The 144,179-nt window shown below is 47.6% G+C and overlaps 2 long non-coding RNA genes across 2 annotated transcripts; one reads left to right on the forward strand and one right to left on the reverse strand.

Annotated features, from left to right (window-relative positions):
* Window positions 1-314: 314 nt before the first annotated feature.
* Window positions 315-69,581, forward strand: LOC114011812 (uncharacterized). The gene is made up of 2 exons (XR_003553908.2): window positions 315-773; window positions 68,382-69,581. It is a non-coding gene; the product is annotated as an uncharacterized LOC114011812 (long non-coding RNA).
* LOC114011811 (uncharacterized) lies at window positions 26,300-31,935 on the reverse strand. Its single transcript, XR_003553906.2, has 3 exons — window positions 28,621-31,935; window positions 28,070-28,168; window positions 26,300-26,433 (listed from the first exon to the last, which is right to left on the reverse strand). It is a non-coding gene; the product is annotated as an uncharacterized LOC114011811 (long non-coding RNA).
* Window positions 69,582-144,179: the final 74,598 nt, after the last annotated feature.

Consider the following 144,179-nt stretch of genomic DNA (forward strand, 5'->3'; position numbering starts at 1 on the left):
TCCTCTCTCACTTGTGAATTTTCTGAGCCTGGAGGATTTTTTAAACTTTATTCCCCAAACCCCTGGTTGGAAATTCAGTGAGCTTCATGGGAAAATACAGCGCAACAATTAGCTGTGTGTTCAGCTGGCTTCTCCCCCTGTAGTATCTGTGTCATGCGAGCCTGTCTGAGGTGTCTGAAAATGACAACAATTACACAGCCCCGAAACTTTGGACACCAGGCAACATAGAAGTGACGCTGCTAACTTTTTCTCCTTAAAAATCCTGATTATTTTAAAATTTATTAATAAATATTCTCTTGTGGGGGGAGGTCCTGGGCAAGTTAGTTTCATTCCTGCCTTAGCCTTTATTTTTTTTCACCATGCTACCATACAAGCGTTACAATACCCTGCAAGTTGACAACGCAGCCTGGGAGCAAAGCTGAGTACCACACTGCTTGAGAAGTGGTGTTTCTTGTGGGGAAGAAAATCTGAAGCTTGCTTTGCTATTTTCCGTCTCCTAACGGGAAAAAGGCTAGGAAGGGGAAATTAATGGCGATCAGCCCCTCCTGGTGTCCACTGAATGCTTGCTTTTAAGCAGCAGATTTCATCCAAATCTCAGTAAAATGCATCTAATCTATGTACTTTGTGTTGTCGTACTCAGCTCATAAGCTGCCCTCCAGCACTGCTGCTGCGTTCCACGCTCTGATGCATCAATCCCATAATATTCTGATTCTCCATACGTGACCTCCCTGCACTGTACGGCTGTTTGCAGGGTTATCCAGGTGCACCACACTGTAAGTACAAGCTCCCAACACACTCTCCCTCCTGTAGTTTACGGCTTTCACTGTTCTGGCAGGGAACAAAAGGATCTGACCTTCCTGAGGGCGAGCGGGGAAGTTACTAAATAACCAAGTTCTCCCTTTCCCAAAAGGCTGTAAATTGTGCTGAAATAGTGGTTTCACGATATGCCAGATGAGAAGCTGCTGTAGGCCACCAAATGATTTTTAATTGGATGCGTACCAGAGGAAACGCTTTACCCTGGAAAACTCCCACCTTCCCTCCAGTGCTGAGCACCCACGCTGGCTGGCAGCTCTCTCCCACCATCCTCTTGCTGGAGGCACTGGTGATGTCCATGGGTCGGGGATGGTCATGGTTCACCCCAGGAAAGGACGCCTTCCCTTCCCCCGAGGCACAGGGATACCATCCAGCTTTCAAATGGCTGTTAGTGTCTCCTTTGAAAGCTCAAAGGACAGCTCAAGGTCTTTGGACTTGCTGAAGATTTGGCCAGGTGGGATGGACCCAGGTGCTGGGGTCAGGGTGGGCAGTGCAGGCAAGCCCACAGCACCCTGTGGGTTTGGGTTGGTTGGTCTGGGCTGGGGAGATGAGCTAGAGAGATGAGGGCAAGTGGAGGAAATGACTGTTGAGGAGAACTTCATAAATGGTGGCAAAACAAGGTCCCAAAGCCAGCGGGTGAGTGAGCTGGGTTTGTGCCATGTGTCCTTCAGCTGCAGCTTACACTCGTGTTCTTGCCTTTCTGCAGGAGGCAAGACAGCAAGCACCACAACAGACTTCTCTTTTTGACTGTGTAACTTTTATTAAACACCATAAAAAGCTCCCTTTCTTTAGAATACAGTCCTTCCAAAAGGGGTCCTACACACTCTTTCTCCTCCTCTTGGTTATTTTTTCCGTGCTTTGACATCATTACATGAGGGACATTACCGAGCTCCTAACTGTGGAAGAAATGGTTCTGTGCCAAAATGTTCTGCTGAAAAAAAAAACCAAAAAAACCCACCAAACCACCAAGCCCCAAGTATTTTCCATGGCTCCATCTAAATGCAGCCAACTTGATTTTCTGTAGCTCCGGTTTTATAGGAGAGATTTCTGAAGTCCTGCCCTGAGGTCACCAACTTGTGGGAAAGTAACACGTGGTTGACCAGACTTGTGATTTTTCCCTCTCCAGCCAATAAGTATCAGTGCTACTTTTCACACTACTGGGGAATGACCCTAATTAGGCTTATTAAAGTTAGTTCTATATTAATTGTGTGGCCGTGATCCTACAAACACCTCTGCATATGTACAAACGTTATTAATGTTCAGAATTCCCGCCAAAGCCAGTGGGGCTGGATCCGTGCTGAAGCTTGAATGTGTTTATTAGGGCTGGTGAGAACAAGGTCTGTACCCAGACTTTCACTGCGTTTTGGTGTAAGAAAGGACTTTCTGATCACTGATGCAGTGTTTTAGATAGATTGTCTAGAGGCGGAAGGAAGAGTTTCATACAAAATAAGACCTGAATGAATGATTTCCTCAAATTAAAGCCCAATCCCAAGATTTTGGGTTTTTTTCTTTTGAGGAAAAGATGGGTTTAACTTATTTTTATACCACGTTGTTGTGGCTGAGCACTCTATGGGTGCCTTCAGAGCTCCTTACCAAGTGTTGCCACTGCTGCGCCAGTTGCAGTTTCCTCGTGCGTTTCAGCTGCAAAACAAAGTAGCCATCTCCAGCAGCAGGCAGGAGCAGCACCGCTCACAGGGCGCTGCCAAGAGCATCCGAGCCATGTGAAGACTGGCTCATGTCTCATGCAGCTTTACCACCCAGAAATGCTGTTCCTGCCCATTCCAGGACCATGGAAGTGAGCAGTAACTGCAAGAGGTGACGAGGGGCTTGAAGCTGTGCCAAGTTTGCGTGCATCCACCTGACGTGTAAGGAACGCTGACCTTGCACCCTCCGGGGCTGGCACTGTCTTGGCTGGAGACCAGGTGTCCCCTGGGGACCAACAGTAGCCTGTCCCTCAGGCTGCTCTCCATCGTTTCATGCTTCAGTAAGACAGAGCAAGTTTCTTCATGAAACTTCTGAGTCTTCTGCTTGTCAGGTCTCTGATGCTGGGCTGTGATCTCCAGGAAAGGCCTCCTGGTGTATTTCTTTGTTCTTTGACTAATTGGAGCCTCAGGAAGGAGATGTGCACCATGGCCACGAGAGTGCTGCAGGTTCAATTCGCTGCAGCATGTCCTATTGAGAGCTTCCCAAGCTTCACTGCTGCCATGACTCAAAGTGTGTTTTCTCCTCTGGGCTATGGTTCATTAGTTCATGAATTAAACTTATTGCTTCTTTAGACAGAGGCTCTATGAGAGCATCCCATTGAGTTTCTTAACAGTTCTTGGGTTTGGTGATTCTGAGCTATTCAGAAGCCTGGTTTTGAATGTGTTGTAACAGATGGAAAGAATTCAATTGATTTGGGGGGGAAGTTTGCTTTAGGTCATTCACAAAAAAGAAGGGACATCACCTGAATGTGTTCCTTCAGAGCACTTCTTCCTTTCCACTGGTTTCACAAGAGCTGAAGAGGTGGGCAGCTTGGTTATGCAGGAGAGCCATCACAGGTCAAGGAAAGCCCTCAGCCCTTGTCTGGACCGGGTAGACAGCTGAATCTGAACAGTGGCTCTTATCACAAACGCAATGCTACCATTTGCTGTGGAGATCTCTAATGAGCCAGGAAGGTTGGAATTTTTCCAACACGTCACCCCTGTTGGCTGCCCTGCTATTTGGTCATGCTAAACGACTAGGTAAATAGGCCTTTCATGAAACCTAACACCCGCCCTACCTAATCCCCCCTGCCTTCAAACTGTGGGGCTAATCAGTTGTTTTGACATAAGTGGGATCCAAATTCTATAAGGAACATGGCCAAGAAAAGTTCAAATCCAAGACCAAGATTAATGAGAACTTCAAAGAAATTTACCACCAAATGTTACTAATTTAGTACACCCTGTGTTTGAAACCAATGACCTAATTGGAAACTATATTCTTTAAAAGCCATTATGTCCCAGCTCTTTAGTATTCAGGAGGTGGCTTCTGAGATCAGAGTCGGTTTATGTCATTTGGTAGCATGGCACAGCAGATTTTTACCCCCACCTTCCTAAAACTGGGATAAAATATCCTGCTGTTGACTGCAATAGGTGATTGTGCTCTTAATTCACAATAAATAACAGATTCATAATCAGACAAACAATTTCCCTCTGCTCTTCAATAACTGAGTATAATATTACAAATCCTTTAAAGCTGGTTAAAGAAATGCCTGATTAACTTGGCAGTCATGTTGCCAAAAAGTCAGCACATTAAAAAAAAATGTACTTAGTGTAAAAATTTACTTTGTTACACTGGGCGGTTGGTACATCTGCCTTCCTAGGATTTCACAGAGGTCTAGACAAGTACATGGGCAGAAAAGCCAAGGAGAAAATCAAATCACTGATCCCTTTAGCAAAGACCCACCAACTTGCTGTGGAGGTCGGGCGTGCTGTGGTGAGCTCAGGCACATCCCTCTGCCTTACCTTCTTCCTAGCACTGCCACAGGGTTCCACGCTTTCCTGAAAGGGCCCTGCTGTCACCTGTGATGGGGCTGTTTGTCCTGCACCAGACCATGCTGATGCTCGTGCGGAGAGCCGGGCTGGAGGCATTCATGCTGCAGAGCCTGCAGGGTTTTCCCAGCAGATGAGCTCAGTGAGGCCAAGGTGGGACTCATCTCACCTCCTGCTGTGGGTGAGAACGTTCCATAGATGTAGACTCTAAATTACAGCTTTCTGTATGGGAGGGAGGAGGAAAATGTTTCTACCATGCACATTGACTTTAGTGTGAATGGTACCATCTTCTGGCAGTGGCTGCTCCCCTGCTCTGACTGCAGGGAGATTGTGGTGACAGCTCAGACTTGGCTCTTCACCTCCTGAACATCAGTGAGGACGCTCAAGAAGATTCCCCACCCTCAGCAGTGTGCCCATATCCCACAGACAGGCTGTGAAGGAGCAGCACAGCCACCCCCACTTTGCTGAAGACAAAGTGCCCTATGCTGGGATTGCACTGGGATTGCGGACGGCTGCATGGTGAGGCTACGCCAGGCAGCAGGGATGTCAGTTTTTATAGTTAGAAGTTCTTCAGTTCAAAAGCTGTGAGACTTTTTGAAATGACAGAGTTTATTTAAAGTAATGAGAATTTATTTCTTGCCATTGAGGATACTGGTGTCTAAGAAGCAGCTGTGAAGCAGTGCCTTCTCAAAAAATCTTAATTGATTGCTCTGGGCAAAATAACAGCTCTGGAAGGATCTGTAGAGAAAGTTTTGGTCCATACACCTGAATTAAGTTAATTTTTTGGGATGTACTGCAATCCATTTCAGACACTGCAGAGGATCTGGGATACCACATTTACAAACACTACCATCTCCCATGCAGTTCTTACCCCAGCGCAAAAGTGGCAAACAGACCATGAAAGACGAAATGTGGGTTTTGAACACAAAGCCAGGCTGTGAGCTGCTTACCTGCTGCTGCAGAGGGGAACCAGGAGTTCCCCTGGGGCTGGGGGACCCAACCGTCAGGCCTGCTGTTCTCCAAGGGTATTCCAGCAATCTGGAAATAAAAGATAATTTCTAATGGAGATTACATGATGTCTCAGGTTAATAGCTGGTGTTTTCCTTTCCCAAATCAAAGTGGAATTCCCCCTTTCTGCCTAACTTACATGCAGAGAGCAGTTATCAGTCAAAAAATAAATAAAAGAACAGCAAAAGAGAAAAGAGGACTTGATCAGGCTGGAGCAATTTGGATACACGCAATCTTTAAGAAAGATTCCTGGTTTTCACATCAGTGATATTTTGCCGATAACTGCTTAGTGAACATCAAGGAAGGGTTCTCTTGGGTCATTTTCAGAAAACAGTTAAAAAAAAAAAAAAAAAAAAAGGAAAGGAAAGGAAAGAAAAAACCCCAAAGCAAAAGGGGTCCTTTGCTGGCTGAGGAGCTGATTCCTGCTTGTGTATGGGTTCCCTGGCATGGGTCAGGTACAGCCTGGTGGCACTTAGGGGGGGTTGGGCACGTTCAGCTGAGCTAGACGATTCACCCGTACTGAAGACATTTCTGTGCGTGCCTGGTGTTAGCAAACTCATCCATTAGGCATTTATTAATTTATGCTGGACACCGATCCTTTCCAGCTCTGACAGGACAGCAGCCCCGTTCAAGGCGGTGCTGAAGCACACTCTTAAGTTGAAGGACTTGGTTAGCAGCCCTGCATCTGCTGGGGAGGGCTGGATATTTAAGTGATTTCCTCTCCGGGGCGTTACAAGCCTTGTGGGGTTTGTGCCACCTTAGGAGCCTGGGCAGAGCTTGAAAGGTTTAAGTGCAGGAGAGACTATATTTCCCAGAAAAGGGAAATTTGTATTTTATAAACCTCGCAGTACCCATTTTGCTCACATCCATTTTATGATTATAATTACTTAGATTACTTTTATTTTAGATGAAGGGAAACAATAATGAAAGGGTAACTAAATAAAAAGGCTCAGAAAAAGAAGGAAAACACTGTGGTTTCTGTTCAGAATTTTTAACCCTTCAACGAGAGGGAGGGCTGGATCTTTAGAGGTGGAGGAAAAGGCTGGCTTGTAGCTACATACAGAGCACGAAGATTTCAGTCTGCTCTTTTCAATGGAGCATTCATTCCTGCCCTGAAAGAAAGGTGAATCTCCATGCCTTTTCTGTGCTTAAATGAGTTGTGACTCTCCAGATGTCTGGAACAAAACTGGGCATTATAAATACATATATATAATAAATATTATATATCTACACACAGGGATTAAATACATATGTATAATGCAGTTTAAGTGAGTTTGGAGGGCAGGTCCATACTCCAGAAGGTCCTTTCCATTGGCACCTCAGAGTGACGGGCACTACAGAAACCAGCGGCTCACCTGCGTGTGCATCTCTGCTGCTGGCCGCTTTGTCACAGGTGAGTTACTGATGCACACAGCTGCCTTGTCAGTGCTGGGAATTTCCAGGAGACTTTGTCAAATGTGGGGGGTTTGATGGGGAAAAAAAACCCACCCAGATTTTTCTGCCAATGGGAGGTCTTCAAAAAGTAGGGGAGAACCCCACTACCTCCATCCTTGCTGGGGTGTACAGAGAGGGGACCACTGCAGCTCTCAGCCCAAGCGGGGGGCTGCGACGGGCACCGGGGGCTGCAGCATGTTGCCTCCATTGATTCATGGTCCCACCCTCAAAAAATGGAGCAACTGCCTTCGTCCCTGGCTGAGCTTGTCTGAGCCTCTTGCAGCTCTCACTGCCTGATGTCCACTATCCACAGAGCAGCACCAAATGCCTGTGACCACCCTCACCCCACCCCCCCCGCCCAGGGCTCCCGGATGGGCTCTGAGTCTGAACGAGGCTTTTCAGCTGTGAACAACAGATTTTACGTGAATTAGATAATTAAGATAACAGCCAGTTAGGGTGTTGCTGGCAGATTAGGGTCTGGCTGCAGGTTCCAGCGCAGAGCCCAGCCCCGAGGTCCGGCGAAGGGAGCTCTGTTCGATGCTGGGGTTGTGCAGGCGCAGTGGAGGAGCTCAGAAAGGCAGCTGCAGTGCCTGTAACCTGCTACAGTAAACCAGAGACTATAATCCTGTAAATGCCTTGGAGTGTGATAATTGCTAAAATAAAAGAAACCTTGAAGCAGGGACTTGTGATCGCTGGAGACCTCGTGTCTTCATAGACACCCCTCATACCTCTTCCAGTTCTCATTTCAGTGGTGGAAGCTGCCCGCCCTTCTCCCTGTAACCTGTAAGACCCCACAAAGGACACGAAACTTGTTCTTTCCAGGAGCTCCCACCGCATTGGGCTATGCCTGCATGTTTGAGATGCCCAAAGATCAGAGGACCATCCACACTGCCTGGATTGGGTTTGCTGAATTTTATTGACCTTTTCTGGGTGTTCCACTGAAAAAAGGGACTCAGCATCTTTTTCTGGATCCCTCATGAGCCCCAAGAAGCAAGTGCCATGTTGTACCCGCTGCAAAGTGCATGGCAGACTCCCAGGGAAGCAAGCAGATGTATTGGTCTCTGTGCAGTGGCAATCAGGAAGGGAATTAAAATTATGATATGTTGCCATGGTAATGAAGTCCCAGGATTTGGCTAGGAGGAAAAGTGAGGTTGTAGCTAGCTGCTCATGAATTCCTCAGTAGGCTTTTCAATACTCTGTTTCCTTTAAATGAAATTGGAGAAAGACTTGCAGTTCATAGTGGGGATAAAATTTTTATGAAGCTAAATCTAGGCAGTGTTTTAGTGTCAGTCAGCATTAACCCACAGCATGAACACATAAATAATTGAAATTTCAAATACCCCAGTGCTCTGGGTTAGAGCAGCAGCAGCACTCGAGGGCTGGTGCTCCGCAGGCAGCCCTGGGCAGCCCAGAAGCTGACGAGCCTCTTCCCGAGCAACCTGGGCATCCTGGGCTGGATGAAAACACCCTCCCCTGCATCCTCCCACTGCCCCACTTTACAGGATTTCTTCTGGCCAGAATCAAACAAGATAAATCTGACAGGTTTCCTCTGGCTTGCCGCAGGTGAGTTTAGCTGCTCAGGGAAGTCTCTGCAGCGCTCTCTTGAAGACGAGGTTTCTGCTCAGTGGGCTGGGGTTTGTGTGTGTAAGATCGGCTCGGCCCTTGCCAGGAGCCCATTGAAAGAGAATCCTGAAACAGGTGGACAGAAAAATAAACACAGCTAATAAAAAAAGATCATAGAAATGTAGCAGAGTGAAAAGCTTGTGAAGCGTTGCTTGTTCGTGAGGGTCATGATTGGTTTTGAAAAATGGATATTTAATGAAGATTTAAAAAAATAAAAAATTCTTGGGCTTTTTTTTTGACCAACCCTTCCCTTAGTTCCCCCTTACATCTATAACAAGCTTAAGTAAAGCTGGCTGAAAATTAATTTGCAAAGAGAAAAAAAATAATTATAAAAAACAACTTTTAAAGTATTCAGCAAGAATAACAGTAGGAAAAGGAAGCTGGCCCCAATTTTTTCCTCAAATTTTATTTTTATAATTCTTTTTTCTACTTTTTCTTCCCATCTCCCTTTTACAGAGGCAAATTGGGAAGGTAGAGGGTGAGAACAGATCACTTATCTGCAGAGCAGGACAGAGGGCCAGCGGGAAAAGAAAGGGAACAAAAGCAAAGCAAAGCAAAGTGGCAGGTTTGAGGGCTTTCAAGGACCATTTTCAGGGAGAAAAAAGAGACATTTTCTTGTGACAGTGAGATGTTCTACATAGACAAAGGGGCTCAGATGAAAAATGCTCACGAGAGAGAAAGAAATTGCACATGAAGACTTCTTCCCTCTGCTGTGCTCCACCGAGCAGCTGGTCAGGGAAGATGGGGAAGGGGCACCTCAGCCAGCCGCATCCTGGTGGCCTCCGCTCCGCGGCTTGCCGGGCATGGGTACAGCTTCCAGCCCCATCCCCCTCTGCTCCGCCCGGGACCCTCGTACACACTGCCTGCCTCTGCAGAACCAGCGAGCTGCTTGGATCTTGCAGCAGACCCTGCCAATGTCCAACCCTCCAAACCATTTAGTTTTCCGTGTTTATTCCCTTGTTCCCATGCAAGCACTAATGCCAGGCAGGATCAGCAGCTGCTGGGAAGGGGAAAACTCAGCTTGTCGTGGCAGCAGCATGGATGTTTGTTGGGTACATACATGTGCACAAGTGAAACTTCACCCTTGCTATTGCAAGATGGGTTACTATCGGCTCGGCTGAGGGTGGCTGTATCCCTGCACTGCAGCATGCATCGGTGTTTCGTTCAGCTCTGGAGGTTGATAATGTCAGTCTCACAACAATAATCCCACTGTGGTTAGAAAACAAGCATTTGACTGTTAGAGGACACAAGTGGAGGTGAATCAGCTTGATACTGCAAAAACTGCTGGATGAGACATGCCACAGCCCCCTTCACCTTCCTTGGTGTGGAGCCGCAGCCCATCCATGCTGCAGTCAGGGTGATTGCTAGGAACAAATACCTCAGAGCCCTTCTCAGCTCTACAATAACTCTAAAAAGCTGAAAACAAAGGGTGAAATAAAGAAATCAGCACACCATCACCTTCTGCAGGGCTCCTGCCTGGTGCCTCTGCTGGGCAAGAGAAAAAGGAAGGGGGTCCCTGAGGAGCTACCCTTGCGCCGCAGGATGGCACGAGGGCACATCAGTCCAGCTGTGGCACTGGTGAAGGCTGGAGGGTTGCAAGCACTGAATTTCATAGAGGTTGGGAATTTGTGGTCCATCCCAAGAGGCACACCTAGCTCTTCTCAGCGAGTGTTTCCATTTCCACCAGTGATTGCGTTTGCTATAACCCACCTGCCAGAGAGGCTGGGCTTCATTTTTGCTGCCCTGGCACAGACCAGCTTGCTGATCCTCTGCTGGGATGCCTGGCCAGCTAGAGGGCTTTTTCCCCTTACCTGCCTCTGTCCCTGCACCTCCTCCTCTGGGGTGGATTTGCAGTGGACCTTCTCTGAAAAACAAGCAGCACTGTGTCCTGGAGCTGCCTCTGGGAGCCTCCAAACCCTTTCAGCAGCCCACCTTCCATATTAATCCTGGACAAGTGTCTTTTGGGCCCTTGTAAGAGGGAGGAGCAGCAACCTGGAGGCAGCTGTGGAGGTGAGGATGGAGCACGGAGCTCTGAGCAGCCAGAGCTTCCAGAAGTGCCTGGGGGAAGAGGAGTCCTGACCCTGCAAGAGGAGGGTCTGGGTCTAACGGCCCCAAGGAGGGATGATGCTGGAGGGGGTTAGGGTGGGGGTGTTTCTTGGGGGGAGACCCAAATTTGCAGCAAAGCTCATCTCTTTGCGAGGCTGAGGGGATGAGCATTTTGAGCAAATGTTGGACGTTAAAATAAATGTTAGTGGCTGTTGCATGTTCTTTGCCTTCTCTCCCTGCAGAGCGGTGGGTGGATGCCAGTCTGGGGGGGTGAAGGGGGCGCAGGGGACCTTCCCCACTGCTTAAGTTTCCCCAGGTACCTTCTGTGGAGCCGTTGAGGGGAGCGGTGCTGCCTGGCAGGGACTTAGCACACCAAGAGAAAATAAACATGAGGAATTACTCCTGGCTCTTTCTCTTTGGTGCTACACTTGGGCTGGCTCCACTGTAACATGTGGATAAAGTGCCAGGCTGGCTGCTGTTGGATCAGGAGGTTGATTTTGGATCTGGCTTTTTTGTTGTTGTTTTATAGCCTGTATGGAAACAAAAGTGCCAAAGGAAAGACATTTTTTTCCACCCTACTGTGCTAAGCCAAGCCAGACCCATGCGATTGCTCACTCAGCCCGGGAAGCAATGGTCTGCAGATACTCTGGGACACAGAGGTGGGCAAAGTTGGTTATTTAAAACAACTTTTCTTCTTACTGCTAAGTTTGAATGACTTCTAGAGCTGGTCAGAAATGGAAAGCCACTGTGAGGTGTCTCTGGTGGGATTCTTTTGTGTCAATTGTTTACCTTCTGTAGACCTTAAAATTGGTTATATTTTAATTTTTTTTAAGTTCAGAAATGCTCCGATGAACCTGATTTTCCTTTTTTTTTTCTTTCTTTCTAAATAATATTTCTCTATAACTGCTTAGATATAGTTTCTGCTTTCAGTACAGATTTGAACAATTGTCAGACTCAGTTTATGACATGCAATTTTACAATGTGCTGATCCTGAACAGAGATTTTTGAAAACTCTTCCGTTTAAATGGTTTATCACCCAAATGTTTCCAAGTCAAAGCTGACAATCGCAAATCTCTGGTAGCATGTTGAGGGAAGGGCTGATGTTATATCTGAGATTGGGGTTGATTTAGATATCCTGCTAAGGAGCATGGTGCAGGCTGTAAATAAAATAAGCAGGGAGAAGTTAAATCTGAGCAGGACTACAGTGTTTTTTAAGAGCAATTCTTAATTAGACAAAATTTTCTCTAAAGCTTTTAATGGCTTTTTCTGATAAAGGGTCCCATTTAGGTCAGTTTCATATTTTTTCAAAGAAGTAATATTAAACTGTTAAATCCCCAGAGGTAACAACATGCCAAAACAACAAAAACTTGCAGCTTAAAAACAAACTATATTTTACTGAAAGAATGAAAACTTCCAAAGGAAGTATGAACTGCTTCCTCAGGAAGGATGGGGACTGGGAAGACCCTCCACTTACTGAAAGCATTCTTCCAGCAAAAGCCACCTAAAATAAATTCTCATTTCCCATTGGAAATGTACAGATCTCCTATCAGCTGGAAAACATTGTCTTTTGGCATTAAAAGTAATTGCTAGAAGTTCTTAACCAGAAACAGAAGGTAGGCTGGGTAAAGGGAAACCTCCGTGGGATGTGTTGCCTCCCATTTGCAACCGTTTTGAGGGTCGGAAGGCATCTGAGTAGGGATGGCAGGTCCGCGGTGCCTGGCTTAATGAGGCAAATCATTGCAAAAAGACAGGTCTTTAATGGCAGGCACTGGAGGTGTTGAGTCTTTATTACAGCGTTCTCGGGGGTGCTCCTTTTAATCAATGCCTGGATGGTCAGATTAGGTCTGTTTGCTCTCTTTGGTGAATTACTGTGCAATTCGGCATTAACGAAGGTCTAATTTTATAGTGTTATTGTTAAAGAAGGTAATACAAGCCTGGGAATACTGGCAAGGAAATAAACTTTTGAGGTCCATGCCAGTAGTCAGCTCTCTGAACTAGCTGTGGTAAATGAGTAGATCAAATAGAACTTTGACTTTCAGCTCCAACAGAGCCACCACCCATTTTGCAGACTTGCCATTAAGTTCTCCCCAATGCTTTTTAATTATGTTTCTGTTCTTCCCGTTTCTCTGGCGAGAGAAACTGGCTGCAGGGGAAGGACCGTGGTTCCTCCTGGTACCATCTGTGCCAGTTAGACTTGGGAAGCACCGTAGACTTCAAAATGCTGGAGCTCCTGCCAGAGGGCTGGTATGACCTAGACTTTGGAGCCTTGCTTTTGACAGTGCTCATTGGAGCTTTCTTCGTTTGCCCCTTGGCAGCTAGGTTTGGCAGAGGAGTGATGGATCTTTTGGCTTCTGTTTTACCAGGGAACTTGTTTTGTGAAGGTGTAGAGATAGCATAAACCTTCACTGGTGATAGAAACAGATTCAGACCATTGTAGTCCTAATGGAGACCACAGGGCTTCCACGAGTGTTTGCAAACCAGACCTCTGCACACTGGTGCTTGCAGTCACAGCAGTTTCGTTGGCTCAGGTGTGCTGATTCTGGAGGCCAGGACCAGAGCTGAAAGGTTATTTTGTGCTGTACCTATCTCACCAACATTTTTAAGGGCAAAGTAGCTTCCTGGCTCCTGATAGATGGCCTTGGCTGAGCCGGGAGCTGTTTGTTTCTCCCTGTCCCAATGTCATCCTACTGCTGCTCTGACTGAACCCGGTGATCTGGGATGACTGTCAGCTGGCTCCAGAAAGGGACAGTGTGAGGGTGGTTACAACGGCTTTTTGGTTTGCCTCCTACGTGCTCCTTGGCTAGAATTGAGAGGGTCTGAGCCAGTAACTAAAAATATAGCCTTGTAGCCTTGGATAAAGGTAAGTTTGCCAGCAGGAGTTTCTCTGCAGGAGTCCTTGCATCCGTTGTAGCACAAAATCACATGTGATGTGGCAGAAAGTTGGTGTCCCACTGTTCCCGTCTCCTGCCAAGGTGCCTTTGTCTCTGCTCATGCTGAGCCACGGCTGGCTGCAGCTGGGGTGTGTGGGCTCTTCTCCCAGCCAGATCTCCATCTCACCAGGGGCACCACCACAGAATAAATAAGAGGAAAACCTTTTTGCAGTGGGCCCTGCAAATGTGTTCTGGTGGATAGCTGAATTTCTTAAGGCAGCAGAAGACAACACTTGTGATAGGTGGGGACCTGGCCTGGGTGGACATACAGGACAGGTGGTGGTAGGTTCGTGGGTCTCATGGTGCTGTGCATGGTGGTTGCCAGCAGTGAGCCTGAACTTGCCTTCTGTTGTCGGAAGCCAGTGCTCATTTAGAACAGGTTTGGTTAATTTGCTCTCTGCAAATTTCCTTTGTCCTGCACTCGCATCTATTCATTTTCTCTCCAAGTCTGTCCTTAGTGTAAAAGGAGATGCCAAGGTGAATCCAGGCATTACATCATGGACATCCTGTTGCTCCAGACCCCGGCGTGTGTTTGACTTGGCTAATGTTTCTTTCTCAAGATCGATGAGTGCCCATCCTGTTTGCCTTTCTCTGAAGATAAAATAACCTCCCTCCCCAGCCCTCCTGGGATTAGATTCCAGGTCTGGGCAGCCCAGCTGTGACAAAGGGCAGGTGTGGGTCTGCAGGCGGGATGGGGTGCTGGGGCATCCCTGGCTGCATTGCTCTTGTGAGACGAACTATCTCCATGACGATTCCAATTAGCAGGGGCCTCTGCTCCCCACCCTGCTCAGCAGGCTGTGTGTGTTTGGGGAGAAAAATGAGGAGGGAATCGGAAGACATTACTGTCTGTGGGAAGTGCAGAGGAGAGAGTAGTAGATGTGAGGAAGGAAAAAGGATGACAAAGTATTCCAAGAGTTGTGTTAAGAACGGACAAATTGATGGGATGCAACATATCATCAGTCCTGTTTAGGTAGGCTGTGTTTCTGATCTGGGCTATGTGCTTGTTTCTCATAACACTCTCATTTCCCGATCTTGGTTGGGTCCAGTCCTGTGCGAGCTGGGCAGGATCCTTCCCTCTGGAAAGCAGAGGATCCCCATAGCTCTGCAACACCCCTGGGACAGCTGAGCACCAACCCACCAGGGCTGCATAAACTGGCATAGTTACTGGCACGGGAGCAACCAGCACCAAAGAACTGTGAGCCAGAGCCTCCCATCCATCAGTAATTCCAGCTTTCCTTAAACATGAGTGAAGGCTCTGGATAGCTCAGGAGCTACAGCCACAGCCTGCACTTTGTAGCAGGAAGGTCTGTGTTCAAGCAAAGAGCGGGGAGAGGGGTGTTGGTTTCCACAGGGAAACTTGGGTGGCAAAGCCAAGGTGGGTCTCAGGCTGTAGGACTGGGAAAGGGAAGTGGTTTGGGTAAAATGCAAGCTCTGCTGGTGTCTGGGGGTATGGTAGCAACTGAAGACCCCGTTACAGGTCGGGGTACCTTTGTGCTGTGTCAGTGCCTACCCCATGTATTGCAGGTGGGAATTGTTTTCTGCTGAAGACATTATGCCTGCGTTCCAGGACTGGCTTAACTGATTTCATTCTTCCCTCTGTGTTGTGAAGGGGTTTGTGACAGCTGGGAATGAATCCTGGTCCAGGCTGATGCTGCACAAGCCCTCCCCTGCCCTTCAGCTGGGCATGGTGGGCTGGCAGGCACCGTGCAGTGCACACACGGCTTTGCTCTGACACTCGCCCAGGCTGGGACTAACCCCAGCACCACTAGTTTTGGGCCAGAGCCGAGCTGGGACCAGCTCTTCGGTGGCTGCCCAGACTGGGATGCTGACCTGTGCTCTAACACCACAGTGGAGCCTCTCCACCTGCGTCAGAGCCCATAGTTCTGCAACAACCCTGAGCACAAATCACACATTGGAAGCTGTTAGTGATGCAGCTACAACTCAGACTTTTCTGCACTGCTCTTTAGTTTGAGTTACAGCAGATGTGAAGACTCTGTGAAGACAAAGGCTTCCAAAAAAACCAAAAAAATGCAGATTCCTGTGACCAGTTATGCTTGGGGGAAGGCAGAGAAAGGAGAGAGAAACTGCAGATCTTAACCTGGGTTAACTAAACAGACTCTTAAACTCTGTTTCAACATAAGACTTCTAACATTACCTGCTTGACATGTCCTAGCCAGGGATGGGAGCCACCACACAGCGCAGTTAATCACAGAGCCAGCTGTCCCTGATACACTGGGACATAAAGCCTGTCAGAGAAAGCTCTTTCTCTGACATCTTTCATGACACAAGGAGAAAAATGAATAAAGGGTGGGAAATCTCAGAAGACAGGGCATATGCCAGCCCCTAAATAGGGCTGAAGTGCAAATTCTTTTGCAGAACTGCTTATGCCATAAGGTCTGCTTCCCTCACATCCATCCCCCCGACCCTGACTTTCTTTAAAAGTGAAGAGGGTAGTGGTGAGCTCGGTCCTTCAGTTCTTTGGATTCTGCCCAAGACAGGCCCTGCTGTCTTTTTAATGTATCTGTCTTTCTGGGGCATGTGGAACTAAACTAGGCATCTTGTCCACATCCTTGTGCTGTCACCGACATACCAAAGGCAGATCAATTTGGCTGTTAAATCCTCCCCTCCTGCCCCCAGTTGCTACCTGATTTTTCCTGCCCTTATCACCTGGAGAGTGAATTCTGTACCACAGCATCCCGTTTTCCTCTGCTGGCACGGATGCTGAGGAGCAGCTCTGGGCTGGGCTGGCTTGCCTGCCTGCTTTCCTCTGTTTGTGTGTACTTAGGAGATTGCGTCTGGACTTGGGATTTTTGGTCTCTGCTTTTGGACTTAGCTTTGGTCAAACTTCTGGTGTTCCTGCCTCATCCCCTTTCAGAAGTTCTTCTTGAAAACTAAACCTCTGAAGGTCTGCAATGATGCCTTACAGCTCCCTTTTCTGGGCATCTCTGCAGGGATCTGCATGAAACGCTGGGTGAAATACGGGCTTTTATTGGGCAGCTTCATGGTTAAAGACACTTGACAGAGTTGAGAGTGTTCTTTCCCCAGCTCTGTGTCACTGACCTCCAGCAAAACATTTTATCTTGCCGTTTCCTATCTGTGACAATGATAGAAATGTTCCCTTTCTTTCTCCCTTTGTCTGTCTTATCTATTTATATTTTAAGGTCTTTGGGGCAAGGACTGTCTCTTGCCTGTACCAGGCTGACAGACAAAGGCATTGACCTTATTGGGGATCGCCAAGTGTTAATGTGATAACAGCGCCAGAGCAGTGGATGAGTGCAAAATAGCAACAGTATATTTTGAATAAGTATTTTTCCTTCCTTGTAATAGCTTTTGGGATGCAATAAATAAGGCATCAAATAGAAACCACATAGGACCACTTGAAAATCTGCATGTCCTACAAAAGGCTTTGAAAGAAACTGTTTTGTCAAAATTGAGGTTACCTTCCTCAAGTTTCCAGGTTTGGGTTGGTGCTTTTTTGGGTGGTTTGTTTTGTTGTTGGTGGTTTTTGGGGTTTTTTGGCTTTTGGGGTTTTTTTGGTTTTTATTTACTTGAAACAAAATCCAGCTCCTGGGAAGGGGAAGACCTGGGATGTAATATGTTTGTAGCTTGCCAAAGCTTTTAGGTCACCTGGGGTATTGAGGACTCTGGTAACAGCAGCTCCACCACTGCAGAAAGCTTTTGGGAGTACCTGGTCCACAGCTCCTCACTCCAGCCAGTGCAGCTGTGTGTGGGGCTGAGTGTCACCTGGCACTAGTGAAATGGCTCGGACAATTTTTGACCATATCAAAATGTTTTTGTGCAGTTTTCTCTCTGAAAGGAGGTTTTTCCTTCTGTTGCAATACAGAGGAAAAACTTGCAAATCTCCCTAGAAAATGGTGTTCTTCCCCTCAAGAAGGGGAATAGCCTCTCATCTCTGCAGGTGATCTGCCTTTTCACACAGCCAGGGGAAAAGTGTTAATATGCTATTCATTAGGAATCTAAAATTTCTGCTGTCCTCTCCTGCATCATATTCTAACTGCGTTTCATCTCCTTCTGATACAGAGATTCAAACGAAAATAAAAATGTTGGCTTTAAAGGTGAACTCGGCAGGAAAGCCTGATTTCTCGCTTCAGCAGTAGATGTGGTTCTGACCTCCTAAGACGTGACTTTTTGTGTTAATTTAATACTAAATTCCCATTAGATTAAGCACAATCTGAAGACTCAATAGGAGAATGGCAGAGGAGGGGCATCCAAGCAGCACTTAATGTCGTCTTTACTTGTGTTTCATGCTGAAAGATCAGATCAGGTAGTGAATTATTAATGCTGCAGTCTGGCACAATCATAGGCGTGCAGCCTGCCAGGATGTAAGAAGTCTGTTGCAAAGGCAGGATATTGGATCCCATCGGTGCAAACAGGCATGCTTCCATGTTTGAAAGTTCACAGTGGGAGAATTCAAATCAACTTCTGAGGCTGGCTGCAGATTAAACTCCTCCATTTTTAATTAGATGCCGTGCAAAGGACCTCATGTCAGGAAAAAGTAACACTAAACCCATGGAAATATCCGTAATAATTGTCCCACAGATTCAGTCATTGTCAGTGGGGTAAAACATTAACATCCTTGTATCGTGCTCAAGCATTTGCTTGGTTTGGGGTTTTTTCTGCAGTCCAACAACTTTAAAGCCTAATGAGTTAAGAATTGCCCAGGATGATAATGGGGCTGCTAAGGCTCTTTAATGATTGGCATGGCTCACGAAGAGGAGAAACAAAACTGAAGGAGGCTCCCTGGGGAAGGGTGTAAGGCCACAAAGGGTTGAGTGGGCAACTTGGAGAAAGGGACTGTTGCTTTCACACAGTTAGGTGTTTAAAGGAAGACAAACCCTGGCCACAGCTGACTAATTTTGGCTAATTGGAACCTGCATGGGTCAAGGCCTGGAGGCCTCACTGCTGTTAGGTCAGGGCAGCATCCATCACTGGCCTCTCCTCTGAGCGGCAGCCCATCAACAGCCTGTGACAACAGATACAAGATGGAAAACCGACAGAAAACTCTTCCTTGCGGAAGATCACGTCACACCCATTTGTCTTGCTGCTGCTTTTCTGTAGCTGGGGTGGACAATCAAGAAAGTGCATGGGTAGACAAATCTCATGGGATGTCCTTGTTTTTCCTCCTGCTTCAGGGCCAATTTGTCACTGTGGAGCCTTCTCTTTCCAGTCTCTGCTGGCTGGTTAGCTGCCATTCAACCACTGCTCATCTTGCTGAAATCCTAGTTAAAAACTTTCAGCTGATGCTGGTGGGTATGTGGGCTTTGATCCTTGGCTCCTGCTGGGGCTTCCCCATGGGAGCAGGGAATGTTGCAGACTCGAATGGCCTGTTTGGACTTTTGCTTCCAAACGGTGAATAGAAGAGCCTTTCTTGTGTAGCGATGCTTCCAGAAATGCAGAATCCTCCCACAGAAGGAGAGGCGCCTTTGTGTGGGTGCCGGGATGTGTGGGGGCAGCCGTGGGGAGAGGTGTGTGCTGGTGCTGTGCCTGCTCATTCCTATAGCCCGCTGCAGTGTGGACTGGCCTGGTTTTAGGCAATGATCTGTCACTCAACTACATCAATCCTAAAACACATCTCTGTCAATTCGCCTTTTCACTCCAAAAACATGATCACACTGCACACTTGTTTGGTACAGTTATTATTCCTGGTAGACACTGTGCATTTCCTTGGGCAAAATGGCTCCTTAAAGCCTCTTACTTTTTTATTTTTTTTTTCAGTAACAGTAATAATATCATTTTGACTGAAGCGCAGGATGGGGGAGGAAGGATAGTTCAAGTGTTCCCAACACAAATCTCATGGTAACCTGAGAATTACGGTTAATGAAGAGTTTCAGTCTGTCTTTTTTTAATCTTACTGAAGTAGTAGTTTAAGGAGTTTTTGTTGGCAGGGCTTTTTTTTTTGTTTGTTTTGCTTTTTAAAAAGAAGTGCCAGATGGACCTAAGAATCTCTCCAACAAACTTTGAACCAAACTCATTTTTCTGCTGCATTTATTGTACAACTCTAGAAAAGGAGGTGGCTTTTGATGGTCTGGGCTTTCAGAAATGAGGGATGTTATATCTAGTTGTTTCCACCAGCAGCTTGCTGGTATTCAGCACAACATTGGGATTGAACAATGATAATAAATCAGAGCTTTTCTTCAAAGTAAACATGAATATGAAGTAAACCTAGAAGAATTTGGATGAAGGATGTAAAACTTTTCAGAGATTATTGATGCCTGCTGTTTTTCTTTTCTACACTTGGTTTCTGCTACGGTGATGTTGCCCTTTGACATTTGCTAAAACCAGTGGAGGAAATGACACGATGGCATTTATTAACCTGCAGTGGGGATGTTAAACAGGAGAGGTTTCCCTGAGAATGGGATATAGCTGCTCTGTGAGAAACAGCCCTGTAGAGCTTACCTGGATGTAAAATACTATAAAATAGGCTTATTATGAAAATAATACCAGGCTGCAATGCAGTTGTGATTACAGCATATTACAGGAGTTATTTAGCCATAAAAGCCTGGCATGCTTTGCAAGGCTAGGTCTGCTTTATTCAGGGTTTCAGCTCCAGTTATCAAACTGCTTTGCAGAGGCAGCTCATGTGCAGGTGAGGGCCGTGGTGTCCAGCACCGATGTAAGCACCAGGAATCGGCTGTCTTTCAAACGGTGTGGTCAAAGTGAAGACACACTGTTTTCCTTTGGGTTGGGCTTCACTCTGTGCTCTCCATTGGAAGTTGTTCTTGTAGTGTATTTCAGCCAAGATGAAAGCAGCAAAAGTGAAGGAACAAATGGTTCTGGCTTGAGTTACGCATTTTAAAGATAAAACAAAATCCTTACGTATCTTTTGGGAGCTGGGTAAATGGTCTCATTAAAAACAAAGGAGATGTGTGCTGCCTTTGGTGTACCAAGTCTTTGGATGTCCAAGACAAAAAAGCATCACGCTGGACCTGTTTCTCCTGTTACCTCCTCCAAGGAGGACAGAGATAAATATGTTCCCATGGGATGAGATACAGAAGAGGGCCAGGGTGGAGGAATACATTCATGTCTCTTTCTCCTCATCCTCTAGGCAGCAAGGTTCCGTCCCGGGGCAGTTCTCAGTGCCAAGCCACACCTGTGTCTGAGTACCTTCTGGGCATGGGACTAACCTCTGCCATGTGTGTTCTCCTGTTCCTTTTCAAGTGTGAGACTTGGAAACAACTGCTTTCTTTAATTGTACTAAGAAAAGTCAAGGAAACTCACCTTATGCTTGGAGGTACAAGGGTTCCAGGAAATTCTGCTCATCCAGGACAGACCTAGAATCCCTTTAATGCAAGGGCAGGAGGGTGCTGGATGATGTCGGAGTGGTATTACACATATGAGTGGTGCACGCGCTCCTCTTGTCTCACCTACCCGGCATGGTGAAGACCTGCAGGGAGGCTGCTGGAGTAGGAGATGGGAGGCAGTAGCAGTTTGCTTCGTGGTGTATCTGTTAAAGACTTCTTCCTGCAGAGATCTCTCCTCTGCACAGCTCCCTGGTAGCTCGCGGGGAGGGATAGCACTGCTCATGCTGCTGTCCAAACTGATGGGAATGTGAAGTCCCAGAGGGTCTTTTGAGAAATGTCAGCAGTTTCTGTGGGCTTTATAAAGGAATGATTACATTCATTTATAAACATTTATAAACAGAATTATAATAAAATTAATTAAAAAAAATGAATAAACAGACTTGTGAGTTACTCAGGTTAACAGAAGTGTAAGAACAGCCTTTTTCATAGCATGGAGGTGATTAAAACAGCACACAGCAGGAACGAAGGGTTCAGCTCTCCAGAAACACAGGCTGGGTTCCTCCCCTCACACCCAAAACACTCGCTTGGGTTTGCAGTTCAGTTTATTTATTCCCTTTGTCCTCTCAAGCTGATTTTTTTTTTTCTTTCCTTTGTTTTCAGGACTACTTTTGCCCTTGACATTTATTAAACCTTGGGATTTTTTTTTCTGTGAAACCTACCCGTTTGCTCATTAGTAGTTTTGTATATGCATAAGTGGAACACAAAAGGTATTCCATACTTCTTGAGTGTGTAGTCACTCAAGGAATACATATACAATATATTATTGCTGCCTATGACATTGATGTATGCAAGCCCTAGGAATGAGGAGTGATCGCTAAAAATGAAATTTAAGCCAACTTTCAGCTTCCCTTGAGGTTAAAAAAATTGTCAGTCAGCTTTAAAGCTGTTGTGTATGCCACTGCACCTTTCCACTCCTTGAGGGAGAACTGGATGCTCCAGCGTTTGTGGTGGTCATATCCACCTTGTGCAATGCAGGATAGGGTTGAGATTGATGAGCGCCACCAAACTGTCCCTGGGATTAGAAAGAGCATGGTAGCAGGAGGATCATCCGATGTGTGGAGGACTTTGTGGTGCTGAGGAAAGGGGCTTCTTCGCAGGCAAGAGTGTTTGGTCAAGGAAACTGCTGCATCTGGGACCTGAGCTGGTCTCCTGGAGCTCCTTGCTCTCTGTGCTGAGCGTATACCAGCATAGCTCCTGTAGTGCTTGGTCCCCTTTGCAGTAGACTTGCCCAAACTGCACTTTGACCTGTCTCATTACTATATCTAGTCCTGAAATAAAGTAAAATGAATCCTGTGAAGACCACGGTATAGCTGGAGAAGGTATTGCTCTACAATGGGGATGGAAAAACTGTTTTCTGTGGCCATGGCTCTTCAGTCTGGAGATGAGAAAGCTGAGATGTATGAGAGGTTTTGTAAAATGATGAAGGTGGCGAGGCAGCAAGTTCAAAGGGGAATTTTAAAAAGTCATACACAGTGGCTTAGTAAATGGGCACTGAAAGGACTGGGCAGGGGTATGGCTCTAGCAGCCCACATTCAGCAGCTGAAGATGCTCGATGGGTACCAAGGGAAGGGACTGCAGCAAGCGGCCAGGCTCACATGTTCTCTCTAAATAGCATCTCCTGCAGCCACTGTCAGAGGCAGGTGAGCATCCAGGGCAAGACAGTTTGAACCGGCAATGAATATTATTTATGTGTAATATAGTAGCTGTAGTAATTGTAGAAAAGCAAAACAAGTCTGTGTTTAGCACCTGTGCTAGGGGCAAAGACTTTGCTGGCAAACCTAGTTTAGCTCAGCCCACTCTCCTTTGCTACAGAGCAGCACCGAGACAGCAGGTAGATCTCTTTTCCATATGGAGAGCTGCAGGGAAAGGGCAGATGTCATGCCGATGTCAACTGTTCTATACAATTGGAAACATTCAGGGTTTATATTGAATCAGAACTTTAATTGGCTGATATTTAATCACGCTGCACACTTGGACAAATTCACCCTTTTATTAGATTGGCTTTTGTAATTTCTCAGCCCTCGCTAAGGCAGGGGGACCTGTAGCATTGCTTTCATCTTTCAAATCCACTAGCTGTTCCTACACAGCCAGACAATCTGTGTTGTGTATTTTCTGATTTACGCATTGAAGTAGCTAGAAAAGGAAAAGAGTGAAACAGCAGAGCCTTAAAGTTCATCATTTACTTGAAGGGATGCACATTTAGCTGCTTGCTAGAAGTAGCAGTATTTTAAAAGACTCTAGGCATGAAATAATTAATCAAACAGAAAGAAAAGGGTGTTCCAGAGAGTTGGCAAGGCACAGTTGAGAAACTATGTTTTCCATCCCATTGAAATGTAAATACTCCAAAACACAGTCCCTTCAAAAGCCCAGCATTATTTGTTTCTGGGGATCTTTGCTATATGCTTATTACCTTTTTCCCTATGAACACTAGCTATGCAGGGAGTGTTTCTGCCTAAGCATGGCAATAAGAGAATTAATGTCGTACAACCAAAGACTCTATGGCTCAATTTACAAATGATTTGCCTCCTTATCATTAGGGATTTTTGTTATGTCTCTTTTTTGCAGACCCAGCCTTCTGACCAAAATAGCAAAATCCATTTCAGATGTGACAGCTGTAAACAGCCTGGAGTCAAAGTGATTTCATTTGGTAGACACATTTCTTTAAAAAAAAAAAAAAAAAAGTCTCAAACTGTAGTTGCAGTGAACTTGCATTCCCTGTCCTTGAGCCCCCTTTCTGCATGATCTGCTGAGTGCAAGGAAAGGTTTGCCCAGGGTGCTGCTTCAGTGGGTTGGGCTTTTGCAGGACCCACAGTGGCTTTCAGGGAAGCCCAGCTGTTGGCACATCTGCAGGTTCTTATGAATCTTGGGTTTGGAGATGGAAAAGCAGGGGAGGGTGGTCAACATCAGGACTAATGGGCCAGAAAAGCTTTTGAAATCCCTTGTACAGTGGTTGTGTGCATTGCAGCAGGAGTGAATTGGCTCAGAGTAAAATCCTGGGGTCCCCAAAACCTTCAGGCCAAGTGTGTTTTGGACCACATAGTGCCAGAGAGAAGGAAATAGGAGCAGCTGTGTCTCTCCTATTCCTGTAGCAGTCACAGGGCACCACAGAGGAAGAAATGGGATTTTAGGGGATCTCGGCTGAGTCCCCTTGTACATGCAACAGCTCCATCAGCGAGGGGGGACTGGGGAGCTCGTTCCTGCTGGTTTCTGATGGAAACTGGCTCTTTGCAGAGCCTTGCACATGTTGCACCACTGTCTGTGCCCCCTGAGCTGGCTGGGTTTTGGTTTTAGTGGGACTTGCTGAAGCTGGATTGGATCGACGTGAAATTTTTTGGGCATGGGAAGAGGGAAATGAAGGCAATGGGTTTGATTTGGGTGTTTTGTTTTTCCATTTGACCATCTGGTCCTGAGTCAGTCAGAAAATATTCTGTTGGCTTTAAGTTTTTAATTCTTTCAAATTCTTTCTATAAATGAAGCTTGTTCTCACTTCAAAAATAAGGACACTGTTTCAAAGAAAAACTGGTATTTTGCTTTGAAAACACCAATATTTTTATTTCATGGAAAATTTTTTTAACCAAGATATATTTAAAATTTAAACAATTTGAGTTTGCAGAAAAGTGTGTTTTTTGATGGATAATGCGTTCATTTGAAATGCTTGCCCAGCTCCAGATGGCAAATAACACCTCTGGGAGGTAGCTGTGATGATATACCTTGAAATCACCCACAGAGCTGGCTGGGGGGACCTGGGGGACATTCAGGGCAAGAGCCTGGGTTCACCAAGCCGGGTTAACCAGTGCTGAGAGTTAACATATGGACAGGAGACCAGAGGGGCCAGATGCAGGGACACGTAATTTACTGCCTTGCCTGGGGAGAACAGCCTAACAGGGACTGTGGTTGTACAGCAGGGGCCAAATTAAAATCTTTTGTGATGAGAAGTCTGAATTTGATGCGAGGCAGCAGCAGTTCCCCGTTTTTGCCTCTGGCTCCGAGCTGCCTTTTTTTCCTCCCCTGGTTGAAGCTTGTAGCCTGTCTACATGTGGATAGGCTTTAGTCCCAAACAGGCTTTTATTTCTTTGGGTAAAAGGCCAAAATTAATACCATTTTGTAATAATTTACAGTGACCCAGGGAGGTCTATCATGCCAAAGGCAACAGCATTCACCCACTAACCACCTTGAGTGAAACCCTGGCCCCACCAATGGGAATGGCAGTGATCCCGTAACTTTACGGAGTCGGGCTTTCACCCTGCTGCTCCATGAATGGAGCTTGGGTGTCTGCAAAGGAGGTAATTCTGGGATTACCACTACAACTTCTGGGTGCTCCTCCCTGTGCTATTTAGGAAACTTTGATTTGGAAGCCCCTCGATGACTGTTCTTAGCACAAAGGCTCAAACTTTACCTATGCTTGCTGGTTGAAATGGTGGTTTGGTCCTTTTCTCTTTCTTTTTTTTTTCTTCCCTGTTAAAAAAAAAAATGCAACTGTATAAATGCATAGTTAGAAATTTTCCCATGAGCAAAACCCTGAAGTGGACTGTATGGTTTTGATCAGGTATAAATTGCATATAAAAAGGCTGGTAATCCAGAGATCTGGGTGGTAATCCAAATTCTCTTGTAGGATTTCTGTGTGATATTAGATAAATCACTTAATGACTCTCTACCTCTCTTTCTGTGGCTGAGAAACTGTGATGAATAATACCCAGCCCATCTGCACAAGGGTTGTGAGGCTTAATTGTATAATATTTGCAAAGCTTTTTGAAATCCTTCAATGTGAAATGGTATGTAAGTGCCCAAACAGCTTTGTCCATGTAAAGAGCTGTACATCTCTGGGTGATGCGTGCTGGCAAAGCAAGACATTAGTACCGAGCTGTGTGGCTGCAGAGAGCAGGAGGACGGGGCTCAGCAGGCAGCATGGGTCTGTGCAATTGCAGTTTGAGGGCTTGTTTCAATGGACTTGCCTTTAGCTTTTTCTGGAGGGCTCTTCTGCCTCTGGTGCTGCGTAAGATCAACATTTGTGTTGTCTTTCTCTGAAGGGTAACGCCTAGAGGCGAGGTGACATTAGCAAAATCTGCGTCTGGTCCTGCTGTGCCGGCAGGGAGCTCGTGTCCATAGTCTCACTTTCACAGCAAGGCTGAGTCCTCGCAAACAGAGCCGGGAATGCAATAACAGCAAAACATGCTCCTTTAACCTACTCGGCACCAGTGTGGAAAATAATACCCCAGATAGGTACCCTGAATGCTTCTATAATTTATTCATTCAACAATTTCTTTTGATGTAGTTAATGTTATATTTCCCTGGCCAGGGCTGGTATGTGAAGCATGAGAAATCCTTATGGACAGATTGCTTTGCCTTTCCAAAAACAAGCTCGTGTTATCTGCTGAGTGGCCTAAATGAGCTGAATCCTCCGGGATGTGCTGCTGGGCCACGGGGGATGCACCGGCTGTCTGCTGGAGTGCTCAGGCTCGCGTTTAGCCTGGGAAGGGGGAAAAGAGAGGCCAGCATCAATTTTGTTCAGGCTGGTCAGCACCTGGACTGTTCCTCCTCTCCTCCAGGATTTTGAATTTATGTAATTACCACCAAATGCAAAAAAAAAAAACCCAAACAAACAAACCTGGTTGATCTCTCCAGTGCACAAGTCTTTGCTAGGCTGTGTCTGTGAGAACCTTCCTGTTTCCTTCCAGCTGTTTGCCCCACTAAGAAACCTTCCTCCCTTGTACAGAACTTCACTTCTGTCCTTAATCATGTCGGTGCCTGCACAGTGAAATGCAGCGGTGAGTGGTTTTCTCCAGTTGAATCCGATGAACTAGACTTTCATGATCTGGGCAAAATCCTTAAAATGCCAAGTTAGAGGAAACAATAGGGATGAATGTAAACCAATGGGTTTGCTGTTGGAGGGAGATTTTTATTCTTTGATTTTTCGCGGCTTGGAGATCCCAAATTCCCAATTCACCCTTGTCCACTGAAGAAACTCATGGTGTTTTTAAACAGAGGGGTCCCTGCAGCTATATTTTGCCCTCAGAGCGAGAACTCCAAGGTTAAGTGTTAATCTCAATCTGATTTCATGTGCAAAACAGCTGCTTGGATCTCTCACCTTGCATCTGTCTCAGATGGGGCTGTTTTCTACCACTCTGTTTAGTGCAGCCAGAAAGTTAATTTAGTGCATATTGGGAAATTCCTCAAACGCCATGAGACTTAACACCATTTTTTCCATCAAGCCCTTGGAGTTTGTGTTGATATTTAGAGGTGTGAGACTGCAGTGCTGGAGAGTGGAATGTTTCACTAATTTATTGTAGGGACCTGATCTGGGGCGTTATCTCCATAGACCAAGCTGTTATTGTTTCACTTACGGGCTAAGTGCAGTATAACTCCAAGTCACAATGCGTCCCCTGTAATGCAAAACCCACAACACTCTCCTGTGGCTGACACCTGAAGTGAAGTATGTGTCTGCCAACCTCCTTGAATAATTTGCCAGTGTGTTCTAATTGGGTTTGTATTAGGCCCAAGTTTGTTTATAGATTTGCTTTTAAGTGCTTTATCCACAGGTGAGGGTGCTAGTTTGGAAATGGAGACGTGTGTGCTCATGGGCTGACTTTGCTGCTTCCTCTGCTGTGATTTTGGGGGAGCCTTTGATGGCAGAAACGCCTCTGGGTCTTGCAGCCTGGTGTTACCCAGCGCAGTCCCCGTTGCAGACAGTGGGAAATGCCAGTCGGTTTAAATGCAACTAACATAACTGGAGTTATAGAAACTTTCATGTTCCTACAAGTGCAAAGTCTGGGATGTCTGGCTATAAGAGATTTGCTTTCTTCTGCTCAGAAGAGGAAACCAGGGTCAAAAAGAACAGAGCTGTTGCTTTTGAGTTCCCAGAGCTCTGCACAGGGGAGGCTTCCAGGAGAAAAGCAGGAGAGCTCAGCAGAAGGGCAAGAGGACCCAGCTGGCTCCGTGTGAAGGGGGGGCTTGTTGGCAGAAGGTGGTAACAGTTCAGTCCATCACACGAGCAGGGAGCTGTGGGTCATTTCAGTATCGCTGACCACCTGTTTCAGGGAGACATAACTCCAGCCCAGGTAGCTCCCACCCATTCCAGGTCTCCCCATCCCACTTTGGCTTTAAGGCACAGACTGAGTCAGCGCTAGAAAGTGCTACAGAAAATGTACAGAAATGAGCAACAGTCAGCGATGGGGCGGAGGGGTTCAGTGCTCCGTGCACACCACTGCCTCCAGTATGCCTAATCCATAAAAAAATATGGCTATGGCAGAGATGGAGAAAGCTGAGTACGAGGTAGCCCAGAGGAGACAGCAGATGGGAAAGCAGCAGGAAAACGAGCAGCCTCGGAGCGTTCAGATGTGCTCGGCGAAGGCCTGCTGGGCAGGGTCCAGAGTCTGGTACTTACAGCAGTTCTGGCTCCTCTCCAGTGGGTTCGCAGGTGATTGAGAAATGTTACTGTGATAAATCGTCACATCAAGTCCCCAAACAGTGATGTACTCGGTGGCTGCAGAGGGCAGGGAAGGTCTCAGAGGTTATGTACACCCTCCCACCTTGCTGCTGGCCCAGTCAACAAACTGCAGGGTACCCCAGTATCACCCATATCATTGAATCCGTCCAACCACCGTGAACTGGAAGAAGGTCAAGTTTTGACCTCGAGGTTGTTAACGAGGATATCTCATGCCAGTAGATGAGCTGCAGCATACCTACATGTACACGTGGGTGGTATTTTCTTCTTCCCTCCCTCCCTCCTCACAGGGTGGCTCTGATTTTTTTTCCCCCAAAAAAATCCTGGCTTCTTGTCTCATTAGCCCCCCAGGGCAGCATGGAGCATATGTAATGCACCCATGGATGGGTGGGCTTGGGTGTTTCAGGGATACTATTGCTCCTGCCCTACACAGCAAGATCTCAGACCCCTTTGCCTTGGGACCCAAAAGCTGTTTTAGGGCTCAGTCCTACTGGAACTCCGCTCTGAGGATGGCTGAGAGCAAGGCAAGCAAGCTGTGGAGACACAAAAAGGAGCCTCAAGATCCTGACTTGCATATAAACCAGATCTTGTTTAAAAAGAAAAAAAGCTTGATCCCGGCTGCTGCTTTTTATGGGGACGGAGGGGGTTATTCAGTAACCCGCATGTTCACAAAGGCACTTTTGTTCCTAATAAGTCCTGAAAAGTTACGACCTAATGTGTAACTTCATAGTTTACTCATGTAGCAGCATCGGCGTTCCTGTGTAAGGACATGAAATAGCTGCTTCTTAATGACACTGCAAAGCAGTGGCCCCGGCACCTGTTCCGGGGAGGAGCGTATGTGCCCACCTGAGCGTGACACCTGCGGCTCCTCCAAGCTCGGCATCACTGCGCATCACACCGGCCAGCGGGGAGGGCTGGCTCTGGGAAAATGTGCTCCGTGCTGTGGGCTGGGACAGGGGAGTTCCACACCCAGAAAGCCGTGATGTGAAGCCACCTGAATGTGCCTGGGAGGTGCTGGCAGATGACAAGTGTGAATTGGACTCTCCCTGCAGCCGGAGGTGTTGGCTTGTTCGGAAAAATGCAAGCTCCTTACACTTTTAAGGTGTTTTGTATTTTTAAAGCAGTCGGCTTTAAGCAAAAGAGAGGCATCCCCACTAGAGAAAAGCTTCAAGGCTTCCTCTACACTGTAGGGAAAACAGTATGGGTGAACCAAACCGGTCCATGGGAAAAGATGCAAGTAAAACTAATGCTTTATCTCCTTCACAAGCCAGCCTCCAGAAGCAACGGCTGAGCCTTCCTTATTACCTGAAGTTGTGAGTGTCACGGATACTGAGATATTGTTTGCTTTTCTAATCCCAGCAGGGGATTAGTTTGAAGCACAAGGACCAGGAGCCTTCATAATACCAGACCTAGGCAGCACAACTGCAGCTGATGCTGTTATTCAACTCAGTAACTGAGTCTTTGAGGAATTATCCTGCATTATTTGCTTCTCTTGTATCGCATGGCAGGAAGCGCCACAGGATAATTACTCACATTAGAAATGCTTCCTTTGGTCTGTTTCGAATGTTTCACGTTTCATCTGCCCGGGTGCCTGGTGTCAGAGGAGCATCCTGCGGACTGCCGGGCACTCAGGGTGTTACCAGGGAGGAGCCTCCCAGCAAGAGCTGAGGTGGCTCTGAAATGCTGATGACAACAGGGCAAAAACTGCTGAAGATGGAGACGGGATGGTGCCCTCTGGTCTGTTGTTGGGTTTTGTACTTCCTTATATTTTACTGAAAATGTCTAATAATAGCTGGAGTGTTCTACACCTTTTGGTGGGAAATTTCCATTCTTAAAGAAGGTGAAGTAGGAAATAAATGAAACAGGGTGGAGTGCACAAAACTGAAAAAAATAAAACAAAAAACTTGGGCGGGGGGGGGGGGGGCGGCTTTGCTTTCTTCCTTTTCCTGGACATACTTTCAGTGCTTTTTATGGGTTTATGTTATCAAATCTAAGTTTAGAGGAAACACATATTCTCTTAGCTCATTTCCACTCCTGCCCATCCAAATGGAGTTGCGCAGACTGGCCTCATCTTTCCCAGCCTAGGCGTGCTGGGGCATTGTTGGCGGTGCTGGTCAAGTAGTACCCATCCAGGCTGTGCCCCCGAGTGTCCGGAGATTTTGCGTTAATTCAACACGAGTCTGCTCATCCCTAAGGCAGCGATGCAGACTCCAGCGAGGTGGGATGAGGTGAAACCTCCCCTTTCTGGTGGCAGCAGCCCTTCTCCAGCCACATCTTCACGGGTTTGTTTCACACAGACACCGCTGACCTTGTTTACTTTTTTCTTTATCTGCCCAGCCTTTCCGCAAATATTATTGCATTTGTCAGAATAGACCAATTAAGTGGCCCAACCCCTTAAAGAAAACCTTGACTTTTCTTTAACCTTCCTGAGGAATTGCTCATTAGTGGAGAACGGTGCCACTGGCTTGCACACACAGGCAGAAACAGCTCCAAAACGATGGCGGGGTGGGATGGTGCTGGCTCCCAGCAGTGGGAATCCTGCTTGTCCCTTTCTTATGGATCCTGATAGCCCAGAGATGGTAAAAATAGACCTTTGGTGCCCTGCGAATGATGTGCACCTGTGAGATCTTTCCAAAGAAAGAGCTGAAATAAGTAATTCGCTGAGCAATGGCATCTCTGGGTTTCAGTTTTTCAGCAATAAAGGGATCTCAGTGATGCACGGGGAGGGGGAAACCCTCTTCCACTTCTCCCCCTTCTTCCTGCTCCCTGCCTCAGTGAGAAAATGGGTCATTTCATCCTGTGTCACCAGCAAAATGATAAGAAAAGGTGTTTTTTTTCCTGCTGCCCAATTTTAGCTTCTGAGGACTTTGAAAAGTTGGCCTCCTAATGGAGAGCACGAGGTTCCTTTACTCACCGCATCTCCAGCTGCTTTAATTCCTCACGCAGGCAGGGGGCTCATAGTCTCTCTCCCCCCTCCCAGCTGTGTTATCACCAAAATTACCAGCTTTCCATCCTTTTCATTCCCACCTCAACAAAAGGCATGAGGAGCAACAGCAAAACTCAGCCCCCATGTAGAAGGTCTTGCAGCATGATATTGTATGGGTGGCAGGCAACTGTGGCACGGGGGGCAGTGAGGCATCCCTACCACTCCGGGATGAAGCACTGGGCTGGCCAGCTGCTCGTCAAGAGAAACTGATGTTGAGGTGCACACACACCCACCAGAGCATTTCTGTGCTCTTAGCCTTGGTATCCTTTGCACGTTCCCTCTGCTGCTATATACAACCTTGCATAACACCTGTAATACACTGAATTTTTGAGGTCTGCTTTGAGGAGGCTTGGATCCTGCAGGTGCTTAGGGTGCACCCATGTCCAGTGCTGAGCGTGCACCCGGCTGCTGCCAGCATCTCCAGCTCTCAGATCCTAACTCCTCCTTTTTGCTGCCCTGGGTTTGTGTAACACTGGCCACTCACAGCCCCTGAGTCTGACTGTCATTAGCTATAAGCTTTATATTATTTACAAAAAAAAGAAATAAAAATTTAAGCCTACATATATGCATTTCACCAAAGAGTCTAAGCATCTGTATGAAGATCCTAGAAGTGTTTCTGAGTACTGTTTGCATTGGTGAGTTTTAAAATGAAGCTTTTTTTTAAAAAAAAACAACCATTAATACTTGAGAAAATAATTCTCATCTTCCAAGTGGTTTTGATATCATTTGGAAGCAAAGAGTTTTGCAAACATATTAGAGGCAAATCTTGGCATAATTAGAATAAATGGAACTGAAGCACAGGGCTTCGTAAGGCTTTCCACCCCCCTCCGCTTCTTTTCTCTTCTTATGCTCCACACAGCAATTGTTCCAGTGGGAAACAGGTGGAAGAAAAGTTGAGTTTTCACTGCATTCATTTCTAATTATTGCTTTTTATCTCTAATGGATGTGGAATGCTTAATCTTTGAACTCCTGTGTCAAAATATATTTGCAAGATACATCAAATGAAAAGAATTCCTCCCCTTTTTTCTTCCAGCATAGTAATTGCGCTTTTTTATTTATATGTTGTGGACAAATTAACATTTAGTCTCCTGTGTTGTATTCACATCCCAAATGACCATGCGCTGGATGGGAGAGGATGAAAGAGCGGAAGGTGTGTTGCATTTCTGCGTTTGGTGATGCCCTCCTGTACCTGCAAGAGAGGATGAGTGAGTGATGCAGGGCCAGGTTAACAGTACCAACGGTTACATAGTGCTGTGTTACATGGTGTCAAACAAAAATCTGATGGTATGGAGGGTGGACTTTCATAACAGACAGACTGAAAACATGAAACACCACCAGAGCTGGCCCAAACTCTGTTCCTGAAGAGCAGGATGCTGCTAATAACTGCAGACGGAACCGAAATATGTACATGTTAGCCTTTACAGTCTGTTTTGATTCGCATGTGTATCTGGGATCTTAGTTCAAATCTTACATGGTAATAAACCAAAGTCAATTCTAGATGCAGTCTTGAGTTGGAGCTTGTTGAGATCGAATTTAGAGACAGGTGCCTGGAGCAAGGGGCAGTGTTTAAGCACAGTTACTAGCAAAAGGTGCAGGTTTAAGAGGTTTGCCTGTAAGATAGAGACAGTCCTGGTCTGACCGTGTGTCCTTTCCAAGAGCCCAGTGGCCCAGGCAGGACACGGCTGTGGAAATTAAAATGTTTTTTTCAAGCAAGATGAGGGCTGCGTTGAGGGATGGTAGGCCTCCTTTGAGCTTTGTTTTCTGGCTGCAGATGCAAAGAGCCACCTTCTCCATTTCTATTCCCTAGGACCTTTTTAGGTTTTCCTGATTCCATTCCTGGGGTTCTGACCTGCTGCTCTGGGGCTGTGTTTGGGAAGTCCCCTAGGTGTTTCTCTGAAATGATTTGCTTTTTATTTCCTGTTCCAGCTCAAGAGGGAGCATTTGGTCAGCAGCCCCAAGAAGTGTCCACCCTTTGTTACTGCTGCCCTCCAAGGCCCCTCAGTAACCACTGCCAGAGAAAGCTGGCCCCCAAGGCTTGAATTACAGTGAAGCCATGGATAGAAAATACACCATGAAATTTTATGGCTCCTGCGAAGGGGCTGCCATCTGCTTTTTCTTTTTTCCCCCTCTCTTTTTTTTTTTTTTTTATAGCCATTCCACAGTCTATTAAACCATTACTGTCTGCTCCCCCACTTCCCGCCAAGGTCTGTGTCCATTTCAAAATATAACACTTTAGATTTCAAAGCACCCCTTGGGAATTCCACAGATCATTCATGCTGTACAGACCTTTACTGATCCTTTTTTTTTTTTTTGTAATTGAAATCTATTTGTTCACATCCATAGCTACATGTTGCTTTCAGCCCCTTGGCCCCTTTCCTCCACTTGCTCTTTCCTCATGAAAAATCAAAAAATCTTGCTGAGATGAGCCTGAGCTAGAGTTGTTATCTCTGATTGTGCCTTGCTGGTCCTGCATAGAGGGATACTCCAAATCTGTAGCCAGAATGATGCTTGTCAGGCTCCTCCTGCCATGGGAGGGAAAGGCTGCAGGTACTGGGCTGCTTTGCAAGCAAGAGCTGTAGGGTGATGAGTACTTTCCACCCACAGATTCGCTGGCTCCAAACATCCAGCATGAATCCCAAGTGCCCTGTCTCCTCCTGCTTTCCTGTACTGCTGCTATCGTATCTCCTCGCTGATGTTGTGTAAAGAGGGAACTGGATTCCACTTGTTTCTGGAAATCACTTTTGCACATGTTGCGAGGCTTGCTATTTCTTGTGACGGGAGGGTTTTTCTTTCTTTTAAACATTTGGGTAGGTTTCATATCTCCCTCCCCCCAGTTTTTCTTTCTGGAAGGTGGAACAAAACCCCTTCAGCTGTAACAGGTGGGCCTGGGAGCAAAACACGCAGAGACCGCTGGGTGCCTAGCCTTGCTCCACGGGCTGCAGGGAATGTGCGAGGCTGGATCCTGGTACAAGGCACTGCTGCCAGTTCCCTTCTTAAACTGATCCATCTCTAAAAGAAAACAGCTTTCTATAGTAAATGTGTCTCTGTAACTTGTTAATTTATTGAAAGGGGATTGCAGGTGCCAGGATGTGTGATTTTGCCTTTGATTACAGAATAACTCTCCTGTGCTCCCTGACCAGCTGGTAAAAAGGACACATTTTTCTGAAGAGAATCTTTCACACCATCCCTGCTGCTCTTTCTCACTCATCCTGCATTGCACAGATAGCCACAGGTACCTGTCCAGCCTGGAACAGCCCAGGGCAGTGCTGATGCTGTGGGTACAGCACAAGTGATGCTGCCCACATCTTTGTAACACAGCGCAGATGGCTCAGACATACTCTGCTTTCAGTGAATTACGCTCTGTAGTTATTTCGAGATGCTGCATGATGGTTTAGGGCCACCTGCAGCATCTCAGGGAGGAGGAGAGTTTCGGTGCTTAGCCAGCCAAATTGAAACTCTGTGAGGACTTAACCTCCAAGCTGCGCAAACGGGGCTCTGTACGAGCATCTTGGTGCAAACCCTGCTCCCTCTGCAGCTCCTCCTTTCCCTCGCTGCTCTTCTCCAAAAGCACCGCTGCCTTTTCGCAGCGTAGATCCCATGCCTAGGGCCCGGGGAGCTCGGTAACCACTAGAGGGAGATGATAATGACTTTTAATATTTGTAATTCTCATGTTATCTGTAACAAATAACAATTGGCCTTTGCAGCTGCACAACTCTAATGGGGCTAAAGTCGCTCCCCAGGACCTTTCCATCCCTGGAGAGCGGAGCTGAGCCAGCGCTGCTGGGTCCTTATTGTAGGGAGCACCTTTGGGTTTGTATTAATACAAATCACACAGCCTCACTGTAGCACTCTGGGCTTGAACCCCAAGTGCAAAACTTGGTTGACATCTCCATTTAGACTAAATGGGAGTTCCTGTTGTCCTTTGAAAAGTTGTATGATATATGGGACTAATTTGCTGTTCTTCAACTTTTCCACCTGGGACAAAAACAGTTCTGGGAGCATCTGTAGTTAGAGGCAGAGTACAAGGGTGCCTGCATCTCCTCATCCCTAATTTAAGCCAGAATTCAGGGTTTATTTTTAAAGATAAAGGTGAGTTTGCGATGCCAGTGATTAACTGGTAATTTGAAAACTGAAACTATAATGGTAAATACTTTGCACCCCAAAACGTGGATCTTGCCTGGCAGCACATTGGAAGCACACACAACATTAGTTCGAAATAAGTTCATATGATTAAGATGAAGAAAATAATTGTTTGCGGTGTGTTCCTCTCAGACATGGTATTCCCTTTCTCCCCTTTTTTCCATCTTTTACCTGTGGTTAAAAAAGAAAAGAAGAAAAGGGAATTGAAGCTAACAGCAACTGAGTGTGTGCATGTGTGTGAGGGAAGGATCGTTGAAAACAGAGACACAGTTTCTTGGTTTGAAACAATGTGAGAATTTTCATTACTTGAATTAAAAAACAAAAACAAAAACACAAACACCAAACCCTGAGCAAACTGAAACCTCATGTGCAAACTGTCAGATTCTTTCAGAAGCTATTTTTCACTTGAAAGCACTTGCTCGTATAAAGCATTTTGCCCAGCCTTATTATGAACACAAAAGCTGCACCTAATTGGTTTATATGTTGACAGGCATCTTATTACTGGGAATAACAGTGCGTGTGTACCCCTCCATCGGCTGCACGGGGATTGCCCTCGCCACCATGCAGGAGGGAGCCGCTGGCCCCGGCACTGCCACAATGGAGCTTTGCTGCTGGGAGAGGGGGCAGCAGTTTTGGGGGGCTTCATTTCTCACTTCTGCATTGCAAAGCAGCTGTTTGTCTATGTGACCTGGCTGCTGAGAATCCCATCATTTGGCTGATGTGGTGGTGCTTAGTCCCTGCGCCTTCAGGGTTCATTGCGGTCTGTCGGGACGTCGGGTGTCCTGCTGCACTGGACCAGTTAAACGGGATGGCTTTGGGGTTGAATGGAGCCAAACCAGGGTCTGTTTTGTGAATCCATCCTGGAGCTGTGGTTCTGGATGCAAGCAGAGCCCAGAGGCACCGCGCTGCCCTGGTGCTTCTGGTTTCCTCTTTCTTTACGTGGTCAGAGTCGACGCCTTGAATATGACAGTCCCACGGGTGGATGGCACGTAATCCTGCTGACGGAGGGCACTGACTTCTTGTGCCAGCTGAGGTTTTACTTGGGGATCTTGCGAGACACCAGGGGAAGGTTGCCCTCTTGCTGGGCACTGGCATGTAGCTCACACGCTAATTAAACCCGATGGGTGATTTCCAGAAGTGCCTGCACAAGGAAGGCAGCTGAGACTTCAACAGCTTCGGCGCTTTCAAAAGCCTCTTTGCCAGCCTCTTGGCACCTCTCCGAATCCCTGCTCTCTGCTGGGGTCTGGCAACCCCCGCTTGGTGGCAACTTGGTGGCCCAGTGCACCCTCCAGCTCAGAGTAAATTAGAGCTGGTGTAAACCCACGACAGAAGTCACGCGAGGGCTGGCTCAGGAGCACAAGGGCATTACTCCAAGTCCTTCAATGGACTTGCTCCCCAGAGGGTTTTGCTGCCCAGGTGGCTGTGAGAGCCACCTCTGCCAGCTCCGTTCACTTCCAGCTGGTGCAGAATTGCTGCCTCCTGGTTCACCTCACACCCCCAGCTCCAAATGATGAACATCTTGGGGGGGAGTGAAGGGCTACATGGTAGTTAATGGCATCAAAAGGCCACGGAATGGCTGGGAGGTGGTTGAAAAATGTGTTTGAGCCAAATGTTATTGCCTTTGCACAGTTCTTCTTGGGTGGTATTTACAGGATCCCAAGAGCTGCTGCATATTTAATGCATACAGAAAATCAGAAAATCTAGAGACTGACATAGAATCAGTTGCAGGAGCTACTGATAAACTTGGGGCTTTCTTTGCACTGGGGATTTGCTCCAAACTTAATTCCTGGCATGTGAAAACCTCATGGGTAGGAAGGGAAAAGTAATGGTTACACCAATCAAGCTTGCTCTTGCTAGAAGCTGTGGTGTAAACTATGCATTCAGATTAATCTCAAGCTCAAAGTGATGCAAAATGGAATTCGGAGACTGTTCATTAGCTACAGGGATTGGGCATTTTTAATTAAAACCTACTATCTGATGTAAGACAAAGCTTTTGACTTTGCTGGCTTTGCCTGGGTGGAGAGATCAGTGCCTGGCATCGCTGGTGAGCCATGGCAGCAGTGAGTCTGGGTGAGATAACGAGCCGGCCGTGCCTGTGCTGCCCGTGGGAACAGCCCCCAAAACCCCTGGCTAGGACAGAGCCAAGTGACTTTTTTGGCTGAGCCCCCACCCCCCACCCCCCCCAACACACACCCCGTGTTTGCAGGGCCAGAGCTTAGGGGTGGGCTAAACTGGTCCCCCGCACAGGTGGGTTTCCCCACCTGGGGAGTCAGGGACTGGCTCCCTTCGGTCAGGGATCACAGGGCTGAGCTCCCATCAGTGCACGGACACAGCCCTGAAGCAGAACCCTGCTCCGGCCCCTCCAGCTTATCAGCTCTCTGAACCCACAGATGCAGGGCTCTCCCTTTGCACCTCTGCATCTGCCCGCGTTGCTGTTTCCGCGGCTGGGCTGCATGTTACTAACATCTGTCAGCTCCGGTTAGTCTTTAATTGCTCTTGGGGCTCTGCGTCAGGAGGAAAAGCACGGCTAAATTGCATGTGAAGTGACTGCAGGACTGAGCAGAGGAGTCAGTGCACTCAAAGATAAAGGAGTTGGCTTTGCAGCTGGGAGGAATGCTCCAGCTTGTTATCTTTCACAGAAATTTCAGCACACAGTAGTTTCCTAGCTTATATTCCTTCTTGGTCTGTTTTGATCCTTCGGCTTAGAAGCCGAGGTGGTCCCCCCTGCATGGGCTGGGAACGTTACAGGGCAAAGCCATATCACTTGTTTAGGCACCTATTTTTCTTTTTGCTTTTCTTTTAAACCAAAGCATCTGTCTCTTTTCATGATGTCCTGCCCAGTTAAAACCATCCAGAGCAGACATGAAAATCTGAGCATCACCAGGCACTAATGAACAAGCCACCCAAGGACTGTCATCCCCTGCCTCCAAGAGCTCAGGCAAAATGCAGGGCTTTCTTACAAAGCTGGGATGTGCTGGAAAGGGCTCCCTCTCTGCAAAAGAAAAATTGCCCCATCTCCTAATGTGGGAGAGGGAAACATCTCCTAGGGCAGCAAGGAATGACTTGGTGGGGGGAAGACGGGATTTATTTAGAAAGGGCTGGAAAATGTCACAAGACTTAACAGTATTTAGAGCCGAGCAGTTCTCAGCTTCCCAAGACCAGGGGCTAGAGGCAGACAAGCTGCGATGCTCTGCGCGTGGCCATCTTCGCTGTGTTTGTAAATGAGAGGAATCAGCAGAGATCTTACCTGGAAGTGCACACCGGCACAGCCTGCAGCCACCGTACGAAATTCAGATGAGCAGCAGAAGGGGCTGTCAAAACACGTAGGTGTTCCTGCACCTCGGTGAAGGCTGACACTGCCCAGCTCCAAAGCCAAAACTGATCCAGGGGAGCTGTGAACCTATGACCACCTCCACTGTGTGCAACACAGTTTCTTTTTGTGCAAAAAAGGTGCCTTTTAATTGCAATATATATATATATATACATATTTGCTGGCATATGCTCGACTGCGCAATGAAGATGTGTTGTGCTACTTATGTCTACTATCCTTTAAGCCCCCGAGCATGTCCACTGCCAGTCATACATCTCTCTGAGCAGGAGCGAACATGGTCTGGCAGAGCACTTACATTTAATAAAGCGATGGATTTTCGCACCAGGCTCACACGCGCTTGTCAGCCTTTCCACAGTGCTGGAGCACGTGTGATGCTGTGAATGCCATGTGGCATTCCCAAGGCTGGGGCATCTTTTAAAATCAGTCAAACGTGGCCTTGATGTAATAGCCAGCAGCGGAGCTTGCCAAGGATTTTGCTGCTGAAAGGGGTTTCAGTAGAAAAACCAGGCTTCCCACAAAATCAGAACTTTGATTGAAAAACAAATTCCTACCAGGAAAAACATACCAGTGTCTTTCATTTGGCGTTTAGTGAAACATTTAATTTCTCAAATGGAATGGAAAAATGTCAGTTCAGGAGTAATTCACGTTTGCTGCCTGAGAGCAGCCCCCTGACCTGTGACACATCCCTGGGGATGTGCGTGGGCTTTGCTGCTGTGAGAGCAGCGGGGACATGGCCTGGGCAGGACACTTGGCCCGAAGGGGACATGGAGCAGGACGTGGCGTTACCTGCTTGGCTGCAGCTCTAGGCTGGACAGAATGAAACATGCCGAGAAATGGAAATTCTGATTTTTGAGCAGACTTAGGTATTATACAGCCCCAAACACATTTGCAGAATAGTAATAATTTCAAACTCTCAGGCAGAGAAACTGGTGTTTAATTAGAATTATTTACTTAGAGGTGTGTGAGTCTGTGTGTGTGTGTGCATGCGTGAGTTATTGTGGTAAAGAGAGCCCTTAACGCTGTAGGAGATCCATGCTAGAAGGACCTTGCATCCCTGGCAGGATTTCTCACCTAATGCTAACCTCTAGGAGTGAAACAAGAGGATGTTTTCCTTCAGGCTGCTAAGGGGAATGCTACCCCGGAAAAAATTTAATTTTAGGTGTTGAAATTCAGCTATTTCCTGGGCTATACATTTGTGTGACACATACATGACATAACTGAAACTTCTGGAAACTCTTATAAAATTAGCCCCCCTTCCCGACGTCATCCAAATTGGAAAGCTGTTTGGAAAGTTGTTTTAAATAGCGTGTGGGGTGTGAAATTAATGTATGAATGTGTAAAATCCTTGCTGGTGAAGCTGAGGGGTTAGGTGTTCCTCCGCCGGGCTATTTCTCGTTGTGGTCAAACGTTGCTTTACGTCAAGCCTGTGTTTGTGTGGCTGAGACCTTGCCTATAAATCAGCAATAAAACGAAGCCCTTGGTGCAAACCAGCGCTGCTGCCTTTGCAAACAATTCGTTGCAATTCTTGCCTGAGTACATGCCTAACTGTACTCTCCAATTAGCCTGCTAATTAGACCCCCAGTATCTGTTCAGATTATTAATGGAGCTGAAAGACTTTTTAAAGGAATATGGGATGTAGCTGAAAAGATAGCTTCAGGGAAGGAAAATACTGTGAGCTTGGCTCATGTTTTGTTCTTTGCTGTGCTGGGTTGTGAAGATGTTTGCTCAGAAATCTGCGGTGCCAGGGGTCTGGTGAGGTGGGACGTCTCCCCAAGTGTATGGTACTGGGGCTGGTGGGAGGGGGGGGGTGATGGGAGAAGTAGATTTTTAGGGGATCAGTCCTAGGTGGAAAAGAGAAAGAGGAGCATGTGGGAGAGGGACCTTTCCATTAGGCAATATGCTAACAGGGAAAGGGAGCTGGATTTTTTTAGAGACCTATGTTAAAACAGAACATTTCAGGTAATTCCAACAAAATGAAACATTCTTTTTTGGCTCAAACTAGTCCAAAAGGAAATGTTTAATTTTGATTTTCTGGATGAAAAATTCTGTTTGGTTGGGGGGTGGGGGAGTGGGAAAGAAGAGCATTTCCCACAACGTAGTTTAGCTTTGTAGAAATGTTATTTTCTATCAGAAAAAAACAACTGCAGTGGAAAGTTCCCTGCTGATCCCTGGTGCAACCTGTTCTGGCTGCTGGGGAGGAACAGCGGGACTGGCTTTTGCATCATTCAAGGCTTACCCTTTCCCTTTGATCAACACTGATTCACTTCCTAGCAGTGGGTGCTCTGCCGCCTGGAACACTCAATTCTATGCACTTTCACTCATTGCTGCTTTTTGTTTTGGGGAAAATTGCTGTAAGCTTTTAGCATCCCAGTGGGCATGGAGAAAGGCTCTTTTTACAAGTTCCCACTTGGCCTGAAATGGGTCTGGCTCTTCTTTTACAGGGGCTCTCCCTGAAGGAAAAACCCCAGCTTTTTCTGACCTGATGCCCCTAGTGTTATCTTTGTTTGGGCTGCACAGCCTGTGCCACCTCTGCTGGCACACGTGACACGGGGCAGCAGGAGGCACGTTCTGTGCTGAGCAAGGACAAACTGTCTGTTCATCACCAACAGAAAAGGACCTTTCTTCCCCAGTGATCCTCAAAGAAAAACGTGGTGGTACCCCGGTACAGCTGCCTCATGGGTGGCATTTGCTCTCAGCACCCTGAGACTGCGGTGGGTTCCTGGGTGGGTTTTGCTGGTGGACACCATGCTCACAGGCAGTAGAAGAAAGGGGCTGGACATCAGCAGAAAATCTTGGGCATGTCTGTTGCCTGCCGTTCCCTTGCCTTGTTCTGCTCTTCATGTGCTTGGGTTTGCGATAGACATGAGCACCCGCACCTTAAACCGCGTGGTGGGTGCAGACCAAGGTCAGCCATAGCCCCCAGCACCAGCTCGGTGCTGCAGCTGGGGGGGTGTCTTCACTGGTCCTCTGGGAAGCAAACGGTCAAATGGGCTGTGCCCAGACCCCTGCCAAGGACTTGGCCAGTTGGCAGGGAGAGTGGTTGCCTGCATCCATCACTGGGGTTGCAGGAGGGAGAAGGGAGCTGCAGCTGGAGCGGGATGCGGGTGATAAGCGCATGAGCTGGCCCAGCACAAGGCCTCTCCCAGGGCAGCATCAGCAGCCCAGCAGGACTATTTAAGGTCCATAGGGTACTGCTGGCTCTCCACAGCCCCATAAACGTGGGACAGGGATAATGTGTGATGAGGGGCTTGGGCGCAGCTCAAAGCTACATTTAGCAAGCTGCCTGTGGCTTTTCAGTCTGAGGGGTCCAGGCTGTGTGGATGCTGTGTTGAGCTGAGCAGCAAAGGAAAACATAGAGAAAGCTGGAAAGTTTCAATCCAGCCTTGTTGGTTTGTTTTAATAAAAAAACCCAAATCTTCTTATCAGCAGGCCACACATTTTCTTCCCAAATTTATATTTTTCATCTTTTGTGGGGTTTTATTAAAAGAGAAAAATCTAGTTTTGTTTTGGGGCAATGAAGAACTGGGGTTTTGTTTGCGTTTGTTCTTTCTTTGCTTAAAATTGCAATATTCTGGGGACCTGCTGCAGAATGAAGCCCAAATAGTACTAGATCTAGACAAGGTTTGGGGTCTGTCAAGGTCCCTGAAGAAGCGTGAGATATTTCACTGTTCACATCTGAACAGCAGTCCTGCCTTTGCTTCTCAGCCTTTACTTTCATTAGGTCAGGCTTTTCTGTGCTTACGATGAAGAAAAATTGAGCAGGTTTGTTTGGGGGGAGGAGGGGATAAAGTTTTTAATAGAAATGTTGTCTTGGTCTGGCACAATGCACTGCAGTCTGCTGGCATATTGCGAACTGTCTTAAGACCTGATAGGAAATAAATTGCTTGCTGGGGTGCAGCTGAGGACTAACAGGAGGTCTGGTTGTTTAGGAGACCGATGGGACCATCCCAAGGGCAGCCCTTATCAGGAAGGGGAGGCTGTTACAGCAAACAAACACTGGGTTTCTTGTAAGTCCAGAGTGCACATCCCTTGCAGCAAAATTAACAGTACAAATTGTCCTGGTCATGGATTGAAGGACACTGACCTGGGAGGTGGCATTTACAGTACACAGCATCTCTCCAAGGCCTCGCTGATAGAGATGTTTGGGCTTGTTTTGTCTGTGACTAACTAGCTTTCTCCTCTTTGACCCCTTCCTGAGGGTCCAGCAGCTTCACCCTGACTTCTTCCCTTTGACTTCATTTTTCCAGTTCAGAAATTCATGCCTCTGACCTCTTTTTATCAAAGATAATTCTCCCCGGTTTGCTCTGCATTGGGCAAGAACTGCACAGCTCATCTCTGAACCAGCACAATGGCCAAAACTCTGATTTAAACCTACATGTTTCCAAAACATCCTTTTTGTTTATCTTGCTTCTGTGTTGCCTGTGTTACCCCCCTGTTCACAAGTGGAAGGCTTCGTGCCAAAATACCTCGAGCAACTTGCTTTGCGAAATGTTGCCTTTCAGCAGCCAGGCACGATCTTATGTGAACAAAAGCCAGATCTCGGGAAACATTCAGGATGACATCTTCTACTGTAAATAACATGATTTTAAATTGAAATTGGTTTTTGGAAAAGGTTATTAGTAGCAAGCTGAAAGAGATAAAGTCGAGTATAAAAAAATCCCAGCAGTTTTGTTTGGCAATGTCTAATCAAACCTGCACTTTGCCCCAGCTCTCCCAGGGCAGCCTGTGAATGGACTTCAGCCTGCAAAGAAACCCCTGGGGGCACCACTCGTAGTTCTTAATTTTTAAACTTGAAAAATAGATTTGATTTGCAGGAAATGTGCTGACATTTCTGCAATTATTTCACTTGAAGGTGGGAACCTTCATCAGCATTTGGGAAAATACAAGCAGTAAACTAGAGTTTCAGATAATTTCCAAAGATTCTTGTTGTTTCCCCCTACTCAGATAATTTCCAAAGTTTCTTCTTGTTTCCCCTACTCCATGTTAAAAGTAGTTTAGCTGAGAGCTAGAATTGCTTCTCTGAGCCAGACTGAAGATGTTTGATATCCCTGACCAGTGCCATATAATGAAAGGAGTGCTTGTGTCCTTCTGCCTTAGATTCCCCTGCCCAGGCTCTAAGAAGGTGGCCTTTGGCATCAGCTTAGATCTCAGATTCATGCCCCCACAACTGCAGACACAGGCTTTACCTGCTCTGCTTCCTCTTTTCAGTGCCTGGGAAGGAAAACAATGAAATATCCCCAAGCGTGAACCCTACTGCACCAAAGAGCCAAACCCATCCACCCCTGGGTTTGCAGAGCCTGGCAGCCCTTTGCCCCCAGCAAGCAGTCGTGCAATGGCAGGAGCTTTGTGTGGCCAGTCTTGCCCTCCCTTCCACCTGTGTGTTGCTGTGAGTTTCATGGAAAACTTCCTTTGCCTCACGGTGAGGAACACCCATGGTGAAAGCTGGGCACACAGGAGGGAGCCGGGCACGGGTCTGTCCTGGCATCTGTGACCTGAACACAGGCTGCGGTGTGGCATGGTGCTGCCACAAGGCTCATGTCTCTGGGGCCACCCGTGGGGCAGGGAGGAGGTAGGGCTGCTGGGGCTGCTGTTCCCCATGGCAGAGGCGCTGCTGTTTGTCCTCTGTATCGTCTGTGCACAAGAACTGCACAAGGAGCCGCTGGGCTGGGAGATCAGATCTGCCCTCCGTCAGCCACGGGCACCTAAATCAGCCCTGGCGGTGGTGTCTCTGGGCTCTCCCGGCATCAGATGGGCACGAGCGCCTGCTCCGGGCTCCCATTTCCATGCTGGATGGGTGATGTGCAGCTCTTGATGACTGTGATCAGATGGAGACCTGGTGGAAATACGCAGAGCACACGTGGTGAGAGCTGTGTGTGTTTGCTCCAAGGCTGAATTCAGCCCTCAGCTGCTTGTTCCTCCTGTTGAACAGGATGGCAATGCTCTCCCCAAACACTGTAACTAGGTCAGCCCGAGGAGAGCACCTTCTTCAGCACTCCAGATGTCTGTCTGTTTTTTCCCTTGCTTTTTTTTTTTTTTTTTTTTTTTTTCCCCAAAGCTGAATCCTTGATTTAAGCTCTTCCCAGAAGCCTGGAAAAAACAAAGACCTGGATGTGTTTCACAAACCCTAGTTCCTTGCCTAAACACCTTTCAACCATGTGTTATAAGTAGAACACCTCTGTGGTTAAGAAGAGATGTCTCTTCTTCAGCACTGCCTTGAGCACAGATACTCCCGAGGTGGTGCAGGTCCAGGCCGTGAATAGGAAGTAGGCTGCGGTTCCATAGGGGGGGTTGGATGTGAAAGTAATGTCTTGCAAATCAATGAAGGTGCAATTCCTCCCCTTTGGATGGATTCTGGGCTCTGAGTCTGGGGATGGTCCTCCCGTCCCCAGCTCTTTTGCCTTCCCTGGAGCTGTGCCTGGTTTCTGCAGTGGTGTGTGAGCATGAAATGGTTTGGAGCGTAGGCACAGGGCCTCCATTCACATCCTGACCTCTGATGCATCTCTAAATGTAATCTCTCAGCCCAAACCTAAGTGCCTCTGGTTGTATCTTCTGTTGATGAGAAACTAAATCCCACCGTGGGGGGCTGACAAAGGTGGAGGTCGGGGATGGGAGCTGGGTGGTGGTGGCGGATGAGCAAAGATGTTATGAAGTGCATTTTCATAATGTAATCTGGCCAATGAGAGGGAGAATGAATCAATGTCACCTTGAGTAAGCACGGAGATCAGCCTGGCCACATTCCTGAGATAGCTGTGTGAAGACCTGACACTGTTATTCATGGGAGACTTAAGACAGAGTCCAGAACCAAGGGTGTAACCCAGCCTCAGGAGCAGTGGGAACATGAATAAGATCAAGGTCATCTCAGGAGGTTGCAAAAGAGAAGGTCAGACCTGGTTCAGCAAGTGCAGAGCAGCTCAGGTTAATTCCTCTGTCATGTCCATGTCTGTGAAAGCAACTGCTGTTGCCCAGCCTTGTTGTCTGCCCTGCAGAGCAGCGTCCCCTTTTCTCCAGAGATCATCTGGAGATTGGAAGACGGGCATGAGACAAGCAACGTCTGCAGTAACTCTGGGAAAAGAGTGGTGTCTGTGCTCTTTGCACGGTGCCAAGCACTTGGTTTGCAGCTAAACCTTCTTGGTGATGTTTTAGTGGAGAATACCTTCTGTGGTAGCAAAGGGGATGAGGAGCGGAGGCTGGTGCCTTCAGATGGCTTTGGGGGAATTGTATATTAGACAGCTTTGAACTGGAGCTCTCCTGTGGCTTTCAAAGGGCTCACCTCATCTCTGATAGGTGTCTAGGAAAGCCCTGGCCAAATGGCCATGAGGACTGACTACTCCATAATTTCTCAGATTTGGGATTTTTCTGTGTAACATTTTCTGCCAGGATGAGGCTGGAGTGGAGATACCAAGGGTGGAGGAAATCCCTGAACAGGGTCCTCAGAGCTGGTCTGGAGTTCCCAGGGCCACTGGTCCTGCTCAGGATAGGAAAACTTGGGCAACAGCCTCCATGAGGGCCATCACGTAAAGCTCATGGAGCAGTCCCATTGAAAGGGCTGATAAATACCCTTTGCTCTGCTGATACAGCGAAGGCCTCTCAGCCCCCCTAAATGCTTCCAGAGTGCTTTGCTGCTTTTCGGGTAGGGGGAAAACCCAGCCCAATTCTAATTGTCACGTTCAAGTCTCGTGCAGGCAGAGATGCGTTCCATATGGTGACAGGATCTGAGCTGCCCAGCTTGGCACAGCCAGGCAGCTGATGGGAAAAAGATACATTTAATTGTATAGATGTCATAGTGCTGGAGTCATTTGCTTAATCCTGGAGTTGGAAATAAATGCAGTAAATAACGGCTATACAGTTGGCTGGGGATGATTCAGAGAGCTCGTGCTTTCCTTTGTTGTGATGAGTGGAGGGCAAACATATGAAGGAGGTTTGCATCTTCAGGACAGGACATATCTGATCTGGTTGTAAATTTGCTGGGTGCTCTTATTTCAGCCAGGTGAAAATCTGGCCCCATGTTATGAAATGGGATTCCAGAGTCTCTTCTTACTTTCAAGGTAGCATGTTCTGATGTGTGGAATCAGACTATAAAGCCCAAGTGAGGGAGCACTGCCCTGGGCCCAGAGCTGATTCCTTCCTCTGCTCATGGTCAATGCAATGTCTTTACTTTTCCCTGAAAATCCCACGTTTTGATCAGCTCCTGCTGCCGGCTGGAAGCAGCTGCAGTGCATCCCACGTAAGAGCCGCATCCTTCCGTTTTGCAGCCTTCTCACGCCCTGCAGGTCTGCGTCTGCTCCTGTCCCTCCGCACAGAACCCCTGCCCACTGGGGCCGTTCGCTGGCGGTGCCTGTTCTTGGTGGCAGAGGCCAGCAGGACAGTCCCACCATGGAGGTAGCTACGTGTAGGTGGAAACCAAAGCCCATGTGGTGGGGCAGGCACACTGCTGCACTTACGTACCGTGAAGTGGTGCTTTGTGAGGGTGCAGAGAAGAGTTTAGGTGTGGGAACAGAGCTGTCAAACCCAGCATATTTACATCTGACTGCCAGTACCCAGCGCGGCTGCATATTTGTTGAGGGTTTCCCTGACAGATGTGAGCTCTGGGGCCTGTGTCCAGCCTTTCTGGAGGCTGACGTGCAGCTGGCACTGCTGTGATATACTTGTGGTAAGGCCAGCACTTACCAGAAGTGTTGGATCTACCACAAACATACTGTTTGTTGGGTTTGCACATGCCTTGCTGGTCATCAGCCTGGCTGGAAATGCTACATGTCGGCTCCAACCAGGAATCCTGGGAAACCAGGTAACCCCTTGCCACCACCACCACATCTCTGAGGAGGAACATCCAGGAAAACCTGAAAAAATTAGCCTTCCCAAAACTGGTGCTTCTGCCAAAGATGTAAAATTCCTAGCAAAAGCAGAAACGTGGTTATCTGCAACCCGCAGTAATTTCAGCTTGGTTTCTAACAGCGATGTGTTTGAGTTCTGGAGTGTGAGGTTTAACTTTACTTCCAAGTTGTTTATTACACTATATACTCCTGGTATCTATATCAACATCCTACCCAGGTTTTCTTCGTCTTGAGACGATTAATAACCTTGGCTCTTGCCAGCAGCGATAACAGAAATGGTTCGCTCTAAGGCTGATTACTCTCGAGTTGTTCCAAAGTGTCCTCTCTATCTGAAGTGGATCAGGAGCTAACGAAAGGATGGGGAGGGAGGTTACACATGCACCTCAGCCTGTGCTGCTGTCTCCATAAGCTGTGCTCTTCATTATTCATATTCAGCTGCAGATCTCACCAGCTGGTGGCCCAGAAGGTGCTCTGCGTGTGCCTGTCAAAATTCAGGCTGGATTGGGCACGGGGAGCAAGGCAGCCACTGCTGGGAGTGATTTGTCTCCACTTTGCAAGGGGCCAGGGCATCTGACAATCATATCGGTGACTCACCTTCCCTCCTGCTACCAAGCTCTTCTTATTCATCCACCTGGATTCATTCTGCTCTAGATCCTTGGGGCTGTTCCCTGGGAATAATGAATGACACGGCTTTCTTCGTTCCCTTTTGGAAGTCCTCCCATTTGGTACCGACTCTATTTAATATTTTATTTTGCATTTTCATAGCTAGGCACTTATAGACATTAATTATTAAATGGCCACGTTTCTTGAAGTAAATGTATAGATAAAGGCAACTACCAGTGTTTTCTAAAGGGGGTGTTCATTCATTGGGATACGCCATTCTTACAACTTTCAAATAAAAATCTCAAAGGCCTCTTTTTTTGTTCAGTATTTTCAAAGCTTTGCTTTCTTGTTCCGTGCAGGATGGCACCTTCAAAACCACGCCGTGTTGCTCTAACTTTGCTCTCACTGCAGTCCCTAAGAAAATAGGGCTGAGCCATTCTGGAAACCCTGCCCTTGCTCCTGCCAAACCCAGTCCTGTAGCAATATTCCCAAGCTTTTACCCGCAGCTACCTCACGCCAGCGGGAAAAGCTTGCTTTTTTAGCCTCATTTCTATTAATTTGGAGCAATTCTGTGACCTCAGCAGAGTTGCTCTGGGAGCACAAGGCATATGAAGGCAAAGCACGACTTTCTCCAGACACCTAAAGATTTTGCCTTTGCCCCTCTCCCATCAGTGGGCTCGGGCCAGGTTCAGGCAGCAGCGGGCGGTGGGACAAGCACTGCTCGGTGCGGGGTGGGGGGTGTCCCACATAGATGCAGGGCAAGAGGGAGCCTGGGGTGGAGGGGGCTCAGTGAGGTGGGCAATCTCAGCATGCCAGCATCAAAAGGCAGTGATCTGAATATTGCTCTCAAATACAAACGTGATGTCTGTGACTGCTGCGGTGCCTGTTCTGGGGGTTGGGTGCCCATCCTCTCTGTCTGCAGCGGCTGGACCGTGGCTCCCTCTGTCATCAGCGGAGGGAGAGCTGGTGGGTCGGCACAGCAGGCAGCCTGACACGACCCCGCAGGCCAGCTGCAGTGTGTATGCCACATGCCACCAGGAAAATATTTTTCCTTTGAAGACAGCTTCACTTCCTCTCAACAGCTGATATTGCTCAGATCTTTGAGAGTGAGAGAACGCAAGCCAGCCAGCTTTGTGAACCTGTCTCCTCTCCAGGAGTGGTCTCCTCTCCTCCTGGTGGTGCTTCTCCTTGGCTCTCCAGCCAGCTTCACTGGATATTGCCTTTGTAACCGCTGAGCTCTTGTACCTTGCAGTTGGAAAGAATGTACATCTTTCTGGGGGGAATTGGGGTGGGTTCTGGTGGCTGGAGGAGACATCTCAAAAGCTTTCCTGGAATACCAAGTTCACCGTGAGCAGTCAACCTCCCTTTATTAATCCCAACAAGATCAAGCAGGACAGATTTGCTCATGGGTGGAGCTGGAAGAAAGTAATAAGCTCCTCTTAATGAAGAGAGCGCTTTGGTTTGCTGTGTCTGGCAGATTGTTTTCAGCTTTTGTACTTCTGGTAGCTGGCATCCCGGGCAAGACTGAGGGACTTCAGTTTGGGAGTGGTAGGCATGCACTCAATTTGCTGCCTACCACTGGCAGAGGATCAAGGCTGGAATTTTCATTACACTTGCTTCGCCTGCCAGAAAGAAGCACTTTGATTTAACTCTGGTGGCTTCTTGTTCAATGCCAAGCTTGGAACGTGATGCTCTGATGTCTTCCAGCTCCCTAAAGTAACCACAATGTCCCGCCGAGGAAATATATATTTATACAACAGAGGAATTGCATTTAAGTATGGAGTCATTTTATTAACAGCAATTGCACGCCATGCTATAGGTGGATCCTATGGTTTGGAATGTAAGACTGGCTCCTTTCGTAATCCTATGTACCAAGCCCTGATATGATCAGAAATTCATAATTCCTCAGTAATTATTCTTGGAAGCCTCATCTTGTTAAAAAGCAGTCACCATGTCGCTATCCCTGGAAGAGGATAAGGGATGCTGATTGAGTACTTTCTGGCATAAACGTCCTTTAAGAAGGAAGATTGTGCTTCTGACAAGATGTCATTTTCCTACAGAAAGCATCTGCTCGCCTCAAAATGTTGCTTTCTTGCCAAAAGAATACCTCAAAACCCAATTGTATTATTTTTTGGACAAAAATCCAAAAGCTTTGGGGTTTTGGCAACAGATTTTAAGGATCCAACTGTAAAAAAAAAGTTTTTGTTTTCCAAAAACCAAGAGGCCTAAACATCATCTTTTCTTTTTAGTTCTGTTTAAAAATTAAGGAAAAATGTGACCATATTTTTCATGTGATGGAGGGGACCCTCCTTCAAACCAGCTCTACATGCTCACAAAAAATGAGCGTCAGTGGGTATTTAACCGCAGCAAAGTTCGGTCATAAATCGTGTGCAAAGGCAGTAGCTTTTGCCGGAAGGAGTTAAGGCAAAAATCAAATCTTTTTGCAGATTCCTTGAATTTTGTTTCAAGTTAAAACTCTTCTGTTTCTCATACCAGTATGTGAGCAGTTGCACTGTCTCCTCTCCCTCTCGGTGCCATCAGCAGAGGCATGAATGCGGCCCTTTATGCTGAAAGTGCTGGGCAGGGTGTGATGGGCTGGGGGAGCAGGGAGGGAGGCACCCCATGTGCCTGGAGCCGAAAATGAAAGAAGGATGTGAAAAAGGGCCACACGTTTAAAATGAGACTGAGGGGACAGATCTTCTGTCCCAAGGTCTTCTGCCCTGGGATATGGGAGGACACTGGGAACCCGTGCAGCCTATGCAATTGCTAGGAGCCAACCTACAAGATTTTTCTTCCTTGCAGCTCCCTCAGAGATGGTTTGAGCTGATCCAGTATGGGAGGAACAGATTAAATAGGAGGCAGAAAGAAATTCTGAAAATGTCGAGGGCCACGAGAGGTTTCACTGTTGATAGGGCTCACACATCTGGTATGTGCACTGTCATTTCCATTCCATTTGTATTGACTTATATTACACTACAGTATTAATATATTAATAGAATGTCAACATTTATATATTATACAATTAGTATTTTAATATAAAAGTCAAAATGAAATGAATCAATATGACATTAGAAACAAAATCTTCTGACGCTGTTGAAATGAAATAGCCTTATGGAAGGGGTTTTACTCATCCTGCTCCCTCTTCCACTCGCACCTGGCTGCCAGCTGTTTCATTCCAGATGTGGTGGTCAGATTTCACTTGGTCCAATGGCCACATTTGATAAGATAAGAAGGTTGCTTGGCATTGAGTACATTTAAGTGACTTTCCTTAGAGAAGCATGTATAGCACTCGCTTGAACTTGATCTCTACATTACTGAGCAAACAGGTCAGAGCTGTGGTTTTCTGGGCGCCCTCTCCGCTGACGTATGGCTACCCCTCACCTCAGGCGGGACACCAGGTAGCACCTGGACTTCTTCCTATCAGATGCTGATCCAGAAAGATCAAACACAACTTCATGCATTATTTCCTTTCTTTCCTGACCCCACACCCCTAATTTCTTCCCCAAAACCCCATCTATGTTTTCTTGGTTAAAAAACATCCTGTCTGTTGGTCCAACCACATCTTCCATCCACTGTGGAATCCCATCTAGAAATCCCCTCTGAGTCTACAAGCCCACCCTAAAATCCATCTGTCCTCATGGTACTTTTGACATTTCAGCATACTTTTGACATTTCAGCAGCTGTGAAATCTCACGCCCTAGGCAACCCTTTAGCTCTGCTCTGACCTTCCTTGCTTTTAATTTCTTTGCTATTTGAGCCATAACCTGAAGTTTGTGTGAATTTGTTCTGGTTAATAGAAAATCACAGGCAATCCAAACATGTTTTTGTTTTTCAGATGGTTCTTCCTGGGAAAGCTAAACAGGAATAGATAGACTTTTTTATTTTTTTCCTCCAACAAGCCATTATGGGACAAGTTACAATCTGCTCTCGTTGGATGGGAGGCTAGAGAACACAAAGTATTACAGACCACAGTTTCATAGCAAAGTAATAATATACAGATATAGATATATTTATATACATATGTTTATATATATGTGTGTATTTATTAGGAGCCCAACTCTCTTCATTTGCACTAGCTTTGTTCTACCACAACAGCCCATTTTGTTGCCCATTAAAAAGGGAAGGCATCCAGAGGTACCATGACATACAGGAGGAACTCCAGACTTGGCATTTATTTCTGCTGGCCATCCTGTAATTTCAACCATTCTTCAGGCTCTCCCTCACTTATTTAGGGATCTGGGAGCTGCAGCCCTTTTTGGGATGTACCACAAAAGATTTGAGGTTATCACATTTCTGCATAACAGCAAATAGCCCCCATTGACCCTGCACAAGTAGCAGCTAAGAGTGCACTTGAAAGCAAGGGCATTGCTCTTAACACTGTCTGCTCTGCTTAGTCCCTCTTGACATCATTTTTGCCAAATCCTAATTCAGCTGGACCCCCCCTTAAAGCATCCATCGCATCTTGTCCAGCACTTGGTGAAAGAAGTACAGGCTCCTACCTATGGAGCGTGAGGCTGAGGCACTTGGCTCAGGGGGCTGTCCACCTGCAGCACTAGACTGTCCCCGTCCCCGTGTCCCCCCCCCAGGAGCTCCACAGCCAGCCTGGGTGCTGCTGGCCTTGCACCAGCCTGGGGGAACCCTAGGGTTTGGGAACTGCACCCAGCGGTGCCTGACACATGGGAGGAGGTATCAGTGCACCTAGGTATTCCAGCGCATGCAGGAAGCATTTAATTTAATTATTATTAAATTATTTCTGGCTGGAGAGGTCACTGCCTCTAGCCAGATTTTCCTGGACATGCCCTCTTCTCTCCGGCTGGGAACACCAGACCTTCTGTGCGCCGTCTTTAAGGCTGATGGCTCCTGTGCAAAGCAGCCCTATAACGAACGCTCACAGGTTGCACCCCATCCACTCAGGGGTGGAGCAAGGGTGGTGGTGATGCGTCTTGGAGGAGTCAGGCTCATTGCCTGCGAGCTATGCAGTGCAAGCACAGACATCACCAGCTGGGAAACTCCAGACAAAAATGTAATAAAAGTGCTTGTGAGCACTCCTACTTTGCACCAGGAGCAAAATCCCTCCGGCATGGGCACGGTTTCCACTGAACTGTCCTATTTATTTCTATTAGAAACACATTTTTTTCTAAGTCAAATCTATTTGAATGAGTCCCTAGGTTTATATGGTGTACCCCCCAACTGTTTATAATTACATTTGCATATATGATATACAGACATAGAGGGATTTAAACAAAATGTAGCTTCCAAGTGGAGATCCAATGAGTGTTTGTTCATCAGAAAACCATTATTAAAGACCTTCCAGGTTGGCAAACTTCACTTCAGAATTAAAAGTGAGATTTTTCATTATCCCATTGTATATTTTCAGTTATTTCAGATGCAAGAGCCAAAAAAATAAATCAGTGCCAGCTTGCAGAAATATGAGTTGGTAGAATGCTTATTATTATTATTTATTGGATCGCAGGGAAGGATCTTGGGGGCTTTGCCTTGATGGGTGAGTTACAGGAACGTGAGCTCTGTAATGGGAGGGTGGAGGGAAAGGCATTCACATTCAAGACACTGCTCTGCTTTCTTCACATTTGATTTCTGTAAAAGGAGAAATGAAGGAAAACTTCACTCGATCTCTACTGTTGCAGCTGCAAACAGAGGGCTGTAGTTCAGATTCACTGCCGGGGGGGGACTGGAGGAGGAGGAGAGAGTCCCTCAGCTCTGTGCTCGACCCCAGTCCCAGAGAGTGGCACGTAGGTGTTGACCCACAGACAATACGTGGGGCCACCACTGTAAGTGGCCACGGGCACCTCGGCATGGTATGTGGCAGCACAGCAGGGACCTGCAGAGGGGCAGGCGCATGGCGTGTTTATTGCACCTCACTTTTGGTCCAGGTGGGTTGTTTCTGCAGTACCTGGAAGAGTATTTCATGTCCTCACCCTAGCGGGGGGATGTCTAGGGCAGAGGAGGGGTAGTGGTGAGCGAGCCCCTTGGTGAGGTGAAATCAAGACAAATGGAATTTATGGTTTTACTTAAACATTTTGCCAAATCTCACCAGGGCTGCATTCAAAGAGAGATGAGAAAGAAATCCAGCTCAATAAGTAGAGCTCCCCATAGGACAGGGAAGCAAACGAGTGAACTTTCTATGGACTTCGGTGTAGGCACATCTATTAATTAGAGCTAATTGTGCAGAACTGGGGTGACAATGACAACATGGCAGAGAAGCATGTGGATGTATGTGCCTATCTGAACATGCTAACAAAGGATACTTCACCCACAGACTGGTATGTGAATTTGGCTGCGGCGGTTTTCGAGCAGTCACAAGTATTATTTCACAGGCAAGATAGGGATGGAAAAGCCTGGTAGGGAGGTTGTTGATCCCCCATGAAAGATAATGAAGGTCACAAGCGCAGAAACTAAGATAAACAATGAATTTGTAGAGCTGGCTCCAAGCTAGGTTGAGACTAGAGTTCTTTCAATACAACAGACCTCACACAACAGCCCAAAATGTCTGAGAAGCAAAGATTTCTCCGCAGCAATGGTAAATCTCACAGCACCAGATATTACAAGTACAAGAGGTCCATTACAAGTAGCACAGAAAATCCCTCCTTGTAGCAAGCATTTCAGCGGCACCTTTTATGAAGTGAGATCCAGTGGGAGGTAGGCAGGAATAATAGATACTTGCCCTCGATTAAACTAAGAAGTCAGATGAGCCAAAAGGCATGAAAGTCCTAATTCTGCAGTGCTGGAGGCTCCAGAGGGGTTGCTTCACTTTGCTTCTCCCACTGTTTTTCATCCCTTCACACTCCTTCCAGGGCCCTGCCTGGCCAACCTCAGACAATCTTGCTTTACTGATCTATACAGTTAATCTTTAATTAAGCCATGAACTGTTTTGGTCTTTAATGTAATGTAACAGGCAGGGAATAAAACCTCATAAAAACTTCTTCCTAGGTCTGCTAGATCATGCTGAACCTCAGGGGAGCAGCTGGGGAAATGGGTGCTCCATGGATGTGCCCATGGGAACAAGATTTCTCCGGAGCCTCACCTGCCACCAGGCTGTGGGTTTCCCACATTCCTCCTCAGGGAAGGTTTTCCTAGAGCGGGAGAGCAGCTAGTTGGGTCAATTTGTGATTATTCAAGTAGGAGGTTTGTTGGGTACTAGCCAAAAGCTTATTGAATAAGAACCGCCTCAGAGGATTGTGGGGCAGACCCAAAGCTGAATGTAATTACCGGCTTATTTCTAAATTAATATTTTGTTAGGGGTTTGGGATAGAATTTACTTTCACCCACCCTCCCTCACTGCACACACCACTGGTCTCGGTTTGTTCAGCCTTGGAGTGTGCTTCAGGTTTTACTGCATGTGTCTGAGATTGTTAAAACCTGTGAAAGTTGGGACCATTTAAAATCAGAGCAAAAAAGGGGAGGAAAAATAGCTGGGAATGGGTGAACGTCATATAAATAGCAGTAAAACTGTTAAATCTATTTGCATTTCACACCCAATAATTTTAGACTCCACCTCGAGAGCACTGCTTGAAAGTCAGCACTTTTAATTGTCCAGTAAATTTCCTTTCAGACAGCTGCTTCATAAAATGCCATTGCCTGCACAGTGAGAAAAAACAGATAACTGATTTATCTTAGGATGGAGACCAAAGTGGCCATTCGTGTGTCACTGGTTCCCCCCTCTGTTTCACTTAAATCAGCGCGTGAGGGTATTTGGTTACGGCTCTGCAATTTGTCCTCGGCACCAACCTGCACAGCTGAGATGTCTTTCGCCCACCATCACCTGGAACGGTCCCTGGAAGGTCCGTCACCCACCCTGCCCACCACCCTGCCCACCAGCCTGCCCCGGGCTCACTGTGCCCTGCTACATCGGTCAATCACTTTCTACCGGGCAGGGAACATTCAGCTTTGGAACACGCGGCCATCAACTAATGGCTTATAATTCAATTAGAGCTCAGGAAAATCTGCTGAGTTATGTCACATCTATTTAGCCTGACATTGGCTTCTTGGAGGTCTGAGAACATGGGTAAAGGGGAATTGAGCTGTTGTGGGTTTGGGTCGGTTGGTGCTGTGTTTTTTTGTTGTTGGGTGGTTTTTGGTGTGTTTTTTTTCTGGGGCAGGTATTCAAAGGGGGCTGGGGGTGAGGCGGGGGAGGGGAGAGGAAAAAATAAGTTCCATCCATATGTTTTTACAAGATTGTTGCAGCAGTTGTGGGACTGTTCAATGTCCTCAAAAATGGGCACAAAAAAGACCAGTCTGGGTTGATTTGTACAATTTCAAAAGAAAGTCAGCTCTGCCCACTGCAGCCTTTTAGGTCCCATTTCAGATTATTTACGGACTTGTATCTCTTGATTTTGGAAAGGTCCATTTCTTCCTCTCTCTTCCTCTTCCTCTTCCTTTCTCACTGTCTTGTCTGTCTCTGCCGTCGCAGCCTCTCCCCCGTCCCCGCTGAAGCAGAGCTCTGCACTGCTGAGCACCCCGGGGGGGACAGGCTGTCCCGGGGTCTCCGCTGTTGTCCAGGGATGAGCACGAACACCTGCGCTGTCCAGCAAGGCAAACCCGAGATCTGGTCAGTGAAAGGAAATGTGATTAAATGCAGAAAATAATAAATTTTTAGCTATTGTGGTGGTAGAGTTTTCATCTGAAATCCCCGTGACTTTCATGAGGATGCCAGGAAGCTCTTTATCTCCAGAGTTTGGGGTTGTGTTCAAGCTTTTGTCTAATTTCCTCAAACTTTAAAGAAGATTCAAAAGAACAAATGGGAGTAGTAGCTTTATATCAGAGGTGGGATGTTTCCTTGGTGCCAAACCTTAACTCGCCAAAACTGACGGGACCGTAGACAATCTTTAGGACTGGGGCTGAGGGCACCACTTGGTGCTCTCACCCAGCTGCTCCAGTCTCATCTCTCCCCACCCAGCACACAACCACAGCTACTATTTTTTTTCCAAGTTGTTGTATCTTTGGACGAGTGTGGATGAAGGGCAAAACCTGCTATCAGGAGACTCCTGGCAAGGCAGAAACGATTGTACACCAGGGTCCAGGACAGGGGGCATCATGGTGAGTCAGGGCCAGTGTAAGTGGCCTCACGCACCTTCCCAAGTGAGAAGGTGAAGCCATAAGAAGCAGCAGGACTGGGAGGCCAAAGACAGGGAGGGAGATGCTGCAAGACAGCTCTGTGAAGAGACAGTGGCTGCAGAGGGTAAGGAGAGAGGCCAGAGGGTCATTGACCGTATGAGAAGACCATGATACAGGGATCCTTCCCTTACCATCGATGTGCTCAGGTTTTCTTGTTGTTGCTTTTCCTTCATCCATTGCAGGTGTGGAGGGATATATATTCAAAAAAAAGAAAGACACATTTATAGAGCACAGTCACCCTGCTGCTTCCCAGAGGCTGCTTGGGTGGAAAATCAGTTAAAGGAAAAAAAAAAAACCCAACCCAAAACAGCATAGCTACTTGATAAAAACACCTTGCATGGTCTCCTCTGGGTGTCTTTCCCTACCGCTGGAGATAAGAGCTTGCTGCCACATAAACACGCAAGCACACACATACCTGCACACATCTGAAAGAGGCCACTGGGACTCTGAGCAGGTCTGTAGGCAGTTTGTTTGCAATCTGTGCGTCTGACCTGCCTTTGTCCTGCAGTCACAGCTGCAACAGCAAAATACATGTGCGTGTGTGTGTGTGTGTGTGCACATGGTGGTAATAATGGCAAGCAATTTTTTTTAATCTGCTGCTTAATAATTACTGCTTCCTTATTCTTTTTAAAAGCTCTTCTGTGATCACAAATAGATTTATTTACCAGCTATTGTTTAGATAGGTAAAGTCAAGTAACCACCAGCCTCATCTATTGATGCATGTGCTTTATCATGCATTTAATAGTCTTATTTCTCCATAATGAATGAGTCCTCCAGTGGGAAATAAATTGAAATGCTAGTTTGGGGATCAATCAGTGCCCGTATGCATCCTCTACAATGGGAAGTTCATGTTCTGTAGTGAAGGTATTTCTGTGGAATGGCCTGGCTGCACTTTGTTACCACAGGTTTTGGCTTTGTTAAGGTACAAGCCTAGAAGAAATGGATTAATAGAATAAAAATCAGAGTTTAAAGAAAATATAATAAAAATACACATGGCCCTGGATGATAAAGATGCAGTTTCCCACTGCCCTGCATTTGTGAGATATTTCCTTCAGGGAAAAATAACTGAAATGGAATTCCAAAGTGGAGCCTTGTCTGCCTTCAGGTAAGAGGAGTCCTGGTCGAGGTTCAGTACTGGGGTCTGTGGAGGCCACTGAAACGCTCATGTGCTTTCAACCAAGCAGCTGACCAAATTTCTGCACTTTTAGAATAGCAATTAACCCAGAATTAGAGGATGGGACTTCAAGACCCGTTGGATGGGCAGCAGGTGAGAACTTAGTGCAGGCTGGAGGCCAGGATGAATCCCTCACCCTCCCTGGGCTGGCTGAGAGGCTGCACTGGGTAGGGCTGGGGGAATGTGGTTTATTTCCAGTCTGCTCTGTAGCCTGATCCAAAGCTCGTTTGAGTTGATGAGGTTTACAATTTGTCTTCGTTGACTTGCATCAGGGGTCCAGTAGAGCAAAGCTAAAGCAGTTCAGTATCAATGGACCAGAGAGAGCTTCAGTTTGAGTTCGGGTGCCTTTGCCTTCCTTGGGGCAGAGACTCGTCTTTGGGGTAGGAGTCATCCTATATAACTACTCTCACCTAGCCTGGGCTTCCTCCGGAGTCAACAAAGAGAGATGAGCAAAAGGAGAGGGCAATTCCTCTCTCCAGATTATCCTATATCCCTTCCAACATCCCAGGGGTGCTGCCAGCCCTCGCCCAGCATCACCCTTGCAGCTGGTGAGGAGCGCAGATGTTCTTGCAAGTGTCTGCCGTGAATGTGATCTCCATATAAGGAGGGAAAGAATATGTTAAAAGTTAATTTACCATAAAATATGTCCAAGTCCCTTTTTTGCTTTTACAAGGGGTTTTTAACTGGGTAGGTTGAAGTGGTTTGCAGCAATAACAGGTCTGTCGTCAGGTTGATAGATATCACTTTACTGATGGTAAAACGATATGAATCAGACTTGTCTGCCAGCGTGATTACCTAATTGTAGGGGGAGAGTTCAGCAAGGCCACGGCGGTCGCTGTGATTAGACAGAGTCTGTGGGTTATTCCACTCCTGAGCTTTATCACTCAGGTTTCAAGGCTCGGGAGAAATATGTCAGGGCAGCTGCCGGGGACTGAACGCACTGACCCCGGCAGTGGGCGATTGTCCTGCCAGGGCTGGGCAAATACCCTTGAAAAGAGCTGGAGTCTTAAAGAGCGTGGTGCTTGGGAAAGGGAGGGGTGGGAGGAGGATGAATGGTAAGAGCTCTTATTGCGGCTTCAGTAATATTGATCTTGTCATTAATAATGTGATGAACCTTAAGTGAAATTCAAGTGTCATTGCCAAGGCAGGTTATTTCTGTCATAAACGGCACATCAGGCAACTTGAGAACAGTGATATTAAGAGGGATGGAGAGGAGAAGGGGAGAAGGAGATGGCACTTCTCGGGAGCCTGTGCTTTGCGGGTGCGAGGGAGACGGTTTCACCTTGGGGTGGGGGTTCAGGGGAAGTTCAGTGCTTCTCCAAACTGCAGAACCCTCAGTGAAACATCCCACAAACTCAGTGAGCCCCCTCATTTTCCAGCAAGTAACTGCAGTGCCTCTTGCAAGGCTGCCCACTGACCTCTCCCTTCCTTGCACCCAGGCCCTGATAGTCTCCTGCAGCCTTCCCCAGTTCTTTCCATTGTCAACATTTCTCATTTTCATTGTCATTTTCCTTGTCTCCCAGAACTTTTTTTCAAATATTACGAAATGAAGACATATTTTTTTTCCATCCCTGAAAAATTTTCAGGTTTCCTTCTCTCCTGAAAAAGAACCTAACTTCTCTTTTGGAAGCAATATTTTTCTATCAATGTATTTCTCTGTATATGTTGAACCTGTTCCCACAGTGCCAGATGATATTTCTCTAAGGACCTGAAGGCTCTCTAAAAGGAAAATCATGACTCCCACATGGATATGAGACCTGCCCAGTTGGAGTGCTATAAAGCCTTCCCGGTCCTCATGCCTCTTTGCATGTAAAGGTAAAGCAGCCTGCCCTGCAGCAGCCTGGAGTATGGTCAAGCCTAGGATTTTCTAGTGAAGGACTTAAAGACATTCCCTCCCTGTGCCCACAAAAACCAGTCTTTCGTTATATTTCTAATCACTAGTTTTCAGCAGTTTAATTTTAGCTTTTATTTGCTGGAAGGGTAGAAGGTCCTTTTTAGCACGGGTTTGGGGAGTGGACATTGCTATGAGTTATTTGCTCTAATGGCTGTGCTGCTTAACACTTCTGCTCATCTTGGGTGCCTTAGAACATTTGCATCGTTTATAGCCGTGCTGTCAGCACCCAGGCAGGGACCTGACCTTGGGCTGTGGGCATCTCTTCTGCATCTCCCAGGAAATTCTCACCAGCTTTGGCAGTACCCTGTTAGAATATTTCACCTCCTTCCTCTGAAAATCAAGCCTTGTTGGTCAAAAGATTAGTAACCAGGGACAAGTAGTTGGGTAGTTAAGAAGATCCAGAGTGGATTTGGGATCTTGGGATACCTTGGGCATTGCTAGTGGCTGATCAGGTGAAGGGGACTGAATTCTTTCAATGGTACCTTGCTGTTCACTGAAAAATGTGTACGGGTCACTAGTGTCCCAAATCTTAAGTTTAGTATTTTTTCCCATTGCAAACCTTCCTAAAGGCTTTTGTTCTGCAGCATTTTAACTTTCTTCTTAAGATTTTTGGAGGACATGGGAGATCTCTAGCATTTCAGATGCTTTAAACCTGAACTATTGACCATGCAGATTGTAACCTTAAAATTTCCTTCATGTAGCAAATTTATTTTTTAGCATTCTATGAAGCTACTCAGCTGGCTCTTTTTTGGTCTGAATGGGACACAGACAAATGTAGATATGTGCTGCAGATTAGAAGCTGGTACAATGCAAACACACAACAGAGGAGATCCTGGCAGGGTCAGGTTCCCTCCTTAGATTGTATCTTTGCAGTAGGTTGCTCAGCATAGTAACTCAATCTTATTTAAGAGTTCCCTTCAAACCAAGGTGATGCTGTTTTCCAAAGCATCAAAAAGCTGAAACTAAATACATCTTTATTTCATTAAATATCCAGAACCTCGCTCATATATTTCAGGAAATGACATGGCCTGATTTACAAACATATCACCACATGTGCAGTGTCCGTGAAAGCAATTTCATAAACATTTCTTTGCTGCTTCCAGCTCACTGCCTGGATTTTCAGCAGGGCTTGGTGAAAAGATGCTACCACAAAACTATCCTTTGTGTTGTTTTCCTCCAAGAAAGCCGAGCAGTCCTAGACATCTGTCTGCTGGATAATGGGTCTCTTAGAGAGCTTTGAGACCAGCAGCCCAGGAGATGTTTGCAGTGGAGCCTGGCTGGAGAATATCTGCCAGTGAGGAGGGAAGAGAAAAACAGCCTGGGCATGGGACTGGAGGGAGACTGTTTGCCAGCTAGATGTTGTCCTTTGGGACATGGAGAAATACAGCAAGCCACATGTTCTGCTGGGCAGGAGTGATGTGGAGGGGAGGAACAGAGGAGGTCAGTGAGCTGTACAAAATGAACCTGCTGTCTTTAGCACCAGGGCTGTAGAATGGCTTTCTCTCTGCTGGATAAAGAGACTGCTATCCCCAAAATGATGCACGAAGCATCTTTAGAAGCTTAAACTCCTGTTAGGACTTGTCATAGCTCCCTGATTGGGACAGCAGCTATGATTCAGACAGTTTCTTGCCGAGAAGACCCTGTCTCTGTCTCCCTACATAAACAGGGAGCATTTAAAACAGATCTCAACAGAAAGTAGTCTGAACTCTTCTTTCCATTCACTGTGCTGGAAGCTGGCAGCTCTGGATAACAGTTGGTGTGACTTGGCCATCACCATCCTGAACCTAGGTGTTAACCTGGGTGGTGTGAACATGTCCTAGAATTGCTAAATCTGGACAATCTGCCTCATGACCCAAAGTCTTATAGTTGTGTGATGGAGTAAATGCTCCGGGAAGGATGGTGGTGTCTCACGCAGGTGGCCTTCTCAGGGGAAGCCCCCTGTCACGCACGGCTTCCTGAGGGGGAGCACAAGGAAGGTGGTGTGGGGGTGAGTTTACAGCTTCATGTAACAGCAGATCAGAAAACCAGTCTGTTATCTCATAACTGGGCAGTTCTGGTCATCAAAAAAAGATTCCTCTTGAATCTTATTAGGTTCATGAAGAGGCTGTGACCTGTTCAGGTCTTGATGCATTTCCAAACTTGACACCCCAGTGCTTAAGTTTTCCATCATTCTTCAGCAGCCAAAACTGTGGCCAAACATCCCTGTGGGTGCAAAAAGGGGAGAGCAGCACGAGAGGGGACCCCTTTTACAGTCTGGTTTGCAAGGTTTGCCATTTGGCACCGTCTCTGGATTTGCCCTTCCAGCTTTCTGGTTGCCCATGGGCATCATCAGAAGTCATGAGTCTCCCACACCTCAAGCTCAGTGCTGGGCACACTGAAGGTCTACAGCCCCAGATGCTGTGTTGTCAACTGGTGAACAAGTTTTGCCTTCCCCATGGCCTCACTGCAACTTGTCCTCCTGCGGCTTCTGCTGCACGATGGCCAGGATGCTTGCAGGTTTGCTGACCTGGAGATGGGCTGCCTTTTCATGTGGTGCTTCCAGCTGGAAGCTCAGAAAGCCTCTGCAACACACCTGACTGCCGTGATTTATGCTTTGCTAGAGATATGACCACCAGCAGCATGCTTGCTGGAGGGGAGGAGTGAGCAAGCTCTCCTGCCAGGGCTTTGTTATCACTCCTGGACACAGTTTGGAGGTCTGCATCATCACACCCTGGTGTGCAGAGCTTCTCCGCAGCCCAGGCTGATAACAAAGGGACTCTGAGACACTACAATATGTTTGATCATACACACTGGCTTTGTGCTTTGTGAATAACCCCATAGCTTCAGTATGCCTTGTCCTGCCTCAGCTGAGGCTGCTCCGATTTGGGAATTCTCCCCAGAGAACAAGCAGAGCACAGGTAGCGCTCACCTGATCACATGCAACCCAACGCCTGGGGCTGCTGCCTCTCCCTCTGCCCTCTCTTACCCTTCATGCCCCCCCCCCCCTCCTGGTTCTTCCATCTCCTCTTAGAGCTGCTCTGCTTTGCATGCACAGCTGAACACCCACGAGCTAAAAGACAGGCGAAAAAGTGCTTAGCAGTCTGCGCCAGGCAGCTACCCGCTGCGGCGTGAGCACAGCTGCACCATTTCCCCGTTTCCAGCAGAACAAGGCCAGGCCAGGCTGATGGCAGTTGGAGCACTCCTTCAGGAATTGCGTTCCTAACCACATCTCTTTAAAGGCTTTCTGGCCAGCTCCAAGGTGTTGGGAAGGCAGGAGGACGCATGCAGCACCCCACCTCAAAAAGCAGAAGAACAGAATGTTTGGGCAAACTGCAGCTTAGAGCGATGGGATTGGGCCGTGAGCAGAAATTGTGTATTTGGCATGAAGGACATTGCTGTTCCCACATGGGTATGGACAAACCCAGTCCAGCAGACAGAGCTCAAAAGGAGCAAGTGATTAAATACAGACCTGGAAGGTTTGCTGCCTTGAATGTATCTCACACTGAATTATAGTTATTTGTTGCTTGGTTTGTAAGACTCTGCATTCGTCTCATGGTCTAGATCTTCTCCTTCCAGTCTCCAGGGGTGGCAGGTGGAGAGCTGTGTTCTCAGGCCATCCCCTGATGGCGAGAGGGGGTCAGTGCTGTGATTCTGGGGCTGGGCATTTTTGAAAAAAACACCAAGTGTTACAGAAGTGAGGATAAAAGACTAAGATGAGCTCTCACAAGTCTCAGTTTTGCTGTTTGCTTCCAGTCTTCAGTTCCTGGAGCCATGCCATTAGGTGAAAGCACTAACTTTCATGTTTTTATTGAATGTATTTCTATGGCAGTGGTGAGACAAACAGCACGTGCAGGGTAGGGCCAGCTGATGCCACCAACCGCCCCGAAGCCTGGAGTAAGTTAAATGAACCAGTAACAGACATATCTGCTCATGGTCCCTGTTCCGGAGCTTGCGCAGCCCCTCTTACGGGCAAGGTCCGATCGCTTTGTGCTCCCCATATTGGTCCTCCTGACCCCGCGTGTCTCATCTTTGGTGCTTGTGCTCTGGGGGGGTCTGGGCAGCCACCCATCACACCCCTCACCTTGCTGTGGGACAGGGTGATGCTGAGGTGCATGTCCACCTCCTCCTGGTAGTCAGGCTCCAGGTGTTCAGAGCTGGGATTGCTCCGCAGCTACCCTCAGTGCTGCAGTCATTAATGGGGAAATTTACCCCCCACTAGAAACATAACCAAATGTAATCAAATAAATAATCTTCCCATTCTCCTTCCCAAGCATTCTCTCACCAAAAAAAGTCACCACTTTTTTTAAAAAAAAAAAAAAAGTCAAATCAGCTGCTCTCTCCAAGCAAAGCTGGTGTTTATTGCCTGGCCAAGGATGACAAAACCCTTCCCTTTTTTTTTAATCAACATAAAAACACCCTTACCCTACCCACCAGCTCAACCTCCCATCCGTGACAGCCCCCTTCCCTCTCCCAAACAGGCAACAGATTTCAATTTAGCTTTGAGCGAGGGAAGCTCAATTGGGTTATTAAATTTCACACACTAATTGACACGCCTGCCATAAAATATAACTTGCACAAACACAATTTATACTAATGACACAGCGGGTGAAGCTTTCTGCTCCCAGTGCCCCTCTCCCCCAGCTCCCACGAGAACCCAGCTTAATTGCACCTCCAGTGCAGGGGCGGTTAGCAGGGTGGGAGGTTAAAGAGAAATAAATACTGGAACGTTGATGGGATGTTTCCTGTTCCGGCAGCGAGGGGTGTGCAGGCGATGGGGAGTGCAGACCATGGGGGGTGCAGGTTTCGGAGCGTGCTCCTCTTCCCAGCACTGCTGGGTGCACGCAGGCACAGCTCCCTGGGCACGCCGTGCTTTGCCTTAATAAATCCTTAATGGCAAGAGATTAACCTCAGCAGGGTTCCCTGGCACGAGTGAAACCACGATTATTTTACAGTTAGGTTTCTGCAGGCCTGTTTGGAAATCTTCATTTCCCTGTGACAGGCTGGCAGCTGCCCATCACCACATGGATGCTCAGCCTCCACCTTCCCTTTCTGCTGGGGCAAACCCTGCCACAACCACCCAGGAGCTTCCCTCCTTCCCATTCCATTGCAGAGCTTTGGACGCAAAGCTCACAGCATGGTTTTTCCTCCAGTTTCCCCTGTCACAGCTAAGTGGACACCAGTAGCTGGCGGAGCGAGGTGCAGTGCCCGGTGCCGGTGGGCAGTTGAACCATGAGGGCAGGGGTGGACGCTCCAGGAGCAGCAGCACTGGCTCCACTGCTTCCTCAAAACTGCTTTCCCCACAAAACTTAAACCATAACCATTTTTATTTTTTTATTTCTTCTGGAGAATGTTTTGAAATGATTGATGACAGAATCCTAGTGATGCTTGGCAGTTTAGCTGATTCTATTCCGTAGTTTCCCTACCAATTTAAAATAGATGCTCTTTAAAAAAAATAAATAAATAAAATTAAATGCGACTTTTTTTGCTTGTTCTCACTTTTTAAATTCCATTCTCCAAGTCCAGAGTCCTGCTGGACAACAAGGAATGGAGCTGGCATCCTTAGTAAGGGGATACTATTATAGTAAGGCTATATTCGCAGTAAGAGATGGGGCTGCACAGCTGATTTTTATATAGCTGTTGGAGCTGCATATCTGGGCTATAGTAGGCTATAGCATGACTTCTTTGCATAAGTCATACCATCCTTCTGAAGCAAAAATCAAGTGACTCACAGAGCCACAGTCTAATTTTAGCTGTGTCTGAATCACAATGTCAGAATTCAAAATTTGTTGCATGTCACAGTGACTAGGAAAAATCTGAGTCACTTCAGCATCTTTGTCTTGCATGTGTTTTCATGCAAAGAGCTTTCTGGATATATATGGAAATACCCATTTGGAGGGCCAGGGAAGGTATAGGTGTACATCCACACTCTTCATGCCTTCTTATTCCTGATCTTTGATGAAAAGAAGCCAGGAATTTATGGGGGAGAAGTAATCCAAAATATCCAGGCAGTGATGTAAACCTGAAACTTGTACTCCAGAGGAAAAATACTTGGGGTTCTTCATGCCATGGGGCAATACATGGCATCTGAGGGACACAAACCTGTTGGAGGACAAACATCTCACCATTCCTGTACTGCTGCATGCCCGTTCACAGCTGCCATGCTGGGGCTGGTCCTGCTGCAATGCAGCTGGGTCCTGGTCCTGCCGGGCACGGGCATGGCCCCGTTTTCTGGAGGCAGTGACTGAATCCAGCCAGAGACCTTCCTTTTGCCCACCCTGGGGGAAGGCAAGGCTCGGACCCTGCTGCCTTGGCCAGTCATTAATGCCGAGCATGGATTTCATTACACTGATTGCTCGGTTCTGTTATTAACAAGGCATAAATCTCCACGTTAGTCGCTCTCCACCTGCAGGTCACAACCCCTGGGAGAGGTCGGCAGTGGATGCCCAGCCTGGGTCATGGCCCTCAGCCCATTACCTGTCCTGTTAGCTGGGGCTGCCGAGGTGGGCTGGGGGCAGATACTGGCCACCCCTTTTACATCCATTTCCAGCCTGTCCTTACACATTACGCTGCTGGGGCTCTTTAGACTTCCCCAGTCATGACTGTGATCCTGGGGTCCCGACATCACGGTCCCAAGCAGGGTCTCAGGGATGGATACACAGAAATCAGGCCAGCCACCTTCACCAGACCCATGCCTTTCACCCGCAGGGCCCCCCGAAACCTCACTGCTCCTCCAGTGTTCCTGAAAAAATGGGAATTAATGCAAACACGGAGAGGCAACAGATACCTGCTACCAGCCTGTTTCTTCCTCTTGCCTTTCCTGCCACCTTCCTTCCTCCTTGTTGCTTTTCCCCCTTCTTTTGCTCTGAGTCCAGCGCTGGATCAAGTTATTTGATGTTACCCACAGATTTAATTATCAGAGGAGGCAGCAACCAGCTACTGAACTTCATGCATTGCTCGTGTTCCCCCTCCGGCCGTGTCCCTGCCAGGCTGAGGAGCCTCCAGCTGCCTGCACAGCCTATCCCACACTGTGCGGTCCCACCAGCTCACACCTCTGCCTGTTTCATATGATGGTGTATATATACATATATATATATATATATATACATCTTGCTGACAGTATAGACCAGCCCAAGGAGGACCTTGTGCTGTAGCTCTTAAGAGGGGAAAAATCTTCAGGGCTAGAAAAGACCTTTTTCCTGCTGCATTGGCTCTGGATTTCTTTCAGCAGGTAGATCAGGTGTGCTGTGCCACTGCCATGCCAGTGGCTATTCCAGAGAGCAACCAGGAACACGTGCAAGAGCCATGTTGAGTTGTGGCAAGTTACCGGGTCACAGCTCTGAACGGCTCCGCTGCAGCGTGGGATCGGAGTCCCCCCGTTAGCACGGCTGCTCCAGGGCACTGCTGCTCGCACCGAGCACAAAAGCTCTACACCACGCCAGCTCCGCTTTGTCTTTGCAGGATTTTTTGTCACCCAGTGGGGGAGGAAGGGTAGTGGGACCAGGTGGCATCCATCCAAAAGCAGCAAGCATTTCATTTTTGTCTTTATGGGCATTTTGTCAAGCATAACTGCAGACGGTAACTCTACAAACAGTAATTAACCACAAGCTGTGGGCAATGTTAAAGTGCTTGCCCCCTAACCTGCTGGTACACAGGAAATCTGAGATGCTGCTAATAGGTTTTCAGCAGCTGAGTCCATTTCTGGCCCAAATCTATTTGATATGGCTCTCAGATAACGCTGTTGATTATTTTCCTGAGCACTCACCAAATGTTTCCTGTTGTGTGAGTTTGACTGCAAGCACAAACAAACAGAAAGGCGGCTGGGAAGCTGCTGAAATCAATACCCCGTCCCGTCGGCAGGCACTGGTGTCAACTAGAAATGCATCTATGAAGCAGCATAATTAATTACCTAAAATGCAAGGCAAGCTGACAGTCCTAATTAAGATGGGGAGTGACAGGCTGGTGGTCCCTGGACTGCCCACTCCATTTTCTCAGGGCTTGTGAAATACGGGGGGATCGTCCCTCCTGCCTTCCAGGTGGCCAGATGGGAGGGCACGGGACTCCCACAGATCAATAGCTCATCCCAACTGCTGCAGAGGAAGGAGAGGCAGGACTGGGTGATAACAGCAACAACATCCTCTCTCCCCTGCTTCATCCACAGGGAATTTTCCTCCTTCCTCCCCAGGAGTGAAATTTTGAGTCATGGCTCAAAGCAAGAGGATCCAGCACCTTTTCCAAAGAGGACACCTTGTGAGTCACTCTTCTTCTGTAACTCCAGGTGCTCACACCACTCCTACAGAGGGGACATCTGATGTTGTCGCACGGTGCTTTTGGTCATACCTTGTAGCAGTGAGTACCACACGGAAACTGTTTCCTGGGAAAGTGTCTGACCAACAGTTCACTCTCCAAATTCAGACTCTTGATCTGGGTGTCTCCGTGCTGGGATGAGCTCTGGAGCCCAAGCAGGGTGTTATGCTGGTGGGGATCATTGGGATATGGAGCGTCTTGGCTGGATCCCTCTTGGCCCACAGGTCATTTTCTGGTGCCTAAATGGGTCTGAATTGATGCTCTGCCCTTGCCCAAGTCTCTTGGTGACTCTCACCCTTCCCACTCCACCAAGACCGCCACATACAGGGGCTCCCAGCTGGGTCCTTTGGGCACAGGATCAGTCCCAGGAGGGAGATGCTTGGTGTTTCTTGTTGACAGTCAAGTATGTTGTCTGCGCTGGTCCTGTTTCACGCCTTCCTTTTAGATTTCCTTTTTTTAAGGTTGCATTTCAAGGGATTACCCTCCAGAGCCGACAGACAGACAGGTCTGTCAGTCTGTCTGCTTAGTGCTCCATCTTTTCTGCAAAAAAAACCTTGCTCTATAGCTTGTGAGCCAAGGATTAAATGCACAGAAAGAAACAATTCACTGTGACTTGGCCTGTAAAGTCTTTTGAAAGTTAAGTTATGGCTGTTAAATGTTAACACCATATAATGCCTGTCTTTATCGTATCTTTGCAATAAAGTGATGACATGGCTCTATTATGAGCTAGTCACATAGAAGCTCCCAAACCTACAGTATTGTAACGGCATTTAATCTCCTTTCCAAGTGCCTGAGAGTTTCGCACAGGCTTTGTCTGCAGCATTTCTCCGGGATCGCCCAGCGCTCACACTAAGGCGAAGACATTTTAAAGAGAAAAGATGAAACCGCCAAGCCCACCCCCAGCTGTGCGAGGCCTGGGAAATCTCACCCTTTCCCTCGGCCGCCACAATGCCTCGCCTGCCTCGCCTGCCTCGCGCTGCCACGCTACCTGTCCTTCTCCCATCCTCAAGGACAACTGCAAACTTGCTTATCAGCCTGTAAATCAGCTGTGGCAATAAAAGGCTGGCATCCAGAGCAATAGCTTTTGTACTAATGTACTACTTTGCAATTGCTGTGCATATCCAACATATTAATGACACAAATTCATTACAATAAATGAAGACACTGACTGGCCGGGGGCCAGAGTCGACTAAGGACAAAAAAAAAAGTTGCTTTTGCTCCTGCCAGTTGGCAAGTTTGCGGTGCAAAGTTGAATGTGTCGGATCCAGGCGCTTTTGGTGAGTGACGGGAAGACGTGACTGCTAAATATAGTAGAAATGGTGCCAGGGATCTGGGAGTGAAAGCAGAGGCTGCTTCCCATGTGATCGGTGACTGGACATGTTTTCCAGGTGAAATTAAGGCGGCAAATGACTTCATCAGCAGAGTGATGGATTGTGTAAACCGATTCAGTTTGCGGGTAAGGAAAACTGTTCACTAATGTGAAGGACTCGGTGCAACCTGGAGGGGGGGGTCTGTGATTTTGTTGATCTATTGATTTATCTATTGCTCCCTTTCTTTGTCTCTACTTTTGGATCCATCTCCCTCCATTTACTGATCTAGCTGACCCTCTGTCTCCACGTGCTGCTCTTTTTATTAGTGGTCCCTCGGTCTATGCATTGACAGTGGACACAAAAATTATTGAATACCTTAGACACTTTACTGTGAGAGATTTAAAAATCTTTAGTTTAGCAAAGGACGTGCAGCAGAATATGTATCAGATCAGAGACAAGACATTTAATACCAGAATACTGTTTCATTTAGTAACAAAAGCCAATGCCTTCTATTTAAAATTATACCTATTCAAATGAGAAATAAGGCATAAATTTTTAAGGATGAGGAAAATTAGCCATTGGAACAAAAGACCAAGTGAACTGATGGATTCTGTTGCTTGCAAACAAAATCTTCATAACTGGAAGTGAAATTATAATCAGCTACATATTATTAGGTTAAAAGTTGAAGTAACTCAGTATTTTATGACCCTTGTTCTACGAGGGTCATATCAGGTGATATAACCTTCTGGATGCTTGCTCTACAGTCAGCTGAATGTGGAGTGGTGAATCCAGCCTGTGAGTCCATCCATCCACACAGCATCAGCCCCAGTCAGGTCTTGGAAGTCAGGAAACTGTGTAGGAAATCCTCTGGCTTGGAAATGCACGGTTTGGGCTGGGGGCTGGGCAAACCAGACCCAGCTTCTGCTGCTCCCTCTATTCTCTCTGGAAGTGTGGGGCATGCAGGGTGCAGGATGGTGATGGGAGGTGCTCACCTGCCCGTGTTGCTCCAGCTAGAAAACTAATTCATGTTGATGAGAGAGGGGGAGAAGAAATTAAGACTTAATGAGGGACATAAGCTAGCATTTTCAGAAGGAACAATTCATGTGAGCAAAACTCCTGCCTCATCAGAAAATGTCACTATGTGCTCAGTGAGACAGCAGAAACGTTTTGTTCTGCAACTCCTGTTTTGGCATAACATTGTACAGATGGATGGCAGAGGCAGGGAGACCACCGAGCCCATCCTGAGCCCGTCTCCCACTCCTGGACCAGCAGCAGCCTGAGGTGCAGCCAGGCCAGCTGCAGGGCTCTGGCTTTCACTGTGGATGCACCCAGGGTCCTCATGGCAAAGCTTCCTCTCCTCAGGCAACAACTGCCCTCCAGCAGGCTGTGACAGCAGTCAGGGGTGTTACACATTTCTGAGCAGCTTGAGCAGAGCAGGTTGATGCAAGCAAAAAGCAGAAGTCCCCTATCAGGGCACTAGGCAGGCTTGCCGTGCCACAAAGGGAGCTTATCCTATGCAGGCTTGCAAAATCTGGAACATTTCAAAGTTCTTCTGCATCTTTAACCATGTAATTTTTACTGTGACTGCAGATAGGAATCAAACTCCTTGGCTGTTTTTGTTAGGGAACACCTTTTTTTTCCCACCTCCTGCTCACAGATCCTTTTCTTTTGCCAAGGGAAACATAAATAAAACGTCCCACGCTAAGGGCAGATGTTGAGCTGTTTCCTGACAAAGCTCTGCCGGGACTCGGGTGCGCCGCGCTCCCAAGCACCCATTCATTTAAATACTGCAAGGCGAGAGCAGTTGCAGAAGACAGAAAGTTTCTGTTCAGACCAACAAGGCAATTGAAGGCCCTCCCTGCACAAAATGCCAGCACGTATTCGTGCTTCAGAGGGTCTTCAGACTTTGCTACAAATTTAGTGGCAAACTCAGTTAGAATGAAGGTTGATTAAAGCTCCCAGATAATTACTCGTTTAGCTGCAGAGCGTGTGCTTGAGGAGAAGTGTTGCAAAGCTTTCTAAAGGCTGGAAAGCCCAATGCCTCAGTCAAGCTGCCAAGTGAACGGATGTGCCAAGTGGAGCACTGTAATGATATCAGTAACAGTAATTATACAGAGAGGGAAGCAAACACTTACCCCATACAACTGCAAATCTGCTACAGCCTTGAGCAACTGTATCTCTGTGCCTGTGCCTCTAATGGGAGCTTGGCTGTGGCTGATTTACAAGTGGACTCTTTCTTAGGCTCCTGTGTGTAAGTTTACCCTTCCCTCCTCCCTCGCCTCTTAGCTCTTCAGCGAACGGTTTGCTGGCAGCGCCGTGAATCGGGCTAGCTGTGCTGAAGGCTGAAGGCTGAAGGCTGAAGGCAGTGGCGACCTGTCACTGCATGAGCTGAGCATCCATCCCCAGGTGTTTAGAGAATAAACGGGGCAGGTTGAGGGCCGGGATGCTGAGACAAACCTGTGTGCAATGGGGATGCTGTGCCTGCCTCCCTGGCTGCCCTTTGCTGAGGCTGGTGGCTGAGTCTGACCTGGGACCGAGCTCTCTGCAGGGCAATGCCAAAGGCAGGGTTAATTTAGCAAGGAAACAGCCTTCTCTGGAGCCGTAACTTTGGGATCCCTGAGCTAACTTGACAGAGATCTGGCAGGGATGCTGAAGTGTCAGAGAGCATTCGGACCTACCGGCTGGGCTCAGCCCAAGGGCCTCCTGGAGGAGCGTGGTCCACGCTGGTGTTTCAGCTACATCTGGAGGATCTCAGCAAGCTGCGGGCAGAGCGGGCAGAGCGGCACAGCTCCCACCAGCTCCAGAAGCTATTTTGGCTCCCTTTACAGTCAGTTATTTTAAGAATAGCTTCTAATGGGTGCAAAGCACCACTTGAGCTATTAAGGTGATGCACTCCTAAACAAGTGCTCCTCAATGTGTCCAGCAAAACAGAGCCCAATCTGCCTGCTGGCAGCCCCTCCTCCAAAAAAAGACCCCATGGAGCACCAGGCAGCCATCCCAAAGGAAGAACTGCCCTGGCAGCCTGGGATTAGATGGGTGGAGTAATTGTCCTAGGCACCATGTCATTATCTACAATTTCCAGGCCATCACAAACAGCATTTAGGGTAATTTCTCTCCTATTGGAGTGGAGCTGGGGGATGCAGGGGGCTAAGCCAAGCACGGGGCCACGCTGCAGACCTGAGAGGGGCTGACTCTATTAGCACACAAATTGCAGGCTTTCAGAAGCTGTCTTCTGAAAGGCCCCTAAATACACACAACTCTAAGTAGGAAGTTAAAAAAAATCATCTAATTGCCACCCAGACATGCCTGTATTACGTGAGTTCGTTCGTATGTAAGTTTGTAAACTTCTTAAGTCCTTCTCCTGAAAGGCAAACATGAGCCAGGTTTGACATCGTATGTTGAGCCAGGACCTGCTACTTCATTTTTCTCTTCCTTCTCCCCTACCTCTCCCTCCTTTTGAAAAGCTTAACTGATGAGGTCTTTAATGCCATGCCCAACGCACCAGGATATAAATGCCACTAAAATAAAAAGCAGACAAAGTTTCTGGTTATAGGAAAACTACCTAAATGTTATTATCCGCTAAGATAATTGGCTCCATTAGATAATTTGGCTCCATTCACGGCCCATTATTTTAAGAATAGCTCCTGATGTAGGGGGCAAAGTATCCTTTACCTGTGCTACTAAGGTGATGGATGCATTGTTAAAAATACCAGGGATGAAACAATGGAGGGAATATGCAGTGATTTAGGAGTGCAGGGACCAAGTCCCTGTGCTGAAATTTCGGATTTCCCCACCACCACCACCCCCAGAAAAACTGTGGGTAGCTTCAGAGCTGAAAAAGATATCTATTGCAGAGTGCATTAATTCTTTTCTGGAGAGTTTCAGCTCCCTTCCTTGACTCTAGAAAGCTGGGAGAGTTAGATAAATAAAATTAAACAAGGTATTTGCTGGTGAGCTACTCTGTGCAATGAGGGGGGGCTGCAGCCCAGGCTGCGGGGTGCTCACAGGGGAGAGGGAAGGTGAGTCCCCAGGTGAGCGGAGCTTCGGCTTTGGCTGATCGTTCAATTCAGCTACTTTTTGGGCGCAAACCTGATCGTTCAATTCAGCTGCTTTTGGGGCACAAACCTACAACATGAGTGGAAGCCGATTTACTGGGGAAGAGGTAAAACCCAGCCTTTCTGGGCAGGGTAGCTGTTGCTATCAAGAGAGCCTTGGTGACTGAACTTTGCTAATAACTGGGTTTTCCTTCCCAGGGCTTACTGGAAGCCTCTCAATGAGGCTTCTGTTCTTCCATCGGACCCGGGTTTTGGCTTCCCGCAGAATAAAGGAAGCCTTCCCTGGTGTAATGAGTGTTTACCCGGGGGGTGCTGATACTGTCGGAGTCTGTCACTGCAGGATCAAAACCAGAACTGCACAGCCTCTGATAAAAAGGCCAGATGTGCCACTTTAATTAATGCAATTTGCTAAACACTGGAACAATTAAGTGCAATGCGATAGTGCAGTAATCTTTGGGGCCAGGAAGCGCCGTCCCCAAGGCATCCCCAGCTGTTCCAGCTTTCTTTTTTACTCTGCCATTTTCATAAATTCAGAAACGCAAAGGATTTGCAGGGGAGCCACAACATCAAATAAAGAAGGAAACTGAAGGCGTGCAGGTGAACGCAAAAAGAGGGTGAGGGGCCATGCACCCGCCGGTGGTCTGGATGGGGATCTGATGTGAATGGTGACAGCGCAGATACACCCAGGGCCACACACACACGTCCAGCCCAACACAAACACAGCCCCCCGTGAACACCGAGGGGCACGAACAAACGTGTACAGGAGCTGAGACTATCAAATACCCCAGGCGAAGCAAACATGCACCCAGCGTGTTGCACAAACACCCCGTAACATGTTCCCACCACCTGGACCACCGTGCAGGCACCAACACTGGGTTGGGCATGCACCCTCGCCTCATCCCTCGCTGCTGATGCCCCCAGCACGGTAGCCCAGGCATCTTCTCTGATACTCATGCAAGAAACAGAAGAGCTCCAAAGTTTCTCTTTTAGACACATCTAAATCCTCTGGGACTTTCCTACTTAAGAACAGAAGGAATTTAAAAGGAAACAATAATGAGGGGAGAAAATGAAGAAGTTTCTCTAAAAGCCTACAGGTTTCAGGGAAAGTGATGGGAAATTAGAGATCTGTGATAGATGAGCTAATTTCCCTAACTGACAACCCAGACAGCTCGATCCAAAAAAAAATGTTTGGATTTGATTAGTGCTCCCCGCCTCCCTACTGTACGTAAGCCCAGAGTTGTGCGTGTGTACGCACACTTTCAATAGGGAAGTTATTGCTTTTATATTGTAACACACACAACTCCCTTTACCATCCACTAAGAAAACTGTCTAGGAAAACTCAATTAGAAAAAAATATTTTGAACAAACTTCTGACTTTTCCAAGTTTGTACTAGCCCAGTTTTCCACCTCTCCCTGAATGCACCATCCAGTTATCAAACAGGTTTACTCCTTGGGGGTAGGGGGGGAATTCTTCTATGTCAGAAACACAAATTACAGTGGGGAAAATGGGGAAAAAACAGTGAAAAAAGTTTCTCCCTATATGTCACATTAACTGCAAGGCCAGCACCTCTGGTGCAAGGCAGTTGCAGAGATGCCTTGTGTCTGGTACCACCCAGGACCTGGTTTATTCCTGGTTTATTTAAAGGAACAGTGTGAAAATGTGGTCAGTCCCCACAACATTGTGCCACAGCACCAGGACCTGAGGCTGAGCAGCACCCGTTTGTGTCCTGCCTCCGCTGCCCTGGGGGCAGGACGGTGGACAGCAGACTTAGATGATATTCCTAAGGCAATGGATTTTTTTTACACCCATACACTTCCCATAAAAAAGAAAAATCTGCTCAACTAAATTGTTTTGCAAATTCACGTTGAAGGAACTTCATGAGACTGTATGTGTCAAAGAGCCCTTTCCTTATTCCTGCACACATTTTCTGTGCTCTCAAGCAACATAGTGCTTTTCAGGTACGTTTTTTCAGTGTGACATGATGCGGGTTTTCAATGCAAAAAATAACCTGATTTCTAAACTTATTTCAGTCTAGTTAAACAAGACCCCATTCCATGCATGCAGATGTCTTTAATAAAATGTTACATTTTACATGCCCTGAACTAATTGTTTTTCCCAGGGGGAAAAGAAAAATCTATTTTTTATATTTTCCTATATTTTATATAGGACAAGTACACCGTTTCACTGACTCCAGCATAATACAAATACTGTCTCAGCCCATATCAGACATGTAGAAGAGAGGAGTCTCATCCATCCTTGCAAAAATGCAATCAGCCCAGAAGCAAGAAAGCTCTGAATTTGTGGCACTTACTTAGAAAAACACCCACACTTTTGTTTGTTTGTTTTCTTCATCTTTTTTTGCAGCATTTTTTAGCCGAGGACAATTAAAAAAGCATCACAGTGAAGATGAGAGGGAGCATTGCCCTCTTCCAGCCTGATCAGAAAGTTCTTGTTAACTTGACAATCTTTAAATATAAACAGCTGATCGGAATTGCTGAGAAATCTTAAAAAGAAGATGAAAAGGACAAAGAAAAAGTTCCTGAGAAACTCAGCAGAGGAATGTGAGCCCTGTCACCGCTGCTAGCACAGTACAAATGAGACGGATGAAGGGGCATAATTAGGTCTTGGGAAGCAGCATGGGCTGGCTGGGGAGCAAGAGACAGAACAGCACCGAGGGGGAACGTTTCATGCAAAAATCAAAATGTCTGTGGCTGACACTCACCTGCAGAGAAGGATCACTGCCATCCTGGGAAAGCAATGTGCTGGGAGGAGGGTGGTGATGAGGTTGATAACCTGCCCCGCCATCGTGCCTTGCCGGTGAAGAAGACCATTCAACCACAGCAGAGGGAGATGGCAGCGCTCGGGGATGATCGGCTTGGGGCACACCTGCGGTCACCCCTTGGAGGAGACAGGGTGCTGTGAAGATTGTGCATCACTCAGGTCCTGCTGGACGTCAAAGGCCTTGGGGTGCCCCCAGATCAGTGCTACGGAAAAACACATGAGTTCAGAGGGGCAGCGATGGCTGGTTGGTGGCACCTAGACCCCAGGTGTGGCAATGGCTCCCAGCCTGTCTGCAGTTTGTGTTGTGGGCTTCTCCCAGCCTATTTCCAGAAGTACCTATGATCACACTGATGTGATCCTTTGGAATAATTATATCTGGGTGCATGTCCCTGTCCCATGCACGAAGGTGTGAGACTGGTATAAAAGGCTCTGCGTTAGATGCAGATTCAGGGAGAGGTAAGGCTGTACCAGAGCCCTGTAACTGCTCAGAAATGGGCTCTTTTGGCATCAGACCAGTTCTGAGGACACCCTTAAATTCCAAATGGCATGCTGGAGGCTGGGATTTGTGATGAATGAACCAGTAGATCAAGCTGGATGGTAGCTGTGACTTTACTATAGATGTGATACAGGTTTCCCCAGTCCAGAGGGGACCATCCAGCTTGACCATCACTTTCAGGGTTCAAAGGCTGTGTTGTCCTTCCCCACCTCCCAGGAAAGCCCACAGGACCCAGCTCTAGAAGCCATCTAGCGTGGTAGTTTGGAGTCCCTCCAGGAGAATGAGCTTTGGAAGGAAAAACAAAGGTGCAGGTAGGCATGTCCAGCCATGGGTGGATGTGCCATCAGATAGCCTATTGGAATGAATTTTTGGGAGGACCTGGATGGAGGACAGCTTTGCTTCCAGCTTCACATCAGGGCTGGTCTTCAAAGAGGACCAAAGTACCTGTGTACGCACCAAAACAAGGGAGCCTTGATTCTACCAACTGGAAAAAGGAGCCTGTGGAGCCAGCAGCAGGGGTTAAGCAGAGGGGCCGGGATGCCATGCTGGATTTAGGTATCAAAATTCCTCTGCAGCACCTGAGTCCTGTTTTGCATAAGGCTTTGGGCATCTTTGACAATAGGAGATAAGCTCCTAGGCGACTGACTTACCTTAAAAGGCCCTTCTGGACCAGAATTATTGTTTTGTTGACAGAAACGGGGTGTGTCTGTCTTGTGAAGGCAAGGGTCTGTGTGTGTGTGTGTGTGTCTGTGTGTGCATGCACGTGCACACTCGTGTGTCTGCCTTGCCACATAACTCAGAGCCAAATCCCCAAGCTGGCTTTGAAAGCCTAAATTTGCAAACCCTTTCCTATACCGCCGCACTAGTTTCAGGGAAATGCTACCTTTCAAGTAGGGATAGGAAATTAAAAGAAATTAATATGTTACTCAGCAAGATTAATTAATTAGCTAATGTGCATAGATCACTTAGGAATGGTAAAGCCCTAGATAACTTTTTATGTCTGAGGAAATATGGTCTAAAGTGGTTCAATTCCAGCCCAGTAAGACTAACATTCATTAGGGAAGGTGATGCGGAGAGTCAAGTGCGGAGGGGGAAGCGGCGCCAGCGCTACCTGGTAATCACAAGACGGAACAAAAAAGCTGCTGTCTCCAGGATGAAGGACTTGAGGTTACAAGATCATAAAACATGGGAGTCCATAAAGTTTCCAAGTTCTGAAGGCATGCCTTAAAAGTTAATATCGCGCAGTATCAGAGCCATAACAACAAGTCACCTAGAGCCATTTATTATTCATTGAGAGTCACCCTCACTACACAGACCTAAAGTCCTTTAATGTCTCAGGTACATTCCTCTTATCTAAAGGAGATTTACGGGAATATTATTGCATCTTAAGGAAATGCCAATCAATTATTTTAACACTAGCTTCTGCCATTTTAATAACTCTCCCAAGGCACAAACTGACCATATTTAATGGTGTAGCTGTTAAGCTGCAAGAAATGTCATTTCCCCCTTTGTAATTGGACATTGCGTCAGTTGCGCTGTCGATAACGGCTGTATAATACAATCGTAGTTGTATGTTAAATTGCCATGTATTTCATATTATAGCCCTGTGTTATGCCTCTAAACATCCTCTGGAAACCTTTTTACATGCTGTTCTGTACAGAGGACTGGCTTGACATGAAATTCATTGTGTTTCAATTTTAACTAAAGGGAATTAGGTGCTGACATTCCCCTGAAGTACGATAGAGGCTGGGTGCTTCATCGCTTTGAGCTCTGACAAATCACTCTCCTCTTCAAAATGGATATGGAGCTCTCAATGCTTTTCAATTACAGCTGACTGTTTGTCTTCTCATGGTTGTTTAAAATTGATTGGGTTCTTTTTTCCTAGCGAACCAATACATTGTATTAAAAACCCTACAGAAATTACCCTTAGGTGACTTTGAAAACCCAACCCCAAATATATCACGGTGATTCTTTAGGAGGCACCTTGTGTCTCTGAGATATACTTTAGCATTTGACTCCGAACAGTATCCATCTATCTCTACACTTATCTCATGCATCAATGAAACAGCTCTTTCCTTAACGACCACTTCTGCACGCTGCCTCCTCCAGCACCCCTTTGCAGCAGGCCTTTTTCTTGTCATTCATTAACAAATTAATCCTGTTCTCCTGGACCGCTGGATTTCATTCCTGGCACCGCTGACCAGATATAAAGTGACAAGTGGAGTGAATGGTGGCACCTCACTTTCTCCTAATGTATTAGGTGCCCTTCATTGAAAACGCTCTTAGAGCAAAGAAAAACTCTTCATCAGCCCTGTGACAGTGATCTGTTTGGACTAGGAGACCTGGGGGGAGCACTCACCACGGCAGAACAGGCTGTGCAAGAGCCAGCCAGGCTGAGGTGTGGCAGCTGTGGGCTTCCAACATGAGGTGGTGGCTTACACTGAAGAGTGACCATCAGAGATGGACACCTGCTGCCTCCCTCACACATCTAGCCCAAGCTCTGCTGCCCTTCTTGCTTATCCTGGCATTCTAACCTTGATCTTCGCTAAACTTTAATGCCAGGGGGTTCTCCTCTGTGGGCAGAGGGTATGGATGAGGGGCTACACCTTTTCAGGTGGCCTTTCCTCATGTTAGGACTCTGTTCTTTCTAGTCCACAATGACACCATTCTTGCAGGTGAGGATTTCTAGGCCTCTAATCGCATTTACTTGTTGCTCTGAACTACCACTCTTGCCCCATACCTTCTTTTTGAGATGAAGTGCCCCAAACTGGAGACACCCTGACTAGCACTGGGCAGACTGGAGGCAGGCACTGCATCGCTGGGTAAGGGATACAGCATCTAGGATGAACAAGAGCTCAGCCTGGGCTGGCCAGCTTGCTTGTGCCTGGTGAATGTCCCAAGCAGAGAAGACTTAGCAAACAGCACACAAACCTTTAGTGGTTCATCCCCATGGGATGGATGGTATTCATTTCCAGGTCAAGCCTTGCAGAACCAGGGAAAATGCAATCAAAGCTAAGTGTAATGCTTCATTCAACCTGCGCAGCCGACTGCATTTTACTGATACATAAACCGGCTGCAGGAAACAAACTTAACAGCTGTTTGCACAATTGTAGATAAGGTGTCACTGCCTCCCTTCAAAACCAAAAGATGTTTTTTTTCCTGTGAGGTATATCTAGTGAATAAAATTATAAGAACAAGCACAAAGAGAAGGAGAGAAATGTCTACCTTTGGAAATAGCAGTGCTCCTTGGGTTGGATGCTTTGGGCCGTATAAAGTTGTGTAGCTCCGTTAACTTCAAAAAAGGAGCAGGCTGGTTTACGAGAGCTGAGCATCTGAGCTTTCTGATTGAAAATAATCAGGGAGCAGGAGCTGCAGGCAGAGTTAGACGAGTTTGCTTTTCTAGCTGAGATTTTGCAGAAGTCTTTTCAGCCTGTGAGGAATTAAAGCTGAACACTGAGGTCTTTCAAGTAAAAGCTTACTGAGTGCCGAACCGGCAGCATTTACCCTCTGCAAGCAGCACTCAGCTCCCCAGCATTTCCCTATCTGCACAGCCTTGCCGAACAGCAAAGCGAGGAAGATGCTTCTGCTCTTCAAAGAGCCTTTTCTTCTGCCTGATTCAGTACTTTTAAGGTGGTGGTTATAGTGTATCTCTATAGGCACCTTCTGCAATCTGAGAGTTTGATATTCAAAGGAGAAAGGGTGCTGCCTTTCTCAGGCTTAATGGCATAGAAGGCATTGGCCAGAGCCCTGGAAAACAGTGAGGGTGGAGGAAAGATATACAGTTTTTGGAAATTCCTCCCTAATTGTTTTCCTACTCAATCATTCAATATTCTGAAGCTAAAAATACTAAAAGCAGAAAAAAAAAAGAAAAAAAGGATCAGTCTTATAGTGGAGGATAGGTGCAATATTTATTACCAAAATTTGGAAATTCAAAACTTTGATGAAATGGAACATATGTGAGATACCTTCAACCAGCTCTTACAATAGAAAGAACAGTAAAATCCAATCTAGAACAGATGCAGATGGTATCTCATAGCTATGCGACTGTTCTTTCCAAGCCAAAGATGACTTGGATATGGAGATTTTCTGCATTTTTCTGGATATAGCTCTTATCTTTAGAATCTCACTTTAAATCTTGAGCTGGAAGGGCTCCAAAGGTGACCAAACTGAATGTCCTGCTCAGAGAAATAAGAACTGAATTTTGTTTCTGCCAATCCCCAAGTCTCCATTAAAATGAGAGTATCAACTAAAATATCAAACCACCCAGACGATGCCAAACCAGTGGAAATTTTGCCATTTCCCTCATCTTCAGTGAATTTAGTTGTCCACAGATATCAGGAAAACAGGGGACACTTCCAAAGCCTTTCAGCTTTGTTGTGAAATTTGTTCTACTCCTGAAACAAAGCCTGCTGTGCTGTGCAAATGGCACATTTGCTACTAGCCCGAGACCTTTCATGTCTCTCTCTGTTTAGTCCTGGGAAGCTGGCGAAGCTCATGGTGCTCTTGAAAAGACATTGCAATTGCTGGAACATGCCAGGTGGGAAAGGTCTTTTCAGTGTGGGGTGATTCTGCAACATCTACAGACAAACAAATGAACAGAGGATGGACTCTCTGTAAATGTTTGGTTTCCTTTCACTGCTCCTGGATTTGGAGCCTCTTTTTTTTTTGGACGAGTTACTGTATTGTACCAAAGCCATGTCTTGCACTAATAACCTCTCCCTGTGGGGAATGCCAGTCCTTGGAGCCTTCCCTCCTCGCTCCTCCTTCGGGAGGGTGCTCAGCTGGCAAGACCAAAACACTCTCTTCATTGATATAATCAAGATGCCGCAGTCACACTGACATTGCAACACCTGAGAGGATTATTCACATTTATGTGATGTTATTAACTTATCCCACTGGCTGGAAATGCTCTGGAGAGCTGTGCACAGATCTGGGCTCTGGTGAAAAACCATGGCTGGATTGTATGCTCAGCAGCCTACCTGCCAACCCAACACCCTTGCCAGAGTCCAGCTCATTAATTATCCTGTGAACACTGGAAAGCGTCTTTCCCACTTGAAATGCAGATGCTGCCTGTAAACAGTCACAACACAGCCGTATTTGCCCCACATTTGCCCCTATTTGCTCACAGTAGGTCTTGACTCCCATCAGCTGATCTAACCCATCCTTCCAGATTCCTGGATGAGAGGGGCATCCGTGGAGGGGAGATACCCTGGTGCAGAGCATGGCAATGAAAAACCAAGACCCTGCTAAGCCAAACTCTTTCTTGGCAGCTATGCCCTGGTTCACCCCTTGCATTGACCTGAGCTGAGTCATCCTGCACTTGTGCTGGTGTAACTGAGAGCAGAATACGACCCAGCAAGAGCAGCGCATGCTCTGCCAAGGGCATCGCTCAGCCACCGACCTTGACGTGGGATTTCTCTGTGCTTAGGGAGGGAGCCACATCTAAGAATCAGTAATGAATCTCCTTATTCTTTAACCATATTAGTGTCAAAGAAATTGGGTTTTGGGGGCCCCCTCCCAAGGTTTGCTAACCCCCCTCACCTCTGCCTTTGTTTGATACATCAAGGGCAGGAATAGGAGACCTGAAGAAACAGAAAATTTTAACTACTCGCTTTTTCACTCAGATTTCCTTTCTTCCCCCCCAAGGACAGTGCCTGGGACACTCTCCTCTTCATTTCTCTTTTACCTTCCCCTTTAGCCGTGGGAGGACAGATGCCCTTGGAAAGAATAAACAGGAAGGGCCAGCCCTGTCTGTGGTGTCAACCACCGCTCTTCCCTGGATCAGCATGGTGAATCCTGCCCCGTGCCTGCATAGCAAGCTTCGGACAGAAGAAACAGCCTCAAGCACAGTGAGCTGAACCACCCTCTGACACCCTCCGGCCACCCTGGCTGCAGACCAGCAGGAAAAGCCAAGGGATTTTGCCACGAGAATTTTCCTTCAGCTTTTCTGGGACCGTGGAAAAGGGCTGTCTCCTTGGGGCCAAGCATGGGTGTCTTCCAGGTCTGCATTCCAAGCAAGAGGCTGGGAGACTTCATTGTCCAGCCTCAGCCTTCACTTTTTTCATGACCCAAAACCCAGCAAGACAACAAATGGTGGCCCCTCTGCTTGCCCAGATGCGACACACAGTCCGTACAGAGCACACTGAGCAAAGCGCTGGTGCTGAGTGGTGGGGCCACCCACCACAGCCAGGAGCAGGGTTTGAGTTTACAGCCTGGCAGCACTCGGGTTGGGGCCCAAGGGTACCAGGTGTGGTATTTCCTCTGGAGCAACTACCAGTTTTATGTCTGAAAAATGGTTCTGGTTCACAAAGTTAGGAATGGTTTCCAGCCAATCTAAGGCAGATGGATGGTTTTGGTGTAAATTTATGTCTCTGAGCCATTTCAAGCAGCAGCTATTTTGGATTTTTCTCCTTCCAGCTGCAGCTGGAAGCATTGGTTGAGCCCTGTTGCAGCAGGTGCCATCAAACAAACATGAAGAGCTGCCTCCTGCTTCGACGTGTGTGCAATCTGAGCTGGGAAGATCCTTTCTGGAGAGGACTCAGAGACTCACCAGAAGCCCTGGGGGGATAAGACATGTCTTACACCACTCTATGTCTAACCCCTTACATGGTGCTCCCCCTCCCAAGCTTCTGACAACCCATCAAACCCTCTGGCCCTTGAAAACACAGGCAAGCAGCAGCAGAGACAACAAACCTAGTGGGTCCCCACATAGATTTTGGCTCTAACGGCAACAGGAATGTCCCCCACAACCTAAATGCCAAGGAAACACACAGCAACTCCTTGATGCCTGTAGATGTGACCCAGCTCAGAGAATCACATGAAAGCAAACATCTCTGGGCTTGGCTGCCACACAACTTTGTCATGTGTGAATGGTGGAAGACCCTGTTGTGCTTACATGCGCTGACAAAGTGTGTGAGCATCAGCTGCATGCCTGCTGTGTACAGGGATGCTCCTAGTACTAGTAGAGTGATCACACTGTACATCTGCGAATCTCATAGCATCCACTCAGCCCTGCAAAGCAGTGACCTAATACAGATCTTGAGTAGGAAAGTTACCACGGCTGTGTCTGCTATTAACATTTAGAAGGTAATCTCCTTAACACCATAAATGCTAACTACTCTGGCATGCCCTTGACAGGTATAATTGTCTGTAGTCCTGTAAAAAATAATAGCCATCTGGCAGAAAGTACTGACGTTGTGAGAAGAAAAAGAAGATGGGCACCAGCAAGAGACCAAAGCAAATCCCCCAGCACAGATTACCTTGGGGCTATTTGATTGCCTGGCAATCTGCTCATGTCCCTCTTTTCAGCTCCTTTCAATGTCATGGTAGGACACCTTCCAGCTTTAGCCTTACAGCCAGCACAAGTCCTATCTGAATTTATTACAGACAAGGAAGCAGAAATACTTCTGGTTCACTGGAACTGACAAACATGAAAAAAGAGCTAGGCTGGTGGAGATCAAACCCATGGGTTACATAAGAAACCTTGCTTGGTTTCTGAAAGAAGTGTATCGCCTTGCTAATAGTATGTTGTATATCATCTGGCGCTTGTAAGGAATGACCTGCCTGCTCCTCAGCATCTCTGGCTCTCCTCATCATTACAGCCCTTGTAAAAAATGGCATATTAAGTGCAAAGACCAACAGTCCTGGAAACAAAACGATCCCCATTATTCACAGAACCAGAGCACTACAGGCAGCTGAACGCAAGCTTCTCCCAGGACATCTCTTGGCTTCAACCTTGAACCACAGAGCTCTTTCTCGGGGTAAAGAAGGAACACGGTTCAGCCAGTTTGTGTATTCACTGGCCTTTCTGCTAACTGCTGAATCCCCCTGTGGGATCTGTGGGTACCGGTAAAGCAGGAGCCCTTTCCAGCAGGTGCCAGGCTGACTCGCTGTTACGCACTCAGTACAACCCGCAGCAACGCTGGCCCTCGCTGCAGCCACCCTACCTGTGCAGGGAGGGCAGGAGGACATGCAAGCAGGGAAGTCCCCCGGCCGATGCTGTTCCCAGGCTCTGGCAGAAAGCAGGAACCCTGATAGCTCAGAAACAAACACTTCTCATCCAAATTCCATGACCCAAGATGCCCAAAAAAATTCAAGCCATCTTCCAAAAGTCATTGACACTTAACAACCTCTTCTCTGAACTGCCCTAAGGTTATGGCCAGATATTCACTGGAGCAGTGAGGCAAAATCTGTCTACAAACTGTGAGAAAAGAAATCTGAACTTTTGCACAAATTAAGAGATGAATCCACAGATTGGTCTGATCTTCGCTGGTGGTTTTACCTTTGCAGCTTTAAAGAAGTGCTGAGTTTACCCTTCCCAGTGATGGTGCACTGACATTATTTCAACTTCTGGTCCACTTTTGAGGAACAGGTGTGTTCTCAGGTTTAGCTGAGATCTCCCTGTGGCTTTTTAATACCACCCAAGGAAACAAAAGAGGATGGTTTCTGTTACAGCAAAGTCTCCTGACAATAGCTTGACTGCAGTTAATGATAACCACAACCACCAGAGCAATGCAGAAGAATTTAGGGAGGGAAAGGGCATGTTTCACTCCTTGCTCTCAGAAAAGTTGATCTTGTCTTTAACCTCTGGATGAGCATACGTGAGCTACAGATCGAAGACATCTGCTATGAGACAGCTGCATTCACACAGCCGAGCGGTCGCCCACAACCTTCAAACAAAGCCACACCAAAGAGAAGGTGCTGCACCCCATCGGCTCACCAGTTCCTGGGGAAGGTGAAGTCTGAAATCTCTCTAAGTGAATGCACTCTGGAAACACACCGCAGCCAACGCCACGATGCCACCCCAGCACAGAGATAGGCCAGGCTTTAGGGCCACCTCACTCACAGGACCTCTCTTACACCACTGTCTTTATTTTATGGATGCCAACTCACTGCCAGGATCTGAGCATCATTTCATAAGTGACATCTGACTTAATTTTACTTTTTTTTATATTAATCTGTAGACTAGTTCTTCAGGACTAAGACTATTACATGAAGCAGTTAAATGGCTCAGCCCTTTTCCAGCCTGCCAGCTGATAGGTGGTGGCACAGCTGATCCAGTGTCTCATTTTCTCCAAAGGATTCATATTTAGCCCTTTGCTTCCCCCTAAATTGCTTTCCCTGACCCCATTTAAGAGTGTTTTGAAGGACACTGACACTTGCATTTCAGATTTTCATCTAATCCTTCTCCCACTTTGCATAAATCAGGAGGAACTGCACTAAAGTCTATTTCTTCCACAAGCATTAGCAAAACTGCTAAAACCACCAAGATTTATTTCAAACACTGGCTTCGGTCCTAGCAATAAGTAACTCTGAACGTGGCAATTGCTCCTCACTTAAAGGGCCACGACGTGGCGTTTGCTCATCTGGGTCTTCCTGTGTGTCTGCTAAGGGCTGGGCTGAGCCTGCAGCCTCCCCGGGGGTCTGCCCGCCTGCCTGCCCCCTGCTCAGCCTCCTCTTTCTGTGTGCCATCAGCTCTGAGACCGCTGCTCCTTGGTTACATGCAGTTGAACCCAGCTGGTGGGATCCAGGGGAATGAGCAGGCAGAGCCACAGCAGCCTCCACGCAGCTCAGGGGCAGAGACAAGAAGCAGAATCCATGGTTTGGGTTTGGGCAACGCTGGCTCCCAGAGATTCACCCAACTATAGTTCCACTACATGGTGCTTCATTATGTGCATGAGCTACACCTGCCTCACCGTCCTGAGCTACCGTTTTGAGCATTGCCAAAGTCCATTGCTGAAAGGATTTGTTTTAAACGTGCTGCTATTGTCAGACTGGTTTTGCTGAGCTTCTTCCCTCTCATCTGCTCCTGTCTAAGGCTACACATCCCTAACCTTACCTGTCCCCCCTACCTGCTGTCCCCACTACCGGATGCTACTGGAGTGACACCAGATAGGGGACTTCATCGTGCTGTATTAGATGGAAAGTAAAAGAAGCAACTGCAGAACAGAATGCATCTCTTAACTCTTTAAATCAACGCTGTTACCAGAGTTTGATTCAGCCTATCAGCTTCACAGCCCAAAAGGACTGGGTGATATCGAATGGCCATTATCTGCTGGCAGTACTGGGGGCAGCTTCAGCTGCATGCCATCCTCCCACACAGCAGGATCCTGATGCTTCCCCCATCGCCTCTCTTCCTCCATTGGCATCATCCAGCCATTAAAGCCCACAACATAAACCTCCTCTTACTGAGGAGCCCTCCTTGTCTGATTGACGATCTGCCTGGGGGCTCCCACTAGTTCCATTCAACACAGCCACCATCTACACTTGTAAACCGGTCCCCTTAGGAGAATTGCCTTTCCAGGGAGGTTTGTGGCCCTTAAAGTTTGCACTAACATTTTGTTCAGCAAGAGCATTACGCAGACAGCACTGGCTGAATTGCAGCTCAAACAGGTAATTAAACAGCAATCTATCCACAGCCCAATTTACACTGTTCCAGCTGAATGCATCATACCCAGGCTTACACGTAGTACAGCCCTTATTATTTCTTAATGTGTGTAAACCCGGTTCTACTGTCTCCTTCATAGTATCACCTATATCAAAACAGTGATTTAAAAAAAAAATCCCCCTATGCATTTAAATAAAAAAAGGAATAGAAACTAAATCTTTCCAGTTTACCAGAACATAACATCCCTGCTCCATGGCTCAGAGGGAACGGGGAGAACAGGAGCCTCGCAAGCCATTCTCCAGGGCTGTTGGACACACAGAGATGAAGACATAAACACCGCAGCAGCAATGCCTCTGATCTCTATCAGTTTAGAAATGCTGCCTGCACCAGGGAGGATTTTTCGTCTGTGTTCCTTTGTGTGACTATTAACTCCAGAGTGACTCTAAAACATCATGCAGAGCGGGGGACAGGCCCGGTAGTGCCCCTGATACGTGCAACCGAATTCTGAAATATCCTGCACAGGCAGGCAAGTAACTTCTACCCTGCCAGCCAGGAGTTGTTCATGTAGTTAAGTCCAGTAACGTCCTGGCGTTCAGAGGTTAGAAGCCCTCAGAACCAGCTCGCTGCTGGCCAGGAGTGCCCCCACAGCAAAGGCAATGCAGGACAGACAGAACACACCGCAACATCAGGAGGGCAAGGCTTCAGACCACCTTTCACACTTACTTTGGAGTGGGGCAAAGGCTAATGGGTGGTGCAAGGGCAAAGAGAAACAGCAAAGTGAACCAGGCAATATGGTCTCCCATAGATATTCAGTATATCTACGTAGCTATAAATACACACACCTTTTCCCAGCCTATCCTATGCTGTCCTATGCTATTTTATCCTATCCTATGCTACCCTGTGCTATCCTGTCCTATCTTATACTATCCTATTCTATTTTATGCTATCCTATGCTATCCTATCCTATCTTATGCTGTCCTATGCTATGCTATGTCATGCTATCCTATCCTATCAAGTCAGGGATTGAGCATCTTATGAAAATGGGTTTGGGAAGCTTCCCCATCTCCTCCTGGCATTCATCCCCCTTAGCAAACCCCTGCAGGATTTTTCCTGGCAGCAAAAGGCTGCTCCAGGGAGGCGGGTGGGGGTGCAGGGGGGGCTGTGGGTGGGGGCGTGCAGCGCCAGCACATGTCTGCAGGGGCCAGAACGGTGCTGTGGGTCAGAAGTGGGGTGCATTGGCTGAGCCCCATAGGGATCGAGGTTGGGGTCTGCCCAGCAGGGCTGAGGTGTACCTGGCTCCCTGCCTGCCCTCCCCCCAGTCTCTGCCAGTTTAACAAACAGATTCACACAAAGTGTGAATAGCAAATGGGGGGGGGGACGGGACACGACCCATACTCAGGATAGAGAAACATGTGACAAAAGCTGCACATATTTTCATCAACCAGAGGCCAGGACATAATAATAATCACTTTCCCAGCCCAGAGGAGAAGAACAAGAGCAAGGGTTTCTATTCAGAGCAGCCAAGACAATAGTGACAAAGGGCCACACAAGGTCAGTGACACTTTTGCAACTCATGTCATCTGAGGAGCTGGTCCTGATCTGTCATCTCCCTGCTGATCAGTGACAACTGAGACCACGAGGCACAATCCACCTCTGTGTTACCGAGTGCAGAAACCTCCCCGCGCTCAATGGGGCTACACAAGGCAGCGGCAAAGGAGACAGAGCTCTGCTGCATTCAAACACGGGGCTGCTTCGCTCCCTGAGCTTTGGTGACTCGCTGTGATTGTCACATCACTCTTCCCCCCTCCCCTGCACCTTCATCAACCCCTTCAGCTCATTTGCATGGCTGGGAAGGGAGAGAAACTCCGAGGTTGCTGACTGTCAACAAAGTCCTAAAAAGTGCCATTAGTTGGCACGGAAATTTCCCATTGTTCAGCAAGGGCTTTGGAGGCATGGTGCTCAACAGGCACTTTTGCACCCCTTTTTCAAAAAAAAAAAAAAAAAGAAAAAAAAAAGAAAGAAAAAAAGAAAACAAACCAAAAAATCAAGAAGTGGCAATGCTTAAAAGAAGCAGCAGCTCTTTTCTCTTTGGGGTCCCTGCCAGGTATGCAGGAAAAATCATGTATCCTTCTTCAGTCGCTGCTAAGCAGCTGGGCTTTGGTCCTGGAGCTTGATGCTCCCTTTGCTCCTTTCAGCGCTGAGGTTTGTGTCAAGATGGGACATCCCTGCTGCCACCTGCGCACAGCAGAGGATGGAAAACTGCAGGAGTATTTCACAGCACCTCTCACGCTCACTGGGTGAGAGCAGGCAGACTATCAGACCTGAGGTTTGCCATTTCCCCCTTCTTTTTATAAGGCCCGTCAGGGAGAGGAGGTGGTAATTACAGTCCTATGCCCAGGATGGCATTAGTAGTAGTGTGGAACCAGAGGTAAAAACAGCTGGCAGTTACCTCCTCGATTGCCTTCAACACGTGCTGAGCTCCTAAGCAAGAAAATGAAAGTATTAGCGATAGTTTGCTTTCAGCCATCAGCACTGGTTCTTTCCTAGGACAGAATAACACATTTTAAGAAAACGACAGGGGCTGATGGAGTTTTCCACACCCAGGGTGAGATCCTCACCCTTTAAATCCCTAGAACAGCACAGAGTCAGGGGAAGGTTGTGGATTTGCTCCAGCTGCATGTTTTGCTGTTGGTTTGAGAGCTGGGGCAGAGCCATGGCCAGTCAGGAACTGGGGCTCACATGCTTGGTTCACGCTTTCTTCCAAGTGGCAAAATACATGAAGGAGGGACTGGGAGTGGACTCTTCCCAATCCCAGTGTCAGGGGCTCAGGAGAGGCAAAACCTTCCTCCACGTCAGGTTCAACCTCCACGTCAGGCTGCAATAGGCTAAAAAGGCACCAGCCCAGAGGATGTTCTCTCCATGTATATGGGACAATCTCCATTCTTAGAGGTCTTCAGCTACCTCTCATCAGAAATTCATGGTTAAGGGTCCCCACAGGACAGAGTGGGCATGAGCTGTTTACATCCTGCCCAGGAGTATGGGTTGGGCAGGAGAAGAAGATGTTCCACCAGCAGTGGCAGTGGAGCAGCAGATGGGCAAAGGTCATCTGCACCTCCCTGCCCACCTTTGAGGCCCCATCCTTACAAAGGTCTGTTGCCATGAACAATAAAGTCTTGTGCTTGCCCAGGAGATGAGGGTGAGCTGGGACACACGGCCAACCCTCCCAGTTACCACGACCATGCAGCTTATTGCACCCTCTCCTTTGAACAGCCAGACACCAATCCCAGCAACACCAGCTGACATCACATAATACCACTTATTACAGAGCCCTTACTTATGGAAGTGTCTCAGGTGCATTGACCTGCTTTTGCAAGTAAAGTCACGGTATCGTTTTGCAAAGCAGTGTAAGTGGAGGTTGCATCCCTTCTTGTCCTTCCACATCCCCCTGCCTGCAGCCCTCGATTCCTCTCAGAAAGTGGTGGCTCGTACTGTAATTCCTGGGATGAAAGCACCCAGCCTTTGTGCTCCCCATCGCAGCAACTTTCCAAAGTATGTGTCTGCGAGCAAAAGAAACACTTTAATGTTTGCAACGTGAGAGGAACTGTTTATACCCCATTCTGATGCTGTGTTTCACCAGGGTGAGAGACAGCTCTGGGCAACAAGGGATTAAGAGGGTCCATTGTATCCTTTTCTGATGTTGCCTACCATTCGCTGCCATTTGCATACATCCCATATTCAGGATATGGGGGCATGGAAACAGCCACCCCACCTGCTCCCGCAGCTGGGCATCACCGGACCAGGGGCTGCCTTGAACAGATCTGGGGGGGGACGATGGCTCACGAGGAGAAGGGTTGAGTGCATGTCTACGTGGGGAAGGTAGGACAGAGGGGGAGGGGGGAGAGAAACAAGAGTAAACATGAATTGGGAGGATTTTCAAAGCCGGCAGAGGGCCTGGAAAAGGACAGGCTTTGAATTCTGCATGTTCTTTTAACTTGGCCTCTGATTTGAAGAGGCCCCGAAAGCCTGGTAAGCCTCATTGAACTTGAAAAGCTACAAGCTTCCTTTCTTCCCCATTTGCTTTGTCTTCTCTTATCTCATTCATGTGAGACATTGCTCCCACCCCGGCCCTTGCTGGAGAGAGGAGCCGGCCAGAGCCCCCAGCATCGCAGAGAAGCAACAATATCACATCGCTCCCAGAAAGCCCCAGACAATAGGCAGGAATTATTGCCGAGGTGCTGCCGCGACCCTGGCTCAGCCGCAGATACAGGCTAATCAGGAGGGACCGCGGCTCGCCCGGCCAGGCCTGGGCAGGCAGAGCTTGTGCCGCAGGGGGCTGCTAAAAGCCGGTCTGCAAAAGCCTTCCCGAGCCCTTCGGCAGGGAGCAGGGCTTGGGGTGCTGCTTTTAAGGGGACACTAGTCAAGACTGGCAGAGCCATTGCCCTCACGACGGCAGCCCTGCATGCTAAAAGCTCTTTGCGAGCAGGCAGCCTCTTACTGGGGGTCCCAGCTGCTCCCAGTGCTGCAGCTTACTCCGGAGGGTACATTGCCATGTATTCCCAAGGCTAACGGGACCAAAGCAAATGGGGAATTGCATAATTACATCCTTTCTGCAGCTCTCCTGTCAGGTTTTGCACAACTCAGCCTACTGCTATGATAGCAAACCCCTGTCCCCACCTTGCCGAAGCTTGAAGGCTGAGGACAGTATTTACTACACACTGGGGAGCCCTTTGCAGCCTGTGCCGGGTGCTGAACCGGTCAAGTCCAGGACCCAGGATGGACTGAGCACCAATGCTCCACTGCATGTGCCTAACCTGTCACAGGATTTATCAAAACCACTTCATGTGACCAACTGGTACCTTCAACAAGGCCGAAGGTGTACCTGCTGGGTTCAAACACCGTTTAGCCTTACTGGGAAAGAGAGGTAAAATCCCCAGGTGTCCCAGCACACCTTAGGGAGAACGTTATGCTGCCAGTTATAAACAATCACCTCTGCCCATGCTGTTCCCCAGTGCCGATTCTTCATTTTCAGCCAGACCTCCCCCTGCAAGCTGCAAATAAACCCGAAGAGTTACAGCCAGGTGGGCCTTTTCGGATGGATCTTGCGCTCAAAGGCAGCTTCCTGCAGCACTTCTCCCACTCGGCGAGTGGGGAGAGGGCGAGGGTTTGTAGACTCTTGATAAACAAGTAAAAGCTCAGATATAATGAGAAAACCTTTTGTGACATAAGGACCTCTGCATGTCAAGTAAATTCATTATATACCAGCTTGAATGGCAATCCGACGGCCTCCAAGTGTCTAATGCAATTACGCTGAGATGGGAGAAATCGTACAGCTGTGCTTCCCTGCTAATAAAAGGGAGCAAAAGTAACAAAAAAGGGATGACAAGAAAGTGAGGGCTTTCCACCAGGCACGGCAAAGCCTGCTGGAGTTCGAGGGTTCATGAAACCCTCTGAACTGGTTTTGGAGTTCACAGGGTTCACAATGCAGGCCGAGTTCACAGGCTTGTCCTCGGAGACCTCAAACCGGGGGGAGGGGTGGGGTGGGCAGTTCTCCCATCCCTCAGCTCTCACCTTCCAAAGGGAGATTTCCCACTAAATACACAGAAGGGGACAGCAAACCCTACTCCATTCATACCGATTTGAGACAGCTCTGGTAAATTTGGTACATTTACCCCAACATATGCAAGCCCAGCGTGTGTTTTTTCACCTGTGTGACAGCGCAGGGTGCTTTTGGGGTCCCCTCCCGCGGCACCACCACCCCAGCATGTGGGACAGCATGCACGGGACAGGGTACCCTGCCGACACAGCAGAGGGCACGGATACCCAGGGAAACCCTATAATATATACATATACATACACATATACATAGCATCCCATTACTATTCTACAAATACAAGCCTGATGTAAAGCAAAAACCTTCCTCCACCGATGGCTGGGAAATGACCAACAAAATCTCAGGCCTTTCCTCAGCCTGGCTCACTTAACAAGGGCCTTAATTGCCTTTCCAGCTCAGGTTTATGCATCCTACAAGTAGATTTACACCTACACAAGTGAGCCAACAAAACAGCACGGTGGCCTGGGGATATGTGTTGTGTACTTTAGCTTAAACCTCTCGTTTAAAGTTTTAGCTTAAACCTTTTCCAAAATGACATGAGATATGACATGAAAATGATTTTCTGAACTGGAAATAACAGCTTCTGCACAGAATATTAAACTGCCTCTCCTAGACAAGCCCTGAGACCTGCACGTTCGTCCCTCTGCAGCTCTGCTACAGCACTTTGTGCATCCAGCCCTGCGGGCATCCAGCAAGCCCTTGGAAGGAAAAGTGCACGGGAAAGGGTATTTCTCTCATAGGCGACAGATTCTCTGTAATAATACTAAGTAGCAGGATGAAAAAATTGAATCCAAATTATCTTTTGAGAGTTCCCTGTTAGGATATTTAACATGAGCGATGAATGCCTGAAGAGAGTCAATTAAAGGTAGGCACCGGTATTACATTTTGGAACATTCTGACTTTCTGTTAATTGACTTGGAAAAAATAGCACCGTGTATTTGTGCCATACATCGGATTCGGTGATAGCTGCCGCCTTCTGAAGTTATGGCAAAATCTAGGCCTCATCCAACCCAACACAGGAATTCCAAAATGAAAAAACCCACAAAATATTCATTTCAGCTGTGGATGAATTAATTGTGTTTGGCTCTGAAGGGTTGTCTGTCTTCATTATTTTAGTTTAGGATCGATTAGATTAAATTACATTAGATTGATGGATGGGGGGAGGAATGGAAGGACAATATATTCCATTTTTAAGAGTAATATACAAAATAATTATTCAGATGAATTTCACAAGAATATAAATCTGAATAAAGTTAGATGACCACAATAGACTCTTTAACCTTGAAATAGTTAGAGACTCGTTTTAAGACACATGTAATTACTTCTCCACACCATGTACTCCTTTACAACAGCTCTGTAGCACAAAATCATTCATATTGAAAGATATCCTAGTGGGTGTCTCTCTCAAAACTTCAAAGATTTTCAAAATAGCAGGCATTTGGCAGCAAAAAGGTCCTTGGTTCAGGAGATATCACTGCTTTACAGACATTTTTTTGTGACTGTGCCCAAGTTTCAAATTAACCCAGAAATACATCTGTCTGCTCCTACACAGAAGGAAAAAGGATTCTCTGCAGCGAGACGATACCTAGAAGGCAATTCTTAGCTCGATCAAGTAGTTTTCCAGCTCTTCAGAATGAAGCGGTTGACTTGGCTTGGAAACTCAGCCAAGTGAAATCGCAGAATTCCATTCAGTTGAGTACAATTGGGAGTTTATGAAAGAAAATCCATTCCTCTACCAAAACTGGGTAGTTTAGAAGCAGGAAACACCAGCTGGGACTTCAAAGCTTTGATTCTTATTTTTTTCCACTGTGCATAGTAGAAAGATCTCCCTCTGTCCGGGATCTTCTGAAAAGCTATCTGAAATTCAAAAGGTGCTGAAAATTTAGTCCCAAACTGGAATTATCAACACAGACTCAGCTTCATGATCCTTTTATCTGATATTTAACCACCTCTGAGTATCAGCAATCCATGCTGCTGAATGAGGAATGGTGTAACAAGCCCAAAGGCAGTCTAACCTCGGGGGGTTTGCCAAGCAGGCATCGTGTAGCCCACCCTTTGCAAATGTTAAGCTATTTTCTGACCCAGTTCAGCTGTTCCCTTTGTTAATCTCTTAACTTAGGTAGATATGGCTGTGGCCCTTCTCCACTGTGAGCCAGCAATTCCATAAATAGTAAAGCTGAGGTTTTCCTGCCCTTTGTCATCCACACACTGATAAACTTTTTCCCTTCATTGAACCCTACCCTGAAGCCAGAAAATGAGAAGGCGTAAAACTCAATTAATTGGCTCTGTATACTGAAAGGGTTTGTTGTTTGGGGGTTTTTAATTATTATTAACCAGACATTTTCTCTACAAGCTAATAACCCCACTGCTCCTTAACCTGCGGTGATGGCACCTGGTTTGAAAGCCACGGATGCCTTGTACCATCGTACCAAAGCAAACACTCCTGCACAGGCAGTGCTGGTGCTGCCCAGAGGGTGCCTGGGAATACGCAAGACAGGGATGGACTGCACGAAGGGCTGAAGTACCACACAGAGTCAACCGAAACCCACCAACAACAACCACTCCAGCTATTTAGTGAACATCACAGACTGAGAGCCTGCATCCTTCTTATCAGCCCGCACGCAAGAGAACGTGTTACCTCCCAGCAAAGCATGAGTTTTCCTCTTGAAGGAAATGCCATGTGAGCACCGGGGCAATCCAACACTTACAGACACCCTGTAGCTCTGCAGTCCATCCCTCCTGCTGACACCGCTTGGCTTCTCTCACTTCTCCCACTCATAGCTGTGGCTTAAAAACCCGGGGTCTTGTCTAGACAACACTTCCTTAAGTCTGAGTCACACTAAGCAAGGACTTCTCAAAAGCTTGTGTTGGGCAGGACCCTCTGCTTGACAGAGAACAAAATCCTGCAGGCTTCACAGTGATTTCTGCCTAGCAGATGGAGGGAAAATGCATTGAGAATGGACCTTAATTAAGATGTTATGTCTACCATAAGTCAAGCTATCTGCAAAAGTAACCATGTAGCATATGTGTTTGATCTTACCACTCTTGTTTTTGCCACAGCCTTCTTTAAGGCTAATGAATAAGAAGACAGATCAATTTCTTGGTTTCTACAGGAGAAGGATGGATAATTTGAGGGGGAATACTGAGTCACACAACTTGTTACATTACAGTAATAGCAACCATACTTTTTGTTTTAATGGGCTTTCTGAGAGTTTCACATCATTCGGTAATCAAGAAGAAAGCATGAGTTTTAGGGGATAAAGAACCAATTAAGGGGTTTTTTCCAACACCCAAAACTATGGTTTCACTGTGATGTAATTGCATAAAAAATTATCCTTGCCCCTGGGAGATGCATTTTCCTGGAAAACCACCAGCTAGAACAATCTACTTGAGTTCTTTTCCGAACCTAGAAGTTGCAGCTGAAGGAGCATCAATATTACACCAACACACAGAGACCTGCATGGAGGAAACCTCCACTGCTCCTGGCACCATCCTACAGATACATTGAAAGACCTCAGCTTAACGTGAAGATCTCCCTGGCTGCCACCACTGTCACAGAATCACAGAATGGTCAGGGTTGGAAGGGAGTTCTGGAAAATCATCTGGCCCACTGATGGACCAAGGCAATACCTTGGAGTCGTAACTCAGTAATGGGGGTTCACTGCCTACTCCTGATCTCAGCTTGCCTTAACTACCAGCCACAAACCCAACCACATCTCCCTGCAGAGGCTCAGCCCCACCACGTTATTTCATACAGCAGTGTGCTCCGCAGCGGTGTGCTTCACTTGCAGGCGTGACCTAACTGCAGCGGGTGTACAGGCTCATGGCCTGATCAAATGGACCTAAAGGGGGGTCCCTGTTCTGCCTTCAACACCCTGCAGAGCCGTTGACTTCCAGGCACCTAATCTGCCTTAGGAAAACCTCTCTTGCTCACTCGTGTGCCAGATTTCCCATACCAGCCCTAGAGGGAAACTCAATGTACCCCAATGTACATATCTGACCAAAGTTATGGATGCTGAAACACTTTTGGAGCAGAAAGATCTCTGGTTTTTTTAATTAATGTTCAACTGTCCTGTCCTGTGTACATCAACTGCACTTCCTCTGCTTCCCACTAACCACAAAACATGAGCAGTGGTGTCTACTCCGATTTGAGGGCAAGGCTATGATGAACCTGGTCTTCTCGCTTACATCTATACCAAGAAAATATATAGGGCCAGTGACCCACGACAGACCTCCCTATCCCACTGGATGCACATGCCCTAGCAGAGCATTGGCCTGTAAAGATAAAACATCTCCAGGGCAATGGCCAGGCATGAGGTGGGGATCAGCAGATGCCAGGGACCGTTCACAAGCAGCAGCGTGGCTGAGTTGCATGAAGTGAGCTCAGCTGTGCCGGCAAACTCCAGGATGTAGGATGAGCCTTGTTCCAGTTTATTTATCGATATAATTTAGTGTAGGTGCAACTACTGAGTCCTAAGCTCGTCCTTTAGCATGCAGTGGTGATGATGAAGGGGGAATGGGTTTTCCATTTAAATTCTCCCCTTCACAGCTGGAGGAGAAAGGAAGAAACCACCTCCTGCTTCCCTCTGTCTTTAGCAGCCACTTATCATCCCTGATCCTTCTCTTCCCCAGACTGAAATGACCTCAGCTGAATCACACTCTGTTTCACTCTGTGTCTCTCCTGCTCTGCTCCTTTCTCTGGTAGTTTTGCATCCTGGCTCAAAAGCCCCTTTGAGCATGCAGGGAACACATGTCTGAAAAACAAAATGCCTCCTTCTTTTCAAAGAAAAAATTTTGCTGGCCCTGCTATGCTGCTCTCACATTGCTATGAGCTTCAAACACTCCCATTTATTAACACGGCTGAAAAGCTGAATAAAAATTGGCAGCCAGGATAAAGGCTCTCAGAGCCCTGTCATGTAGCAGAGCAGGAGGCGAGCATCACGGAGCCGAGCACCTCATAAACATGGGGGATGCTGGGGAGAAAGGGAGGGAGCCAGGAGCAGCCAGTTCTGGAACATCTCTCTGGTATGCCAGAAGCCTGAGCACCTATGGCAGCATTTGCTTTGCTTTTTCAGCCCTGTCAATGTTGTTCTTTCAGAACACGAGACTGTTTCAAATAGGAAGATTTGTTTTTTAATCAAATTATTAATCTGTGGTGTTTCATCCTTTGGGGTCCAAAGCAGGGAAACCTAAAAGGGGTTTCTGAACACCAAACACTAAAACATCTCAATTCTGGCAGCCAGGCTCTCTGGTGACTTTGAAAATCCTTTGCTGATGTGTCTATCTTACCACTAGTTATTTCTGGAAGTCCAGCACGTACATAAAACGTTGCTTTGTGCATCAATTAAACCTGGCCGTGCATACCATACCTAATATGAAACCACACAGGAAATGAAAAGTTAAGCTACCTAACAGCGCCCGCCCGCCCTCCTTCGCCCCGAGCCCCGAGCATCACCGCCAACGCAGCCGCTGCAGACCACAGGGAAGCTATGGCAACTTTAACCCTGCTCAGAGCAGGACTTCAACCCTCCTCCCCCTCCCTGGAGTGTGGTTCTGCCGGGGCTGTGTGGTCTGCAGTCGCGGCACGAGCAGAGGAGAACCAGGTTGGTGTGGCCGAGGGGCTGAACGTCGCCGTGCCTTGCTCTTGCGGGGCTGGGTTTGAAGGCATGGTGGCAGATGGCAAGTGGCATCAGGGGGGAAGGGGGGGGGGGGGATGATTTGCTTTACTACTTTTATTGACCTATTCTGCTTTATATTGAAAAAGGTCAACTCAAATTGAATAGCTTTGTATGCCCAGGTAGATGCACAAACACACATATGCACATGCACGTATAGATGGAAAAGATGAAGGGCAACATCTTCATACTGGAGGCAATCAAAGCAGGAGCTAATGCTGCCAAAGCAGGAAAGTGGCTCATACCATGGATTTGGTCCATACATACAGCCCTGTTCACAACAGAGTGGAGTCAGTTATGATTACTGAGAATCTGGCATCATCTCTCTGTCATACAAGGACCCATTTCAGCGTTTTTCTCTGGAGACCCCTGCTGAGCTGGCAAACCCCTCTGATTCTCAGGGATGTGGAGCCAGGCCATGTCTGTCCACGAGCATGGTCTGGTCCCACCCGCATCTTTTTATCCAAGGAAAAAACTTCGCTTCTGCAAAGGACAGCAAGTGTTGCTCCTCACTGTCACCTCCTTGACACCCACACCATGCCCAGCATGCAGGGGAAGCCTGGCTTCCTTCTTTGGGCTGGGGGCCTGGGTTCAGCCCCTTACTCAGCCCCAGGTGCCCTCCTCAATAAAGACCGAGGTGCAGAGCATGGCTAAAATCACCCACGGGTGCCCAGCTGATACATGGCAGTTCAAACCTTGGGGAGATAAATCCTGAACCAGACTCCTGCCTCACCTAAACTGGTTTCTGCTCCGGCGTTTGTGCCCAGGATAATATAACATCCCCTGCTCCCCCCTCTGCCCGCTCTCCCTGTGAGCTCCTGGTGGCAGGGACCAGCTCCTCACGGTTTTTTGCCCACCACAAAGCCCTCGTCTCAGCTGGAGTCTCAACTGGGAAGACCTGAGGCTTTCATAAGGAAAAGTGGAGTCCTGTGCATGGGATGCCGAACAGCTAACTTAGCCTCCATGGAGCTTGCCTGTTCCTTCCAGAAATCAGGCAGAGATTTATCAAAATCTCACCAGGAAAAAAACAAAACTGAATTCAGGTGCTGAAGCCAGCCATTTCCTGTAAGGGAAACAACTGTTTTTACAGGTATAAGTGAGGCCAGATTTTCTACAGATGCAGGGAAATTCTTCATTTTGTGAGCTGGAATTGTTTTTTTCTTTTTAAGCTGAGGTGGGGGGTGGGGTGGGGTGGGTGGAGTGGAGGAGGCAGGAAATGTAAAAGATTTTGGAAACATGAAATGAATAGGTCAAGACACGTCATTTTACTGAACCAAAGCAGGAGGCAACAGCTTGAAATTGAAATTAAATAGACCACCTGCAAGAAAAGGAGAGGAAGGGGAGATGGGGAAGAGAGGAGGGAGGGTCAGTGCTGGCATGAATATAAACCACACATTTTTTAAAAGCATCCGTCAGTGAATTATTAAAGATGCTGTGCTGCTCGTTTCAGGTTTGGACATCTTGGCAGTTGTGATGGGAAATGTGCCAAGGCACATGAGCACGGATTGAATACTTATTTTTGAATTCCTGGCAGGCACCTTTCCTTTAAAACACCAACTCTGGTGAGTGTTTGGAGGAAAAGACCTCGCTCTAGGACCGGAAAAGATATCTCCTCCCACCCCCAAAGCATGCAGTGAAGTGCTGGACGTGACGGGGGTGTTTATGCAGAGGGACAAGCATGTATTTGAAGGATTATAGACTCTTCTCCCCACTCTCCCCTTTAGCCCATCCAAATTGTCACTGCAAAATCCATCTTCCTCCCACCCACACACACGCAGGCACTCCTGCCCTGTTGGCTGGGTCCTCCATCGGCCTCCCGAGTGCTGGCAGCTCATCTCCTGGTTTCTCCTCCCCGGGTTGCGCCGTCTACCTCTACTGACCTACATCTCATCAATCCTTTCTCCTCTGGGCGTTCTCAGCAGCCGTCTCAGGGCCTTGGGAGCATCTCCCCATCGGCTCCTTCGGCACATCTTGTTAGCCTACACAGCGCCACGCTAATTCCTGTCCTCCCTCTGACCAGATACAATAAATCCTGTATCTCTGAGATAGGCTCAGGGCTGCTACTAGAAAACGGAGGCACATCCCCGGTGGCCTTGGCACTACTGCGTGTCTGTCTAGACCATTTCAACCCCAGTGCCTAGGACTCCACATGCTGTTGTAAATGTCATTTAAGCAAATACCCCTCCCTCCTTCCCCCTCTCCAGTTGGGTTTACATTTTGAAGTGGGGATTGAATCAGAGCAAAGCTTAGCGGAGGGTAAATTTGATCCCTCCCCATATGACAAAGCAAGGGAAACCACAGACCCTGGCTTGAGAACGGTGCAGAGCAGCGAGGAGAAAGTTACGGGTGCATGGGACAGAATAAACTCAAGCAATTGCCAGAATATTTGTAAATAATATAATAACCAGTGAAGTGAAATAAGCTGACACGCAAAATGTGGATGTTGATTAAAACAGCCCTGGAGACCATTAAATGACAAAGTCACTGTGTATGCCAACAAAACCCCAACCGCAGCCCTGATGCATATTCATAGCATCTGAACAACGTCCCATCATGACACTAACGAGGCACTGTGCTTGGGAACATGCTCACATGGAGCCAGGGGGAGACTGCTTGGTGCCTGACAAATTTGGGAAGGCTACAGGCGTTGAAATCTCTCTTTGTTACTTAACAAACATGGAAGTAAGGGAATGCCATACCTCTTGTTATGGAAATAGCACACAGTGCTGAGGATATATGATAAGTCTAGGAGAGAATTATAAACATTCAGGACTGATCCCTTTGAAATCTCTGGGAGTTTTGCCATTTATTTCAATGGGGGCTTTACCAAGCCCTTACAATGGATGTAGTCATTTATCTGCAGGCATCGATGCGGTTCCCTTTGCCTCAGCAGCCCCGTTCCTCACAGGCACCTGGGAAAGGGGTTCAGGCTCCTGCGGGGCACGCATGTGAGCGTCTTTGTCCCCATGCATAAAGAGGCAGGTGCAGAGGTGGGTGACAGTGACACACGGAAGGAGGGACATCGCAGCACTCTCCACCCGCCCTACTCGGCCATCCTGCCCCATCTCGGGCAGCCCCACGCCTTCCCAGTCGGAGCCCCCAAGGGACATCGCAGCCATGTGCGCTGGTGTTTCCTAAACTAGGGCAAAGAGTGGGCGATGGGCTCTGGGGTTTGAGGTTCAGCAAGCTGCTTAAGGGCATACAGCGTTGAAGCGCCCAAAATAACACAAGCCCCTGAAAGGCTCCTCCATAAGGGCACTTGGGCAGGTCCCCTCTGTGGGCAGAGGGTTGTGGTCCCCCATCACACGACCAGAGGGAGCAAAGTTTTGCGGCAGCCATCTGAAGACAAATGAAATTCCTTCCTGCACAGCCTGTGCCCAGGTCCTGGTGCCACCCATCTGACAACACAGAGGGACGACTGGGTTCTCCCTAGCACACCAAGAGATGAAAAACCAAAAGGTGTTGACCAGTGCAGCCGGGTGCTGTGGTGCAGAGCCTTGGCTGAGGAACTGGCCCAAGGAGCCGCAGCACCGATCCGTTTGCAGTGTAGGTACCTGCAGGAGTGCATGTAACACCAGCAAAAAGCAGGTCCTCCACAACAGCTTAACACCCCACCCTGCCACACGGCTGTCTGTACCCTAGCGAAGCACTGATATTGCTACTTCAATCCCAGTAACTGACATCTTTCAAAAACCCTCATGGCAAGATTCAAACCAAATCAACCTGTCGGGTTGCTTAGCATGCTTAAGGTGCCCAGCTATTTACTAACATTATAAGGAAACCAGTGAATTGCTGGATTACACAGGATGGATTAAAGGAACCAGTACTAAAAGACTTGCTCTTTGGGTCAAGTTAGGGTTGGTACCCCCAACCACAGCTCCACTGCAGAGGAAGTCACTAGAGCAAAGAAAGTTACTTGGGAGTTACCTTAATTGCAATTACCACCCTGACTGATCTGACTGTTACCAAGTGATTTGTTCTGCCAGACCCTTCTATTTATCTTTATGACTGATTGAAAGACACCCAGGAAGAGAAAAGAATAAATCATTGGGGATGGGGAGGGGGGGGCAAAACAAAATTGCTATAAATCTGCCCTGCCACTTTAAGAAGGAGTAAGTGCTCTGAAAGAGTTTAGAGAGCAGATTTATTCCGCCTGTATTTTCCACCTTGGGAAGGCAGAGCTCCCAGTGGAGCAGGTGAGAGGATGGGGGGAAACGAGCTGAGGACTTACAGCAGAAGCCACTGATGTGAATGACAGTTTGCTGGTGGGAATAAAATGTTTTTTGTTTGTTCCAAGATGGAGATAACAGAGTCAAGAGGTCAAGTGGTGTGGGAATGCAAAAGCCCTGTGGGTAATGTAGCATGATAAAAAATGAGGGATCCAGGGCACTGGGAGTCATTGCCACAATAGGCCAACTTGCAATTCAGAAAGAGCTTAGATCTTGTCTGTATTTAAATATTGACTGATAATTTCACTCCATTACCTCCCTGTCGAAGAGGTATGCAGATAGCCTCTCCTCCCACCAAGCCCATTTCAGTATCCTGAGGGGTAAGTCCTGTGTTTGATGAAGTACTAATTGGGGCGGGAGGAGAGTTGTCCTTTCTCATTCATCAATCTTTTAGTCATATGCACAATTAATGGAGCTATTTAGTTACCCAGGAGTGACCGGCACACAGGACCTGACCTGAAACGCACTGAAGCCTGTAGGGTCTTGCACAGCAGCGAGGAGGAAGACCCGGGGCTGGGGGGAGCAGTGGGGCTGGCAGTGATGCTCAGGGCTCTCCTGGCATGGCTTGAGGCTGTGGGCATGGGTAACCCATGGAGCGTCCATGTCCAATAATATCCCTCACGCTCCTGGATTTGGGAAGAGGTTTGCAATTCAGGTGCACTGACAGGAAGGTGGAGCAGAGCTGGGTTTCACCCCGCAGCAGAGCTGGGCAGCAGGGAGGAGGGGGCAGGAGGGTGAAACAAGCCAGCAGCTGAGGAAACCCATGGCAGGGTAAAAGTTATATAAAAAATAAAACCCACGGGAGCTCTTTAATTACATTTCTCCCTTTCCACCTTGATACAGTTTGCTGAGCAGGAGGATGGGCTCCACTGAGACTGCTTCCTCCTCCCCACACCCCTCTGAACGCTTTTGTGGGGAAATTTCCAGTTCTGAATTTCTGGTCTGGCACGACATCAAGCCCTGGGTCTCCCACGGGGAGCACAGAGCACCCAGGCCCCCCCCTGCCTCTGCTTGCCTGTCTTGCAAAGTGCTGCAGGTGCTGATCAGTATTAATCATTTCTGGTGCTTGGGACTATCCGAGTTGCAGCCACAGGCTGGGACCTGCCACAGCATCGGACAAACCAGGCAGAAAGAGGGTAGCCATGAGCTGCATCTTACAGACAAGGAACACCCTGTCCCTTTCCATGGGATATTAGGATCGTTGCTCAGGGTAAGGAGGAGAAAATCTCTTTGTATGGCCTGCAGTGAGGAGCAGCGTAAGCAGCATGAGCTTCTCCTTTTGTCGTGCTGGAGGTGTTGGAGAGGACTGCTGCATTTCACAGCAGGGAAACTGGGGCACAAAAGTGTTAAGTCACCTAAAGTCACAGGGCAAATCAGAAGGGAATATTTAAGATCTGAGCCTGGGTTCCCTCCTCCTCCTCTTCCATTTCCACACCTCCCCAGGGCTGGGCCTCGAAAACGGGCACGTTTGCTTAATGGTGAAACCACTTCCCTTTCATGCAGGCACTAAGTCATGTGGAGATGCTCTCAAAAAAGCCACCAAATCCAAAACAGTATCATTCCAGCTGGCTGGCAACCCATGCCACCAGATGCCAAAGCATGATGTGTCAGCAATAAAATGATCAGCTGCTCCATTTAACTTTCAGGGATTGCTGTATTCACCAGAATGAAAAACATGAGGATGATGCCAAGAATGGTGTTTAAATAAGGTGTCTTGTGCAGTCAGACATCTGTCCAGCTGTGGTCTCTGCAAACTACAGCAGCTTCCCCAACTTATTGTTACCAGATTAACAGCATGGGAATGTTTATCTCTTTAATTCTTAGCAGTATGAAACCGTGAGGGAGTGTGGATTAGGCTAACAAAGCAAACTTGCTCCACGAACCCTGCTCTAACAGCAGCTTTTTATTAAAGGAAGTGGGAGGTACGCTCAGCTGCTTTCCCTGGCCTCTCCTCATTAGGGACCGGGCAGTGCCGACCATGTAGGAGAGGAAAACAATAATAATAATAAAGGAAAAAAGTCAAGGTGTCAGTCAGGTTGCCGTTGCATTGCAAGCAAAAAATGTGAGCCAATTTCCTTTCCAGTTTTAAAAGAGAAGGAAGCCTAACCTCGGGGTACAACCAAATTCAGTGCGTGTGTTGTGCTTCTTCCACCTCCCAGAGAGAAAAGGAGCGGGACCAGCCCATGGCTGCCCTCAAAGCCCTGTGCTGGGCTTGCCTTGAGGTACCAAGTCTTGATCTTACAAAGCAATAGCAACACCTTCTTAATCTGCAGCCACGCTGTAACATGCACTCTTCATCCCCAGAAATGTCCCTGGAGACCAAAGGCAGGGGAGAAGCAAGAGAGATGAGGTTTACCTACAACCAGGCTGGAGCCTCCATCACATGGCCTCCTGATCTCATGGACCTGATCTCATGGACTCCTCTGTGGGGTCTTTGTGGCTGTTACCACCTCAGTGCGCTCTGTTCTTGCAAATCAGCATGCCCAGTGCATCCCCCTGCTACTGCAAATCCATCCCAGCATCTTTTGTGATGCCTGCTATTCTGATGGAAGAAAAGGCCATAAAAACACTCATCACATAAAAATACTTGCTTCCCAGAGAAGCCCGAGGGAAGACCTCGTCCTGCCTTCCCACCACCCACCCAGGCCAGTAGCTTTCACTTCAGACAGCAGCAGCGCAGTTACCTGGAAGTTGATGGGAAACCCCAACAGCCAGAGCAGCTTGAGGAGACCAGACAACATGCCAATAAGATGGAAAAAGCAAAGAATCTTCCAGCTTTGACTACAAGGGTGCTCATATGGACCCAAACATGTCAGCACACACTTCAGGTAACGAACACCGGCTGAAGCCTTGGGAACAGCAGGCAGCTGTGGTTTTAACAGGCAGCCTCAGGTTACAGTAAACCCTAGGCTCACTCAGGGTTTTTACTTCAACCTGCTGATCCATGAAAAAAATCCACAAGGAAAACCCCACATCTGCCTTGGCTGCAGTAGGACTCTGACCTTGGTGTTGCTGTGTGCTGCCCACAGCCAGGGAGGAATGTCGGGGTTTGCCAAGGCAGCGGTTTCTGGATGCTTCAGCTCTGGCAGCAAACCTGGCACGGGACACGCACCTCCCTGGATTGCTGAGCCCACGGTTATGCCAAAGCAGCTGTTTGGGGGGTCTGTGTTGGAAACAGATCTGGGTTAAAAATAACTCTCTCCTCCTCCTTTTCTGTTCTGCAGATTGTTTTAGACCTGAATCCACCTCGTCATGTGCTTTAAACCATGCAGCTGTGTGATATGGATGCAGGAAATCCTTAAAACAGACTAAAACCAGTCTGGCAGGAACCCATGCTGAAGCACCAGTGGGCTCCAGTTCACCCACCTGCATGGTCCCGTTTGCATTTTTCCCCACTTTGTGTTGTAACTGTGGAGGTAAAGGATAGACGCAACAGTGACACGCTTGTCAGCTTTTGAAGTTAGAGGGATGCTGGCTGAGCCTTCAGGGTGTTGCCTGAATAGTAGATCATGGTGCAATCTCAAGATGGGGTAAAAATTAAAAGAATCTCCCTCTATAGGAGGATGAAATCCAGAGGTTGTTAACGGGATAAATAACCTCTGCCTTCAGATTGCCAGTCAGAATAGGGCTCCAGCTGGGGATGATGGAAAGTCAATGTCTCCTAGCCAGAGACTGCTCAGTCTCCATCCTCTGAGATTTTAAAGACTAGACTGGATAAAGCGCTCAGTAATCTGGCCTGACCTCAGAGCTGTCCCTGCTTTGAGCAGATGTTGGACCAGAGACCTCCTCAGATTCAGTCTGAATTATCCTGTGATCCTAACGTCAACACTTCCCCAAGTCACACAGGTACCAGCAGCTCTGAGAACGATATTGGCCTCTGCAAAATGAAGGTAACCATTCGAGACAGATGGACATTTTCCATCCTGATACTTTTCAAACTAAAACCCAAGCCAATTCTTTTGAAAGAGTGGAAATACTCAAGAGGAAAATGCCCACTGGTAACTATTAGTGCCCTATAAAAGATCAGGAGGCAGGTCCATCTGGCTGGCTGGTCCCGGGAGTGCTTACTGGCTCACAGTTAGCAGCGCTGAGCATCATGCTTAGCTCTCTCTGTCAACACTGATTTTAACATTCTCATTGTCTGTGGGCACGAGCAGTGCTAGCAGGATGCCCAGGCACCATTCTGCTGGCACAGCTGCAGCTGGGGACAAGCTGGTTCAAACCCCAGCCGTCCAGCTCTAGCCTTTCTCAGAAACGCAGGAAGGTAGCTGCTTGCTGGAGGTGTCCTGATTCCCCAGGAGACACGACTCTCCCGAGTACTGGTTTGCAGGGGGACTTTTCTGTACTGTGGCTGACATTACTCCAAGGCACGTGGAAACCTGCCCGGCCCATGGAGGCTGAGCTCAGTGCTAGCGGCGATGCACTCAGGTCACTGATGAAAAGCGTTACAAAGAGTTGCATGTCCTGTAGCAGCCAGGGTAAATACCTTCCACCGCAACAATGTTCCCATGAAAAATTTAACCAACAGAAATAAACAAACCAAAAAAACCCATTATTAACTGAGAATGCTAGTCCTGGGCTTCAATAATTGATGCACCAAAAGCATATAAAAGAGCCTCCAATGATACATTATTAAAACCAGCTATTTGTAAGGTGTTGTGAAAACAAATGTAAAGAGAAGCGGTGAGAGGGAGCCTGAGAAAAGCAATGGTGAAGCAGAAAAGAAAAAGAAAGGCAGCAAAGAGAGTACAGTCTGCCCCACACCCCTGCCCCAGCCTGGGATCTCCCCTGAAGGACATCCAAAGTGATGGCAAGTGACCGTGGTGACTGCCCCTCACCATGGGAAAAGCTCTGCCCTGATTCAGCCAAGTAAATCTAACCTTCCTATGCACTCTGGAGAGGGGGGACTATGATTTGTCCCCTCCCGCTGGCCGTTGGGGGAACCTGGGTGCTATTTTGCTGACAACTTATCTCTTTTAATTTAGCTTCTAAGTTTAGGTGGGCTGAATCCAGACTTCTGGTCCACCTTTTTTGATAGGTTTACTTGCTGCGCCCCCAAATTAGCACACCCCCTACACAAAGTCTAGCAAGCCTGTGTGAGGCTGGGGACAGCTGGAGGACACACACGACACCGCGATGTGGTGAGTCAGGAACGTTCTGGGTGCTTCTGGGATTTTTCAGTTGAAGCATATCTCTGTCAAAATGCAGATTCATTTATGTCAAAACAGTTTGTGGGAAAGAGTTGGGTTTGACAAATTTCTTCTATGCAAGCTTTTTTGAAAGAAAGTTTTGAAGTCACCATTCTGACTTTCTCAGCTTCAAACACTTTGCTTTTTAAAGCCAAACCAAGTTTTCAGCTCTAACAGAGTCTCCTTCGGACAAGTGACGTTATGCAAAACCAGTTACAAAGACCTCGTTCAGAGCACTTTCTGGCCACAGACCGACTAACAAGGATAAAGGCACAGAGGGATATTTTGTGTTGACAAAATAAGCACTTTCTTCCTTGAAAGTTGGCTGCATCATTTATTTAAGCATAGTCAATATTTAATGGAGTGCTAACATGCACGTTAAATGTATTTGTGAGTCCTCTTGGCCTGATGTCCTGAGTTGCACAGCAACAAGAACAGCTCCGGAGCAATCCATGGCAGGAGGTACATCAGCTCTGCTCCACTACACTTGGGCTGTTTCTTGAGACCATCCTGAAACACTTGTTATCTCAAAGCAGACACTTCAGGCTCAGACACACGGGCGGGCTGTGGGATCTCGGCAAGTGGCAAAGGTGCTGGCTGAGCTGCCGTGACCCGTGGTGCCAGTGCCTCCAGCTCACGGCCAGAGGAGGCAACTTGGGCTTGTGATCACCACGATGTTTCAGCAGTGGCACCTGCCCGAGGAAACCCTGCTCCTGGGTGCTCACCTCCCCATCACCTGGCTTTCAGAGAAGAAGCTGGTCTGGCCTGAAAATGCTTTGTATTAGGTAGAGAGGGGTGGGAGGAGAGAGATTTTTTTTTTTTTAAGCCCTTACATTGACTACCTGTAACCTTACTGAACCAGCAGTCGAAGAGGATTAGGCAGAACCACACTCCCTCCTGTTTGCCAGAGCTGAGGATAAGCTGCTGCAGCTCAGCATCCCACAACACCCTCCTGCCTGCTCAGCTTGGTCCTCCACGCTGGTTCCTGGCTCTGCTCCTTTCCACTGGGCTTAGACTCTGCCCCAAGGAGCTGTTTTCTTCTCTCGCTGTTTCCTGCTATGCCACAGCTTATGGACACCCCTGCTCTGCCTGTGTTGGGAAGTTTTTCCTCTTGTTCCTCTTGCCCCCGTGGAAATGCCTGTTTTGCTGACTCAGCAGGGAAGCAGCGTTTAGCCTTACAGTCACCTGCAGGGATGCTCAGACATCGCTGGGGGAGGTGGGCAGAGAACTGCTGAGAGAAGCCCGTTAGCAGGGCACAGGCAAGAGGGGATTTCAGGGATATTGCACCACCTATTTTACTGCAAATATGCAGACATGTGCCGTCTGCAGCCACTCCTCTGCTCTTTATATAAACACAGGGATAGGACACGATGTTAACACTCAGCAGGTTTGGAAAACGTTTGGCCCTTAAGCTGTGCTTTGGAGACCTGAACAGGGGCGGGGGGGGCACATCTCCTTTGAAGGGCCCCAGCATCACACCCTTTATCAACCTCTTATCCAAGATGCCAGCACCTTGCTGCCTGGGAAGCTCTTTAGGTGTCACATGTATGCCAGCAGCTGGGGGACTCCAAGGGACAAGTGTCCTCATCGAGGCCTCGAGGGGCTGAGTGCCAGCATGCCAAAGCTCTTGGGAAGGCAGGGGGGCAGCAGCAGGGATCAGTGCACTCCAAAGATGCACCCTGGCCCCAGCCAGGGGGAATATCACAGCTGCTGGCAGTGGAAACTCTTCTCTCTTCTCATGGCTCAGCTCAATGAGTGGGTCGAGGTCTGTCGACTTCCACCGTGGCTATCCAGCCAGTGACACCTAAATATTTTCCTCCTTCAGGAGACAAAGGGAACGAGGGCAGCCTGGCTCTTGTCAAGTGTGGAGCTGACAGCTTTACAGCCTCACTAGGGAGAGGAGCTGAAAGAAAGAGCGTTAGATTTAATCTGTGCTGACAGGGGTGGGTGATGGGTATTTTTATAGTGGAGGAAATGTATCGAACAGGGGAAATTAGACTAGAAGATGATAAGGATCTGGGCCTGACACAGCCAATTAATAGATGTTTACAAATGATAAAAGCTGATAGATCAAAGCAAATGCACTCCTTTTTACTCCATGCCCCTAGATTGTTTGGAAGTGCCCTGTGTGGTGGTGGCCGTCCTGTCCCTGAGCTCAGGGCCCTCTCCAGCCCGTGGCCAGCCCGCAGCAGCCATGCAGTGCAGGTCTCAGCAGCAGCTGAGCACTCCCAGTGCTGTGGTGCCTGAGCATGACATTTGGGAGCCATCAGGGAACATCCCAAGCAGGTCCAGACTCACAGTGTTTGAGTTCAGTGGGGCATCATTCCTCTTTGTTCAGCATGCAGGGAACATTTCTCCACATTTCCCTGAACCCAAATGTCAATTGGAAAAATGTACAAGGTATCTGGCACAGAGGGAGAGATCCTGGTACCCCAACAGCATCTAGCAGCTATTCCATGGAGAACCCCTGGCTGCTCCAGAAGGGATCTGGAACTCCCCTGTGTCCCATGTCACATCTGGTGGAGGATGCTTGTAGGAGAGAAGTGGGCTGTAATATTGAGGCGAATGCCACACTGCTGCTCGGGGAACCTGCATCCGTTGTGCAGCAGCAGAGAGCATGGCCGTGCTCTGGGTTCTGTGCACTCGCTGATGGCAGTTTCCACAACAAAAAAAACTGAATGGCCAAGCGCATTGCCGTGGGGGGTGTGTGCATTGCTAGTTAACTTGTGGTTCCTCATCCTTCTTGGCCCATATCCTCCACGTGCTGGCTTGCTCCTTGTATTTTTTGAACTGAATGTGCTAAATCTGGAGACAGAGTCTAGGTGCAGTCAGCTCTCGGGGTCCAGGCCAAGGCTGCTCCCCGCAGACCACACTGACAGGGCAACTCCCAGTCGCACCCCTCCAGCCTGTGCACCACCACCCGCTGCCCAGCTGGCCCTGTGTTCCCACACAACGCATCGAGCCACGCTCCAGGAGAGGCAAACCACATCCCTGGGGAATGAGCAGTTTCTTTTCGGAGCCTCCAGTTCCCACCACAGCACACCTGGCAGCTTTGCAGGGGGGCAGCAGGGTAACCGCCCGCAATCACTGCCAGCTCTGGGCAGGTTTGTCCTCGAAACAGCACTTTCAGCAGCAAAGCTCTTTCCTGAGCTCACACCGAAGGGGAACACCACAAGGATGAACCCAGGAATAGTTTGGCACATCCATGGAAGTGAGATGGAAAACCAGGGTGAGAGCCACAGCTTGCAGAGTGTTTTTAATACAAGTATTGCAAGTGACAGCAGCTCCTGGGACAGAGCAGCCGTACAAACCCACAGGCTCTCAGGACACAACACACACAGCAGGAACCCTCCAGCATCAGCTGGGATGGAGTCTGCCTTGGCTTTATAGCCAGGGCAGCTGGCAGAGCACCGGCCAGCTGTGGCCGTGCTCCCTGGTGGGTGTATGGTCCCTGACTTCAAAGGCAGCTTGGCAGGAGCCTCACCAAGCCACTGTGGTCCTTGGAAGGAGGGAGCACAGGCTCAGGCATTCACTCACGCACAGAATGGGCACAAGAAGAAAACAAACCCTAAACCCATAAAGAATGGAAAAGCTTCTCCAACATTAACTTCTATGATCCCACACTCCTCTCACCACTGCTGTGTCAGCCTTTCCCCCTGCCAGATGGGTCTGCAGATGGTGGCCTGCTCAGCAACTGATGCACATTAAAGCAGCTTCGCTCAGCCCCGGTCTCTCCGCCCTACACATGTTCGCAGCAGGGGCAGCAGAGCCACACGTTGGCCTGGCTCCATTTCAGTTAGGGATGTGGGGCTGGGGACCGGCCCTGGCTGCACAGCTGATGGGAATACTGGGCCTTCAGAAAAGTAATGCGGCACGGAGGGACATGGCATTTGACACCAAATTTCCTAATCCTGCTGCAAAGTGGGCTGTTAGCTTTATCCTCCCTATAACATCGTAACACCTAACTCAGAGTCCTGTATTTTCAGATTTGCTGATGTAACCAAAAGCATCTAAACTCATATTTAGGAACAAAAGCAATGGGCTGTGCTTAGAAATGGCTGAGCATACGCAGCTCCCACGGACTTCAGAAAAAAGCTAGATCAGATCCTGAAACTATTTACAGAGAAGACCCAGTCTTATTATCTCCAGCACGACGCAGAAACCATATCCCACCATCTAGCACCAATCTCATAGCTAATCAGATGAGGTCAGGAAAGATGGGCATTGCTTATTTAACCCTAAAACATATTTCTCCTGGTGGTGTCCTTAGATGTGACTATAAGTCATTCAAAACTACAGCTCCGGGGCTGTCTTAGGTAGTGATATCTCAGCCATTCCTGCATTGCTGCTCACGGCATTTACATGAGAGGCCTTAATACAGTATCGTCCTACATTGCTTTAATTTGCTATTAAAACAATTACAGGCTTTTGAGTTTGGGCTTCTTTCCAGATACAGTAAATCTGCTCTGCAAGGCAAGCAACATGGCAGCACCACTGCGCACAGCACCCATTAATTATGCTGACTCCGGTATAAACAATGGGAAGGTCTTATCATGGAAAAATTCTCCATAGCCAAGGGCAGCTGCCTTAGTCCCGTTGGCTCAGTGAGCAGACAAACCAACCTGGAATGAGCATCGCAGATGCACCATGCCTTGGCCCTGCTCTTGTCTTGGCTCTTCTACAGATGGTTCTTTCTCTGCCGCTTACCAGTGGCAGGTCCAGCAGAGCCTCAAAATGCTGGTTTTACTGTAAGCAGCTGGAGGCATGTTTGGGATAACATCCTACATACAAATTGGCGTGGATGTCAAGGCAGAAGACATGATGATGCACCAGAGCTCAGCTGCCTTCTGGACACTAAAAGTAATAGGAGACAGAAGGTCCCATTAAGATAATTGCAGGGCAGCATCCTGCCAGGGTCATGCACTTGAGCTCTGACGCTGCAAAACCCTTCAGCACACACCTGCGCGAGCAGGTGAGGTGTTACCCATCTCACCACCCTGCACAGAGACAGGGCCATTCTGCTTGCCCAGCTTTGCCACCCTCCCTCAGGAGGTGCAAGGCCACCGTGGCCACCTGCTGAGGCAGCCCAGTCAGCCGGATTGCATTAAGCTAGACATGCAGCTTGGAAAAGGTACGGTGCAAATTGATAGCCTGGGCTTACCAATATAACTGAGCTAGTCTGATTTACCTTGCTTACAAGCACTAAATTGCTTGGAAACTGTATTTCCCATAAGCCCAGGTAATATTTTCAAAGGTGCTTAGTGACTTAACTTGTATCTCATCCAACGTCAATAATTCTATGGTTCTATAGACTTACACTGAAATTTGGGCTGCAGTGCCCAGATCCAACAAAGTACACGTGTGTAATATCAGTATGAGCTCCTGCCTCCCAGCTAGGACCTAAAGCTTATGGTTGGATCTGGGCCTAAGCATCTAAGTCACTTAGGAAAATTAGACTTTGGCATCTAAGTCACCTAGGTGTTATATTGATATTTAACCTTGACCAAATCTGTGGCCTGACCACAGGTTCTCCTCCACGTGAGAATCCTCAGAAGCATCAACATTTATTTTTTAAATCCAATTCTTGGACAAGGCACAAACCCAGAATCCTGAACATTATAAATATTAACGTTCCTATAGTGCTTTCCGTGGAGGAGAGGTGTTAGCCCCAGGACTCTGGTCCGGTTCCAACTCAAGCAACTGAATTCAGCCTCTAACACTTCAAATTCCCTCTCCAGTTTCTGGCTCATTGTGTTGTGTCCCTCTTCACTTTGACTAAGCCCTGCAATTTTATTAGGTTTTTCTCTATTCATTTACAAACCCATCCCAGCTCCACCAGTGGCAGAAATGGCAGGATTTGCATTGTCCTCCTCCAAGAAAATAAATACAAAAATACAGTATTTTCCTCTTAACGTGATCATTTGATCTGCCCAGGTTTTACTTTTTTCATTCCCAGTAGAGTTGAGAATAAAATATTAGGGGTGGGGTGGGGTGGGGTGGGGGACAGGACACCAACAACAAGGTCAGAGGAAGAGGTCTGCAGAAAAAAAGAACTGTGGTGCTTGTGGACTGGTCACCCCAAAGGATGCTGATGCTTGCAGATTCTGCTAAGAGCTGTCTACCAAGGCATCAGATATCTCACTTCAGCCTTCCCTGATAAAATAATAACTGAGAATTGTAAGTAGACTTGAAATATTCCTGTAGACAACACTGGATGTTTAGAGAGAGACATTTCACATCAGAACGATCAGCTGCATTTGCAACACTTGACAAAATCAAATATTGAATTTCAGCTTTGTTCTCTGAGCGAAACTGCCACAAAGTCACACATGTGCTGCCAGCAGGACTGGCAGGTGGCAGAGCCCTGCCCATGGCAGGGGCATCACCCACGGCCGGTGAGCGGTGTCAGCCAGGGGTACCCGGGCAGCTCAGCTGGGGACAGGGTGCAGCCACGGTCAGGCTGCGAGCAGGGCTGGTTCCATCACACCCACTGAACCCTGCTGTCAGCAGCAGGGATTTAGCTAAAAGTTGGATGTTGATCTCATTGCGATGCCTGGGAAGTCGGTGAGCATTACTTTCTTCCCAATTAAGTAAATCTAAAGTGAATCGCAAGCTGCAGGACTCTGGTGTAAACACGGCATGGGATCAAACTCCGGACTTGGCCAACAGAGTCCAGACTGAAACAGGGTAGCGGGTACCCAGCCTCCAGGGAGGGAGCAGGGGCTGAATGTCCTGCAAAGGGCTTTGTTAAGTCTTCTCCTTACAAAGGAGATGAATGCAGGACACACAGGGATCAGTCCCTGCCTCCTTTGAAGAGCAATGACATTCCTGGGATGCTTGAGAGTTGATGGTGTTGAAGGCTTTGAAGTGAAGTACTTGAGCAGTCTATTTTGACTTCCCTGGGTGACTCATGCTCAGCTCCGTATCTAAGATGGCTTTTCAGCTTCCTTTGACTGCTTTCCAAAAGTTACATGTTTGCTCAGCCTGACCATGGACTGTAACTTTTCTGTTCACCATTCATCTTTCCTCATGAGGATGGATGAACAGCTTTCTAACTCCAAAGGGGTTCAATGGTTCAGACAGTGTTTTTCAAGAATAGCGATGTCTAAAGGCATTTCTGTATCAATAGGACAAACCTTAACCCTTTGACAAGCCCATGCAGCTCCCAGGGAGCTGGCTTGGAAAGTGTCAATGCAAGGCACTTAGCTGTGAAGCCACAGCTGATCACATGGCAAACGGCATTTGCACAGAAAATCAGAAGCACAAGGGAGGTCTCCGACACTTTTGTTGTGACACGTATCATAAGGATATAATAAGGTATTAGAAATAACTTCACAAAGTACAGCCGAGAAGGGGATTTGTGGGAGTGATTCTAGACCTGTATACGGGGCCTTTCACCCAAGCACCTGCAACACCCTTGCAAACACGCTGGGTTTAGACTCTTTTGTTTGTATGTATTGCCCTGTGGCTCTGCAGCCCAACAGTGCGCACCCACAGCACCCCATCCCAAACGGAGCAGGGTCCTGACTCTACCAGAGCAGTGGGCTGAGGTCCCAAAACCCAAATCAAGAAGAAACGCACACACATTCTCACTGGGACCTTGATTTTGATGTTTCCTCCTGCCAACCACACACAACCCTTTCTCTAAGAGAAGATCCTTTAAAAAATACCCATGCACACCTCTATTGCCAAATCTGTGACACGAGCCGCTGCAAAATGTAACTACCACCTTAGGTAACAGCTTTTAAGTTTTGTAATCAATTGAGAACTTCATTTGATTTTTATTTAAATTTTACTGCTAGATGGCAGTTCCTAAGACTACAACAACTTGCCTACCGGACATTTGACCTAGGAATTAGCAGTTCCTCAAATGTTTCTTTTTCACCTTCAGGGTTACAAGCACTTGCTTTGGGGAATCAAGTCATCCTCATCACGCATGTCCTGCAGAGGCACGCGAGATGCAGCGCCTGTTGTGCCACACAGCCTCCCTGTCGGCACTGGCTCAGCATGCCCAGGGAGGGATGTTACAAGGATCAGAGGCAACGTGAGGAATTTCAAGGTACAGAAACACCACATGCCTGACTCCAGGTTTCGGGAAATCTTTCCCCAGAAGGACTACCTGGCCATCATTTGAGGCACAGCAATTTCCTACTGTCTGGAGCAGGAAGATGTAAATAGTTTCAGGAGATAATGCAACTTGCACCCACCATTCAAGTGAAGCAAAAGTATTTATTCAATTTAGAGTGAAGAATCAAGTGCTGGGTCTGGCAGCAGGCTTCCACTTACTGCAGGTGGAGCTTGCAAGTGAAGGGAACAGTCTTTTAAGCACACACATACATCTGACACAGGTTAATCAGATCACAGCATGTGGTCTGTCATTGCATGACAGCCTCAGACCTACATCTGGGTCCTTCAAGACAGGATCAGACCCACGAGTCACTCTCAGGGGCACAGGCTGCTGTGCTATGCAGACAGTCTGATACAAACATCACTGCTACAGATCTGTTCTTGTCCCACCTGCATGTCACCCTGGACATGGAGGACAGGTTTGGAGTGTTTCTGGCCCTGCAAGGGGGCAAGATTCACTTCCCAGCTCTCACGCTGGCACTGTGAGGACCAGCACCAGAAAGGTATTTTACTTGAGGCCACCAAAAGGCACATTTTGAGGTTCTAGCTCCTGATTCTCCTTTACTTTTCCGCTAGAAAAAGAATCCCATCTGGACTGGTGGGATGAAAGCCAGAGATGAAGTGCCATGGCCCTGGGGCAACTGCAAGGCAACAGGAGCGTGGGGTGGCTCAGCAAGGAAGGAACGCTGGCTGCTTCAGCCAGTGAAGGAGAAGACTTTGATGCCTTCATCTGCAGAAGCTGCTGAGCATCCCTTCATGTCAGGAAGCTAATACAGTAAAGAAAGACGGATGCTGGTGTGATTTTTATCAGCCCACAAAGCCAGACATCTCCATGTTGCACGGAGAACACTCCATCTGATTACTGATTTCAGGCAACCCCTCTCCCTTCTCCTTCCCTTTCTCCCTCACTGTGTTCCTCTCACCACAGAAAGTTTTATTTCACATCTCTCCCTCCCTCATGTCTCTCCATGTCTTCTGTCTGCCCTGGGACACCCTCGTGCCAGCGAAGCGTGTGGAGCCAGCCTTTCAGGGATGGTCCCTGCCCAGGTCACCGCCACGGGTGTAAGCACAGAAAGACCCCGTGCAATTACTCTGTAGCTCTGCCACACAGTACAGCTATCCCAGCCGCTGTCTGGGGGAACCAGCCCCCTTTGTACCCTGCAACAACCTTTCCATGTGGGCTAATTACGGCACCAAATAGAGGGAATGCCTGGGAGTGGGCTGTGTGTGCGTGTGAGCGCACATATGCTGTTTCTATAGGTTTCTCTCCAGTCTGTCCTCTACATAGTCCTATAAACTGAACAAAAAGAAGATTTCTCAGGGTATCCTGTTTGCCCCCTTGTCAGTAAGAGGACTGTTCCCTCTCCTGTTTTGTGTCAAAAATGCTTTGCTCTTTCCTCTGAGAGAGGGTGACCTCTTCCAAACTGACTGCAGCACTAAGAGGCACTTGCACTGGGAGCCTGATCTTGGTTATAGCACTTACTGCCGCAGGGGTGGCACCATGCCTCGTTTCTGAAGACCAGATCAGGTTTTGTCCTTTATCTTCTTCCTCCTTTCACATCCTCTCTGTTCTATTCCATTCATCCCCCCAAAAAAACAACCAACCACACCAGGGATAACTGTCTGGAGGAGGGCACACTTCCCATGGCTGATAGTTCGGATGCTACCTTGTCTAGAAGATGAAAACCATTAAACTGTGATGCCCAGAAGCAATTGGACATCTAGGTTGGGTGGCTCACCTCTGTCTGGCTTAGGCACTGTAGGAAAGGAGAACATGGGTATTGGACAAGGACTGAAAATTGGGCTACCCGTTTACTTATACATATCACATGTACATATAACTGGATACGCATGTCAGATATCTAGTTGCCCACCATCAGGAATCAGGGTGTTGCATCCCTCTGTGTAACCTCCAGACACATTTTGCCAGCTCTGAACAGCCTCCCTGTCCGGAGGATCCTGCTGCCGGCTCTCACACCTTATGCTTTGCTTAACTACCCACAGTGGTCTGAGATTTGTACATCTTTTACATTGGGATAAACATACATAGTTCACCATCCAGGATCATCTCCTCTCTGCAGATGTTAGGAGCAAGGAGAAATACTGAGGGGGTCCTGGTCAGTCTTATGCTCAAAGACAGTCCCTTCTCTCCTGGGGACACCAACGGGCTGACCTCCAGGTTGGGGCTGGTTAATGAACCCCTGTTCCTGCTCTATTATCCCAAAGGCTCCACTGGAGCCCTGGTGATCCCCCATCAGGTGGTTCCTGTAACTGTACCCCCAAACCCTCCTACCCTCAGTCAGCTTGGAGGTGATGTTTCACATCACTGCGTGTTACGGAAACATTCACAAGCGCTCTTTCCAGGGCTGGCTAATGGCAGAAATTAAATAATCAAATCTACTACTACGGTGAAACTGGGACACAGGGAGGCACAGAGCCAGGTATGATTAAAAATCCTTTTCCTAGAGGCCTTTAGGAGAACCTCAACCCTGCAAAACTCATGGTCAAGCTGCAGCCTGGAGAGGTCCAAGACGGGTCATTCTCTAAAGCTCTGTGGGCCACATCAAAGCCTTACTTAGAAGCTTAGGTTTGGAGACACATGACAGCTACTTGAAAGGAAAAGGGTATCATCTCTGTGTGGACAACTCACTAACCCCAAAACAGATCCCCTCAGCTCCACAACCTCATGTGATGCCCACACCCTGGCACCTCCTCCTCCCTCTCTCTACCCTCCTGATATCTCACTCACCTGCTGGAGCAAGCAAGGCTTAGCAAAGAGAACATGCTCCCCACAAACAAAAGTCAAGGGAAGGCAGGAATGATCTTGAATGGCATTCCCACATTTCCATATTTCCAGATTTTGGGCTCTATGTAGAGAGCGTGAACCCTCCTCCACGTCCTGCTCCTGTCTGTGTCCCTTTCACGCTGATGAGATTTGTTGCGGGATAATTCTCAACAACCATCTCCCCACAACAAAGCCGCCCCCTTTAGATGTGCGCAGATGATATAGAAAATGGGTGGTTCAGGCCGATTTCATGAGGCCTAATAAATCTTCAGTAAATTAAAACTCATCCCCCTTTCCTCCCCTCCCTGGGCCTTTGTCTTGCTAATACACATTAAGCCCTGCCTGGCTACACACTTTGAGGCATTTCGGAGGTGAGGTCTGTACAAAGCTGCAGATGTGGGAGCTTTAAAGGACCTTTGGCCCCAGTGTTACCCATTAACATCAGCCATGCCAACACAAGAATCTCACCATGGTTCTCTCCCCTCAAAAGGGCTCCCAAGTAACAACCTCGCCTTTTGAAGGGAGGAGAGAAATAAAAGAACAGAAGGAATGAGCAAGAGAGAATGAGGGAGAGACCTTCCAAAAGAGGTGTTCCCTGTAAAGCTAATTTTGTCCCTAAATCATTGTCTAAAGCTGGTTGCTAGTTAGAAATTGCTTAAGAAATCAGTGCACCTCTTTCAAGCCAGGCGATGCTGGCACTCACAACGGCATTCGCTGATATATGATTCATTTCTCTCATCTCCACTGACCGTTTCCACCCTGACCTTCCTAGTTTCAGACCTTGGAATAAAGAGCCCTAATGCAGTCCCATATTCAAAGAGCCACTTTTGTCCCATATTCAGGTTTTTATTCCTGTTCAGATGTTCTCTATGCTTTCCACCCCTCTTTAGAAATCAAAATCAAGCTACCACCCGGGCTGGAAACAAAGTGACAGGCCAAAAATGTGTCTGTGAATGTAATAGCCCTTCTGGGGTATCCCCTTTTGCCCTAGTGTCTTCCGTTATCCTTTCACTGGAGGCACGCTGGTGCCCTATGTACTTCCATCCCCTATCCAACGCAGAGGAAAATGCAGCCAGGAAAGCCACATAATTAATGAACCTGCCCATTTCCAGTGGGCAAAGATTTGAATAAAAGCTTCAAGGATGTGAACAATTCGCTTCTCTGTTCATCGAGGTGCTTTCGGGTGTGATTCAAACAAGAAGTAACAGCTCCTCTCCCCAGGTTTCTCAGCAGAGGCTGCGCCTTCCATCCCTTCAAGCACTTTGGCTAAATCAGCAAAGAGAAACTCTGTGGCCCTGTGTGGGTGCTTTAGATGTTGTAAGGTGTGATGAATGAGCTCTAAAAAACACAGATCAAGAGGAAGATAGCAGGGATGAAAGGACAGACAGTTAGATCAGACCAGACATCCTGGGATGAAAGGAAAGGTGAATGGGTAGCTAGATTAGACAGTTATGGTAAGTGGAAGGCAGGAAATCCAAACTTGTAGGTGTTTATCCTAAACTCCAGATCTGCACCTGTAAAGGCTGCTGCCTTACTTCATTTTTATTCAGTCCTTTCATAAGGAAATTTCCCAGCTTGATCAGAAGGTGCCCCTGGCACAGGGGCTGTGAGCAGGAAAGAGAAGCTAAACAAACTGACCAGCCAACCTCACTTATAATTATTTTTTTTTTTTAAATCTCAAAGGAAAGCTTAGATCTCCATTACTTTCAAATTCTGGGGCAAAGGTACGGGTCAGTTCTCATTTTATCAGGATCATTTTGTCCATCTCAGGGAGAAGGACCGTGCCCTTGGAACAAGCTGCGGTATCGCAGGCTCCAGAGGGTTACAGACAGGGTTGATCTCTGGAGCCCGGAGTTGTTCACTCTGGACTGTGGCTGGAGGCTGAGGCTGGGAGTTCTCCCTGTCCAATCCGATAAATGGGAATGCCTTTCACCCTGCTAGCGAGCTCGCACGGAACCCTACAGTGTCAGACCAAATAATGGCAGTGAGAAAGAGTGTGTTCCACCTTCATTTGCCAAATCAAATCCCAACAACAGCCAAAACGGTTCAGATATTTATCTGGGGCTGCTCGTCTATCCCAAAAGCACAATGAGACTTGTCATGTTTCTTTGCTTTCCTGGTAAGATTATTTCACAACAAAGCAATTATCCCTTGGGGATCATATAACTATTTACATATTCGGTTCCTGGTGTCATACCCATCATTTCCTATCACATCACGGGAAGCAGCTGCTGTCCCCTCACACTGCGCAGCCCTCAGCAATTCAGGCTGATAAGCTTAGAAATCAGCTGGAGGGGCACACCGGGGTGTTGTGCTGCCTTCCTTTACAGGGAAAAGCTTTAGATAAGTGGAGAAGTGCATCACCAGTGATGTAAAATCTATCCCTCTCACTTCGGTGGAACTTCACGCTGACAACTTCAACCTTCTTGTGTAACTTTATACACTGGCTTTCTACACTAAACCTTGACCAAAAGCTACAGTTTTGTTGCCTCCTACGTGAGGGACACAAAGTCTAGCAGAACAGCACTTTTTTCACGTCAAGACCTTGTAAAAGTATTTTTCAATAGGTAGTTGAACCATAACAAAATATGTAATATGCTTTTGCCAGCAACTGGGTTACATGTTACCCACTATGGCTCCATCTACACATCAAAGATTCCTGCATTTATTTCTATGACATTGATTAGTTTTATTCCAAAATCACTACGAAGCCTGAAGTTGCTCAATGCCTTTGTTAAGGCATAATAAAAAGCCATGATGTGGACCAATGCTGCCTTCCTCTGAAGCTTATTCCTAATTTTAGCCTTGATCAATCAAGGCTCAACAGCTCTGGGCTGCTGCACAGTCAAAGCAAAGATCCTTCTAAGGTGCAAAAACCTCCTGGAGGTGCCTCTGCTTGTCACTAATAATAAGGGTGGTGAAAAACAATTAGATTCTTATCTGCAGTATGTCAGTTAGGTGCCAAATTTTGGTGAAGAGAATCACCTTTTGGATGTCTGAAACGAGTGTCAGGGTTACCACTCTGGCAGTGGGCAAATGTATCAGCATTTGGCTCCCCACACTTCCCCCTGAATAAGAAAAAGTCTTGTTGCCAGTTGATTGCGGTTTTCACTCCATTAAATCAAACCAGGAAAGGATGATCCAAATGATATTTTAAAGACATACATAAAAACTCTGGCAGTAAATAAACCCAGAGAGGGCAAATATGTGCTTCATTGCAAACCCTGTAAGCCTCAAAGCAGTTACAGAGCAATAAGTCTTGTCTTTTACGAAGGACCCTCCACCTAAGATCCTGAATGTACTTCGAAAAAAATACGCACTCCATCTTCTAACATCTACCTGGGCTGACAGACAAACATTTCTAAGACTTATGGCCTCATCCTGCTGAAACCTACCCCTCCGTTTGGAGCGGGACGCAGCTCCCTTGGCACACAAATGCACAGAGCTCTTTGAAATGCTGGGCAAAGCCTTTAGCTGGGAGGGGCATGCTCAAACCTGCTCTGCTTGAAGGCAAGCACAAAACCATTATTGACTTCAAAGGCAGTGGGACTCAGCCTCAGGGTGGAAATTAGCTTCAACATCAATTGAATTAAAAGAGGGGATTCCCTTCGAAGAACTGCCACTTCCTGGGCCGTGAGATGAGATTTGTATTGAACACAATTATAACGAGGCCAAAACACTGGAAAACAGGTGCTGAATTCAGTGGCCAGGCACCCCAAGATCCAGTGGAGGAGAACAAGCAGGTGTAGGAACTCACGGCAGAGTCTGATCCGCCCGAACACAACCCTGCCGAGGGACAGGACAAGGGCAGGGGCACCACAGCTCCAGGAGCTGGGAGCAGAGGCAGGACCACAGCTCCCATCAAGCAGAGTACATGTGTGGGTATTTCTAAACCTCTATCGTCTAAAGAAAAGGTGAAAAGGAAAAATAAATATGAATTAACTATGATCAACGAAGGCAGCTGGGAAACTGCAGCCCAGCAAGGTGCCAACTGCTGTATTCAGCCCCAGGGCTGGAAATGCCTCTCCTGAGGTGTCCACCGGCCCCAAAAGTCTTAGCTCAGCCTTGGTTTTATGTGTTTGCCACCTCCAGGAATGTGTTGTGGCAGGCAGATTTTGCTTAGGATACATTTTCTATTGAACCGTACTCCTCCAGGATAACGAAGTCCTTGATATCTCTGAGACCTCTCTGTGTTTTTTTATGTGGCCTCCAGATCTTTGTCCCTTTTCTCCCCCATTTACACAGCACTTGTAGGTCGGAGCATCTTTTCCCAGTGCTGGTAAAGCAGCAAATCAAATTTACTTCCACTTCTGAAGCTCATTCAAAGAACTACTTAGAAAAAATTATTACAATCAATAAACTGGATTCTTCTGCACACCAAATGACACCCCACCCCACCCTCCCCGATCCTCAGCACCCTCTGGCCTTGGGAAGGGTGCAATTCCTGCAAGAACAACCCTATCCAAACACACCAGTAGCCTCCCTTTTCCAATCACAGACAAAACTGGACAGATTTACAATTAATAATCACCCTGCATCAGCAAGATTTTGCCATTTGCTTCCTCCTGCAGCACATCAGGCTCTTACAGAGACAAAGCCCAGTCCGCTGAAAGCATCGCTCCTCTTTTACTCACTGAAACCTACTCTGTTTTCTCCCCTCCCAGAGGAGAAGGGTCTGAATCAGTGATGTGTGGCTCAGGGCAGTGCTCAGAGCTGCCTTTCCCAGGAATTGCAGTAGTCCACAAGGTGAAGGTGTCAGCATCAGATAAAGAGGAATTCACCCACCGGACAGCTAGCATATCTGATCTCAGCTTAGGTTACTTGCTGAGCAAAGACCAGCAAGATGCCTCAGAGCAGCCAACCCTCTTGAACAGGGTAAAGTTTAATGAGATCAAATGTGTTCACTGTTAGGGGGTCAGAAAGGGAAGCAGGTAATGGCATCAGAGCACCAGGCAAAGCCTCTACAGCCCACAGGACAGCTTGCTCTGGTAAGGAAGAGCCAGTCACGGGAACAGCAAATTGGGCCACAGATATTCAGACACCAGCTTTTGATGCTGGTCTGCTTTCATTTGTCTAGAGGATGGAGCCAAGACTTGACTCCCCAAGGAGGGGAATGGAGTTCGGATCAGGTCCCCAGGAGGATCTATCACTAGGATGATGACTGCTCCTGGCCTGCCTTCTCCCTGGGGATTTCTCCTCCAGGCTGAGGGCTGGCAGTGCTTCAAGCCTGCCCCTATCCCCATGTTCCTGTGGTTGTATCTGGGTCTGTTCTCCTCCCGCCTCGCACCTTGCTATAGCCCCCATCACTGAGAAAACGTTCCTTCAACTGTTGTATAGCTCCTGTAGAAAGCTCTTTTCATCAGCAGGTGTCACACAGCCCTGCCACAAAGAACAAGGTCCCTATTGCTATTTTCTATGCGAGGAATGTAAAACAGAAAGAGACTTGACTGAGGGCATTCACCAAAGCAGGGGCCAGGGAGAGAACTGCTCCCCCAACTTTCTGTCTTGTGCTTTTATAGCGGACTTCTGCCCGCCTTCCTCTCATAGTAAAATGAAACAAGTGCTATTCTGTGATAGAAAGAGCATTGCACATGAATAGCCATCAGTCAAAAAAGGATGTGCTGTGAGGATGGCCCAAATGCCCAGTTTGGAAAAGAAAAGAACAGTGCTGTGACCCCAGCAAAGGGCAGGACCTCCGCGCTCCACCACTGCCCTCTGCCGCCAAAGCCTTCCCCTCTGACACCCCCGCCATGCCCTCTCACCGGGGGCTTTCTGCAGCCAAGGCCACCAAATTCACATCGGCTCTCCGGGAAAGGCCACGGGTTCTTCTGAATCATCCTTGCCCGCAAGTGACGCCAAAAACTCGGAAAGGGTTGCTAAAGCAGAGAGCCCCTGCACAGCTCTGGGCCCTGGTGGTTCTGGCTGGAATGTCACCGAGGTGAGTTTCATCGTACGCAACAGCTCGGGCACCCCCAACCAGCGTGGCTGACCCTGCAAGATGTACCCCCGGGTGCTGGTGTGGTGACGCCTGAGCATCCCTCACAGATGAACAAAGTCCCCTGCCAGGAGCTACCTCGTCCTCCTTGCCTTTGTCCTCATGGGCACACGAACCATATTTCCTCCACCTGCCCTGTGCCCCTGACCAGTTCTCTGCACGACGCTCGGGATGAAGGCCATGGCGGTGTCCTGGCTGTCTCCTTTGGGGTTTCCTATGTTCTTTGTGCCTGCCCAGCGCCTGTGGGTAACGCTGCCCCAGCACGCCTCTGCCCCAATGGTGCGTCGCTGAGGCATCCAGATGGGTGTTAGCTAACCTCAAAGGCTTGCTCTAGCAGACAAGATTTCTGTGCTTTTCCAAGAGTGCAGAGCCAGGCAGAGGCAAGACTTCAGAAACACCCCATGAATTAAAATAAATAAGTGAAACACAAGCTGTGTGCTGTTTCTATCATTTATCCTGCAGCTTTTAACTAACCAGCAGTACCAGAGCACCTCCGGGGAGCAACCTCTCTCCCTCCTTCCTCCTCCCTCCCTCCCAGCAGCATAAATAAGGAGAAAGCTGCGCCCAAGTGAGTGAACCCACACAGAAGTTCCCTGAGCAAACATGAGAGGAGAAATCAGGCCTTAAAATTGACATAGGCAAGGACTACTTCTATTCATTTGCACCTGTGCTCCTGCTTCTCACTTATATACATCTAAATGCACAGTGCTCCAACTCCCCTGCAGCAGCAACCCAGCATTCTCTGTGGTTCAATAAGCTCAGGCTCACCTGAGCTGTTTGGTCACTTCCAGAATTATGACAAAAGTTTACCTTTTACCAGACATGGGATAATTTTGGAGCACACTCACGTACATCCCACTCCCCATCCCCTGCATCCTTCCTGGGATGCTGTGGGGTGAACAGAGAGGTACGCGTGGAGCCACCAGCACTAATCTCCTCTCAGGATGGCCTTTTAAGCAAGAGGGGTTATAAATAAATAAAGCAAAAAGGATCTCCGATCATCATCCATGAGCTGGCCTCATTCCCTCTCCTCTTTCTTCCTGCAGCACCCTCCCTCCCCTTTCACAGACATCCTCTGCATCAATGAGCGGGACCGGAAGGCAGCAAACTTCCACCTCCCTGCTCATGCGGAAAGAAATCGCACTCAGTTTCAAGAGTCCACATTGCCTGGCTTTATTTCAGCTCTGCACATTGTTCTGGCTGGGGAAGGCAGGGGGAGGAGGTAGAGATGGGGCATTGTTTGCAATTCAAATGGCTGGACCTCAGGAAAAACCAATAAATTTAAGTCACTAGAGAATTTCAACAAGCAGGGCCACTTTCACAAATAGGAAGCCTCCTCCCTGTTGGTGGGGGCTGTTGAGGAGCCACTAGACAAGAGAATAACTAAGCACTCGTGGGGCTGAGAGCTTTTCACTCAATGAAGTCCAAACCAAACAAATTCCCCCTTTAGGAGATGCCTTTATCCAAACACTCTGAGCACGCACAGAAAGGGGCTCGGTGCCTCCGGCTCTCTGCCTTTGCTAAATCAGGCCTGTTCCCTTCTCCCCCTTCCCTGCTCATCACTGCCCTTGGCTGCGGGCGGGTGGAGGTTTGGAAGCGCACCCTTGGCACGGGGCAGTTTGTAAAACTCCGCAGATGTTTCTGGCGGAACGGGGATGCGAAAATTCGCCCGTCGTAAATCCCCATTCATGTAGTAAGTGTGGTGCAGGAATAAATTGCACCAGGACTGGATTTATAGGTGAGGTGGCTTGTACCAGCTTAGTGTTTAATTTTCAGTTCAGCTTTAACTGCCCTTTCTTAGGAGGATTTAAGGATTTCCATAACTCATTCCAGCTAGCGCACCACGGTGCAAATCCCGTTGCTCTGCCCCCTCCTCCCCTCCCTTACACGGGTTCCCTGGAGCCAAGACAAATCTCTGCCAGGCGAGGGAGAGGAAGGCTGAACCTGAGAGATTCAGAGGCCACAAATCTGCAGTGTCCTCTCGGGCATGATCTAGAGCTGTTCAAGAAGTCACTCGTGTTCAGCCAGGAGTGCTCTTTGTCCACATCTGGCTCTGCCTGCCCCACACAGCTGTTGGCAGACGTCAGGCCCAATAACAGCAAGGGAAGGATGCTGCCCAAAAGACCCTGTGACACTACCTATGTGTTCTGCTGGGGCATCTGATAAAGCGGAGAAGCGTGGGGGTGGCTATCGATGGCGCAGCCTGTGGGATAGCATTGCTGAGACATACACGGAGAAGGAAATGATGAGGTGATGGTCCTCCCTGCCCCATCATCCCATTTTGGAGGTCCCGAATTTGATGCTGACCCAGTAACAGAGGTTGACTAAAAGAGCTGACATGACTGGCCTGAACCAGGGAAAGGGCCCCAAAAGCCCCTTCATTTCCTCCAGTTCAGGCCCCATCCTGAACTAGGTGGAACATAAAATTCAGAATCCTGCTTTCCATCCCTTCCTCATGACTCTTTTTCCTCCTCCTTACTTATTGCACAATTTCCTTTTCCCTCTTCCGCCATCTCATGAGAAATTGTTTGATTTTCCTAGCCAGGACTGCAGGTTTTGCAACATTGCTGTGAGCAGTTGTCCAAACATGCAACTGCTCCATCCTGCTGCAAGTTTCCTGGGGCCCTCCGAGGCTGCCTTTCCATCAAGCTTGCTTACAGATGCCATATTTTCTCTCTTTTGATTTCTTTTTCTGCCCTCTCTTGCACTAGCTTATTCCACGTTATCTTCAAGGAAACAGGACCAAGTGTGATCTAACAACAAGGATGGCAAAAATTTCTTGCTCGCTCTTAACTATCTTACCCTAACAGCACTGGCAATTCTCAGCAGCAAAGCAGGGAGTGCTCAGGCATGGAGGGAGATCTCTGTGAGTCACATGCAGAAAACAAAGTGGATAAAGACACAACATCCAGATTGAGGAAATCTCCAGGATCACCCTTTGCATTGCCTGGCAGGCTGGCCAGGAAGTCAAGAGGAACAAATGCAAAAAATAATCTACTGGCCAGTCTCTGCTTGCTTATAAAATGCAACATTTTCCCATTTTTTCTGTAGTTAATCACTTGAGGGAATGTGGCGGCAGGGTTACCCCTTCTTTTGCAAAAAGAGATGTGGAATTGTAGGTGTGGCACCACCACCCCTGAGGCAGACGGGTCAGGGATTGAACATACTGTGCACTGAGATGCCGCCAGGCCACTTCTGAGTCCTTTCACAGAAAGAAATTTGCTGTAAAATAACAACACAGGTGTTAAGCAAACCTATACTGCAGATGCGACGCAGCCCAATAAGGTTCTTACTGGTGCAACTAAACGCAGCAGCACCCCAACGCCTTGGACCAGTGTATCCACACCAATGCTGCTGTGCTCTTCTCAACCTCTCCTGCCCTGGCAGGACTTCAGGTCCAATTCAGATGCTCCTGTTTGTGCTAGCTGTACCTCTGCTATCTCCAGTCAAGACAGAAGATGACAAAGTTACTACTGACTTTGCACAATGTACCTCAAAATAGATTTATAGGAGGAATTCAACCTGTAATCACGGAGATGTTTGGTACACAGCCACCCCTTAGCATTAAGATGCTTAATTCCCTAAGGGTTTATGTCAAAAGACAAAAGTTCTTCTGTGTTAACTACAGAAGAACGTTTAAGGTGGATACATTAAACTGCAATCAACTCCTACTCAGATGCTCTTGTCTGGAAGTAGCTATAAGTTAATATAGCTTAATTCACTTGGAAAAGAAAGCTAAATCAAACAAATCAGCTCTGAATAAAAAGTACTTTAGTGGTTCTGAATTCATCCATGAAATAGATATGTATGTGTGTGCATGTATATATATATATATAAAAAAAAATATGTATATGTGTGTATATGTAAATTATTATTTTTTTTTCAGATTAACTTTTCTACGTGACTGTGACCCTCTGTCTCTCTCTAAGCAACACTTTCTTTAACACCAGGCAAACTGTGCTTATCACTAACCAGCCGTCTCCATGACTATTCTGCTCCTGTTTCGTTCATTTGGCTGGTTCCTGGATCTTATTAATGTAGGTGTGAGGGGGTGGGGGACGACAACTCGGACCCCATTGTTTATGTCTTGCTGGTAGGAAGGGGAACTGAGAAAAATAAAAGCTAACAATAAAGCAAAGCGTTAGCCAAAAGAATGCTTTTATTGCCACCAGGAGTAATTCAAACCTTTTGTGGTGGTTTTGAGACAAACTTTATGGTGGTCAAGTCATACGTTGTTGGTTGGATTTAAAAACCAGGCAGGATATTTTATGACCATTAATAAATGTTTGTAGCCTGCATACGAACATGGGAGAGGTAATCACACCTCTCAAGTCGATCACCTGCAGTGGTCAGAGAACTGACTTCTACCCCCACCCACCCTCTCCACATGAATTACTGCTAGATGCATTAAGAAAAGAGTTGCTTTTACTCTTTTTACCCTTTCTCTGAAGTGTTGGTGTTTGCTGGTTCGATACACAGGATGCCAGACTCAAACGGGCTAGTTTAGGCCAGTTGCAAATCTTAGAGAGCTTTGCAAAATTACTCTGGGTCAAATCTCCCTTCACCCTGAGACTCCAGATAGGATGTACTTAAACTGTATGGAAATTACCTTGTCACCCGTTTAAGGCCCCTCACCAGATTGCTATAAAACAGGGGCACTGAGTCCTAAAGAATTGCACTTATTCATAGATTTTAGGGCCTTTGTGATTCTTTAGCTTGACCTGCTGCAGAGCCCAGGTCAGGGGACCACCCCACGTTGATTCCTGCTTCAAGACCAATAGCTGTGGCAGATAAAACCTCCTGCCTTCAGCTAACAATTTACAGCAATGGGGAAAAAAGTATATATATATATATACACACACACACATCCAAAGTCGAGGCAGCAGCTCTTCAGGAGAAGTGCCACCTCTATTAAGAAACATGATTCTTACTCCCCACTCTTCCCAAGGACTGTCAAGACTTTTGCTGTGCTGGCAGCGGTGAGGTTTGCACCATTAGCATCCCAGAACAGGAATACACCATCTGATTTTTCCCAAATACAGGACACACATACTGACTGAAAGCCTCTGGTCTCTGTGTATTAGCATCCCAAAGAGGAAAATGTCAAACCCACTGATAAATTTATCTTTTTTGTTTTAAATACTGGTAGAAATCACTCCTGTTTAACACCACTGGCCTTGGATTCCTTCCGCTATTCTTTTGCTTCCTTCATCAATTTTACTGTGATCTTAAACTTCTAATTTATACAGATTGATAAATGCTTCCCACTCCTATTTCACTCCTATTTCACTCTCAGGGAATTGCCTGCACTCTTCCTTCCTCCATCTCCAACTTTAACCATAGCAAGCACATTGATTTTAATGGAGTTTAATGCTTTCACAAAGCACTCCTGACTGCTCCGCACTCCTGGTCCTCATTGCTATTTGCCTTCTCTCTCCAGAACAATGTATGAACAATTATGTCCATTTCCAGATCACTGAAGGAAATACTGCACAGCGTCAGACCTACCAGCCCAGATCCCTTGGGAAACTTGCAGAAACACTTGGAGCTAATGACAAACCTCCAATGTGGTATTGCTTGATGCCCAACCAGTCAAATGCCACATGGGAAATCCATGTCACCTTCTCTGACTTCAGCTACATGAAGGTGAGATGCTTGGTCCAAGCTAGTTGCATGCACTTCTTCTGTAGTCACCAGCAACAAGGTCAGCAGAAGAAGGTGATCTGGCCCATACCAGAATAGGTTGTTACGTCTGCTGGAGTTGCCATCTGTTCACTAGCCTGAAGGGGAACGAGGTGATTAGTACTAGACAAGAGAGATGGCTGCATCGAGGTGAAGCTCCTGTGCCCATCATACGCATGCACAGAGCAGTCTCCATCAACCAGCTTGCAAATCAGGTTTCCATTTTAAAAAATGTTGGCAAATGCAAGAAGCAACCACCAGTCGGACTGTGCTCTAACGCCTAACACTGCTTCTCTGCTGGATGTCACCGCTGCACCCTGCTTCCCACAGACATGCTGCTGGATGCGCTCCCTAACCCATGTCAGCCTACACCATCCTGGCTGCTTCACCAGTAACTAAGGAGCAGTGTCAGCTGAACACCTTGCTGGGCAGAACAGTGATTTCCAAGAGAGACAGGATGTGCTTCCCTTATCACTTGTCACTTCTTCACTTTCTGAAGGCTGCTGTCAATGTTCTGTACGGATCTCATGTCAACAGCATCTCCCAGGGCCCTATTAGCCTACAAAGCCACTTGCTTTAAAACTGTCAGTGTCTCAGAAACAGATACTGCTATTCCCAACCCACCCTTTTCACCCACTTTCTACTTCTAAAACAAATCATTATGAGTGATTTTAACATTTTGGGCTTGTAATTCTCCCCACAACGCGTTGGTAATTACAACAAAATTCCGTTTCCTCCATCCCCTTTTCCAGGCACCTAACAGAGTTTTAAGAACAATTCAACAGCATCTTCTCTTCAATAGTTTTAGTGTTTTGATTAATGCCAGCGGTGTTGATGTAGCTGTGATGGTTTAAGGATGTATTAATTAATTAACCTTGTCTCCTGATTAATTTTGTTCTTGACATCTTGATTTTGTGCTAAACTAGTTCTCATTTATCCCTACTTCCACCCTCCCCTTTCACAGATCACTCTTCTCACTTCTAATCAAGTTTCCTCCTGGATTATGCCCCGCCCCCCCCCCCCCCCCCCCCCCCCCGAAGGGAGATCTCCCAGCCTGTGCAGTCACTCCAACCCCTCAGGGATTGATTTGTCCCCCACAACATCCACCCCTTGCTCCCCTGGGAGGCTGCCCACTTCCACACCCATCTTCTTTATCTGATAGGATTGAGAGGACCCCCAGAAAATATCATGCCAGTGTTTCCCAGGTCCAGCAATCTTCCATCTGCTGCAGACCAGGAACCTTTTGTCTCTCTTCTCCTACATCATCGCACACGCTGCATGCCTGAGAAAGGGGCCACCACTCCAGCATAAGGTCCCTAGATGCCACCACAGAACTATCACCAAACCCATCAGTTTTAATACAGCAACAAAGACCAGACCAACATCCTTCTGATTTTAAAGCACAGGTCCCTATCACCTGGCATCAAGAGACATGAGCCAAACTTGCCAGGGCTAAGCACACCAGCTACCAGCGACCTCACGCCCAGCCAGCGTGGGAGATGTCTGCAGGCAGCGGCACTTCCCAGCCAAGCACACAGGGAGAGCCCTGAGGAGAGCGCCTGACCAAGATGCAGGGATTTGGGATGCATTTGGACAGGACGCGGTCAGCTAAACTAAAGCTGCCAAACCCTTTCCAGAGACTCACTGGATTTTATTAACAGCTCTCCTCCTTCCTACGTTGTCCCCAAACAAAATAAGTTAATCAAATGGAGTTTGCTGCCTGGAGACTGAAGGAGTGGAAACACACCCCTCAGTCCTGCCAATGACTGGAAATAGCCCGGGGTAAACGTAATTACTATGCACAGCGAATACCAACACACCCTGGTTATTACAATCACTGTCCATCAGTTCACGATCCACGCAAACGCCATGGTTGGTGAATTCCATTTTATGATGCAAATGTAGCCAATCAATACAGGGATTTTGTTTGATCAGAGGCTTTTTTTTTTCCTTTTTTTCAGAGGAAAAAAACTTATTTTGCATGTCCAGCCCCTCAGCTGGAATAGACCCACATAACTCCGCCTGTGCAAGTGAGGTCTCACTCATTTACTCTAGGTGAAAGTCTAGCTAAAATAAAAAGGGGAGATATAAACTCGCTGTGCAGTCAGAGCAGGACACTTTTCACAAGCAGAATGGTTAAAGGAGAGCTAAGCATAAAACCTACGGGAAGACAGCAAAGAATTTTGAGTTTGTGTATGTACATGCTTAGGAACTGGAAAGAAAAGTCTATACATTTTTAACCACAAAAGATTTCACTGGACAACGTGGTCTAGCAGGAGCTTTAAAGGGGAAAAGCAGTTCACAGACTCTTCTGAATGCATCTCCAGTAGCCGGGTTGTTAAGACATTCAGGGCTGTTAATGTGTACTGTCAGGCCATTGTAACCAAACCTTTAATCCTGGGGCTGTCAGACTTGAAGGAAAACTAAGGGGCTGACAGTACTGCGGCAAATGGATTTTCCTTCTCTGCTCTCATCGCCTCCCCCCCTTCCTTCCATTTAAAGTTAGAATAACATTGAGCCTATTCCTTTCAGGGCTTGCAAAACAACTAGGAAAAAAAAAAGGGGGTGGGGGGGTGGGGGGGGTGGGAGTGGGAACCTAGACTAGATGGACAGTCTTCCCTATCCAAATCCCAGTCCCCAAACTGGGAGCACTTGGCATAGCCTGGTGAGACCCAGGCTGTCTGAGAGCTCTTCCTCTCTGGCTCAGGTTGTGAAGTTCTCATAAGCTTATTTTTTTATTTCAGACATCTTTATACTAAGAGAAAGAACAAAGAGCTACATAGGAAGCACCAGGTAGAATTGCAAAGTCTTGCATCTTGGTTTTGGTCTTTGGTTTCAGATCCAACCGACATAGGACGCGAGAGCTGACAGTATGACAAGTACACAGACATTTTTCCTGTGCTTCTACCAGGCTCTTCATCACCCACACATCCCTTACAGCTCTGTTTCATGGAGAACCTGGTCAGGGATTTCAACTTTTAAAGCATGTTAGGTGTACTCTGTGGTAAGGCCTGGGTCTGGTGCCCAGTATTCCCCAGACCTCCACCCAGCCCTTCCCACCCCAGTCCACCTGCCCTTGTTTGGTCTGTTCTGGATGATTAAGAAAGGCAAAGATAACAGGTAAGATGTCATCATTTCAACCTGCTCCTGGCACGTGATGCACGGCTCAGAAGAGGTGATGGCAGCCTGGATTTGCCATAGGCTCTCCAGAAATTTTGAGACTGCCTCTTTGCCCTGACAGGTGGGGACACTCCACAACGTGAGATGACTGGATGGTACATTAGAAGATGAAAGACGAACACCAGGAAATGGGGCCAAGTGCTATTTGGAGTGAGCACGGTACCAACAGCCTGTTCTTTGCAGGATGGTGCTGCAGCCAGAGGCCAACCACCAGCTGATGCAGCTTCCCTTGCTGTGACCTCAGCCACGTGCTGTGCCATGTTGACCCCTCAGACCCCAACGAAAAGATCAATCTCTCAGCTGCTGCCCAGAAGCTCCACCGTTTTGAAGGCAAAGCTGAACACAGAGACTTTCCTACAAAATGGCCAGTCAAGGTATTAACCTCCAGTCACCAGGGTCCTGCACCTCTAGCCACCGTCTCGGTGGGTTTATGTGGCTGCAGACTGGGTTTATGCTGCTGGATCAGCACCATCATCTACTGACTATGACATGAGAAATAATAAATTAGGCTGCAGGTTTACAAAAATGCATGACTCTGTATACTAAGGCACTAAGTGGAGTAGGATCAATGGTAAACAACCAAGACACAGCTGGACCTCAAGGTAGGTAAAAATTGATGTGCATCACCTGTAGCTATTTACTAACCTTTGTTTGAAATCACCTCTATTTTCTGTATAAATAAAGCAGGATATTACCTACTGTGCCGCTGAATGAGTGCATTTTCCCTGTATCTTTATCCTAGATGCCTCGTAATTGCTGGGAGTCTCTCCCAGTCTTTCCCTTCAATTCTTTAAAATGTACCTAAATAAAATCACAGCTAAAATCCAGTCCACCTGTTGTAAATACTTACAGAAATTCTGTTATGCAGGATGTCATGCAATCTAGACCTCTAACTCCATATCAAACACAAAAATAAAAGCAAACGGACAGAATGTCCCATGAAAAGGAACTTTAAAGTTTTTACACTGGTCTGGTGAGTGTTCTCTAAACTTGGAATTAAATAGAGACCTTATTGATTTCAGGCCAGTACTTAACAGAAGATGAAAATAAACAGGTAAGTTTCTTTAGATACGCATCACGGAGCTCTCCTGTGTTAGCACCGTGCCACTCCCCAGAGAGGAGGTCTGGTAGAGGGGTAACTCCATCTTCTGTCCTGGTACCCTGCGCCACAGATCAATCAGCCAAACACAAAGGGTCTAACTGGCAGAAGGGAGCATCGCTGCATGTCTTTAGGACTGACAGCATTTCTTGAGAAGGCATTAAACAATAATGTTATTACATCAGTAAAGGATTGCATCTTCCCTCCCTCGCCTGTGTAGGTGTTGTGCAAAGCAGGAGAAGGCAGGTCCACACCCGTACAACAGCCTGGGTGGTTAGTGCCTCCTGCCGCGGTACCTGTCCTGCCGATTAGCAGAGGAGCTTTGTTAGGGGCTGTCAATCCAGGACCTCTCACTGGCTGTGAATTGATCTAAGAAGGCGAGACGTAGCACTGAGAATATTATTAAATGGAAATGAGCAAAAGCAAAAGCAGAAAAATCAATTTGAGAACTTGGTTCACGTTTCGAGGGGAAGAAATACTTCCAGAATCAGGTTAAGCAAAGCCCTACTGAGCCACTTATTGATTTCTTAATGAGCCTGGAAGAAAAAGAAGAAAAAAAAAAAGAGAAGAAAATAAAAAAGCACAGAGAAAAAGAGATAAAAGAACAGATTCCAGACAGAAATGGTCATGCAGTTTCCGTGTACATGTAAAGAAAAAGTCAGCAAGCCTCCAGAGAGCCGCGCAGCAGACAGAAGCATGTTTGTTTGCACAGTGATGTGGCAGCAAAAAGGGGCTCACAATTTGGGGGACAGCAGGGGGGTGGAAAAGGCCAAGAAGAAAGAGAAAGTTTCACAGAGCAGCTCCTCAGGATGTGTCCAGCCTGCTGCTGCAAGAGTTACGGATGCAAATCTTACCCGCCTGGGTTACATCACGTTTGCATGCACCACCACAGTGCCATTACAATTAGACTTCAAAACCTATCAGGTAGGGTCTGTGCATGAGCAAATAACTTGCAGAGGCGTCTTACAGGCAACCCCCTTATCTTCTTACCTTAGCTAAACTACTTCTGCTGATACTACTATGTGTAACTGCCACAGCTATGTGCTGGGCCAGGTTTCAGCTCTAGAAAAGCCCTCTGGTCAACGCAGTGATATTGTTACACTGACAAAAGCTTCCAGCACAGACCTGACCTCAACCACAGCCCTTTGGCAGTCCGCAGGGATGACAACACCTTCACCCTCCAGCAGTGCACCATGTCACAGGTCAGGGCCGCGTTACAGCAATACCCAAAGGAAAGATGTGCCCATGCCACAGCCTCCGCAATACAGAGCTCCTCATCTCAGCCCTGAGCTCTGCAACCTCCCAGAGTCACGGTCACATCCCCGCTGGGAGGCAGGTACAGCCATGCCCTCTTTACAGATGGGGTGGCCAAGGGCCAGACTGGTTAAAGATCGCGTGATGCTCAGGTGATGCCACTTCGGAAATGCCAGAAGGCTGAAAGGGACTGCCCCAACCCTGCCTCCCAGGGCAGGTTCAGTCATGTGAAATAAGTGTTTTATGCATGCATAGGGAAAGCAAGATATAAGGCAGCCCCCATCACATGTTTAACTAAATGCACATGAAGCATTGCAACTTTGCAGCTTTTCCAGGGGAAAAAAAATAAAAAAATAAAGTAGAGAGGAACCCATGTTCCACTGTTACAGGCTGAGCTGGGTAAAACATCTCTGGGCTAAGTGAGAGCTCCGAGGCACTGCACAGAATGAGCTTGGACTTCACTAAAGCTATGAGAGGGGCTGAGACCCTGGTGCAACGAGTCAGGAGTCCTGTCCCATAGTGCCCATTACCCACCACTGGTTTCAATGGTATAGCCAAAGACAGCAAGAGGGGAAACACCAGGGACCTGACTGGCAAACCAACACCTCAATACCATGGTGCAACCCTGTAAGTACAACTCTGCTATAGCTGCACTGTGCTGCTTCTGAGACAGCCCAAGTTTGGGATGAGAAACGAGAGGAGTTGGGAGCACGGCTCCAACTCCAGGCAAGTTTCCAACTAAATGAACACTTTAGGAATGAAGTCAAATAGACATACAAATACACCTTGCATCACGTCTAATGAGAGCTTGCCCCAAAGCAAGTCTTTCCCTGAAGGACAGCTGAAACTGGAATGAAGCAACACCACCCTTGCTGTTTCCCACATGGTATCACAGTAAATCAACACCAATTTCAGTGTTTGCCTGAAAACTGCTGACTGTAAACCACAGCAGTGGAGGGTATTTGTCACAAACAGCTGTCTGTCCCAACACAGTGAGCAGTGACCTCCGAGAGAGGAGCTGGGGCCATGGGAAACAGTCACAAACCCAGACCAGCTCCCCAGCGCATGCCTGCCTCCAGAAATCGGTGGGGACTGGCATGGGGGAAGGGGGAGAGAACATCTATTTCCTTATTAAGTAGCGCTCTTTCTCTCTTGTTCTAATCTATGGAAAAATAGGAATGCAAAGGAGAGCAGAGAGGAGCCTTTCTTCACAGCAGGGGATGCTGCCCGGTCCGGGGCAGCAGCTCCACTGGGATGCTGCAATCCCGGAGCTTCTCAGGGTGTTTGCAAAAGGGGAGCCAAAGTGCCTGCCGGAGGAGAGGCAGGGAGACCCGGACGGGCATCTTAAGGTTTAAAATGCAAATTCCTCCACTTTATTTTAGGTGGAGGGGTCAAGGTTTGCCTATTTCTTCCTCTCCCCGCCCCCGACACTCCTTCCCCCTTCCTCCCCGAGTTTTGTTTAGGAAGGGACTGTAGATGCGACAAGGTCTTTGTGCTGGCCATTCAGCTGAATGAAAAGGCCGAGGAGTCCTAGCGGAGGGAACAAACTTTTGGGGGTCAGAGCGGTCAGCTTAGAATAAATGTGTCGTATTGTTTGCATTAAGGACATGATCTCAGCAGGGTGCCCGGAGCCACCGCATACAACATGAAGGACTATTTATTCAACACTGAAATACGCAGGGCACAGGACTCCTCTCCCAGGGAAAATACAAACTGCTGCTGCAAACGTGCCTGCCTATTCCTAGCAGCAAGATTTGTTGGAAGGAGCAAATAAAACTCTTTCTTTTTTTTTTTTTTAATATGCATCATAAATAAGGATGGATGCTGAGCTCTCTTGGCAAAAAATAATCATAGTCAGAAAGCAGGGGCAGCGGCAGCACAGCAAAGTGCCTTTTTATTGTCGCTTTTCTCCAAAAGATGGACAGTTCAGGTCATTAAAGGCCTAAGATAGAAACAGTTTCTCTTAGCACTGTTTGAAAACAAGCCTTTGTTTCCACGGAAGTGGCACAGTCCTTTCTTGGGTTGCCTCCACCGCAGAAGTGGCCCGCAGCCGCGGGGTGGGAGCAGGGCTGCTGGGGCAAGGGGAGCCCTGTGGCCCCCGACAAACCCATGTGAAATCCAACTGGAAAAGCAACACAAAGGGGCTGGGGGATTGAGAGCCTGTGGTGCCCCCTGGGAGGGCTCCACAAATGGGCCCCCAAAGGAGGTGGCCAGCTGGGGAGAGGAGGCTGTCCTTCCCCACGCTTCAAAAATAAAACCCTCATAAAGGGACTTTAGAGACACCTCTGACTGCCAAATGATCCCCTCCTTCCTCACGTATTCATACAGAGGAGCATGTACTCCCCCAGAAAGTATCTTTTCTTCTCACTGACCTAGCTCCCTCATTTGCGGAGGGAAGGGGTGTTTGGTTAGGTTGTTCATCCAGAGTCTGCAGACCAGGGTTTCATTAAGTTGCATGATTAACCCAGAGGAACAGAGGTGCATCTCCTGGGATGATCTCCAGCCAACATGGCTTCATGGTGGCCAGCCTACCACAGTGCATGGTGCCTAGGAACACCAGATACCTACATGGCCCAAAAAGCAGCAGGATAAGTTTGAACACATCCATGTGAACTCCGGCCTCCATCACCAATGCTAAGCTTCAGCTCAACCTCAACAGGAAAATAAAGTAACAAGAATAATAAGTGAACCGAGAAGAAAGGAGGTTTCTTATCCTGTGAGGAGACCACTCCCGGAGGACAGCCACGTGCATACGTTTCAGCATGTAAGGTTTAATGCTGAATCTGCCAAAACAAAATCTACTCATAGGCATCAACAGCTTTCATGGTGGGGTAGAGAGATGGTAGCCTAGAGAGCTAAGGACTCCTACTCCGTGCTTGTAAACCTGACCTCCGCAAAAGGTAACCATACCTTGAAAAACCACAGCCAGCCCCACCTGCCCAACTGAAAGAGCAGCAGCCTTCAGGAAGAAGGGGGTGCAGGGGCATCTCAAGCCAGGTCTGCAAGCACAGGATTCACGGCAGGGGCCACACCATCCACAAGGCAGCGTGTGTGCTGCTGCGTTGGCCAACACCTGGCAAACAGCACAGGAGAAAGCCATGGGGAGGGCATGGCAAACACGACCGATACCCAGGGAAGCAAGCAAAGGTGAAAATCTGCAATCCGAGAACAGCTGGAAAAATCCCCTGGGTTTCCACAGCACTGCGGTGAGTCTGCTTATGAACCCGGGAGCCTGGCACAGCTTTCTTGGAAGTCCTCCAGGATGGGACACCTTGACTTCTACCCTCTGCGTGCTGGATGCTCCATCCTTTTTTTGTCCACCCTACTGCCTTTTGTGCCAAAGTGACACAGACTGATGAGGATTATTTCCACGGCTTCCTCGGGGACAGGGGGGGTTCTCTACTGCCCTTGTTCAGGGACAATAGACCCATTAAGCGTCTTCCCAAGGCGAGGGGAGCGGGGCATACCTGGCCCCCAATGTGGGAATGGCCACTGCCCCTGACAGCCATTAGCATCTGAATGAGAGTGATGCCTGCAGAACAACAGGCAATTATCCTGCTGAAAAGCTTTTAAGTGGCATTAATTGCTGACCACAGACTCAGGGCTCTCTCAGAATGAACCGTGTTGACAAACAGGATAAAATATATTGGATTTCCTGCAGGGGGAAAATTTGTAGGATTGTGCCTCACCGAGGGCAAGCTCCACTTTCATCTTCTGTTGTCACACAGCGACCCTCCACACCTTGCGACACCACCACAACTTGGGCCGTCCCGGGGAACCTACATTTGGCTCTGGTGGCTTTGCAATGCCTGTTTGGCCTGATGAGAAGGCACCCAGGGGAAGGGCCAGCACCTGCTTTACGCATTGCTGGACCGAATTAGCAGCCCCTTTGTCCCAGGCGTGTCCCTCGAGGCCCAGGTGTACCTTTTTGTCCTGCTCAGAGATGCAAAGAAGTGGCAGAGCCCTGAAACACAATCTCCTTTCACTAACAGGCAGCGGCTTTATCTTCCACTGCTCTTTGAACATGATAAATATCCCTCCACAGCCCAGGAATGGGGGGGATGTGGGAACAGTTTACAGTTGAGAGAGGAAAAAATATGTTATTAATGCGTGATAATCTTTGTAAATCAACAACGTTGCTAACAAATAAATACTGTCTTGTCTCTTAGGGACCTTCAAGAAGGTCGTATGGAGGTCATAGCTAGCACTTTCCTGTGATTCCCCGGAAAATCACACTTACATGGCCTTTAATTCCTAAAAGCTGAAATTATTTCAAGGCTGATCTTGCACATGTGCAAGGCACTTCTTTTTATAGCTCCTTCCTGCAAAATGCAAGTCACTGACCTTAAAAAAGTACTGCAACACTATTTTTCCCCCAGGAGCATCATCTCCTCCTCAGCGCCATGTGTCATACAATCATACCACTTCCTGGATTCTTTTGAGATGTCTGCTCAGCTTTCTGGGTGTATCCAGACAGAAGAGCTCTCAGCTCAAGCCTAACTTCTGCGGCACTGGGCAAGACCAACAATGACCGGACGCTAAATGGTGCCAGGTACCACAGCTCTACTGACTCAGAAAAGCTCTGTGACAGCTCCTAATACAAAGATCTGTCTTGGAGGGTCACAAGCCTTCCTTTCCTTACCTCTGCCCCTTGTATATGTGGAGAGATCAGAGGGAGCAGCCTGGCCACAAGCAGTAGCCCATGTTCCCATACCAGTTGTGGGAATCCTTGTTCATTCTCCTGCCAAAGCTGCCACAAGAAGCCAGTGGACACAGGCCACTCCAGCATCGCTTATAGCCAAGCAGCAGCCTGGATGCTACACTCCTGGTGACCTGCCAGCCTGCTTTTGGTGACTGGGTGTTTCAAAAGCCATAGCTCTTCCCAGTCCCCAATGAATTTTGCACATCATGTGAGGTAACCCTTCAGTAACCGAATGTAGATGCTACCATGCACATGTCTCTGAGAGCTTCTCTCTCTTCAAGGCCAGCAGACAGGGTAGGGCATTTTTGGTGTGCTTTCCCTATCCTAAGCCTCACTTCAATGTCACACACTAAGCAAGAAGCCCTTAGAAAGGTGGGACATCATTAGCAGATGATGACACCCTTTCCCTGAGAAACAACCTTCTTTTGAAGGTTGGCAGACAGACGACAATGAAAACTACTTTCCAGACCTTTATGTCACAGCATTGCCACAGATCTCTCCAGCAGTGACATCCTGGCTTTTTAGCAGTGATCCCCAGTACCCACAATGAGGAGCTGAGCTTATAACTGCTACTATCACATTTGCCACAGAGCCAATATCCAGTGCACTTAGTAATGCTCTTGGGTCTTTGATTACAAACAACTCACCCTTATTAGAAATAGCAGAAAGAAACAAAATGCCCTCCCTGAAGCACTAATTTCTACTTAGAGTTACAAAACCTTTTTACAATCGAACCAGTGTTCATTCAAGTGAAGAGGAAAATGAAACTTTGCCTGGTATTTTGTTGCGTTACAAACCTGAAATGTGCTCCCTACACACTGTGGCTCAAGGACTTCTAGAGGATTTCCAATAAATACAGGTCATTTTATGGCTCAGAGTGAAAACCATGTAAAAAATGCTGGCTTTTGCTAACTTAGACCTCCAGCTCAGCAAGTGTATGTGGGTGGCCTTTTGAAGTTTGAGCAGCAGATCTTCTGCTTGAGCAAAATGGCTTAGTTCTCCCGCAGTCAGTGGCGCTAGGCCAGCCTGCACCATCTGAGGACAAGCCCTCTCACATTTATCCCAGCACATAACTCCAAGAGGAACTCACAAAACATTAAGGCATCTGCGGAGAAAGCTTTGAAAAAGTCTGTACAAAGTCCAGTCAACTGAAACTGCAAAGCTTTGCCTCCAGTATGTGGAGGAGAATGGACTGCACAGTCAGAAAGCCAAAATATTAATGTAAGCTCCCACAACATGTCTGTCCAAGACAGACAGTGCTAAAAAAACCAAGCGTGGGTCCCAGCAAACAAAAGATGTACCTCATGTGCTGCTAATACTATGCAATCATCAGGACTAGGCTAATTTCCTCTCATATTGTCAGATGCAGACCACAAATAATTAACTTAACTGCAGAAAAGATGCAATCTTTGTTGTTGTTTTCGTTGTTGTTGTTTTCATAAAAAGAATGAATCCAGATCCACAGAGGATATAAGGCTAGTCTGATTTGTTCTTGCTGAAGATTTTGACCTTGGTATTTTCTGCTAAGCTAATAAGATGATCAGCAGGATGATAGCAGGTAAGAATGTCCTGTGTTACATTATGGAAGAGCAAAGGACCTGAGAAATAGAAAGTAGCACATGTGTATGAGGAAGGACCATTAAGGAGAACTGTGTTAAGCAGCACTTGGTGAACCACCACGTGCACATGAATGCCAAAAATCCCTCCCCAAGGTGAAAACAATGCACTATTACCCTCTGTCTGCAGGTTTTTATCAAGCCCAGAACTGAGAGGCAGGGAAAGGGCTCAGGCTTTCCCCGCACGGCTGGGAAGGAGGCTCCCTGCCAGCTGTCCTCCTCCAGGGAAGCAGGAGGATTAAATCTTTTTAAGGGATCCAAGACTTAGAAGTTAAACATTGACAACCATGAAATGGGTCTGTTGAGTATTTAGACAGTACAGAACTCACCTTCACCTGAATTGACTGGCAATCTGCTTACCAGGGTTAAAACAGGAGGATGACATCTAAGATGGACAAAAGGAATCGCCCTCAGGTGGTTTCTCCACTGACTCTAAAAGAAGCCAGATGAAAAGCCAAGACCAGCCTTTACACAGCAATTCCTTCAGCCGTGGAGTCCAACCTCAGGGTGTCCCTCCCACGGTGGGCATAGCCAGGAAGGGGCTGATGCAAACCACTACTATCGCTTATCTGCCTTAGCTTATTTCTGTAGTTTGGTGCTTCATCCCTTCCAGCCAGGGAAAGTGGCATCATGTGGGGAATCGCTACTGACCCACCCCTCTAAGTTGCGTGTCTCTCACATGCAGTCTGCTGTGAAAAACAAACAATGAAAAAAAATTCTTTACTGAGCAGCTGAGTCATAATTCAAACTTCTGCCTTGACACCTAAAATAGCTAAACAAAGTTTCACCGGTTCCCACTGTTGCCCCAAAAGCCTGTGTCCCAGCTGCTCTGTGCATGTCAGAGTGATCAAACCACCTTCATGAAGACCAACCCACCTGGTCCCCTCTCCCCTGTCTGCTGGCAAAGTCAAGTGAGCAGCATCAGGCCAAACCCATAGGAAGACAAGTTGTCATAACAGAAATAAAGCCCGTTCTTGTCACACCTCCCCGGAGCACGCACACACCCACACCTTCATACAGAGCTGCAGCTGCTGCACGCCAGGGTTCATTGTCAGGACAAAGCAGCATCCCCAAATGTGGGGCTAAATTCAGATTTTGGTACTGAGGAGCTAAAGGTGCCTGTATCTCTGGCTACCTATGGAACACAGGGACATAGAAACCTGAATTTTATTTCTCTAGGTAAGTAACATGAATACCCTCCTGGGTGAGGTACACTCAGGAGAGTTTGCAGTGTCGGTTTGCACAGTGGGTATCTGCCCAGGGACTCCCTGGTGCCCGTTCCTCTCCACTCCTGTCCTGCCCAAGGAGGGCCTGAGGGTCTACTCGTGTCCAGACCATGAACACCCCCACCCTTGGCTGTGATTCACAAGCAAAGGGACCTCAGGAGCTGCAGGGAGTGCAGGCACGGCCACAGTGCACATTGGCTATACCCAGTTTCTAGAGGATTAAGGACTCATGGCAGGTTTACCCTGGAGCAGGCTGTGTAAGGGTGAGCACAGCAC

Source organism: Falco peregrinus, chromosome 2 (assembly GCF_023634155.1).
Source record: "Falco peregrinus isolate bFalPer1 chromosome 2, bFalPer1.pri, whole genome shotgun sequence".
NCBI classification, from domain to species: Eukaryota; Metazoa; Chordata; class Aves; order Falconiformes; family Falconidae; genus Falco; species Falco peregrinus.